Source organism: Rattus norvegicus, chromosome 4 (genome assembly GCF_036323735.1).
Source record: "Rattus norvegicus strain BN/NHsdMcwi chromosome 4, GRCr8, whole genome shotgun sequence".
In the NCBI taxonomy this organism is placed as follows: Eukaryota; Metazoa; Chordata; class Mammalia; order Rodentia; family Muridae; genus Rattus; species Rattus norvegicus.
The window spans coordinates 61,101,874-61,246,052 of record NC_086022.1 but is presented as its reverse complement, the minus strand read 5'-3'; the positions used below and the strand labels follow the sequence as shown (position 1 = coordinate 61,246,052).

General features: G+C 47.7%; 1 protein-coding gene, 2 long non-coding RNA genes and 1 pseudogene across 3 annotated transcripts; 3 read left to right on the top strand and 1 right to left on the bottom strand.

Moving 5' to 3' along the window:
- Positions 1 to 24,187: 24,187 nt before the first annotated feature.
- LOC134486747 (uncharacterized) lies at positions 24,188 to 42,618 on the bottom strand. The gene is made up of 2 exons (XR_010066121.1): positions 37,321 to 42,618; positions 24,188 to 25,520 (listed from the first exon to the last, which is right to left on the bottom strand). It is a non-coding gene; the product is annotated as an uncharacterized LOC134486747 (long non-coding RNA).
- A 54,303-nt stretch (positions 42,619 to 96,921) lies between these two features.
- Positions 96,922 to 143,619, top strand: Podxl (podocalyxin-like). The gene is given in 8 exon segments (NM_138848.1): positions 96,922 to 97,149; positions 133,097 to 133,606; positions 135,439 to 135,656; positions 135,956 to 136,027; positions 137,931 to 138,078; positions 138,297 to 138,358; positions 138,572 to 138,739; positions 139,746 to 143,619. Coding segments are annotated over 8 exon segments (1,458 nt in total). The 5' UTR covers positions 96,922 to 97,067; the 3' UTR covers positions 139,944 to 143,619.
- Positions 97,156 to 116,521, top strand: LOC134486572 (uncharacterized). The gene is made up of 2 exons (XR_010065780.1): positions 97,156 to 99,336; positions 99,405 to 116,521. It is a non-coding gene; the product is annotated as an uncharacterized LOC134486572 (long non-coding RNA).
- On the top strand, positions 128,518 to 133,088 carry Dppa4-ps8 (developmental pluripotency-associated 4, pseudogene 8; annotated as a pseudogene).
- Positions 143,620 to 144,179: the final 560 nt, after the last annotated feature.

Here is a 144,179-nt window from a genome sequence, read left to right as displayed (position 1 = left end):
GGGAAACGTTTGCCTCCTCTTTCTTGGGGAGAATGAGAATATGCAGGCCTAATTTTTCAGTCTAACGCTCTCGCTTTCGGAACTGAGCTATTTCAGCCCCATGCAGACCTAGTTCGGATCTGCAACCACTGTCCTTTCGGTCTCGTATGTGGGGCTTTCTCGCCCTCTGGTGGACAGACTTTAGCACTGCAACTATGTCCCGGCTTAACCCTAATGGAAACATCAACCTAGTTCCTTCAGCCTCTGTTCCTTTTCCTGCATGATCCCACCTTCACGGCTAGACAATTGTGGCAGCAAGTTATCTTCGTCCCTGCTTCCCTCACTTCCTGCAGACCAAGCCACCGCTTCTCTGACACTACCATTTAGGGTCTTAGTATCCAGCTATTACACTTGGCTAGTCCTCTACCTCAGATACTAAAGGACCCCCTCCTACCCCGTGACCCTTCCCAAGCCTCCCTGAGCCAATTTCATCTTCCTACTGGGGTGATCTCTTTGCCTCCTTGCTGGTTCTGGCTTATCCAGCTTTGATCTACGGAAAACCTCTCTTCTAACAGCTCTCTCGCTGGGTGCGGTAAGCATGATAGGCAGAGACATTGCTAGTCATTCCACGAAGGAAGACACTAGAGGAAGCCGTTTGCTGAACCCAGATCATTGAATGACCGTGGCCTAGGGGACCTAGCAAGAGGCTTCTTTGGTGAGTGATGCGACTTCTGGCTGTGTGAGCTGGCTCTCCCAGAAGAGGGGAGGGAGGGCTGTCTGTGGGTACTGTCTTTACCTACTTTCTCTCTCACCTTGGCCCAACCTTGAGGATAAACCACCATCCTAATTTGCCAGATGGCACTGTCTCAATGCAACAATGTAGCCAGGCTTGATCCACACAGCCACGAACAGCTGTGGACTCCTCTTCCCCACCCTACCCCCAGGACCTTCTACCTTACTATATTCTGTCTCTTTTTTCACAAAACATGGAGCGAGAGCATGGGAGGCAGAGACTGGCAGAAAGCTTCCTTTTTGTGTCTGCAGACGGAATGAGACACAGCCATGGAGGGGCATGGCCAGCCCTCTCAGAACTGTGCGCAGGCAGATGCGGAGGACAATATTGGGGTGGTTGGCCACACGACAGAGAGTAGCCCTTCTGACCTTCTTGGGTAATTAGAACCCTTGACTTTTTTCTTAGTTTATATCACCCTAATAAAAAACCTACATTGCCCAGTTGCTATGGCTTCAAATATTCAAGTATGGGGGACAGCGAAGGCTCAGTCAGAAAAGTGCTAGCCATGTACACATGAGGACCTGAATTGCATGCCCAGCACACCATGCAAAAAGCTGGGCATGACAGCCGTGGGTCTGTAATTTCAGCACTAGGAGGCAGAGCCAAGAGGGTCTCAGAGGCTCACTGGCCAGTCTAACTCCAAATTCAGCGAGGAGCACGGTCTCAAAAAAAATAAGCTGGAGAGGCTGAAGAGGTGACCCAGTAGTTAAGAGCCCTGGCTGCTCTTACAGAAGACTCAGGTTCGAGTCTCAGCACCCACATAGCAGCTCACAAGCATCTATAACTCCAGTTTCTGGGGATTTGCTGCCAGCTTCTGACCTCTGTGGACACCAGGCAAATATGTGGTATACGTACATATATGGGTAGGTAAAACATAAGCTATATGTATATTTTAGCTATACATAAGCTAAAAATAAATACAAAAAAGAGGTAGGTAATTGCTTCATCCAGACCATTTATGCCTGACTCCAGCCCTACTTTGCCCAAACTTCATCAATTAGGGATTAGATGCAGACAGTCTCTCTCTCTCTCTCTCTCTCTCTCTCTCTCTCTCTATCTATCTATCTATCTATCTATCTCTTTGTTTCTCTCTCTCTTCTTTTTTTTTCTTTTTTTCGGAGCTGGGGACCGAACCCAGGGCCTTGTGCTTGCTAGGCAAGCACTCTACCACTGAGCTAAATCCCCAACCCCTGTCTCTCTCTCTCTCTCTCTCTCTCTCTCTCTCTCTCTCTCTCTCTCTGTCTGTCTCTCTCTGTGTCTCTGTGTCTGTCTCTGTCTCTCTCTGTCTCTCTCTCTCTCTCACATACACACACACACACACACACACACACACACACACACACACACCCCACCCCAGTTCCTGGGAAAAGGGATAGGTCTCTGTCCTCTGCACAGTGCCTGGCCCATAGTGGGTACCCCGACAAATGTCACTATGCAGGACACCCCTTCATTCCTCTTTCTCAGGACACCCCATGGTCCCCCTGAATCACAGCTCTGGGGTGAAACAAAGCCAGCATATGGTGAGGAGCCTTCAGGAGTGACTGCGGCTTTCCGCAGGCGCTCTCCCATTCAGGGCTCCGATTATCAGGAGGTAACAGGTTTCTGCTATCTTACTTCCCATTTGGCCAGAAAAAACATGAAGCAAGCTTTCTCAAGGATGTTTAACTGGAAATGTTCTACACCTCGAAATTTAAGACTCCATTTCAGAAATGATTCCGCCTTAGATGAAAGAAGACAAATGCCCCTATTTTTATCCAGAGAAAGTTATGAAACACTACGCACGTCAAATCTCCATATACCTTTTCCTCCTAATGCAGCAAAATGATACCCTTATCATCGTTCAATCAGAGGCTCGCTAAGTCGGCGCGGGGAGATGGGACTGCGACAGCAATCATCGATGCTTCCGGCAGCCCCTCACGCCCGATCCGACGCCCAGCACCACCATTATCAACACATGAAAGGCTTCCTCAATTTCACTCTAGATCATCACCAGCCACAGCAGATATGTATTGACTGGCCGTTGTATGCAGGAAACTCGGCCAGGTGCTGAAGAACAAAAACTGGGAGAGAAAATTCCCCCCAAGGATTTCGGAAGGGGGAAGAGAGGTACCATCAAAGCAAACGATCTGCCTCCAAAGTGTTCTGGGCGTAGAGAAGGCAAGCGTGGTGGCGGCGTTGTAAAGGAGGCTGGTCTGGACGTGTGCTTTCAGGTCGCTCCTTGTGCAATGTTTGCCAAATGTAAAAAAGGACACCAGCCTAGTTCCTCAACTAAATGCTGAGTGGATGTGGGAGGAAACCCTACTCAGAATATATGTCTCTTCAATTATTTTCATTTGTTTTGTGCTTAATAAACAGAATCAGGCAGCCTAGGTTAGCAATGAACTTGTTGTAGAGCCAAGGATGAGTGAGGCTGGGTATTGGCCATGTGCTTGGGTGTGGAAGCCAGAAGTTAGTCTTTTTAAAAAATATATACATATAACTTATTTATTTTATGTATATGAGTAGTACACTGTCGCTGTCTTCAGACACACCAGAAGAAGGCATCAGACCCCATTACAGATGGTTGTGAGCCACACTGTGGTTGCTGGGAATTGAACTCAGGACTTCTGGAAGAGCACTCAGTGCTCTTAACTGCTGAGCCATCTCTCCAGCCCCAGAAGTTAGTCTTGAGTGGTATTCCTCAGGGGCCATTCACCTTGGTTTGCAAACGTTTTTTGTTGTTGTTGTTGGTGGTGGTGGTGGTTGGTTGGTTTGTTGTTTTTGTTTTTGTTTTTTGGGTTTTTTTGTTTGTTTTTTTGTTTTGTTTTGTTTTTGTGTTTGTTTTTTAAACAGGGTCTCTGTCTTAGGGCTTCCACTGCCGTGATGAAATGCATTGACCCAACATTAACTTGGAAAGGAAGGGATTTATTTAATCTTATACTTGCAGGTAACAGTCCATCACTGTAGGAAGTCAGGACAGGAATTCAAACAGGGTAGGAACATGGAGGCAGGAACTGAAACAGAGGCTATGGTATGCTGCTTCCTGATTTGCTCCTCCGGACTTGCTCACTTTGTTTTCTTATACATCCCAGGACCCCCATCCACAGTGGTCTGGCCCTCTCACATCAGGAAAATGCCCTTCAGACTTACCTACTGAAAACTCCTTTGGGGGTGCTTTCTCCATTAAGATTCCTTTTTCCCAGATGACCCTTCCTTATGTCAAATTGACTCAAAAATTAAGATGGGGCATGGTAGTGCATCCCTTTAATCCCAGCACTTGGGAAGCAAAGGCAGGTGGATCTCTGTGAGTTCAAAGCCTGGCTGATCTGTATAGTGAGTTTCAGGACAGCCAGAGCTCTGTAGCTCTAAAAACAAACAACACACACCCCAAAAATACCAAACAAACAAACAAACAAACAAACAAACTAGTCAGCAGTCTCTTGTGTGGTTGGGCCAGCGAGCCCTAGGTATCAGAAATGTACTTAATTCTTCCTCTTCTACACTAGGATTTCAAGGGCTGGTGTGATGGTGTTTTTACACCCTGATTTTTTATTTAGTTTTGGGGATGGAAAGCAGGTCTTGCTTGCAGGATTTGCAGTTTACCAACTGAGCTATCTCCAGCTTAGCCAAGGATGGTCTTGAACTCCTGGTCCTCCTACCTCCTCTTCTGAGTGCTGGGATTATGGATAGGTATGGCCATATGCATCTCACTGTCTCATGAGTCTTGCTTGCCCCCACTGTGCTGATTAAAGTCCACCCAAGGTGGTTCATACAGCTTGGTCATAAGATGCTATGGCTTTATTAGGAGGTGATGGGACCTGGGACCTTGTAGGAAGAAGTTAGGCTGTTGGATCCTGCCCTTGAAAGACATATTGGAACTTGAGCCCCTAGTGAGCCCCCATCTCTTTAGCCATGAAGCGAGCAACTTTACTGCATCATATGCTCCCCGACATGATGTTTCCACTCACCACAGATCAGAATGATGGAGCCAGCCAAGTGAGGGCTGCATAAACCTTTTCTGCTCAAAAGTGAATAGCCGCGGGTATTTTATCATAGCAACTGGAAGTCAGCTAGAAGTTGACCCACATACCTGTCGATATGAATGGGCAGAAAAAGTTCCACAGTCTTGGTATCCATTTGGTTCTGAATCATAGTGACTGAGCCTGTGAAGTTTTTGTTTGTTTGTTTGTTTTTGTTTTTGTCATTTCAGTTTGGTTTGTTTTCTCAGAAAGTGTTTTCATTGTGCAGCTCTGGCTAGCCTGGAACTCCATATGTAGACTGGGTTGACTTCAAACTCACACTGCTCTGCCTGCCTCTGTCTCTCACATGGTGGGATAAGAGGTGCGCCCTACCATGCCCATCTTGAATCTGTGCTTTAAAGTCAAGTTCTGAAAAGAACTCCTTAGGGCCGTGATCAGTCACCCAAAGAATGAAAACAAATACATTAGCGTCAGAAAGAAGAAAAAGAACTCTAGGCACAAAAGTCTCTGTGTGCCTTTTTAAGAAGATGTGAATTGTGTATACACATGAGTTTCTGTGTGTGCGTTTGTGCATGTGAAGCCCAGAAGAGGTATCATATCCTCGGGAGCTGGATTACAGATGGTCGTGAGCTACTTGTCATGGGTGCTGGGAACCAAACTCAGGTCCTCTGCAAGGGCAGCATTCTTAACCTCTGGGCCAGCTCTCCAGCCCTGGACAATGCCATATTTAATGTGTTTTTACAAAATGATAGAAACATTGTTGCCACTGAATCACAGCAGTGAGTGATACATAACTTTCAAAATCTCTTCCTACATTCAAATCATTTAACCATCAGCCCTAGCAAGATATTAACTCTTGCGGAATCTTACTCATTCGTGCAAGAAGGGTTTGCATTTGCTTTGTTCCGTTTTTCAAGACAGGGTTTCTCTGTACAGCCTTGGCTTGTCCTCAAACTCACTCTGTAGACCAGGCTGGCCTCAAATTCACAGAGATCCTACTGCCTCTGCCTCCTGTGTGCTGGGATTAAAGGCATGAGTCATCACCATTTCTAAACCCTGCTGGGGAATTAAAAGTTTGGGCCCAGGTGGGAATATCACCTGCCCTATAACCTGTGGCAGAGGGGCAGATTGCCTAAGCACAACCCATGTCCCTACCCTAATTATTTGGATATGAAGACATTCAGCCTCAGCTTCTCCCCTGCACCCCCAACGAACGAGAGTTTCCACCCATTAATCAGCCCAGCCTTCAGCAAAGAGGCTACACTGTCTGATCGGTCCTCAGTCTCCAGGGACAGCAGGGCTGTTGTCCTGAGAAACTCTCAGGAGCAGCTGCCACTAAAAGTCAGCCCACCCAGCACTGGGCAATGAGGTTTCCTTCACCATCATTAGATCACTCTTAAGCCTTGCCCTTAAGGAAGTAGATCCCATGTGGTAAGGCTTCCTGTGCGAACATGTGTCAATGTCCCACTTACCCAGCAGAGCACTCCAACGTAATGATCCTGAGAGCAGGCACCTGCATGGTTCCTTTCTGCTAACATGAACTTTTTGCTCTCCCTACCCCTGCCAAACAAGCTCTTCTGTTGACTTACACCATATGACACTGGGGAATGTGTACTGAGTCCTCTCACACCACCACGATAAGCACTCAGGAACCACTTGTATGAGGTGGCCACAACGGGACAATCTTGTACCATACAGAAATGTCAGGTAGTGAGAGCAAGGACGGAGACCCAGTCTCAAAGTGTACTACATCTCACCATGGAAAATGCTTCAGTGTGCAAGTAATTTGTGTCAACACGGAAGACAATCTCATATCCATTGCCCAGTGAAAGGAGGCGGTTAGCGCCTGAAGTTCCTTCCCAGGAAATACTCAACAGGGGTTGGTCACTAGACTTGAAATACTCTCCTGAAAACTTCACACTCAGGCGGCAGCTTCCAAGCATTCAGACCAACCTGACTTCTGATCACTCCTACAGCTTTCGTTAATTAGTGTAACGGCTGTTAGAAAATATTTCACTGCTGAAGCGGACACAGGAGAAACATCTCTGGGCGTCCCCATCCCCACTGTGGATGAGACATAAGAGACCTGTGCAGCCATTATTTCTGACCTCCAGGAGAGCAGCTCAGGTCTAAAGGGTCCAACCAGGACTTGTTGAAGATTGCCACCCGACCCCATCTGGAAGGCCAATGCTCCCTTCTGCTCAGGCCACACTTCGTCTGCCAAGTGTTGTAAAAAATAGTAAATAAACCCAGCAAGGGTTTCTTCCTGCCTTTATGTTCCCAAATGAAAGACATACATAGAGACTTTATATTTTAATATGCCTTAGGCAATACAAGAGCTGGGCAGCGGCCTACCCTCCATGCTGTTAGAATCTACCTCCCATAGATAATCGCATTGTTATTTACTATGTTTTATCATGGCTGCTCTTAACCCAATTGGGCAGCCCTCTGGGCCACATACTCTTGGCCCTTAGCCCATGGTGGCTTTCCTTCTCCTTCCTGCTCCTTCCCTTCCCATGGTTGCTCCTTCTGCCCCTCTTCTCCCCTTAAAATGACAACATATCTATAATACATAAAATGACAAGAGCCTAAGAAGAACCACCTGAAGAGAAGCCAACAGATAGGGAGCTAAGCACACAGAGCTTATATACGCGAGTTCCACAACTCTTTCTGCCGTCCTGTCTGCTAAGGCTTTGCATCTGACAGAAACACTGAGGCTTGCCTTCATCGGAATATACCATAACATATAAAGTTCAGTAGGCAACAAATAAGTGAAACAAGCCTATACCCCTCACCTATCCCCCAAATAATGCATATGATCACTGTTAGGCAAAGGGACCCTTAAAGAGCTAGAGACCTGACAGCTGGGGTAAGTTCACAGCACTATCTACCCACTACCCTTCACAATGCTGGTTTGCCAAAGCAGCAGAATTAGAATTCAAATCCCTTTATCGGACCAGAACACCGACTGCAGACACCAAGGTGGAATTCCACAGAGATAGCTGTGAAGTCCTATCATCGGGGTCGCCATTAGTCAATTATTGAAGGAAAAGAAGAGAGTCTGGGGTGGCAGCAGACTAGCATCAGAATCTATCTATGCGCGCTAGTGTCCCCGACGTATTCAGATGGCATCCACAGACCAGAGGAAAGTAATTTCACAGCATTCTGCCCTAGCCAAACCACATCTGGAGGATGGTGATAAATTCTGGGATGCATATGTTAAAAGTCACTGTGGCGATGATATTATATTAAGAAGAGAGCAACGGGGACACGGAGACCCCTTGGGAGCCCTCACCGGAGAAGAGACAACAAAGGGAAGATTATTTAAACATCAGGCAGCTAGAGGTGTTAGGGAGAAGATGCTTGACAAACGGAGCAGGTAAGAGATCTAAACGCAGCCGAGAGTTTAGAGTTGGAAGTGTCTCAATGTAGGATGTTACTGTTGGGGGGTGGTCCAGTCAGTAAGTGCCTGCCATACAATCCTAAGGACCTTAACAGGATCCCAGAACCCACATGAAGTCTGGGTGTGGAAATGCGCCTGCGACCCAAGCACAGGGGGCAGGGCAGAAGGTGACAGATCCCTGAAGCTCTGACTGATGAGCAACAGACCCAGTGAAAACAATAAAATGAGAAGGGCGGAAGGACAGAAGGACGGGAGGATGGCTCAGACCACCTGCCGTGCCATCCTGAGGGCCAGGGTTTGTATCTGTTCTAGCTACGTTTCTGATGCTACAATTAAACACCCTGACCAAAAGCAACTTGCAGGCAGAAAGGGGTTGTTTGGTTTACAAGGTACAGCTTATTTTTAAAGGGAAGTCAAGGCAGGAACCTGAGAAAGCTGCTCTCACCACATCCACAGTCAATAGTCGGGAGAAATTATTCTGTCCATTGGTGTGAATGCCTGCTTCCACCAATGCTCACAAAATGTCCTTCACTCTTACATGGCTCGGGGTTATCGAATGGTGCCACCTACAATGGACTAGGTTTTCCTGCACCAGTTAATAATCTAGAGAAACCCCACAGACATGCCCACCGGCCAACCTGATCTAGACTACCCCTTAACTGAGGTTCTCTTCTCAGGTGATTCTGAGTTGTGGTAAACTGACATTCAAAACTAACCATTGTGAGACCCCAGCACTGACATAACAAGCTGAGCGTCCTACAAATGCCTGTAACTACTTCAGCGTCCATGGATCTGACACCCCTTTCTGGCCTCCTTGTATACAAAGGCATGGGCACCCACACCACATACACACATGTGCATGGTGTGTGTGTGTGTGTGTGTGTGTGTGTGTGTGTGTGTGTACTCATGCAAATGCAATACACATATACACAGAGACCTAAGATCCTTTAAAAAAAAAGTCTAAATCTAAATAATGGTGAAGAGTGATCAAGGAAAGACACTCAACATTGATCTTTGGATTCTACACACACACAGGTGCACACATGCTCATAAACATAAACACACACATGTGTAGGGGCGTATGTATACACACATACCCAGCAATGGAAAGTAATATGTAGTTACTATAGTCACTGTTGTTATCACCATCGCTGTTGATCAAGAGTAATGTCATCATTATCATCACCGTCAAGACTATCATCATCACCATCTACATCCTCACACCATCATCGAGACTATCATCATCACCATCATCCACATCCTCACATCAAGACTATCATCATCATCACCATCATCCACATCCTCACATCAAGACTATCATCATCACCATCATCCACATCCTCACATCATCATCAAGACTATCATCACCATCATCCACATCCTCACATCAAGACTATCATCATCACCATCATCCACATCCTCACATCAAGACTATCATCATCACCATCATCCACATCCTCACATCAAGACTATCATCATCACCATCATCCACATCCTCACATCATCATCAAGACTATCATCACCATCATCCACATCCTCACATCAAGACTATCATCATCATCACCATCATCCACATCCTCACATCAAGACTATCATCATCACCATCATCCACATCCTCACATCAAGACTATCATCATCATCATCCACATCCTCACACCACCATCAGCACCAGCACTGTTATCATCACCATCACCAGGAACACTGCTATTATCAGCATCATCCTCATCATCTTCACTGTAGCTGACGTTAGGACTGAGACAAGTAGACCAGTTCATTCCATATCGTGTTATTTTCAATTATCTGAGGAGCTCTGTCCTACCGTTCCTTCTTCTGATAAAAAGGTGAGTCAAGGATCTACCTCGAGGCTTCCACTGCTGCTTCTCACTTGCACCTACTGGCAAATTAGGTTTATGATCCCTAGCCCTGATATTAGAGTAATCCTATAGAGTCCAGTCTACAGATCTACCAATCACCAGCCTTGTGATTAAGAAAAATTAGTCCCCCTTAGCTTCTCACCTATAAGTAAGGGTTTATAAGAATTAATTTCCCATGGAGTTGATCTGTGGATTCACCAAGGTAGGCACATGCAGCACCGTGCATAGCGGGCACACATAGACAATCACTATTCACCTTTAATTTGCTGGCAGAGTAAGAACACATGTCGCCCCACCCTACGGATCCAGCTGCAAAAGCCTCTTCTTCCAGGAAGCCTACCTCAAACCAATGACTTGGGGCTCAATAGCTGAGCAGAGGCTGGCAGGACCAGCATCCCAGAGGGATCAAATTTCCACTTCAGATATTCAACCTACAAGTGTACGCCTCTGAAAAGTCTGTCCTCCTAATGCCTCCAGCAGGGTGCTCTCCCTCAAGGTTCTCCTCTTTCCCTAGAAAATTAAAGCTTATCTTTGTGGGATAGCCCTGTGCTGCATTCTCACCAGATGTGGAAACCTCAGGCCATCTAACAACTAGCAACTGCTTTGTTTCTGTTTTGTTTGTCTGTCTGTCTGTCTGTTTGTTTGTTTGTTTGTTTGTTTTTCTTTGCATAATGCTGGGTATCAAACCTAGAGCCTTGAACAAGCTTGGCAATTGCTTTACTTTTGAACCACTGGTTTCCATGGTGAAAAAAGTCACAATTCCACTTCCTTTTTGCAAATCACATGACTGTTCGATTCTTTGCTTTTCCCAACATTGTAAGAGCACCTAATCGATTGCTGACTAAATGAAGTTGTTACTAAAAATAATATTAATAAGCAAATCAACAAGCTTCAATGCTAGATCATGATGTGTTTTGGAAGAAATATAAGGAATCAAACACAAGAGACTCCTTCCTCCTCCTACCCTGTCACATGTGTGAACAAAGCCACTCACTAACTCTGTAAAGACAAAAACATGAGCTCAGGGTAGGCACTGAATCTTGTCCAGTTCAAGCACTTGACCTAAATTCATCTACTGAAAAATTGCATGTCTACTTTTTAACTATTTATTAAAGTTTATGGTTGTTTTGATCAATCGTGTATCAGTAATAATTGCCCCAAATAATTCAATCTGGAAGAAATGCATTCAACGCTTGTGGATTTATGATCACAGGGAATAAAATTTAATTTCACAAACATGTTTGGATCTCTGTGAAGTGATCAATAAAACACTTTCAAAGGCAAAGCATTACATCAGGGTGAGGTTGCTCAGGGGGGACCGGGATAGGAACATTAGTTCAAAGAGAAAAATGATGTCACGCTTCAAGCTTTTAAAGAAGTCACATGGGGCTGGGGATTTAGCTCAGTGGTAGAGCACTTACCTAGGAAGCGCAAGGCCCTGGGTTCGGTCCCCAGCTCCGAAAAAAAAAAAAAAGAACCAAAAAAAAGGGGGGGGGGCTGGAGAGATGGCTCAGCGGTTAAGAGCACCCGACTGCTCTTCCAGAGGTCCTGAGTTCAATTCCCAGCAACCACATGGTGGCTCACAACCATCTGTAAAGAGATCCAATGCCCTCTTCTGGTGTGTCTGAAGACAGCTACAGTGTACTTATATATAATAAATGAATAAATAAAAAATCTTTAAAAAAAAAAGAAGTCACATGTATGCTTTTCAACGAATGAGGGCTGTTACAAAAATCACTAAGACCTTCTGATTATATGGAATCCTCTACATTTTTTTTAAATGAAAACATTTCAGATATTTTGGAAATTACCTTCTGCAATTACTTCCATTCATTTTGAAAATGTCCATATGATAAACTACAAGACATGTCATTTTTCCAAGTTCTTCCAAGTGGAAGGTGGGGACAACTGTGATAGGAGCTTGCCCCTCATCCAAAGAAATGGGAAGCTGAGAAGCACAGTGCCCATTGCTCCCTTCTGTGCAAGAAGTGTACATTCACAAAAAGAAGGGCCAGGGGTTGGGGATTTAGCTCAGTGGTAGAGCGCTTGCCTAGGAAGCGCAAGGCCCTGGGTTCGGTCCCCAGCTCCGAAAAAGAGAACCAAAAAAAAAAAAAAAAAAAAAAAAAAGAAGGGCCAGGTGACTGGAAGATCCGGAAAGATGAGGAGAGAAAGACATACAAATTCTGGGAACTTTTTAGATGATTCAAGGTACAGCTAGCTGAACTCATTACAAAAAGTAAGAAGGATTCCCAGGTGCTAGAAGGCAGGTGGGACAGGAAGCCATGAGAACAGGGTGAGACTGGAAGCTGCTGCCCCCGAGAGTCCGTGATGGAGAAACCTGTTGAGCCTGCCGCCAGCACCTGCCTCTACCCAAGTGTAGGAAGCCGGGCTCTGGAAGCCTAGGAGCTGGTACTGAGGTCCCTCCGTGCAAGCAGAACTCTCCACAATACACGTCATCAGTCATGGGTTAAGGCCTGGCATGGTGGCACATGCCTATAATCTTTTTATTAGCCTCTCATTGTCATAACAATGGTGTTTAATCAAGTTCCCAGGACTCGGTGACACAGAGACTGCTCACTGTTCTGGGAGTCAGCTGTGTGACTTTAAGATTCTGGGCTTGGCTTCAGGTGTTCTCCAATGACAGGAGAAGGGCAGAAAACATATCCCAGTTGCAACACATTACAAGCTTTTACGTCTGTGACACAAGCTAACATCCCATTGGCAAGACATCCCCAGTCAGGCCCAGTAACCCGTCGTCTGGTGAAGGAACCCACTCTGATATCACCATGGAGAGGGAAAGAGACACGTTCACAAAGTCAAATGCCCCCCTCCCACTACCCAGACCAGGCCTCACAGAGGAGCCCTCAATGTCAGTTAACTCCCTTGGTAGAGTTGTCCCTCCTCAGCCAACTCCTTCAAATCCCAGGGGAATTGGGGGAGGGGAGTATGTGGGCAGAGAATAAAGGAAAACACAGGATCTTACTTCATGGTCTCTGGGCCATGACGTACTCGAAAGTCTCTCTGAGAATACTCCCTTAGGTTGCCAGATCTCTGGGGATATTCGGGGTTCTAGTATCCAAATGACTGGCAATGTGTCCTTGGTCCTGAGCATCTGAAACAGGTAGCCCCAAGTGAATCACCTCTACTATTCTACCTTCAAAGGAGCTAGCCAGCGGCCATTATCACTCTTCAGACATTGTCTAACCCCAGCCTCAAGCTCATAGCTATCTGCAGAGAATATTTGTGGAAGCTTCAAGTGAGAGCTAACACACCACACACGCACATCACACACACACACACACACACACACACACACACACACACGAGGGAATGGTGCCTGGACCACATAATCTCTCATGGGAAGTGTGATGGGTAAGAACTAGGGTTTCTGCAGCCGATCCTCCTTGGCAAATCCTTCAACAAGGCCACACTCCTCAGTGGAAACTGCCCTTTGACCTACTTTAGGGAAGCACAAACCTAGGTCTTCCTATGAAAACATGAGGAAGAAAGAAATGCTGAGGTTTCCAGGAGGCTGCTGAGGCCCTGTGGAGTGAGGAAGGCTGGAAGGGCTAAGGAGGAAGGCACATAGTGACTCTAACAGAGCTTTATGTATGCTAAATACTTGCTCGACCTCTGAGCCTCACCTAGGCAGCCGAAGACCTAAGGACAGCAAAGACTGACCTGCCCAGGCCAGAGGGAGTTCTTCCCAGCAGGTGGCCCCTGGATTCTAATTGCTATTCTTCTTGGTCACCATCCTGCCAACCTAACCTAAGATTCAGAATTTACCAGCTTCTGCAAGTATATTAGACAATTATTTTAAATAGATGGGAAGGGAGAGGAGAAGAGGAAGAAATAGGTGGTAGATGATAGATAGATAGATAGATAGATAGATAGATAGATAGATAGATAGATAGATAGAGATTGATATTAGATATAGATAGATGATCGATAGAGAGATAAATGATAGATATAAATAGATATTAGATAGATATAGACAGATAGTAGATAGATGATAGAGAGATAGAGAGATAAATGAGAGAGAGAGATGATAAATAGTATCTCAATAGACAGACAGACAGACAGACAGACAGACAGACAATGAATGGAAGGCACACGCTTTTTCCTGTCTCTCTGGAGAACTCTAAACAAGGACTCCATTACAGAAAGTGGAGTGGAGCAAGGTGAGCTTCCCAAGCTCACAAGTCATTTTCTCTCCTTTTCTCTTTGTGTTAAACCCTCCTAAGAGTTCCTGTGTGCCGGCACAGATGCATTTTATTCTTGGGTCAGGTTATGTTGCTCTTGGCCAATGACTGCTTTGAGACAAATGCATTCCTGGAAATGACATTGTAAATCAATTGTCATAAAGCAGCTCGGGCTTTCCCATGGAAACAATGTCACACTGAATGATTGCAGGAGGGATCATACTCTGATTGCACAGCGCTTTGTACTCCAAAGAGGATCAGCACGCACACTGTGGCGCTTGTCCTGGACGGTGGGCGGTATGTTCTCTTCATTGCACAAAAGGAGAAATGGGGGCTCGCAGAAGCACTCTGCTCGGATCACATGGCTCCCAAGGGCCTCTCTTCCTTAACCACACGAGCTCTCAGCTTCGATTGAATTGTTTATACAACAGAAAGTGAGGCCAGATGCAAAAACTTCAGAACTCCAAGCCTCCACAAGGATTTCCAAACGATAAGGTTCTGCTCTTAAGTCACATAAAGCAGGCGAATGGGTGAACAGGTTCCTCTAGGCGTTCTTGAACTATAAAGTAGCCATATAATGCATACACATCCAGCTCCGCCCATTGTAGAGCGTCTTACCTGAACAGCTACACCGAGCCCCAATCCGTTCAAACACGTAATGAACAGTCGGTCACTTTACAGGACAGAGCTCTGCAGGACACAGGGACCCACCCACGCACTCCAGATCCACGCGCTCGGGGTTTAGCCCCCTTTACTGCCATTTGTTGTTCTGAAAACAGAGTTAAAACTCATAAACAAGGTTGTTTTTGTGTTTCTGGCTTGGGGGAGAAAGCAAACAGCACAGATATCCTTAAAGAAGGACTGGGTTTGGACTGGGGCTGGGGCCGGGGCCGGGGCTGGGGCTGGGGCTGGGGCTGGGGCTGGAGTTGTCTCAGTAGTGAAGAACACTTGTTGCTCTTGCACAGGGCCAGGCACAGGCACACAGAGGTAAAATACCCACATGCACAACAGGAAATAAATAAATAAACAAACAATAAATCTTTTTAAAACTAAAAAAAAAAATGCCTGGCTGCAGGTCCCGTGAAGCAGAGTCAGAAAAGAAGAAGAGGACGGGCCTGGGAGCCCAGTGAAGAGTCGGTTGGAGCTTTCCAATCCAGGCTGACTGGGATTTCCACCCACCCCACCCCCCAATAAAAAGGCGCTCTCAGATTTACAGAAAACACAAACTCCTCCATCTGCTCTGCTACTATCACCAAGGCAGCTTTGTAGACACTAGGACCTGTCCAGCTTCCTCTTGCCACCCCCCTCTCTGAATTCTGTCACCTCTACAGATTCAAAGAGAGCCAGGCTGAAGAGTGATCCTGTCCGGGTGGGCAGGGGATAAAGAACAGGGGCCTGGTATGAGGTCAGTCTGGGCCTCTGTGGCTCTCTCCTCTGTCTGGAGACTTTACAGTCTGCGGATGACTGTGAGTCAGATGACTGCCTGGGCATGGCCCTCACTGTCACACATCTGAGCTTGTGTGGCCTTTGATTAGCATTCAGCTCCCTGCATGGAGCACCAGCTGACTGAACCGGGCCTACTGCTCATCCCTCCCTGCTCCTGGGTTGGGGAAGGGGCTTGCCCAGACTCAGTGAATTCCAACTCTGCATAGCACCTGAAGCTAGACCATCCACTGTCTATGACCCACTGGCACCCCTCCAGGCACAGGGCTCAGCATGCTGCCAGTTCCCAATAACAACGAGTGACCCAGCAGCATCCAGAACTCAGGGAGTAAGTCCCTGCTGTCCCTACCACATCATGCTCTGGAGAGGCTTTAGACCCAGAACACCTAACTAAGCAGTAACTCAGGATAGCCATGAAGGAAAAGGATAAAACTGGGGCTGTGGCTCAATGGGTAGGGTGCTGGCGTAGCATGCACAAAGGTTCAATCCCCAGTGTTGTATAAACTAGGCATGATGGTACAGTTGGTACTGTACTATAGAAGCAGGAAGATCAAGGCCACTCTTACGGGCTACATAGTGAATTCAAGTTTGAGTTACCTGAAAGACTGCCTCAGAAAATGTAGAGGGAACTCCAGTGATTATAGCTACAGCGTCCTAAAGCATACCCACCCAGAACTGAAACCCCAGAACCACTTAGGCTCAAGGGCAAAAAGAACAGAGGTGTCTACTTCTTCAAGCGTCCTGGAGGCTGCTCTCCCAAGGACCACATGAATTTACTATCTACTAACCTAGCACCTAGTAGAATGGATCACCCATGTGTCTTCCCTCAGTCCCTGGACTGTGAGGGTTACTCCCAGCAGGTCTGGGATTGCTCCACCCTGGGCCTTGGAAATCAGAACATGCATGGATGAGCCGACCCCTAGCCAAAGCATAAAGCACACTGACAACTGACAGTCTTTGTATCAACAGTCCTGGGGAGTGCAGGGGTGCAGGATGCTCGGGTAACTGTAACATTGCTAATTTGCACTCGGTCTCAATATGGTCGAAGTTGCTAGATACAGGGGATGGAAGTCTGGATCCGTGTTTCTGCAAGTGCACCAAAAACTACTGTGCAGCTTAGTAGGAAGCCAAGCTCAGGCCTCCAGTGTGGACCATTGATTGAGGCTTCATCCATGCTAATGTCCTAGCTGACTTCAGTATATAAGAATCCCACTTCTGGGCTAGACAGATGGCTCAGTGGTTAAGAGCACTAACTGCTCTTCCAGACGTCTTGAGTTCAATTCCCAGCAACCACAAGGTGGCTCATTATCATCTCCTGAAAGGCTTTTAAAAGAAATGGGGAACTAGAAGAATGGCTCAGTGGTTAATCAATGCAGCTCTTGCAGAAGATAGAGTTTAGGTCCAGGCACCCATGTTGGGCAACTCCCAACTGCCTATAATTCCAGCTACAGAGGATCTGATACCCTCTTCTGGCCACACACACACACACACACACACACACACACACACAATACACACACACACACATACGCACACCACACACACACCATACACACACGCACACACCACACACACACACAACACACATACATACATACACACATACACACACCACACCATGCACACACATCACACACACACCACACACACACATGCACACACCACACACACACATGCACACACCACACACACACACAACACACACATACATATACACATATACACACCACACCACACACACACCACACACACACCACACACACATACCACACACACACCACACACATACATACACACATACACACACCACAACACACACACAACACACACACAGCACACACACACATACACACATAGACACACACCACACACACACCACACACACACACATACACACACACACCACACATACACCACACACACACACACACACATAACACACACACAAATGTATGTCCTTTAAAAAGAATCAAAATGGGTCCTTTAAGAAGGCTCAGTAGTCAGGAACACTTACTACTGTTACAGAGGACCTAGGTTCAGATCCTAGCACTCATACATGGCTCGCAGCTATTTTTTTTCCTAATTTTTTATTGTATTTATTTAATGTCTGCGTGTTCTGCTGCACATACACCTGCAGACCAGAAGAGGGCATCAGATTCCCTTTTAGGTCTTGAGCCACCATGTGGTTGCTGGGAATTGAACTCAGGACCTCTGAAAGAGCAGCCATTGCTCTTAACCGCTGAGCCATCTCTCCAGCCCCTCACAACTATTTTTACTCCAGCTCCAGGGGATCCATTGTCTTCTGTTCTCTATAGACACCAGGCACACACATGTTGTATATGCATACATGCAGACAAAAAACCCTCAAGTACATTAAAAAAATTAATTTAATTTTGAAAAATGTTGGAAGCTGACAAGGTAGCTTAGGGTAAAGGTGCTTGCCCCCAATCCTGATGACCTGAGTTTGGTCTCCAGGATCCACCCCTATAGTAGAAGAGAGAACCAACCTCCCTCAAATTATCCTCTCACCTCCACATACAAGGCGTGCCACCCACACGAGCATGTATAATGCACTAAATAATTTATAAATAAATTATTTTTTTATTACATTTATGTGAGGACGAGAGCAGGGCGTGCGTGGAGGTCAAAGGACAACTGACAAGAATCGCTTTCCACCGTTTGAGTCCCAGCCAGGGATGGAAGTCAGACCATTGCAAGTGCCTTTACCTACTGAACCATCCTGCTGGGCCCACTTTCCCAGGAACCACCTCAGTTCTGGGAAGAGCAGGCTGTCATCCAAGTACAGAATGACATCTACGTGTGGTTACAGATTAGGAGCACACAACTGTGCCGCTTAGAAACAAAGAGAAAGGACTTTGGGAAGCCGCCTTCCCTACCCCCAGCCAGGCACAGACCGGGAGAGGGTGGGGGCGGAGCTGCAGTGCAGCAGGGTGGAGGCTGTCCCTACAGCCCCAGTCTTCATTTCCTGATCAGCTCAGAAAGCATTTCCATGTTGGCCCAAAGTTTCTGTTTCCTGTTCCCTCCTACACTATTTTTAGGCCCAGCAGGCATTTCCTGTGTTGGCCTGTCCCACCCGCCTCAGGTCTGTCCTGGCCTCTCCTATCAGGGTGCCTGCAGGGTGGGCCTGACACATGTGATTACTCTCCATAGGGACCCTGGTGCCCCTGGAAACAGGTGTGTACCCAGCAGGTGGCCCACGGCTGCCAGCTCCCACTTGGTGCCACCCACTCAACGCAAGACTAGCTGCTTAAGAGTCAGCCCCTTCCCTTAGGCCTGAGACTCTCCTAACACCATGCGCTGGCTGCAGCCTCCAAGATATGCAGGTGCTGCTGGGACTTGTCAAGTATGGGCTGCAGCACTTAAGGCCTGAAGGTTTGCTTTTATCCTCTGATATTTACATCATTCGCTTTGCCATAGAGAAGGGACGACAGTGGTTCTCAACCTTTGGGTCGCGACCCTTTTCATACTCTCTGAAAATATTTACATTACGATTCATAGCAGTTATGGAGAAGCAATGGAAATAATTTAATGGTTGGGGGAATCACCACAACGTGAAGAGCCATATTAAAGGGTTGTAGCATTAGGAAAGTTGAGAATCACTCAACGTTCAGGGAGTCCCCGGTACTAGACCCATTCTTTTATCCTGAACTGCTCCCCCAACCAGCTTCTGAGTTTACCTCCATGAGTCAATGACTCCCTCCTGAGCCTAGAACTCGACACATTCATACAAGGCTCTGTTTACCCACACTGAGGTAGACAGGAGAGGACCCTAAAGCAGAAACAAGGAGCCTTGTGATCCATCGATCCATCTGTCCATCCCCAGCCTGTCTGACTGCACGAAAGGATCTACACCATAGCTCTCAGTTCTGTGTTCTTCATAACTGTCTACTGCCTACTGCATAGATATAAAAAGAACAAGCTATTCCATATCTTCAAGAACTAATCGCCGGGACTGGGGAGATGACTCAGTGATTAAGAGCTGCTTTTCCAGAGGACTTGAGTTCAATTCCCAGAACCCACATGGCAATTCATAACAATCTGTAACTCCAGTCCCAGGGAATATGATGCCCTTTTCAGACACGCATGTAGGTAAAACATTCATGCACATAAAAAAAAAGTGTTTTAAAGAACCATTTGCAGGAGGCAGGGGCAGAAGCAGGCAGATCTCTGTGAACCTGAGATCAGATTGGTCTAGATAGCAAGTTCCAGGCTATACAGGGTTACACAAAGAGACTCTTAAAAAAAAATCAAGCTGGATGTGGCATCATAAGTTGTGTTTATAAAAAGATAAGGAGAGGAGAAATATGTTTTGTGGATGTGTAGTCAGGTACAGGGTAAGGGGGTGCCTCCGTGGGCCCACGCTGAGGCATCCTCTCCCCCTGAGGGACCAGCCACCGGACTGGTTTAGCATAGAGTTTATTCAGGGCATGGGGAGGGGAGTTGAGAGGGTGGTAGAGGTGGAGAAGGACAGACAGAGAGAGAAGAGGAGTAGAGGCTGGCCATGAGCATGTGGTGGAGGGGGAGAGCAAGAGAGCATGGAGGGGGCAAGCAGCCTCTTTTATAGTGAGTCAGGTAACTGTGGGGCAGAGCCTAGACAAAATGCTAACATCATAGACATGTGATTCATGCAGTCCCAGCACTTGGAGGCTGAGGAGCAAGCTGGCTGCATAGAGAGACCCTCTACACAAATCTCTCCCTTTTGTGGGCCATTACTCTAGCTAAGTAAGAGCGGAGAGCATATTGGAAATGAGACTACAGTGCTCTCTTTGGTTCTTTTTGGAGACAAGGTCTCGCTGTGCAAGCCAGGCTGTCTCAAGTCTCCCAACTGCTGGATGACAGGCGTGAGCCACTGCAGGAAGCCCGGCTTGTTCTCTTTGCATTAGATTCAGATTCCTAAAGCAGTGTCTCCAGAACTCTTAAAGGGAGGTTGCCACCAGAGCCCTGCACCAACTCCTGCTGGATTTAGCACCACCATTCAGGGTCTGGAAAATCAGGCGCCCAAACACCTACAGAGCGAGTTCTCAGAGAAAGCCTGCCTAGTTCTCTTACACCAAGTCCTAACCAACTCAGATCGGCTATCTAATGAACATCTTCTCTATCCCTTCCCTGTTTTTCTTTTTCTCTTAATTACATTTCAAACCAATGGCTATGAGTCACTAGTCTCTGTCATCTTGAGCTAATAATGACTCCAGAACTTGAGTTCACTAATGTCACCCTGGATGGCCTTTCTCTTTCCGGGGGTGAGTCTTTCTGGACGTTACCCTCTGTCCATCTTCTTGATTAAGGGTTGAAATAGTCTGTGCAAGAACACCTAGAAGATATACAGCTCTCAGCTACTGTAGAGGTACACACAGTAGGACTTCAGGGGCAGGAGAGAACCACAATAAAATAAAATCTTTTAAAAACTCTTGCTATTTTGGGACTAGAAAGATGACTAGCAGTTAAGAGTGCTGGCTGATCTTGAGGAGGATCCAGGCTTAGTCCCCAGCACCCAAATGATGGCTCAGAGCCCTCTATTAGCTCCAGTTCCAGGAGATCCAACCCCTCTGGGCTCTGTGGACATTACATCCATGTGGTGCACACACATTCGTGCACATGAAATAAAAACAAATAAACGTTTTAAATAGAAATATCTTACTATTTGATAAAACGTACAGCCCACTTAGTGCCAGAGAAAGAAACTGCCCTGGCAAGGCCATGGACTGCGCAGACAGCTGCCACCCCATATTAGCCAGCAACGGTCAGTGCAAAGGGCCAGGACAGCTTAGACGCTCAACTCAGGCCAGTCAGCAGAGGTGCCCAGCTCTCTGAACATTGCTCTGTGCAATATATATACACTGTAGCTGTCTCTAGACACACCAGAAGAGGGCATTAGATCCCATTACAGATGGTTGTGAGCTACCATGTGGTTGCTGGTTTTTGAACTCAGGACCTCTGGAAGAGCAGTCAGTGCTCTTAACCTCTAAGCCATCTCTCCAGCCCTCTCCACATGGTTTTGAGGAACAACCATGCACATATACACAGTCACACAATATTTTTACACACACAAAAATTAACAAAGCAGAAATCTTACTCCTGAATCCAACCCAGACCTGTTTTATCAATATCACAGAGCATTTGATGTGAGTTCCCCAACCAAGAGTCAGGGAAAACTCCACTGGGGTCTTGAGCCATTCTAGGCTAACAGCTTGCCCCACTCCCAACATGCCACTGAGGGGCAGGACACTGGCAGCCTGAAGCCTTGTGGGAGCATTGATCTTGAAGCAGCTTAGCCACTGGGGAAGCTTGAGTTTTACCCACATGGTCCCCAGGGTCTAGCACAGCAGCAGACTTGGTCTGAGAATTCAGAAACTATTTGATGTCGGTAGCCTAACCCAATGCACAAATGAATGAGTGAGTCACCTGCAGTGGACAGAGTCATCAGTCTCTCCTGAGCTGGGGCCAGCTCTCTGCAGGACACCTGCACCCACCGTCATAGCATTAGTGATCTGATAAAGACACGCGGTGTGATTTTTTTGTTAATCTCAAATAATTCCCATGTTTCTTTATTAAATCCTTATGAGGAAAAATTAAGCTGTTGTATGTGTATGAAATATAAATTCCTAACCCCAGACCCCTACCCATCATCACCCTGTCACTCCCAAGTTCTGGCAGAGATGGAAACTGTGCTCGGATTCTGGAGGAGCCATTAGCCAAGGACCACCAGACTGTCGGGCTGCCACACTGATACTACGCTGCACAAGGGGCCCATCAGCTTCCAGGCCCCTCCTCATCTGTGTCAACTTTCAGCCTTCTAGAAAACGTGCAGCTTACAAGTTAATTGTCCCCACTTATTCCAGTTGAGGAATAAGTTGAGGAAGCCTAGAGAGAAACTCACCCTCTAGGTACAGAAGCAGAGGAGCAACACACACACACACACACACACACACACACACACACACACACACACACACTCCTATGATGGGGAAGAGTGGCCCCAGTGGCCCATTCACTATACCACCCTGGGCCACCAGATGGCGGGCACGAGCCACCTGACCTGACCATTGCACTCAGAAGCAGCTATTTAAAGGACAACTCCAGTCAGAGGCCACCCTGAAAGGGAAAGAGGGGCTGAGGAGCCCCCATAACTCACACAACAAACATACCACGACACACATATTCATACACACATCACAATAACACAAATAGACAATGAGTACTCAATATAAACATATCCAATATCATACACAATATAAACACTACGGTAAACAATACAAACCAACCCCAACCCCACGTGATGTACAACACATTCAATAGACAACGGGCACACATACCCAACACCACACACACTATATAGTACATACTCAATGCACACATACTCAATATCATGCACAGTACATACAATATACAACACACAGCCACATACCCACCTCACACACACAACCTAACATGGCACATATATTCATTACAACATGCAACAACATGCTACAACACAGAGTACAACATAGACAGCACACAGCACACAACAATGTATGCAACGTTTCACACACCACATACACTTCACACAGAATGCAACACAGTCAGCCCAAGACGCAAGAGGCCTGGTCACACCCCACAGCCCACTTCTGAGAGCCACTGGTTTCTATCTTTGGCTCTCTCCCTCCTGTTGCCAAGGGTACCTATCAGTTCCCAGGGTGACCTCCATCCCCCATCACCTCCTCCCTCTCTCCTCCCAGACTTTCTACTTCATTGGGTACTCTCCTTCTGGCTGCTTTCCTGTTCAACTGACCACATGTTATCACTGCTTTATAGGAGAAACAAAGTCCAGACTGACACCTTTGCCCCTCATGGTGGGCAGACAAAAGGCTAGGACTCCAGTGAGGCAGACCCCACATACGAAGCCCTGCCCTCACTCACTCTCCTCTCCTGACGCACCTGCTCCATCCCCCCCCCCCCATGCATGCGTGTTGCTGGAGTCTTGTTAGGGTAGGATGGCCAAGTGAGAGGACAAAAGCAGGTTCAGTGCTCAGAGCCAGCAGCCCCTCTCCCAGGGCTTGACTAAGAGACACAGAGGGACTATAGGCAACTTGGATACCATACTGTGCGTCTGAGGCTAGGCCTGTCCAGCCAGCTCTATCCTGGGGCACTCCATGGCTAAACCCTGGCGGGTTGAGCCCATTTTCAGGGTATCTGGTAAACTTCAGAGCTGGAATAGCTGTCCCCTGCCTGAGCTGGTTTCTCTTTTGGGCTGAGCCTCCAGCCCAGGACCAAGAATAGGGAGAGACTAACAATGTTCTCCAGGCTCCAATGAAACAAAGGGGAAAGGCCAGGCCATGCAATCTCTGAGCAAGGTGGCTTCACCTGGATGTAACCCCTTCTTAGGCAACCCAGGCCCCACCCCTTCCAATCTTCTTCTATCCACTGCCATCCTCCTCCCTCCCCAGGGTCCTATCCCTGACTTCCTCTCCCACAAAACGGAGTGAAAACTTGCAGTCAGTGGCAGAACTGAATGGGGTAATTTGGAGCCTCCCAACCCTTAAAAGATTTTTCATTTTTGTTTATTTTTAACTATAAAACCTGTGGTTCTTATCACATTTTCATTTTGAGAAGCTCATCAAAGGTAGGCTCACAGCTAAATCCTTTGTTCAGAAGTAGTAAACACGGCAGGAATACAGAGCGTTAGTTGCAACTCCAGATCATGGCAAGTCAGGGCGATGAGAGAGCCAAGTCCAGGGGTCTCTTAGACATGAAAACATCCTCACCTTTTAGCGGGATCAGACAAGCACTCAGCAGATCGTGCCCTCCATGGATGGCTGGAGGAAGGAGGACGTGCTGTTTCCACACAGTGGGCTCCTCACAAAATCAGGAGACTCTGACCCATGCACCGTATGGACAGCCCTTAGGAACATGGTGCCAAGTTTAAAAAAAAAAAAAAAAAAAAGCTGTCACTCAGGAGGAAATGCTGTCTGAGCAAGTTAAACAAGACACCCAAAGTGGGCAAGCCTGTGGTAACAGACAGCAGGATGGGAACTGACTGGATGCAGAAAGCATTAATGTGAGGACATCAACCAAGCACCTAGCACCTATCACAGCCTCTTCCATTTCCACTGTGGCATCCAGAAGGCCTTTGATTTCCGGCCTCCTCAGCCTCAGACTACCCCAAGCGTTGGGGAAATTGGAGCTGGTTCCTTATGTCCTAGCCTGGTCACACACTTCCCTCTACTCCTACTTCTGAGTTTTCTGGCATTTCTTTGTGTCTTTCCCTCCCTTGCCAGCCCTCGGATTGCCCTGTAACTCTGATCACAGACTGTCGTCTAGAACCGTACCTATCCCCCTCAACCTCTGCTCAGGAGAATGGTGTGAACCAACACACAGCCGCCACAAAGCAAACGGAGACTCTAAAGGCTAGGAGCCACTTCCAGGACAGTCAGGGATGATTCCAAGGTTGGGCTTGGAGAGGGGGAAGGCATTCCTGGGAATCCGGGTTATCTGGAGCTGATTGCACTTAAAAGTGCTTGCTTTACTTCAAAGGAGTCTTCAGGGTGCACTCTGGCCATCAGAGCTGTCCGACAGGCAGCAGTAAATCCATGAGGAGGAACAGAGGCCGGCTGCCCCTGCGCTGGTCCACACAGGATCAACCTGTCAGGGCAGATTCCAGAGCTATTTACAGCCCTGCCTGAGGGTCTTTCTTCTTCCCAAGTGGCCTGTCTCTCGGCAGAGAGACTGAGAGGGTGAGCAGATCTCCTGTCTTCGTTTGCAGTGAAGAGATGAACTGAGCAAACTGAGGGTTCGGGTGATCAGGCTCTGTCTCCTCACAGCCTCCCATGGTGATGCCCTCCTCTCTCCATGGCCCTCACACCATCAATCCTTAGAGAAATACAAATGCAACCATAAAGAGAAATTCTATCACCCCCATTAGTGATGTCAAGGAGGTAGCATGCTTGGAGATCCTAGTGCATTGTGGGTAGAGTTGCAACATGGCAGCTGCCGTGAAAACAGTATGGTAATTCCTTGAGAAACTGAAGATTGGAAAATAAGCACAGCTCCACATATTTACTAGCAGACTATACGGTGAGGTCTGTAAATAGAGTGAACTTTAAAATAAATGGAATAGAAGCTGAACATGGGGGCACACGTCTGCAACTGCAGCACTCAGGAGTCTCGCTTCGAGGCCAGGAGCTGGGAGGCAGCTCGATGGGTGAGGAAGCAGGAGGACTTGAGTTTGGATCTCTGCATTGAATAAAAACCAGATGTGCTGGTACACATCTGTAACTTAAGCACTGGAAGGGAGCACTGGGTGAATCTGAGGGCTGGCTGAGCAGTCAGTCTAACCAAAATAATGAACTCCAGATCCAGTGAGAGATCCTGTCTCAAAACCTAAGGGGGAGAGTGAAGAAGGAAAGGCCTCCTGCCATTGATGTGTAACTCCACATCAGAATACACCCACAAACACACACATACACACACACACACACACACACACACACATATGCACATACCACACACACACAAATAAATAGATAAATAGATGGATAGATACTAGATAGATAGATGATAGATAGATACTAGATAGATAGATAGATACTAGATAGGTGATAGATAAATAGATACTAGATAAATAGATACTCGATAGAGAGATAGATAGATACATACATACATGCATACATACATACATACGTAGGTAGATAGATACTAGATACGTAGATAGATAAATAGATACTAGATAGATAAATAGATACTAGATAGATACATAGGTAGATACTAGATAGATAGATACATACTAGATAGATAGATAAATAGATACATAGATACATAGATAAATACATAGATACATAGATACATAGATATATAGATACATAGACACATAGATACATAGATACATAGATACATAGACAGATACATAGATACTAGATAGAGTATGAGTCTAACCTAAGCTATGTGTCATGACTCAAAAAAATTTATGCTTTTATATGTATATACCCACTTTTGGTTTCTCATGTAACTGAGCTCAGAGTATTTTCCCCTTTGTGACAGCTTTTTTCACTTGGCATGTATATATATATATATATATATATATATATATATATATATATATATATATATATGTATATATATTATAAACACATATGCTTTTTTCAGCAGAGTTTTGAAAAATTGTGTAAATATCCATGTGTCACAGTAGCCCAGTTGTAACAAACAAAAGGAGGAGGTGACCTATGCATTTACATATAGATTAGTGAACAAGCAAGGCCTGGTGAGGACAGGGACTATTGGTCAGTGCATCATGTGTGAAGAGGGCCCAGCGCCAAAATTCAAAACAAACCAAATGGGGTATATGCATCTGCATGATTCCAGTATGAATGTATCCCAGCATGCATGTGTGTTTGAACACGGGTTTCCATCTGGGGGTGCTATTTGGAGAGTCTTGGGACCTTCAGGAGTTGGAGCCTCATTGGAAGAAATGGGCCACGAGGGGTTTTGTAACCTTTTCCCTCTTCCTGTCTTCTCTCTTTGGTTTCCAGCAAAATATGAAGTGATGTAGGACAGGCATACACTCCAGTCACTGTTCCGTCACCTCTGTGATGAACTGTATCATCTCAGACTGTAAGACAAAGCAAAGCCTTCCTCCCTTAAGTTTCTTTTGGTCACAACAAGTAACTAATACAGTGTCCCTCGGAAGGACACAGAAGCATGCTACAGTGTGGCTGAACCTTAAGGACACCACACTAAGTAAGATCAGCCAATCACAACCAGACAAGCTTGTCCGGGAGGATAGGCCTGGAATCCCGCCTGCTCCGGAGGCTGAGGCAGGATGATTGCTATGTTCAAGAGAACGAGTGCAAGGCTAATGTGGACAATGTAGTGAGACCCTATTAAATAACAAGAACCACACCTTCCACCGCACTAAACCAGCATAACCCTAACTACATTCTTATCCTCATACCCAGAACAGTGTAGTCCCCACCCGTCATCAAGATGGTGCAATAGACAAAGGCCGTTACAGAGAACCACATCTGATCAAAATGCAGAGTTATGGAGCTGGAGAGATGGATCAGTGGTGAAGAGCACTGACCGCTCTTCCAGAGGTCATGAGTTCAAATCCCAGCAACCACATGGTTGCTCACAACCATCTGTAATGAGATCTGATGCCCTCTTCTGGTGTGTCTGAAGACAGCGACAGTGTACTCACATACATGAAATAAATAAGTAGCTGAATAGCTTTTTTTTTTTTTTTTTTTTTTTTTTTTTAAGGAACTCGGTCCCAACTGATCCATCTACAATCCACTCCTGCACCTACGGCTCAGGGATCATTGTGGAAGGGAAGGAAGAAAGCCTGTAGGAGCCAGAAAAATCAGGAGTTTACTGTGAGATTCCATCTCCTAGAAGTGTCCAGAGCTACACCCATGAAATCTCACAGACATGGCTGCCTAAACATGAGCTAACAAGGAAGACACCAATAGACATGTTAACACAGACAGGGGAAAGCTCGAGAGGCCTCAACCCTGGACAGAGAACCACAAGCAACTAAGGAACTCTGAGAGCGGGAGAAATAGTCTCCCCCAGGGACGATCTCACACACTAGTTTCAGAGTTTTAGCTCTGAAAACATGTACACACAAGTAACATATGGACAGAGCAGGCTATATTTATATAGGAATATATACATATATACATACATATACACATACACACACACGCATGCACACACATATACATATATATACATATATATACAACTAATTTTAGGGAGAGCAAAAAGTTATACATGGGAGGGCTTGGAGGGATGAAATAGAAAGGAGAAATGATGTAATTATAATCTCAAAAGGAAAAAGGGCTGAGGATCTAGCTCTCATGGTAGAGCTTGCTTAGCATATTTGAGGGCCAGAATGCTCAGATCATAGAGGCACGAGGTAGAATGGTAGATGCCTGGGAGTGGCAGGATGGAGGAGACCTTGCTTCATGGTACAGTTTTGGTTCCACAGAGAGTTCTGGCGACAGTAGAGATGGTTTGACAGAATCATATGCACAAAATGGCCAATTTTTATGTCATATGTAACTGATCACTATGTACTTATTTGTTTATGATGGATTTTCTGTTTGTTTGTTTGTTTGTTTGTTTGTTTGTTTGTTTGTTGGGTTTTCAAGACAGGGTTCCTCTATGTAGAGCCCTGGCTGGCTAAGAACTTGCTTTGTAGATCAGGCTGGCCTCGAACTCACAGAGATCCACTTGCCTCTGCCTTCAGAGTGCTGGGATTAAAAGCATGCGCCACCCCCACCTGGCCCACAGTTTTAATTTTTTTAAGATGAACAAATTTAAGTCTCCAAGATTAAGAAAATCTCCCTAGGAGCAGGCCTAAGGATTGAAGTCAGGTTTATATGGGGCCAAAGCATGAGCAGGTTGCTACGCAGCCTTGCTCTAGTCAACAGTGCCTGCAGTCAGCCAGCCCCTTGTTTGTGCCGCTGGTGACACAGATGTGTCTCCCTGGGTGGTAATCCCAGGCCCACATTACAGCGGTGGTCAGGCCATACTGAACACCTGTGAGCCACCAGAACATAACAATAAATAAGCCACCAAGTGCCTGCCCTTCAAGACAGTGACATTCTATGGGGACTTGGTAAACAGATGCCCAAGAAAATGATAGTACTAAGATCAGTTGAGGGCATAACCCATTCATGAGAAGAAAACCAAGAGAGCGAGAGAGAGCTGGTGGCTTTAGCTGGACTTAGCAGGGAGGACTCTCTGAGGAAGGGCACCTCTATTGGGCTCTATACATTGTACCGGATGAGAGACTGCTCTAGAGGACACAGCTCTTCTATAGAGTTGGTGCCAGGAATGGCCTCCGTGGAGTGAGAGGGTAAAGGTGACCAGAGCAAGCTGGCTGGAGGGAAGTTGGAGCGAGGTAGACAGGCAGGATGGTCAGCAAGGGACCCCGAAAGATAGGCTGTAGAGTCTGGGTAATTGATACCAACTGGACAAGGGGTGACAGAATGAGATCTTTGCCTGAGATTGACTAGGGGTGGATCTTAACGTGTCCATCATCAAACCTGTGTTCTACGAGGTGAAGCACAGAGCACGACCCGGACCTCCCAGCCACTGCACCTGATTTTCTGCACTTCTGGTTCCCCGGAGCACATTGACCCTTCCACAGGAACATGCTTGAGAAAAAGGGACCTTGGAGATGGCAGCCTGTCCCCAAGGAGCTAAGAGATGCTCTGTGCTGACACTGAAGTCCCAGTTTATCCTGCTCAGCGTCCTTCACCTGTCAGGTGGGGACTGTGGGAAGGAGCAATTCTCCAGATGCCTTGTCTCTGAGAAAGAGTCAGATCAGAAGGGAAACCGAAACTGGTTTCTGCTGCGAGGTGTTCTCTCCTTAAATGGTAGGACTTGTTCAGCCTCCTATGTAGCTCTGGCCTGCCAGGAGCATCTTATACCCAGGCAGCTGAGTGCAGGATGGGACTAATCGGTGACAGCCATCGAGAACCCAAGTGTCAATTGCCCACTGTGACAGTCCAGGGTCCCCTGTGTCTGTTGTGCCCGTAAGCAACGGCTTCATGATAATTACTTCTGCCCTCACCAAGGCCCCTGAGACTTCTCAGCTCCATCACCTTGCCCTGACACAGACCCTTGTCCCTCTACCTCCCATATCACAACTGGAAGGGGACAGGTAAGGTTTTCATTAGCCACCCTCTCAGCTGACATCAGAATGAGTCTCTATCGGTTAGGTGATGTCGATAAATCCAGGGTGTTTAACTTCTACAGTCACCGTTTGTTTTCCTTCGAGGGCAATGACCCCAAGTCCTTCTGCCATCCCTCCTCTCTGATCCCATCCATCTCTTAAAGAGATGTAGTACTACAGCTCCTTTCTCCAGGCTCTCCAGGCTCATCACTCCCCATGCTCTCCTGGGTTGCTGCTTCCCATTAGCTGATGCTGCAGCCCTGAAATAGTGTTGTTGTTGTTGTCATTGTTGTTGTCATAGTTATCCCACCTTCCCCTCCCCCTCCCCTTCCCCTCTCCTCCTTCCTCTTCCTCCTTCTTTTCCTCTTCCTCTTCCCCCTCCTCTTCCTCCTCCTCCTCCTTCTCTTTCTTCATGCTCAAGTCAGAGTTTCTCTGTGCAGCAGCCCTGGCTGTCCTGGAACTTGCTTTCTAAGTCAGGCTGACCTTGAATTCACAGAGATCCGCCTGCCTCTGACTCCCAAGCGGTGGTGTTAAAGGCAATGTGTCACCGTGTCTAGCAAGCCCCCGGAGCTCAATCTACTTCCCATTGTCCGTGTTGAATACATTCACTGCTGAAGGACCTCTTTCAGTTAATGTTTTCTTACCCAAACCAATTTCCCTTCTAGGCTCATTTTTAAAAGCCACACCACCGGTGGAGAATGTAGTTCAGTTGGTAGAAGGCTTGGCTAGCATGTATAAAGTCCTAGGCTCTATCCTAGCACCGCATGAACCGGGTGTGAGGGTGTATAATCCCAGTACTCAGTGAGGCAGCAGAATCAGTTTAAAGTTCAGCTACAGAGCAAGTTTGAGGTCAGTGTGGACTATACAGAGACCCTGTCTTAAAAAAAACAGTTATTTACTAGCCAACCGCCACCTATCACTGCTACCTTCCCATAGTTCTAATCCTAGACCAAGTCATAGAGTGCTGACAGCCCAAGGTCAATACAGCTGCTGACTCACCCTCTCTCCACTGAGGTCCTCGCTCAGGCCTGTGTTATCTGTGGCAGGGACTGCTATCATCTCAAAAAATCCCTAACTTCTGAGTCCTCCCCACTGTGGCTGCAGAAGCACCTATGTCTGATAACATTTCCACCCAAACCCTTTCTAGCTCCCAGAGCCTGCAAGCCCCTTTCCTAATACCATGGAAGCCACCTCCCAAAGGCTCCTTGCCCTGCTTTCCTCTGCCAGCTCGTGATGACTTTCCAGAATCATGCCATACATTACAAGGATGTATTCCCTTGCCCCATCTACAAATTCCAGTGTGGGCTCTGACGCTAGGGCTGATGGGGGGCTTATGCACCTGGGCCAAGATCCAGTACCAGCCACACCTTCACAGTTGAGTTCATGGGCCCTGTGCCCTATGTTGCCTACACACCTGGGTTTCCCCTCAAGACTGCCCAACATTGACAGTAGAAGCCTGAGTCACCTGGCTCCGTTTTAGCAAAATAAATGGCTCTCTTCTAATCTTGTCTGCAGCTAGAGAGGGTAGCTGGGGCTGGGGGACTCAGCGCTGAAATTCCAAGGCTCTTACCAGCTCAATTTAACATCATGCCCAGGTTGTACCAGGAACAGGAGTCCTAAGCATGCCTGAAGTTTTGTCTAAACAACAGAGCCCTGGGTACGAGGCAGCTCCAGCCACAGCCCCCAGCCAGGAACTCAAGCGTTGAGTTTGGCCTCTGTCTCCTGTCAACCCTGCTAGAAACCAGGACTCCTCCACAGGGCCACAGCAGGTGGGATGAGGAGGAAGGATGACGGAGCTCTTTCTCTGCAGCTGTCAATTAAGGAGGAGTTTAAAAGGCTTATGAGAGGAATGTTGCCAGCAGCCGTGATTGCTACTGGCTCTCAGCTCTGATGTTGCTGAAGCCAGGACCACAGAGGGAAAATCAGCCAGCTCTGACCATTCCTCCCTGGCAGCCCATCCACCGGCCCCTCACCGCATCATGCCCTTTTCTCTTGATCTTCTTCACCTCTCAGGATGTGCCTGAACCCACCCAACCCCTGACAGGCAACAGGAGAGCCATGTGAGCCATGAGATTTGAATAGACAGGCACCCAAGCCCACACAGCTTTGCTCAGAATCCTAGGACTGAGCAGATGGATAAAACACCTAAAACTGGACTGTTTTTTTTTCCTTTGAGAAATCTGTGTGTGTGTGTGTGTGTGTGTGTGTGTGTGTGTGTGTGTGTGTGTGTGTGTAGGGGGAGGCTACAAACGCAGGTGTATAAATCTCACAGTTCACAGGCAGGAGCCACAGAAGGGCCGCAGGCATTGGTTCTAGACTTCCAGCGTGTTTGAGACAGTGTCTCCCATTCACTACTCTGTATGCAAAGCTAGCTGACCCTGGATTTCTTTCTGTTTCTTAGGGGGTAGGTGAGTTCGTGGTATGGTCTCACTATATAGACCAGCCTTACACTTGTGGATACGTTCCTCCTTGGCCTCCAAAATGCCAGGATTACACAGGTACAACACCGTAGCCAGCCAGTCAGCTTGAAGCCTGTGTCTTCAGAGCCCCTCGTGTACCTTCACCCATCTGCCCCCCAGATCACCACAGGTTTGCTACCCTGGAATATATGACCCTTACCACAGAGAGGCCCAAGAGGGCCAGGGTAGCTGATAGTTGTGTGCACAGCTCAGGAGTTGATGGGTCCTAAGCTGTGTGTACCGGACAGTATTACTTACCCTCTCTGGGCCTATTGTACTAAGAACACATGCTTCCCAGCTCTGACATGCTGGGCTCTGCATTCTCTGACCCTCCTAGGCAATGGTAAGGCCTGGCTCAGGCCCATCCTGTGGTAGTTAAATTCATGGTCCACTTTGATTTTGCCCTCATTCAACACCACACAGTTCTTGTTGCCTTTCTCTCCCCTTCTTTCTCCCCTGAGGACTGGGCAGGGTACCTCACACATTCTAGGTAAGTGCCCTACCATGGAGTGACATCTCCATAGACCTCGTTGTCCTTTTTTCTTTTCTTTTCTTTTCTTTTCTTTTCTTTTCTTTTCTTCCCTTCCCTTCCCTTTCCTTTCCTTTCCTTTCTTTTCTTTTCTTTCCTTTTCCTTCCTTCCTTTCCTTCTTTCCTTTCCTTTCCTTTCTTTTCTTTTCAGATAGGCTCTCAGTCAGTTGCTCAAACTGTCCTTGAATTCACCCTGTAACCCAGACTGGATTTGAACTTGAGGTCCTCCTGCTTCAACCTCTGAAGCAGGTGGGATTACCCTGCTATACCAGGCCCAGCCAGCTCTCTCAGGTCATTTGGCTGCTCCCTGGGTCATATGCTCCCAGGTCTCTAGATGCATACAGAAGTAAGGTTGTGTATAACCAGAGTCTGTGTGTTAGCCTAAGGTTCACATGGATGTACAAGGATCTTCTAATACTGGCCCTGCAGGACCGAAGAGCATCCAGCAGCAGCCTGAAGTTGAGCTTCCACACCCCTCAGCCACTTCTCATCCCACACTCCTGCCGCTGCCCAACACATAGATCTGAGCCGCACCTAAGGCCTTTCCAGTGGGATATTTTCTACATCCCGATGGACACTCAGAGGCCCTAGTACCCAGGGATGACAGAAATTCCTTCTTGCAAACAGCCTTGACCATCAGCCAAGTGCCTTCTGGGTCTGGTGGGCAAAGTGTGGAGGGAGTTGTCTTTTAATTTAGCTGCTTTTCTGTTTCTTTATTCTTCCTTGTGACTCATTATCTTGCGAGGTTTTTAATAACTGAACAGGCCTGGAACATTCCTTCTCTGTTTCTCCCACATGGGTTTCTACTCCCCTCCACACCACGGAGGAGGGCAGCTAGAGCCCCAAGCTGGCTCTGGTCTGGGTGTCTCCCACTATAGCTGGCTCACGGCCCAGGGCAGGAACTGGAAGAGAGGGTCCTGGAGCCTCTGGGAAATGAGATTTACATCAGAAAAGAAGGTCTGTCTGCCAGCACTTCCGCCCCACCCTGCACATTTGTGCACATATGCACACACATGAACATACACACGTCTACACCCACAAATTCTCAGCCAGCAATACCCAAGTCACCATATACCATGAGGGGACAGGTTCCTGAGGTCTCAGAGGACGAGGAATGCCTATGTCTACAGCACACTAAACCAGGCATTTTCCTGTAAATCATCATGATATCGAGGACACACCCACTCGGAGACAGGATATTACTTACATGGTTTGAAGAAGTAGGCCAATGCACCCCCAGTGGCTGCTATGGGACATCCCCTGCATCTCTAGACCACTTCTCAAACCATCCATCTGTTTTCATGCCACCCTTGGGCAGGGGATGGGAAATATTGGAGTTAGGACCACAGAAGCCCTTGTGGCACAGAGGGACCCATGTGGAAGTTAGTCCTCCACTGAGGGGCTCAAGCCAGGCACGATGCTGATTGGGTTCTGCTATGACGTGAAAATGAACTGGCCCTATCTCACCAGACATGGCATTGAGCCAAACATGAGACTCTGAGGTGTGGCTGAGTCGTCCTATACAGAAGGACCCAGGAGTGTGAGCCCAAGAGGTCAGGCCTGTGCCCAGCATAACCAGAACCAGGCCAGAGAAGTTAGTGGGTGACTTCGGCAAGTGGGGGAAGAAGCTACAGACGAAATCAGAGCCTGGTTCAAAGGTCCCAATCCTGGGACGAGAGCTTGTCCAGCCTCAGCTTTGGGAAGTGAACTTCTAGCAAGGCCTTGGAGCACAGTCGAAGCTACTAATGGCTACTAGCTACCTAGTCAAGGCTAAGGTAGGAAGTCAGTGAGTCAACCTGGTCTACAGCAAAACTGTATCTCAGAAAAGGAAAGAAAAGGAAAGGAAAGAAGGAAGGAAGGAAGGAGAGAAAGAGAGAGGGGAAGAAAGGAGGGAGAGAGACAGACAGACAGATCAGAGCATATGTATACAAGCCCATACCCAGAGTCAAGATTGGTCTAGGCTCAAAAGTCACTCATTAGCCATCTGGCCATGAAAGACACCTCTTCTCCCCACAACTTAGTTCTGTCATCTACGATGTAACAACTGATTTATTTATCTTTTTTTTGAGACAGGGTCTCATGTACCCCAAGCTGGCCTAGAATTTGCCATGTAGCAGAGAATGACCTTGAATTTCTGATCCTCCTGTCTCCACCTTTTAAGTGCCAGGATGACAGGCATGTGCCACCATGCCCAGTCTATGTGAGGCTAGGGATCACACCTAGGGCCTCTCACGCTAGGCAAGCAAACCGAGTCACATCTCCAGCTCTGGTTCCCATTGATTATGAGATTCTTGGTGTTGCCAGCTTTGATCTCTTCATCATTTTAATACATCCAACGCCATCTTAGAGTCACTAGTTGGAATGTGATGACAGAGTCGTCAGTGCTTACAGTTACTGTCAGCGGTTAAGAGCACTGGCTGCTCTTCCAGAGATCCTGAGTTCAAATTCCAGCAACCACATGGTGGCTCACAACCATCTGTAATGGGATCTGATGCCCTCTTCTGGTGTGTCTGAAGACAGCTACAGTGTACTTATATATAATAAATAAATCTTTTTTAAAAAATTTTTAAAAAAAGATTGTTACCCTTATTTAAAAAAATTACAGAATCAGGTCTGGTGAGATGGCTTGGAGACTGAGGGTGCTGGGTGTTCCAAATTTAATTCCCATCACATACTTGGCAGCTCATAACTGTCTAGAACTCCAATTCCAGGGGATCTGAGACCCTCTTCTGGCCTCTGCAGGCATCAGGCATGCGTGAGGTGCATGTATACACAGGCAGGCAAAACACTCAGACACATAAAATAAAATAAATCTTAACTCGACGTTACGTATTTGCAAGAAAACCCGCACTTTCAGAAAGCATGGCACTGTTCATAACGGCATGAAGAATACCACCTTAAACATGTGACATAAGTCTGTGTGACATGGTGGTGCACACCTTTAATCCCAGCACTCAGGAGGCAGAGGGAGGTGGATCTCCATGAGTTCAAGGCCAGCCTGGTCTACATAGGGAGTTCAGGACAGCCCGGGCTCTATACAAAGAAACCCTTTGTGAAAAACCTATAGATAGATAGATAGATAGATAGATAGATAGATAGATAGATAGATAGATAGACAGACAGACAATGTAGATATGGGATTCTGACATCCATGCCTAATTAAATGTAAAAGAAATGTTTCTTCATGTATAAAGTAAACTGACAATTGGGGTCACTAGCAAATACAGAAACACTTCGGATATTAAAGAGGATAGGTGAGCACCCCAGGAGCGACACAGCAGTACTTAATCTTTTTTTTTTTAATAATTTTTATTTTAGCTTTTTAAAGACAGCCTCCGTATTGGCCTGACTGACCTGAAACTATCTTCGTAGACAAGGCTAACCTTGAACTCATGGGATTCCTCTTTTCTTTGTCTTCCAACTGCTGGTATTAAAGGCACATGCCACCACATGTAGTTTAAAAACTTAGTATTGTGTGTGTATACACATGATTGTGAGGGAGAGACGTGATGCCAAGGCACTCGTGTGAAGAACAGAGGACAACTTCGTAAAGTCAGTTCTCTTCTACCCTTCTGTGAGCTCCAGGGGTCAAACTGAGCTCACAAGTCTGGCTTGTGTGCAAGCAACTACCTTTTCCTGCCAGGCCATCTCTGTCAATGTTATAAAGTAAGCCACATCTTACACTTGGTGACAATCTAGAGTCAATGTGATGTAATTAGGACTGTATGTGCCTCATAGGCTTCTAGGGGAAACCTAGCATGTTCAAGAGCCCCGGTTTAGTCCCCAGCACGGGTTTCCTGGTGGGGCATGTTGAATGGGATGCCCCCGAGACATCCAGGTGGAACTTTCTGATGAGAGGCTAGAAATAAGCCTAAAAACGCATCCAGGAGTCAGAGAAGTGAAGGAAGGGCAGGAAGGAGGCCAGGAGCCAGGCCAGTTCCTGCCAATGAGCCTGTGTCACCCCTATTTAGTATCTGAGGTCATTCTGCACTTGTTACTCACCCGGCTGAGCGGCAAGGCAGGACCACTCCGTGCATCCTCACCATTTCGTATTTGTGGCATGACGCGCTTCCGCTTGGGCACCACCTTCTTCATAGAGGCCGCACCTCCGGGCTCATTTTAACTCTTCACAGTGGCCCCGCCATTCCATCTGCCATATCGATGACGGAACAAAACTCAATAGAAAACCAAATGATTCAAGAGGAAAGACGCCGGCTCCGTGCGCACACCAGAGGAGGAAGATAGAGAAACAAAAGGGAGATAAGACAGGACGTCGAGCAGGCCAAGGGCAGGGAGAAGAAAGAGCTCCGAGTACGACTGTGACACCAGATGGCCACTCTCTCCTTTGATTTGTGTCCCCATCCACGAGTCCTTCCCTGCCCAGGAAACCCAACCTACTTAGCTTTCCTGGTTCCAGTTTTCATACCCGAGACAATGTCTGAAGGGATTAAGAGAGTCCTGAACTCCACTCAGTCTCTGGCTGAATGAATGATCTGGAGCCAAACCCTTCACCTTGCTGCTGTGGCTTGCTCTCTCCCTCATAACTGGAAGCTTCTAAATCCGTTTCCTTTGGGAGGGGGTGTTCCTCGGCTGTTCGGGAGAATTGACTGCATGACCAAATTCACATCTTGGATGTTTTGTGAGCACTCTTTTATCTGTAGATCTCTTCTCTAGCTCCATCTCTGTGTCCCCTTTCCTCTGCCCTTGCCCTTGCTCCAAGCCCCAGGAGCCAGGCCCCTGATCTGCATCACAGAGTGGGTCTCAATTGAGAGATGTGTATTTGCTAGCCGCCCAAGTCAGCGGCAAGGCTACTCAGTACTCGGTCCAGAACCCCACGCCCCCTAGATGTTTCATATTTGTTGAATGACTTGGGTACCACCCTCTTCAGGGGTAGAAGCCTCATCTCCTGACTCATTTGCTTTGCCCGGTGGCCATTCACTGATGACAGAGCAAACAGACCTGTAACCTTTTGTCCCTCACCCTATGACCCACAGGTCTGGCTGTCACTCCCAGGCATAGGGCCTGAGAAACATGGGTCTGTGCTGGGAAAATAGTGTCTGTTAGCTACTGTGAGAGTCCCCAGACATCAAAGAGATCATGTGGCAGAATTAGCACTGGGACGGACAGCAACATCAGGAAGTCCACAGACAGACTTAGGAAGTGAGATATTTTAACCTAACATTTTTCAGGGATCCAGAGGGGGAGTGTGGGAAGGAAGTGTGGGAACGAAGCTCCAGCCAAGGCCCTCAGTGCGTGCCAGAGGAAGCCCTTGAAGGGAATGGGGGGCATCTAGTGCTTAGTGACTCCCGATCTGTGCCCGAAATAAATAAATGCGCCCTGGCTCAGTAGTTAGGAGCGGTTCTTCCAGAGCGCCCAGATTTGATTCCCAACACCCACATGGCAGCTCCCAACCATCTGTCACTCTAGTTCTGACGCCGTCGTCTAGCCTCTTCAGGTACCAGGCACACACAAGGTGCACATACATACATGCAGACAAACCCTCATAAACATAAAATATAAATAAATAAGCATTAGGCAAGTGTTATTCAGAAGGGAAAGCTCTCAGGAAGACCCAGGAAAAAGAAAGGAAAAGCAGCACAGGCCTCAGAAATGTGTGCATCCGTGACTTTTCTCGTTGCTGGGCAAAACAGACTGACTCACAGTTCAGAGGAACACAGTTGGCCATGGTGGGGAAGCATGACGGCGGCTTGGATCCTGTCTCTAACCAGGAATCAGAGGAAGGGGAATGTCAGTGTTGGGCTGGCTTTTTTCTATCTTCCTTTTTCACTTAGCCCAGGAGATTCAAGACTGTCCACCGTAAGGGTGGGTCTTCCATCCTCAGATAAACCTCTCTTCAAAGACCCTCATGGACAGGTACACACAAAGCTATACTTGCTGTGCCCTTGGTGTTTCTTCATCCAAGTGAGTTGACAATCAAAACCGACCTTTGCCATCGAACTCCTGGATGAGTGGAGGACAAAGGAAGACAATGTACAGTTGGGTTCAGGGAGTTAAACCCTGGGGAAAGTTGGTTGTCATTGTTGTTTTGGTTTGTTTTATTTTTTTAGCTTAAAAAATTATTTTTAATACACATAAAATAATCCATAAGCAGGATATTTTGCCTATAATCTATATCTGTGTACTTCATGTATACCTGGTGCCACAGGAGCCAGAAGAGAGTTTTGGATGACCTGGAACGGAGTTACAGATGGTTGTAAGCCACACACCATGTAGGTGCTACAAATTTAACCTGGTCTTCTGGAAGATCAGGCCATACTCCTGACCACTAAACCATGTCTCCAACCTGAAAGTTGATGTGTTATGGCCCTTGGTAAGTATTTGACCAATGGTTTATCCATTGTCTTTTGTTTTATGGGGGTTCATTCTCTCCCTCTTCCCTCCCCCTGTGTGAGAGCACATGTGTGCAGTTGCACGTGTGTAAGCAAATGCATGTATGTGCTCACCTTTGTTCCTGTTCACACATGTGCATGTGTGTGTAGACCAGAGGACAACCCTAGGTGCTACGCCTCAGACACCATTCACCTCGCCTTTTGAGATGGAGTCTTTCATTGGCCTGAGGCTCACCAAGTAGGCTAGGGTAGCTGACCAGTGATTCCCCCAGGGACCTACCTATCTCTGCCTCCCCAGTCCTCGGATTGCAAATACACACCATTGAGACTGGGTTTTTGTCTTACATGAGTTCTGGGGAACTGAATTCAAGTCTTCATGCTAGCACAGCAAGCACTTTAGTGGCTGACTTCATTATCTCTGGTTTACCTAACTCTGAATTCTCAACCTCATCCAGCCTGTCTGGGTTTCTTGGGTCAAAGATGTGCCTGCTCCTGGGGCTGGGAGGCATCCTTCTATTTATCTTCCTTCTGTCCACACGATCCATGGAACTGGAGCATGGATCTGACTGGTCAGAATACCTGTCACCTGTCATACAAACCCTAACTATCATCTGGGTTTTGTTTCAATATTTGCACACACACCCCGCCCCCCAAGAATATTATTGCACTGAGAGGCTTGAGTGAGCATCAGTCTTTCTCTGAAAGGAAATCTTGGTCTGTTTTTAGGACAACTGGATTGACTTGGAGACGCAGATGGCTTTCTTTGAATCGTGGTCCTAAGCGGGGCTCTGAACTGGTACCGGGAGTCAGGAGCACTGCCGAGTGGAGCCGCTGGCCCCGGATGCCACTGATCCTGCTCACGAGCTTATGAGCAAGCTGGTTCCAAGGTCAGCAGCTGGACCCCGCTGTGTTTTCAGAACATAAGTTGACCCCTGGCATCAGCAAATAGCACCAGAGTTTTAATCAGAGAGCAGAAACTAAATAAATAAAAATAAGAAAGCAATGACAGCTGCCTGCTATCAGTCTAATTAAAAAAAAATACACAAGTCACCATAGTCAGCTTTCTGCTGCATCCTGGGTCCCCCTCCATGTATATGCAAGCCATGGGTCACCTGCTTAGGGATTCAGGTCACTGTCCTGGGAGCATGGCCTCAAGTCCAGAGACAATGTTCAGACCCTTCAGTGTAAGTTACTTAGAGGGGTGTGGCCACAGAGGAGGTTCATTTTGCTAATGCCCCCTTCTCCAATCGCCCTACTTTCCCTTTTAAGTAGGCTCTACATTAGTAACCCCCAACTGTTTGTCAGGGAAGTAATATGTCTGTGTGTGCAGGTGCACACGTGTATGGGACATACACAAGTGGGGATCAGAAGACAAAGAAGGTTAAACTGGTGGGCTAGGGAACCTCAAGGTCTCACCTATCTTTATCTCCCTAAAGCAGGGATTACTCACTCCCCTGGCTTTTAAAAAATATTTATTTCTCTTTATGTATATGAGTGATCTGTCTTCCCAAACACCCAGAAGAGGGAATCAGATCCCATCACAGATGGTTCTAAGCCACCATGTAGGTGCTAGGAATCGAACTCAGAACATTTGGAAGAGCAGCCAGTGTTCTTAACCGCAGAGTCATTTTAACATGAGTTCTAGAGGCTGAGTTCAGGGCCTCATGATTAAAGACAAGGGCTTCACTACCTGAGATATCTTCCCCAGCCCCACTGACCTAACTCTTTACAAAGGAACCCTTGAATGCGTGTCTTTCATTGCTCTTGTCTTTCCTCCATCCATAGAGTTCCATTAATACCTTCTTAGAAAAGCTTAATTTGCATGACCCAAAACAGCACACAGAGCATGGCTCTCCTCTGTGGTTTCACAGCATCCATCTCTGTTTTCCAGGGGAGTAGCTAGAACTCAGGGTATTACATGGGGTAGGCAAATGATCTGCTACAAGCTGCAGCCCCAGCCCTAAGTTCGATTATTATGTTTTTCTCTTGTTATCTGTTCCTGCCCCAAGCCTTACCCCCTTGTCCTGCACATACATCCATACTCTGAGGACAGACACTGTCTGGTTCACTGTCATCCCCTGTGCTGCTTGGACAATGTCTGGCACACAGCAAGTGTTCAGTCAATATTTACTGAATGAATGAAGTGTTATTTCTTGCAGGCGGAGAGGACCCATCTACCTTACAATTAGAACTACGTGAACCGCTCTTTCCAGTAAAGGGTGGGGTAGAGGGTGTTCCTAGTCACTCTTGTCACGAAGTCCCCAGCAGGCTAGCATCTTTGAGCCATGCCCTCTGTGAAGGTTTCTGAGAACTAGATCGTTTATCTTCGAAGTAACTATAAATAGTATTTTTATCCCTTCTTAGATGAGAAAAACAAAACAACAAAACTGGGGTTTCAAGAAGGAGCTTGAATTGATTCTAGTACTTGGGAAGTGGAGGCATGAGGATCAGGAGTTCAAGGCCAACCTTGGCTTTATCTCAAGCCTGGGTTACACGAGTCCCTGCTTTTAAAAATACAAACAATAGCACAGCAGCGGCACACTTACGAGTTCGCTGGCTCATAGCTGATGCATCTGTTTGATTTTAAAGCTTTCCTATGACTAAGAACCTTTTTCCTGGGACGAAACTCAAGCAATAGAATCAGCCCTACTTAAAAGTGCCCTGACCCCTAAAGACCTTGTGCCCTTTCCCTTCCCCAGAGCCCAGGCTACCTGAGAAAACCACCAGCTGTCCCTCCCAGCAGTGACAGTCATCCCCAACCCCAAGTTTCTTGAGCCTGGGAGATGGGAACGGAGAGCAGAGTCCAACACTCAGAAATAACTTACCTAAGCAATGTTTGCACATACCTCTGCTCGGCCAAGGGGCTGAGCCCTTTTCCCTGAACTGAACCATGATAGTCATCGCCTGAATCATCACAGTTACCTAAGGAAACGTCAGCCCGGCACAGCTGGACTCCTGAAGCCTAGGCAGCAAGCCTCAGGACAATGGGGCAGGGTTTCCGGCATGGGAGGGCAACGGGGGAGGGGGTGAGGCAGGGCTTATGCTGGCCATAGAAAGCCAGAACTCTGAGGCAGGGGCAGAGGGGGAGCCCCAGGGACATGGGAGGCGAACCCTAAGACCCTGGAGCTGATGATTCACTGTGTGTCTCAAGACAAGTTCCTTCTCTTCTGGGATAACTTTGTCTCCTCCTCAAAGGTGTGGGCCCATCCTACACCCAATCCCCCAGGGCCTGGAGGAGATGGGCAAGGAAAAAGAAGACAAAAGCCGTTCAAAATGGAAAGCTTTGGTAAAGCCATGTTTCCAGCCTTAGGAAGCACTCTCTGTCCTGTACTTGGAAATAATGCCTCATCTTAACCTGGACAGCATCCATAAGGAAGATGCGCTATTCTTCACCAAGGAGGACACAGAAGCTAATATGGATAAATGACTTATTCTATGCTTCGCTGCCTTACCACTCTCTGTCCAATCACCTCACCATCAGACAGAGGCCAAAGCCCTACAACAAACCTTTCTGTGGGGTGTGGCAATGGTACTGTTTACAAGAGCCTCTTTAGTCCCATCTAGACCTCATCCAACATGAGCACATCGGTGAATGTGAGAGATGGGGACTTGAGTGGTTCTTCCCACCCCTGCTTTATGTAATCTCTAGTTTCTTGTCCCACTCTCTGAGTGGGGGGAGAACAGGTGATTGAGAGATGTAAGTTTCAGGCTCAGGGTTGCTGTGCCCTGGCAAATACAACCACCATTTGTCAGAGAATATGAACAAAGGTGTCCATGACAGCAGCACCTCCTCAAGTTCTGATGGGGATGCTGAGACAGAACAACTTTCCACTGGAGACATTCTCCATCTGGCTCCACCTGGCTCCAGCTGGCTCCAGCTGGCTCCATCTGCCTCCACCTGGCTCCACCTGGCTCCATCTGCCTCCACCTGGCTCCACCTGGCTCCATCTGCCTCCACCTGGCTCCACCTGCCTCCACCTGGCTCCACCTGGCTCCACCTGGCTTCACCTAGCTCCACCTGGCTCCACCTGGCTCCAGCTGGCTCCACCTGGCTTCACCTGGCTCCATCTGCCTCCACCTAGCTCCACCTGGCTCCATCTGCCTCCACCTGGCTCCACCTGGCTCCATCTGGCTCCACCTGGCTCCAGCTGGCTCCATCTGCCTCCATCTGGCTCTATCCAGCACCAGGACCTTACTCAGGGTGAATACCCTTGAGATGGGACACCAGGATGCTAGGATCTTTTCCATACCTGTCCCTCTCTTTGTACCATCTACTTAACCACACCATTTATCTTAGAACCTTCTACTAAGCTTATCAGCCCAAGAGGCCCCAAAAGCCCATAGAAAGTCTAACTGTCAACCGCAGGAGAGTAGCACATCTCCACCTTGTAGAACATCCCCCTCCCCCAAAGAACCTCCACAAGGACCACTGCCAGACAAGTTTTCATTTGAACAGGACACTTAACAGCATCCAGTTCCAAGGTCCAACTGACTTTTCTAGATGTCACACTGGAACCCCAGCAGACCCTATGAGGTTCCTGTCAACGCTATTTTTGTCGGTGTGTCTGGGAAAACTGACTGAATTTCCTTTTATCTGGAAGCGAGCCCAACTCTGAAGTTGGGTGGATGTAGCCACGCTTCCGCACCCAAGTTTCCGCAGGTTTGAAAACAAGGCTTGGGTGTTGCAGAGAACAGCTGTGCTAACAAGCACGGCTCTTATCGGTCCATGCCTAGTCCTGCCGGGGTGTCCTGGAGAGCCAGGGCAGTGACTAAAGAGTGGACAGCCACACCCAACAACAGAGCCCAGGGGGTGGCAATGAGAGCAGCCAGAGCAGGAGGGGGACTGGTTCCGAAGAGAAGCCCCTGAGGAAACCTCAGAAATGACCAGAAGAGTCAGTTCCCCAGTGGAACAGTGCCACTGTCTGGAGTTTCTGGAGTTGCCCTTGAAAACACAGTGTAACAGTCCCCTCTCCATACATACACAACCAACATTTTGTAAAATCTATTTCCTCTTTTAAGAATGCAAAAGGGTGTTTGAGGCCAGCCTGGATAGCCAGGGCTATACAAAGAAGCCCTGCCTTGAAAAACTAAAAACCAAAAACAAAGAAGAGGAAGAAGAGGAAGAAGAGGAAGAAGAAGAAGAAGAAGAAGGAGGAGGAGGAGGAGGAGGAGGAGGAGGAGGAGGAGGAGGAGGAGAGGAGGAGGAGAAGAAGAAGGAGAAGAAGAAGAAGAGGAGGAGGAGGAGGAGGAGGAAGAGGAGGAGGAGGAAGAGGAGGAGGAGGAAGAGGAGGAGGAGGAAGAGGAGGAAGAGGAAGAGGAGGAGGAACAACAAAAGGGGGCTGAGTCATGACTCAGCAGATAAAGGCACTAGCCACCAAAGCCTAATCATGATGGAAGGAGAGACCCACTTCCACAAGTTGCCCTCACTCCTCCTTCCGGGAGGCCCAGTCATGTCTCTCCTGGTTAGCCTAATCTCTTCCCATATCTTTCTGTTACTCTTTATCCCCAAGAGAGTAGGAAGGAGAAGAACTTTAACCCTGTTTGACAAAGGACTTGACAATGGCAAATCATCAGCAAACATTCCCAGGGCTTAAGGAGTCCTTGAGGAAGAGATTTCTGACCCTGAAGTCACCGCTGTGTAGGTTAATAGTCAGACAGATCTCTCCCCAGCTGCAGAGAACAAATGAGTTAATAGCTAAAATGTGCTTAGACAGCTGGGGATGTCTCAACTGAGAGAGCTTACCTAGCACACCCAAAGCCCCAGGACCACATGGACAGGGCAGAGCGGCACGTGCCTATGACGTCAACACTGCAGAGCTGGAAGCAAAAAGATCTTCCTTAGCTAGATAGCCAGTTCAAGGCCAGCCTGGATACAAAAGACCCTATCTCTATTAAGGAGGAGATAGATTAGATAGATAGATAGATAGATAGATAGATAGATAGATAGATAGATAGATGATAGATTATAGCTAGGTAGATAGATGATAGATAGATAGATAGATAGATAGATAGATAGATAGATAGATAGACAGACAGATGATAGATGATAAAATTTGCTTAGAATCAATGGGGGGGGATTGTGGGAGGGAGTGACCAGAAAAGGGGCAGTAAGCAGTATGTAAAGTGAATAAATAAAATAAAAAACATTAAAATAAAAAAGCGTCATATCCAGAATTATAGCCATCACCTGTAAGTCCTTGCTTATAACATTACTTTCATTACCAAGACATTGGTATGTATGTATGTGTCAACAGATTAGTAACAATCAAAAGAGTCTTTGTTTTGAGGAAGAAAAATTGTTGGGGTTTGGATGATAGAGGATGGTTTCTGGATTTCAGAAATGATCTAAGACCTTGGCCCTGTGCTTGAGAAATGACCAGTAACCAAGCCCAGAGTAGACAGAGGCTTGGGCAGGTCCATTAACTGGCCCTGCACACCCTCTAGTCAACCTCTGTGGCCCCAATAGGACACAGGGACCTGGGTAAGTCTAAGGGACATGGACAGTCTCAGATAAGCCACCTCAAGCTTCCATGAGTCTCCTTGGCTAAGTTGGGCTGGAGTTCCCTCACTGAAAGTCACATGTACAAGTCAAGGGACTTTCCAAGGAGGCTGGTAGAGAGGATCTGGGAAAGGCCCCTCCAACAGGGAGAAAAGAGGGGTTTCTAAAGTCTGAGTGAGGAACCAGCAGGGACAGAGTGCCTGGCAGCCCCAGAGCAAGGATGACACCAAACAGAGGTCTCCTAGGTTAGGTCTAAGTGATTGCTGCTGAGTGATTGATGTGGCCTGACCCTCAATCCCACACCTCCAGGAATATCTAAACTTGTCCCAGGGCTTTGGGGTCAATCTGTTTTTAGAGGTTGTAACAAAGTATCCGTAGACCCCTAAGCAGGGCAGTGGCAGGCACAGACAGTCCCCACTAGAAGCAGGTCATGCTCAGATCCGAGAAAGCTGTCAATGACCTTCAGTTCAGGCCAAACTGGGCTGGTCAGGAGAAAGCAACAGAGGAGTCAGAAGTACAAGGAAACTTTCTGGAAGATCTGACAAAGTATGAGGAAAGCTGGACACTGGGATGTGCAGAGGTGTGCTGGCTGGCTTCCAGTGAGAGGAGTGTGCGAGAAGCCTGAAAAGAGCGAACCAAACTCCTTACACATAAATATCTGTCTTGCCACTATTGCCACCGGGTCTTAGAGCCTGGATTCAGGGGTGTGTGAGGGGTGAGCTCCCAGCAGCTTCCTTTGATCTCTCTCCTTATCTGCCCTGAAGGAGTGTGAGGCCCAGGACTCCCAGCTCAGCCCCTTCCCCAGCTGGGCCAAAACTATAAATAATACAATCTGCCCTCCCACTTCAGAAGGACTTTGGTGGTAAAAACACAGTCCTAACCTGTACCAGCCTCTGCCTCCCCCAGGCCCTGGGGATTAGGCTGTAAGGGGCTCCCACATTCCTTTGGACCACCTTCCCTCTGGACCCTGCCTGTAGTTTCTCCAGCTTCTATGGGCCAGAGCCAGAGGTTGCCAAGTCTCCCAGGGAAGGCAATGTAGCTTTTCAGCCAGAGAAATGAGGAAGTGAAATAGTTTCTCTCCAGGAACCACAGGCCTTCCTCTCAGACAAGCCCTTTCCCACACTACCTCTGAGTCAACCTCAGTGCCCCGAGCCAGGAAGAATGGTCCTCGTGGCCCAGCAGCTTGTACTCGCAGCTCCAAGATGGGAAGAGCCAACCAACAGTGGCCCAAGATCCTTTCCACCCACGGCTCTGTCCCTAATTTCAAAATGGAAGGGTTCATGTTCCTGGGCTGGGCCTTTTATCCTCATAGCCTGTACTTGGCCTAGTCTTTGTCAAGAAACGTCTTCAGAAAAAGGACTGTTCTGGAAGACTCCACTCTCCACAAGATGCTTCTCTTTTCTTCTCATTTATTAAAAGCAGTTCTTATCCTAGGACCAAAGCTGAGCCAGGAATCGGATTCCCTGAGTCTGACCCGTTCTGCTCCCCGAATCAGTAGCCACGTGGGTACACCTGCAAACATGGCACCCATAGCCCAGTAGGGACAGAAGGTAGGCTGAGCTCTGGCTGGGCTAGGCACTCTGCCACCCTGCCAAAGGCCCCTTTCCTCCGGGATCTCAGATAACTTGCAGAGACACTGGCCAGTTCTGCAGTCAAGGAGCTATCCCTCTTGAAAGGCTTCCAGCAAATGTTTCCTTCATGGAGGAGAAAAGCAACGGTCGCTGATAAGGAGGGGCCAGCCGCCTAGGTTCCAGGTAGCCCCAGAGCACCAGGGAAGAATTCTCTGAATTCAGTGCCATTTTGTTGGTGACACAGACTCGCCCCTTGATTTTGAGGTGGATTCAATTCCTAGAAACAGCCCCGCAAGAGTAATTAAAATATAAAAACAAGCAAGGGTCAGAGACACAGCTCAGTGGTAATAGCTGATACTGCTTTTTCGGGGAACCATGCTTGGTTTCCCAGCACTCACATTTCATCTCACAACTGTCTGTAACTCCAGTTCTCGGGGATCTGACACTCTCTGTAGTCGCTGATGCCCGTGGTACACATACACACACGCAGGCAGACACCCACATACACACACACAAAATTTAAAATTCTTTAAAATCTTAATAAAATACGTTCATGTATAATGGGTTTGTCATTATTCTTTTACATGAAAAAATGTAAATTTTTAATTTTAATGTTTCCCCCTTCAGCTCTCTGTTAGGCATGGTGATCGTGCTGAAGTCATGGGTATGAGTCCTGAGTGTACTTAACCACTGAGCCACCTCTCCAACCCCCAATAAACAAGCTTGAGTGTATTTTACTCAATATAACATATCTAAGAAGTAAATAACATATTTTAATTAAACAAAGTTATGTTCTAAAACAAAACAGAACTTTGAGAAGGGTGAGATTGTTTGCTCACCTGCAAGTCTGTGACAGAGGCCTCCTGCCTTCCACGAGCGGTTCTGTCCGAGTTAAGGAAATTCTCCTGCCTTCCCATGTGTGCCTCTGCATTCAGCCTCTTGTGACTCATGTTTTATTTGAAGAATACAAGGGAACCAGGTGTGGTCATTCATGTCTATAATCCCAACACTTGAGAGGCTGAGACAGGAGGATTGTCACAAATTCCAGGCCAGCCTGGGTTATCTAGTGAGCTCTAGGCCAGCCAGAACTGCACAGCAAACTTGTTTGAACGAACATGAGAGAAATCCCTCATTGTGCAAACTTGTACCTGAAAAGAAATACTTGAGAACACTTTCAGGCAATTCTAGGTACCCTTCTCTGATACCACGTCGAAACTCAACAAGAGAACATGTCTTATGTGTAGGAAGGGCGGAGGGTGTGGTCCTGGGGACTTTATGCTCTTGTGTGACTCCGTTCCTGTGGAGACACAAACATTCATCTCAGACAGGGAACAAACAGCAGGCCAAAGTCAGAATACCACCAAGGTTCAATTTGGTGAATCAGTGAATTTTACTGGGGTCACTTATAACACGTGGGTGAGAGGTTACTTACAGGGGAGAAATGGCTCAAAGACAGCTGCAGCTCACTCCAGCATGGCTGATCACGTACAGAAGCTAGAAACCTGTGCACAGCCCACAGGCAGCTTGCCTGGTGGGAGAGCCCCTTCCAAGCAACTCTCAGCTGATCTCTGACTCTTCTAGGTAGCTTGACTAATCCTGGTTAGTGTCCACTTAACACACTACTACTACTACTACTACCTCTATTACTACTATTACCTCTATTACTACTACTACTACTACTACTACCTCTATTACTACTATTACCTCTATTACTACTACTACTACCTCTATTACTACAATTACCTCTATTACTACTACTACTCCTCTTACTACTACTACTACTACTACTATTACCTCTATTACTACTACTACTATTACTACTACTACTATTACTACTACTACTAGTACTACTTAAGTGTGTGTGTGTGTGTGTGTGTGTGTGTGTGTGTGTGTATAAATGTTGCTTAATTGGGCTGGTGGTATAGCTTAGAGTACTTGCCTTGAATGCTTCACCTTGGGTTAAAAAAAGGTGGGGGGCAGAGAAATGCAAAAGAAATACTGTATATATATATTTATTTATTTATTACTAGATGTAATACTAGTGTCATTACATCTCTAGCCATCTCTCTAGCCATCTATCTGTCCTCTCTATCCTTGTGCATTTGGTCCATCTGCAATGGCAGGGGAAGGGGACTGTCTAAGGAAAGAGTGTATAAGCAACAAGCTATGGACCACTTATAAAGCTGGTGGCTGCACGTGAGAAAAGGGGCCACCAGCCACCGGGGGTGGGGGAGGCTGACTGGGGAGGCATGGTGAAGGCCTGCACCACAAAGACGAGAAGCTGACAGAAAGTCATGGTTTATGCAGGAAAACAATAGCGTATAAAGAAGGTTACAGTGTAGAGTGAAATAAAGAGACTATTCAGAACAGGTGGACAGGGTTACAGGAACCCACAAGACATGGCACAAAAGAGCACAGCAACAGTCACAGCCAGGAGCCATCTGCCCCAGCCTGAGGGGGGAGGAGAAACTGGAGGTGAAGATCTCTCAGAAGAGACCTGACTGGACCACAGGTGGCTCCGGGAGAAGAGCCAGTGGACCATGTGTTCTAATCTCACCTTCCTCTTGGGTCTTATAGCCCATTAACAGAGCCCAGCAAGAAGACAGAAGGAGGCTTCCTTCGCAAGCTCATCAAAGAAAGAGTTGTTATGAGAAGTCGCTTCTAGAAAGTCAGAATGCTCTCTGGGATGGGTATCCGAGATAAATCAAGGCTGGGGGGCTCTCAGAGACTGAACCACCAACCAAAGAGAGTATGTAGGCTGGACATAGGCTCCCTGCACATATGTAGCAGATGTGCAACTAGGTCTTGATGTGGGTACCCCAACAACTGGAGCATGGGTCATCTATCCCTAAAGCTGTTAGCTGTCTGTGGATCCTATTCTCCTAACTGGGCTGCCTTGTCTGCCTCAGTGGGAGAGGATGAGCCTAGCCCTGCAGAGACTGGATGTGCCAGGGTGGGGGGATACCCAGGGGGACCTCCACCCTCTCAGAGGAGAAGAGGAATGAGGGGGGAAGACTAGGAGGGACTGGGAAGAGGAGGGCAGCGATTGGAATGTAAAGTGAATGAATGAATGAGTGAATAAATAAATAAATAAACTAATAAATAAATGGAAAAATCAACCAAGGCAATGCATCTTGCTACAGAAGCTGTCAGTATATTCTTTACCTTTAGGCATTCATGAAGAAAGGATTTTCTCTTGAGATTTTTTAAATTTTTCTTTTAATTTTGAAATTAGAATTATATCACTTTTCTGAGATTCCCTTTCCTCCCTCCAAGCCCTCCCATATACCTCTCCCTGCTCCCTTTCATGCCCTCATATATATAAATATATATGTGTGTGTGTATTTTACATATATATATTCAGAAATATGTACTTCTCAGTTTATATATACTGCTACACACATACATATACATATATATTAACAGAGTTTCTGTATCTCAGGATGGCCTCTAATTCTCTTACTAGCCCCCTTTCCTTCTTTGAGACAGAGTCTCAAGTTGTTTGATAAGTTGCGATTCTCCTGCTTCAGGCTCCTGAGTGATGGGATTGTAGACATGCGCCCCCACACCAGGCAAGAATGTTTTTGAAGAAGCATTGAAAAGTATTCATTTTATTGAGCCTTCGCCATGGCTATTTTTCTTTCTTTTCTGTTTTTTGTTTTTATTTATTTATTTTTTTGAGACAGGTTTTCTCTGTAGCCCTGGGAACTCGGTCTGTAGGTGTGTACACCAGACTGGCCTTGAACTCACAGAAATCCCTCTCTCTGTGTCCTGAGTGCTAGAACTAAAGGTTTACACCACCGCTGCCCAACTTGCTCCTTGCATTTTTAGGCTGAAGCAAGAGCCATGCATGTATTTCTAGTTCATGCTAATGTATGGTTGTTGTCTCAACTTCAAACACTAGTTGTTAAGTTACAAGAGTCAGTCAATATTTTTGTTTCTTTGAAAGGAGGACTGATAAACCATGGCTGTCCAGACTTGAGGAATCTTGTGGTTACTTCCTTGAAAATGAACAGATAAGTCTGTCACTTCAAGGAAAACAAATGATAGTCTGTTGCCAATTACAAACTTTCAGTTGTAGCTAGTAGTGGATGCCTTTAATCCCATCACTGGGAAGGCAAAGGCAGGTGAATCTCTAAGAGTCTGAGGCTAGCCTAGTCTACAGAGCTAATTCCAGGACAGCCAACACTACACAAAGAAGCCTTGTGTTGAAAAACAAAACAAATAAAGAAAAAGCCAACCAAACAATGAATAAATAAAATTCTAGCTTTAAAGACATAATTAGAAATTTGCAAAACTTCTGCAGCTCTATGTCTGTCGATACTGAAAGAGTGCTCTGACGGGAACGGTTCAGGTGGGAATGAAAGCGACTTTTGACATTGTGTGAGGTGGACTCACACTTGGGACATTTTATAATTCATGGGTCAGTATTTTTCAAATGACTGATATAAGAGATTATGGAATCCTGAACAGATAAAAGATCCCTTCAACATACAAGAGACACTAATGTAGTTGATTGGGGCAGACTATGAAAGATTCACTGATAGGTATTCAGACATCACATGCCAGGATATCTCTTGGAAAGGACCGTTTGAATGTTGGATGTGGAGGCATATACTTGTTATTATAATCCTGAAGTGGCAGAAGAAGAAGGATTGAGAACTTGAAGCCAGCCTGGGCTACATAAGGAGAACTCATTTCAAAAGACAAGCTAAAACCCAAACCACAAGTAAACCAAAGCAAAAGACTGTCTGCAAGAGCCCAGACTGTCACTGAGGCTCGGTGCTAGAGAGCCCTCCTGAGACAAGCTCTATACAGATGCTTTAGAGTTAAACCTGTTCCTGTGAAGGAAGCTCCTCAAGACTTAGGAAGTGAACAACTCGATAGCTTTAGGAATTCCTTGAAACTGACCAGATTCCCTGGGTCCCTCCCTCCCCACATTTTTATAAACAGCTTGACAGATCCTCTCAAGTAAACCAGGCAGCCTGTACAAGACAGGGCTCGGTCTCCATGCAAAATATTGCAAAAAGTCAGAAACAAGAATACGCTTAAAAATAACAAATGAATAGCCATGTATGGGAAGACCCCTTGGGGCTCCTTCTCATCCTCTACCGGAAGGAAAATGGTTTTCAGAATTTGCTGATACTCCCCTGCTTTTCAGTATATTTTCAGTGTGAATGTACATATCTCTAAACAAGTTTCGGTTTTGTCTGTTTTGGAGACAGGGTCTCACTATGTAGCCTTGTTTGGCCTAGAATGTGCTATGTACAGCAGGCTGGCCTTGAACCCACAGAGATCCCCTGCCTCTGCTTCCAGAGTGCTACAATTAAAAGTGTGTATCACTACACCCAGTTAAACTTTTTTTTTCTTTTCACCAACGTTCTTGTCAGGATAGGTAGGTTTTGCTATAGTGACTAATCCATCAAAATGAGACAGGATTCTGTGACCATTGGGCAACTCTGTACAACACGTCTAGGCTACTTCTAGACTTCATCCAAAGCTATTATGTAACATACATACATATATGGTTTCTAAAGTCACCATCATTTCTAGGGAACCTCCTGAACACAGAGCCTGAGCACCGGAGCTTGGCAGGCGGGGCTACAGATCTGGTCTATTGCTCACTGATAATGGAGTGCAGACAACTGGCACGAGCTGGGGCAGTAAGAAGCTGGGAGCTAGTTCCTCTCCATCCATTCAAGTGGAAGAGGCATGCACAGAACAAGCAATCAAACGGCCAGTAGATCCCAGGTTGTCATATGAAACATGAAGCACAATGATACTAGAGCCAGGGTGTCTAAGGGACATATCTCTTCTACCATGTCCCCATTTGCTAGACTAAGATTCACGGGATGATAGCTAACAAGGAAAAAGGTGAGAGAAGAGGAAGAAGAGAGAGAGAAATAGTTTAAAGATCTGGGCAATGCAGAGGTCATGGGGTCATACCATCTTCTCAGGTGGCCTCTGCCAGCCCTGGTCAGCCAAGCCTTGTTAGGGACAGATCCTGCTACTCTCTAGGGTCTCAGCCTTCTCTGCTGCTCACTGGGGTCCTCCCCTCTGCCTCTGGTCTCCTCTCCATGGTTCGCACGACACTCGAGATCTAACAGAGCCTCATAGAGGCCTCTGAATGACTCAGGCTGATACTCGAGGATTGGAGGCCAATCATGAACAACAAAGCCTCCAAACGTCCTAGTTAGGAACATCAACAGGTCTCTGACAGGAAAGTGAAAAGCAGTAGGCAGCATGTCACCTGATATGCAGGGGCACTCAGGCAAAGCAAGTGTCACTTTGTAAGGGCCAGACAGATGTAGGCTCCAGGTAGTGTCCAGAGCCTCTGAGTACACCTCTCCATAATTTATAACTCCAAATTCCTGCAAATAGTTTCATAATCATATCTAATAGGCAATGGCATTCCCATGTAACAGTCCATACAGACACAAACCTACATGCGTGCACACACACACACACACACACACACACACACACACACACACACACACACACTCTAACACAGGGTGTCACATATCTCAGAATGGTCTCAAACTCAAACCTTGGAGTCCTTTGGCTCCACCTTCTGAATGATAAGATTAGAGATGTCTGCCACCATGATCAGTCTATGCAGTGCTGGGAATTGGAGCGAGGGTTTTGTGCCTGCTAGCCAAGCATTCTACCAACTGAGTTACAACCCCGGCCTGACAACCCTTCTGACTCAGCAGTAGGATGACCCCTCTGACCGGGGTGGAGACCTAAGATACTAGTTGGGCAGGTAAATGACCATTTGGTTAAGGGACCACCTCTGAGGATGATAGGTTCTTCTTAAACCAAGATAAACAAATTAGAGGCAGGGTTGGGGATTTAGCTCAGTGGTAGAGCGCTTGCCTAGCAAGCGCAAGGCCCTGGGTTCGGTCCCCAGCTCCGAAAAAGAGAAAAAAAAATAGAGGCAAAGACAGACAGCAACTAACTGTACTTCCTCAGAAAAGATTGCACTGACCTGGAGCTTGAAGAGTGTGGGGCACCTGTATGAGCATTATACACACGTTCATATATCACACACGTGCATGTATGTAACAACACTTGTGTATCCCATGTTCAGAAATAAAAATCTTTTGGTCCTGACTCTTACCTGGAAAAGAGCAAGTACAGGAAGAGTGAGTCTGGGGTCTGACTTACCTGTTGATCAGCCATGTTGGAGAGAGGAAAGATGAACAGAGATGGAAAAGTAAGACGTTTCCTTAGCAAGCAATATACCTACCATGTTCGCCAAAATCAAATAAGTGAATCAACCCACCATGTCTCACATCCATTGCCAGCCCCTGTACTGACTGCCCCATAGCAAATACTGTCTGTCTCGGGCTTATGACCTTAGAATAACCACCTCAACCAGCTGAGAGAGTGTCCTCCTGGGATCCTGTCCCTATTCAATAGACAGGCACCTCCCTTTTCTTCAGATACCAACCCCCTCTGAGTTGTGCTTAGATAAACTCTCCAAGCTGTTGTTTTAACCCATTCCTGCTCGACACCTACTTACCCAATGAGTACGGCAGCCCCTTCACACATGTGTTTTGTTCAGTTGCAAATGCCACTGGGTAAAAGAGGGTATCAGGGTGGCTTCAGTTAGGAGCAGTGTGACTCTTATTACATTCCCTCTGGGAAGAGACCTCCAAACCCCTTCTCTAGCTCAGGCCCAGGAGGAGTAGCAAATGTTCTACCAATGCCACACGTCCACCAGAATCCACGTCTGCTGGAGAGCCACACATCACGCTCAATGCCATCTCTGTTATGAGGTTCTTCCTGAAAAGCCCCTGTGTTATGGATCCCGGCTTCGGCTAGGGTTTCAATACAAGGTCCCCATTCATTCAAGGCTCACCATTCTTGGCCACACAGGCTGCTGGCTGCCTGAGGGAAGCTGCCTGGGTGCAGAGTGATCTTCCCACTTGGCATCTAAAGAGGCAAGAGCAAGCTGACTGAAATCTCTCTCTTCACCCCAGTGGCCTTCTGGGAAATCCTGGCAATCTATGCCAGTCAGCCGGTCTCTGAAGAGAGTCCATATATCTCTTCAAGGATCTCTGTCATCCTCCAAGCTCCTGAGTAACATAATGTCAATGGCTAGATCCACAAAGCACACAGAAGAAACTTTTTATCCTCTGATAAGTTAGAGGCTGGGGGGGGGAGGGAGAAAGTGTTGGTTCAAAGATACCTAGATCTGAGGATAGAAGGGAAAGTTGGTTCTGAGGAAAGGGGCAGCTGGAAAGTGCTTGCTCACTTGCTTGCTTGCTTGCTTGTCTGCTTGTGTGGTAGTAGGGATAGATCCCAGAGTCTTACACAAGTGTCCTACCAGTGAGCTACACTCTTAGTCCAGATAACTGATTTCTTTGAGCTCAAGTAGGCTACTTTGCCAGTCTATTTATGCTCCCCAAAGAATCCCACACTGGTACATCAGATCTCAGATCTCAAAGGTACGTTAGAACCATCTAGAAGGTTTATTAACACAGTTCTGAGCCCATACAAGGAATGGCTTTATGACTCTAATGCCTCTATATTGAGAAGAGGGGGAATGTAAGAACCACAGATAAATGACTCCTGGAAAACAGTGTCTTCCAGACACAACAGGATGCTCATGTGAACTCAGAAAGACAGTGATGAGCACACACAAGACCTACACAAATTCAAACCAGGTAAAGTCTAAACACTGAAAGAGGGAAGTGGGCAAGGAGTCCCTCCCCTAATCAGGAAATGATTTGCAATTGATAACTTCTGGGAAATGGAAAATCTCTTTTCTCTAATGTAGTGTCCAGGACAGGCCCCATAGGCTCAAAGTAGTTGGCAAAAAAAAAAAAAAAAAAAATAGACTCTGTTCTTTTAGGGTTTAGTTCTTTTTTGTTTTATCCTATTGGCTTTTGTTTGTGTTTTATTGTTTTGTTTTCAGGGAAAAAAGAAGAGGAATCTGGGTAAGCAGGAAGGAGAGAAGTGGTTGGGAGTGGTTGAGGGGGGTGAAAGAATATGATCAATTAGGGACTCATTAGTGCTGGGCTGGAGCGTGGCCATCTGCATCCCTGACAAATAGTCGAGGAATTTCACTTTTTTTTTCTTTTTTTCAGAGCTGGGGACCGAACCCAGGGCCTTGTGCTTGCTAGGCAAGCGCTCTACCACTGAGCTAAATCCCCAACTCCGGAATCTCACTTTTTGAACCACTGGAGTAGAGTCCCCTCCAGAACTCAAGGGTTGTACACTGTTTAAGACAACTAAGTCATATCTAGTATATCCCAAAGACAGTTTCAAAACAAAGATGAGGTAGACCAGATGGCACAGGGAGGCCTGCAAGAAACTAACAGCTGATAGAACATATCCTAGAGCTGTGGGACATTGAAACATCATATCTCCGTGAAGACCACCCAGAGTGGGCTGGGACCCACGTGGTGAACACAGACAACCCAGGATGCCCTTGGCTTCATGAAAGCAATGTCTCTGTGGTCATGGGATTTTACTAGGGACTTCCATAGGCTCCTGGCTCCATGTGATTGCCTTGGGAAGAACTCAGATGAGCTGCACATGAGAACATAGCAGAGAAAGTTGGCAGACTTTACTGTAGATGAGAGCAGAGAACATGCTCCAGGGAGAGACTGGGCAATGGCTAAAGGTGACTACTGTGACAATCTCAGCCCACGTGGCCTTTATCAATCTCTAAAGTCTCTGGAAGAGGCAGCCTTTCCTGGGTATTTTTTCCTGTCCAGGTGATTGAGAAGCACATTTGGACTGACTCTTCCAGAAGGGGAAAATGGGATGCCTTTGATCTTTATCCTAAAGCCTGCTTTTAGGAGGTAATCCTGTAGGTGTTAGTACTCTTGAAGCCAGCTTTGGATAGTTATTTATTAATGACCCTACAGGCAGTTGGAATGTCACATTTCCTGAAGGGCCAGCAATACAATTCAGCCCTCTGACTAGTAGGCAGAGCCCTGCTGTCCCTCCTCGAAGGTACAGGCTGTTGAGGGGAAGGTCCAATTGGTATCCTGCCTCAGTACTAACAGCAAGCATCATTAGCCTTGTAGAGCTGGCTGTGCCTGTCTTGCATCTGATACAAATTATGAGAACGAAAGGAAACTGATCAAGAGGTTTAGGGACCGAACCTAAAAAAAGTGAACTGCTTTACTCTTTAGCCTTGCCAACCAGTTCTGTTTTGAGCAGAGGCCAAAAATACCCTCAGTCCTATCAGTAGCTGGCCAGAGATCAGAAATACCAAAATCTGTAAAGGCACTGGCTTGTGTCCTGGTGTCTAGCATTTATCTTTCTTCTTTTACAATCCTTCCCTGGAACCCTTCGAAGATACAAGGGCGCTACTTACTTGCTTTCTCTAAAGCTCTCTCCTACCATAAAGCTCCTTTCCAAAATCCACCCTTCTGTTGCCCATGATATTAATTCAAGACTGCAAGACAAAGAACTTGTAAGCCACTGGTTTGGAGTGGCTTTGGTGGCCACTGATTGGTACCTTAGCTCTCCAAGTTCTGCTTACCGCAGGCCTCACACAAAAACAGCTCATATAAGGTGTTCTTGCAACCTCATATAAGGATAAAGTAAGGAGGGATCTTCCCACCCTTTATCCACCTTAGCATGAATAACTCCCACCCTTCATTTCATATTGACCTTAACCATAAATCATGCTATCAGAGCTCCCATGGCAGCGCCTCACTGAGGATGCCCCTGCATGTCCAGATGCGTGCTCTCCACCTTGGCTACATGGTTTCACTCCAGAATAAACTCTCTTCTCACTTCCTTTGTCATCTCTGATTCTAGCTCTGACTTCTCTGAAGTTCTGGTCTCTGTCTCCTAATGCCTTCCCAAGCTCCTCACCTATGACCTCACAGTGAGTACAACCCATTAGGACTAGAGGTGGAGGACAGGACAGAAGGAGAGAGACTTCCTTGAGTGTCTGTCATACTAAGGTGTTTATTCCACTTGGTCATTTTAAGATCTGTCATATGGGAGGATTGCTTTCCCCATATCACAGATTTGAAGAGAGAGGTCCAAAGGTTTGTCACTTGCAGAAAACACAAACAATTAACAGGATGACAAGCAACAGAGAGTTCCAAGGCTGAGTGGGCCTGACACCAGGGCAGCAAGAGAGACTCAAGCAGGATGACAGATGGATGATCAACAGAAAGGAGTCAGGAGTACAGAAAATGCGAGAATGGGATAAATGAACACAGCAAGGGTCGGCATGAGCTGCCCTAGACCTCTGGTCCAGAGTCGGTGGTCAGAGGGTGCCACTTTCCAAGGCAAGACTAAGCTTGTGTTTAAATATCGTCAGCAAGAGACAGCAAGAAACCCAGAGTAGGCCTTCCTCCCACGCAGGTCATGGCAAAGAGGGATGTGATTTCACAGGTGATAGTAGGATCATCACTGTCAACCTCTCCCCTAAAGATGACCCATGAGCTGCAGTCCATTCTGCTTTTTCTTACCTTCCCCAGGAAAAGATGACCACATCCCCACTCCGAAGACCCAGTTTTCTGCAGAGAAAGGAGGAGAAAGGGCAGAGGAACCCCCGAGAGTCCCAAATGTCACTTCGCCTCAAGATATCTTTTTGGTTTTGTGACAGAGTCTCAAGCTAGTCTTGAACCCTAAGCAGCCAACGATGGCATTGGACTCTGATCCTCCTGCCTCCGCTGTTGGAAAATCCCACCCCCAAGCCCACTTTCAATGCCTAATGACAGCAGGCCAAGTCATCATCGGTTGCTAAAATGTCAGACTTTTCCTCTGTCACCAGAGATTCTCCTTACATGTATGTGCTATATATCCCCTTATAAAATGACACTGCCTCCTCTTCCAGCTCCTTTCCCCCTTCTGGTCTCTCTCAGAGACTGTCTCTGCATACCCTATCCCCCCAATAAACCTCCTGTGTGTCCACTGCTTAAATCATAACATCTACCTCCTGGGATTAAAGGCGTGCACTACCACAGTTGGTATTGTGTAGTGTTTGGGGTTAAACTCCGGATCTCGTGTGGACTACTTTCTGAACCTGAGACTTTAACGGAGGAATCTGTGGGTCCTTGCCTGTCTTCATTCCTTATTTTCTCTTGTTCAGCATCCACTCTGCCTGCCATAGGTGACTTCTCATGGGGCGGGAGTGTCACTGTCCAGTGCAAATGTCCCTGAGTAAGAAAGACCAGGAGAATCACGAACAAGGCCCATCACCCTTCCAGTATACGGAAATATCATTTTACCTGGCAGCAAGAGCATGGGCTACACAGGGAGATTCCTAATTTTTTTTTTCAGCTCTGATGCAAGCTTTAATGGAGCGGGCAGCCAGCCAGAGCCAGCCTAGAGAAGAAAGCTGCTGTTCCCATCCACCAGAGCTGTGGGGTGGAGACAGAGTGGTGGGAGAGATGCTGTATGAAGGAGGCTCTTTGGAAATTCCTTACATTTTTTTGCCCTTTGTCTCTGGGCATTGAGATGGAGAGTCGCGGTTGACTCCGTTCCAGTTTCCCATCTCTCCTTTGCATTCAAAAGGCAGATCCTAACTGAGCGCCAAAGAATCCCCTGGCTCCCTTTTCATCTCAGTGGAGACCCAGTGGCGGGGCTGGCTGTGAGGCAGGCTTTCTTCTGGTCTTGTGTTCCTGAATTTCCCTTTCGAGGCTACTAGGGCCTGGTTCACAAGCCCAGTGATGCAAATGTGGTGCCTTCTCCGTCCGAAATGGTGAAATGGTTGGTCCGCTCTACACCCCGGTAGTGGGGAGCGCAGAGGGACCCGGATGAGAGGTGGGCACTAGGCACTGCGATATGAGGACTGGTCCATGTGCTTAGACACCATAGCTAAGTTTCACTAGGAGGTTGGCCAGATGCTGGGGATGAAATCCTGTGAGAGAGCATGTGTCCTTCCCGTGTGTGGTCGGTTCTGGGTTCAACACCTGACACCCAGGGAAAGGGTGGAGAAAGGAGTCAGAAGCCCCTTTCCCAGGAACATCTATAGGCAGTAAGGCTTTTTTATCAGAGTTGTGAACAAGGGCCACTCTATTACTGATATAAAACCCACGTCCTTTTCCTCCTGTGAACTGTTCACCAACCCTCCACCACAAGCCACTTTTCACCCCAGCCAGCCGATTCCTAAGCCAACCCAGGGGCATGCATAACTCATCCCAGCACCCCGGGCTGTCAGTTGAGAAGAATCCTAGAAGTTGTCTAGACAACTCTGCATCTCAGAGGAGGAGGCTGGAGCTCCGTGAGTATGTCACATACCCCCTCCCCCACACGGTCCACAAAGCCATGCTATGCTAGCAGCCTGTCTTTCCTCTTCCACCCCCTCCCCCACCCTGATCTGAAGAGCTGGGATTTTTCGTTATTTTACTACACTTGGGCCATCTTGTCCCTTTTGTCACCAAATTATGACATCCCCATCTTCCCAAAGTGGTAGACAGCATCACAGAAAATGGGGAGAAATTTACCTCCCAGAACTCCCACCGGAAAGGTAAAAGGTCACCGTCCTTTGAAGGGACATCTTTGAGTGAGTTTGCCAGGCCTGCAATCACTCACTACAGGATCTCGGGGGCGGGGTCCCATCACCCCCGAGCTCCAGCTTCCACCTCTGAACGGAGAGAGTTGACTTGAAGACCCTTATGCTTCTTCACAGCTGACATCCCGGGGTACAAGTATGGGCTACACATCCATAGCTCCCCCACCCCCTCCCTCCTTCAATGCTGGCCCTGCAGAGCGTTCCCTGTGACTAGCACCCAGCTCCTAGCTGTTTATGGTTCAACCCTGTTGGGCAGCTATAGAATGATAAGGTGACAGCTAGTCTTCAGGCAGGTGACAGCTAGTCTTCAGTACAGTATCTCTTAGCCACACTGGCCACAGCTTTTCTGGGGAATTTGGAATTCTCTTCCATGAATTCTTAAGTCTCACTCATAAATGGGCCCAGAAGCAGCTCAGGGGCCATTTTAAAATTGTCACAGAGAAAAACAATAGGGCAGACAGACTGTAAATCTCAGCAGATGCTGGGAGGAAAGAGATAGATAAGAATTAAAAAGAGAAATGCCTTTTGAATTAGACTATAAAACACCAGACAGCGGCAGGGGTGGTGGCACACACCTTTGATCCCAGAAATCAGAAGGCAGAGGCAGATGGATCTCTCTGAATTCCAGGCCAGTATGGTCTACTTAGTAAGTTCCAGGTCCACCAGGGCTACATAAGAGACCCTGTCTTAAAGTAAACGAACAAATAAACTGGGAGTGGTAGCATCTGCCAGTGATCCCAGAGTTCAGGAGGCAGAGGAAGGTGGATCTCTGCAAGTTCGAAGCCAGCCTGTCCTACACAATGAGTTTGAAGATATAGTGAGGGCTACATAGTGAGACCTTGCCTCAAAAAAAAAAATAAAAAAAAAAAAGGAGGGAGAGAGAGAGAGAGAATAACTGAAAGAAAAATGAATTTTAAAAAAGAAAGGAACCAGATTTAGTCATGAAGATCAGCAAGAAGTGTAAAAAAAAAAAGTGGGAGGGCTGGAGAGATGGCTCAGCCGTTAAAGGCTAGGCTCACAACCAAAAAAAAAGTGGGAGACGTCAGAGAAAAAAATGAAAAAGCTCAGGGTATCAGAACAAGTGTGTTTAGGATTTTGGCTGGTATACACAGAATGAATCTGCAGCCGGACACAGTGGTTCACACCTTAATCCCAGCACTCAGGGGGCAGAGGCAGTAGATCTCTGACTTTGAAATCAACCTGGTCTACAGAGTTCAAAGACAACACAGAGAAACCCTGTCCAAAAAGGAAGGAAGGAAGGGAGGGAGGGAGAGAGAGAGAGAGAGAGAGAGAGAGAGAGAGAGAGAGAGAGAGAGAGAGAGAGAAAGGGAAGGAAGGCAGAGAGAGGAGGAAGAGGAGGAGGAGGAGGAGGAGGAGGAAGATGACTTTTTGAAAAAAAATCAGACAGGCTTAGCAGTAAAGTTCTGCCTTCTTGGCCAGTAAGCTATTGATGCAGCTTCACCCCCAACTCTGGCAGATCCTGTTCTCATGTGCACTACATACAGGATAGGTTTGCCACTCATCAAGGTCTTTGGTTACCATTTGTGAAATTGAAACATTGGGGGGGGCATCAATTTATAGAGTACTGATTTAAGACTAGAACATTATCATTTGTCAATTCCTTCAGACCCTCCCAGGAGGATGCCTCTTCCCCTAACACTCACTCCAAAGACACTTCTCTCTCTCTCCTCAAGTAGTAAAGATCACCCACTAGTCTCCTGGGTCCTTTCCACCCAATGTGCTCCTCTCCAGCCCAGCCTTGCAGTGGAAGGGGAGTGAAGCTAGAGAAGAATCTGTGGAAATTCGAGGCTTTCATCTCTTAAACAAATAACAAATTCCTCTGGGTTGCCGCTGCTGCTGGAATTAAACAATGATGTGTTCAGGGAGGCGCCAAGGCGTTACCTTAGCAACGCCCAGGCTGTTTTCATGCAAGATCTAGTTAAAGAGGAAAGAGAACAAAAATAATCAAGGGACAGTCCTGGCTGGGGTCCAGGGACGAGGGTCTTTGGCTGAGTATTTGTGTTTTGTGTTCTGCTGGGTTTGTGGCCCTTCTTTTGCTAAGCTTCCTCTGGCTCCCCTGGTGTGTGCAAGCCTATGAGGCTGGCTCCCTGGAATACTAATACAGACTGAGAAAGGAGAGGGACAGACGTCACAGGTTGTATGGCCTACGCAGAGGTGACTTGTATGAAGCCTGCCAGGCTGGGTTCTTTAAAGTATAAAGGTCACAAGTCAATGACAAGCAAAGATCCCTCCAGTCTTCCCCAAAGAGACCGATGGGCCTTTGATGGAGGCCCAGATGGGAGCGACACATAGACTCCTGCTGCCCACAGCATGGGCCATGGCACAAAAGGACCAGTGGCTCTCAGGAGCCCCATAGAAATGCAGTATGCCCCAGCACCCTGGGTGGCATTTTTGCCTGTTAATTCAGAAGCTAGAGTGACGGATGGGCGTTGTAGTTCACAGCTGTAGTCCTTGGGAGACTGAGGCACCTGGCTCGTTACAAATCCAAGTCAACGAGGGCTAAACACTGGGCCAAGCAAACTTCTCTCTCCTTCCACCATGTGATTCCTGTGCAGAACTGAGCTCAGGTTGTAGGCTTGGTAGCCCAGTATCTTTAACCTTGACACATCTCTTTGGCATGACGTTTGTTTCTCTTTCTCTCTTTCTTTCTTCCTTCCTTTCTTTCTTTCTTTCTATTTTTTTGAGGTAATGGGTTTGGTTGTTGTTTTGTTTTGTTTTGTTTTTTGCTTGCTTGTTTTTGTTTGTTTTCTGAGACAGGGTTTCTCTTTGTAGCCCTGGCTGTCCTGGAACTCACTTTCTAGATCAGGCTGGCCTCAAACTCAGAGGAATCCACTTGCTTCCCTAGTACTGGGATTAAAGGAGCTACCATATAGTTTCTAGGAATTGAACCTGGGTCCTCTGTAAGAGCAATAAGCTCTCCTAAGCTTTGAGCTATCTCTCCAACCTCCTTTTAAATGCTTTAAAATGTTTTTAAGTTTTATTTTGTATATCTGAGTGTTTTGCCTACATGTATGTACCATGTGAATGTATGTCCACCACTTGTGTACAGTGCCCAAGGAGACCAGAAGAGGGTGTCTGTTGAGGTCTGCCCTTTTGCTGACTACTATAATGCTAAGTAACCCCCCAAGACCCGGTTGCCTCAGAGGTGAGAGAGTCTGCACATTCACCTTGGCCCCAAGTTATTTCTGATTGGTAAATAAAGATGCCAACAGCCAATAGTTGGGCAGAAGAGACATAGGTGGGGTTTAGGGAAAGGGACCGTGAGGGAGAAAAAGGTTCAGGGGGAAGAAGGAGAAGCTGCCATAGGTTAGGGGGTCAAGAGAACATGGCCCTGAGGGCTGGTCACTTGGAGTTAAGAGCAGCCCATATTAATCATAGTAAGCAATAACTTGGGGTTATCAATAGGAAAGCAGATTCTAATAGCATAGAGGGTAGGCAGCTGCCCAGTTCTTGTGCTGTTTAAGGCTTTATTATAAATATAAAGGTGGAGTGTGTTTTTTAGCTGGGAACTAAATGATCTAAGGCAGGGTAGGAACCCTGGATTGGGATTAAATAATTTCTACAACAGGTGTCAAATCCCCCTGGAACCTACAGACAGTCGTGAGCCGCCTGATGTGAGAGCTAAGTCCTCTGTGAGAACAGTGAGTACTTACTACTCTTAACCACTAGGCCATCTCTCCAGCCTTCAACATCAGTGTTTTACAATACCCGTGACAATGATGGTACTAATAACCAAGGTGGCATTAGATACTGTTGTAAGCTGGATTGTATCTTCCTAGAGAAGCATGCAGCCAAGTCCTAACACCTCCCACCTCAGATGCATTTGGAAATAGGATCACTGTACAAACAGAGACACACACACACACACACACACACACACGTGTATATATATATCAGATATATACATATATGTGTATATACACATATACATATACATACACACATACAAGACATACACACACATGCACGCACGCACATATGCATGCATGCACACACACATACACGTGTATATATATATATCAGATATATGCATATATGTGTATATACACATATACATATACATACACACATACAAGACACACACATACACACACATACACACACGTGTATATATCAGATATATGCATATATGTATATATACACATATACATTCACACATACAATACACACACACACATGCATGCATGCACATATGCATGCACGCACACATACAAAAGTTAAGATGAGGTCATTAGTATCAGTTCCAATCTAATGACTGCTGTCCTTAGAAGAGGGACATTTGGGGCTGGAGAGATGGCTCAGCCGTTAAAGGCTAGGCTCACAACCAAAAATATAAGAAGAGGGACATTTGGACAAAGATACACAGGGAGGGAACCACATAATGGCCAGACAGAGACTGGAGTAAAGGTGTTACAACCAAAGGATGTCAAAGAGTTGCTGCTGCTGCCAGAAACTAGGAGAAAGGCTTTGGAGCCTGACTGAGGCCCCAGGAAGGAAGAAGGTTTTGGACTTCTGGCCTGAGACTTGTGGTCAGCACTAAGAAACAACAGACTTCAGCGGTTTGGAGCCTCCCGATTTCTGGCACCTCTTATGGTGACTCCGTTAGGCTCCTGAGCAGCACGCTCCGGCCAGTGATCCATTCTGTAAGGGCAGAAGCACCCACTTGCTTTGTAGACAGGGAGGCACCATTAGCACTCTGTGAGGGCAGAGAGTCATGGCCCTCAGGCCACTGGTGGAGAGGTACTCAGAACTAGGTCCTCCTAGCACCAGCCAGGCCCGCTGGAGTCGAAAAAGAGTTCACAGAGAGTTGAGGCCTGTGACTTTTGTCCCTTAGCACCCTGCCAAAGACACATGGTAAGAGGGAAAGCTAGTGTCACCAGGCTGCTCCCACGTGAGTTGAAGGACAATCATGTCATGATTCCCTATGGATCAGAGGTGTCACCATCAGTGTGTGGTGACACAAGAGACACACCTTGCATAGACTCTACAAGTTCAGATTTGAGTTGTCAAGTGTTACCGCCACAATGGCCCTTTCTCCAGAGTCCCCAGTCCCTGCTTTATTTTCTTGATAATATTTCTTTCATGCCATTCACAGTGTCCCTGCTTCGGGTCCAGTCACATGTACATCTCCTGCCTCCCGTAATATAGTGTGAATTCTGCTTCCCAGAACATGGCTGTATCGGGGCTTCAGTAAAAAAAAAAAAGCAATGAGAAGGTTGAACACACAGCTCAGGGTAGAGCACTTTCTGAGAATGCCCCTGCCTGTTTGCCAGAGATTGACCACATAGGATATTCAAGGCCAGGCTGAAGGAGCCCAGGTATGTGCGGAGGTAGATGACTTGCCACAGCTGGGTGAGGAAGGTTGAGAAGAGAGAGAAGGACATTCTATCCCTCTCCAGCCGCGGCTCTGAGGATCCTCTTGGCCCTTCTTTCTTTCATATATTCTACCATTAGACTGTGCACAGCAGGCTGGGGGCAACATAAGGGAGCACTTCCCCCAAGGACTCTGGGGTGGTTTTCTGAAGGCCAGTAGGGGAAATGATGACAGGGAGGTGGAAGGAAAAGGTCACCAAGGGGGCTAGTCAAGAAAGTCACCAACACCAGTCCCCACGTCCCCACCCTGGTGACACTGGCTCTGAGCTTATCTTTCTTCTGTCTTTTGTGTCCATGACGCAGAGCGATGCACTACACACACACACACACACACACACACACACACACACACACTCACAGAGAGAGAGAGAGAGAGAGAGAGAGAGAGAGAGAGAGAGAGAGAGAGAGATCCAGGTGGGAAGAAGGACAACTCTGCCTTCTCCAATACAAAGGAGAAGGGATTCCTAGCCTCAGGAAACACAAGACACTGCCAGCTACACTATTGTGTCCCCCACCAGCTTCCTCCTCACTACCCCTCACTACCCCTGCAGAGGTAACTCAACAGTTAGTTCCCTGAGGCCTCCTTTGAGTTTCACTTGGACACTGGTCTTTGTACAAACCCTGGCTTCCTGCCTGGATCCTTTGTAAGGCTCTAGCTGTTTCCTCTGCTTACAGACTCCTCCTCACTCACACCCATGTCTCCCCATGGTAAGCAGGAGAGGCTGGAGGCTGATCCCTCTAACACAGAGCCCCTGGGGCATCTAAGTTCTGTTTAAGCTCTGCGGTATTTCCGACTTCACCATCTCCATGCTACAGCCGTTAAAGAATACACTGGCCAGGATGCCAACACCATGATACCCACAGTGAGCCCACTCAGGTTCCCAGAACCTAAAAGTGCTCCTTATAAAGTGAGCTTCTTCCTATCCTATGTTCTGTGCCTAGCGCCACACTGTGCGTGCTGTGAAGGGCACAAGAGGAAGGACCTAAATATGTCCTCCTGTCAGAAGCCAGATGTCAGTTAGAAGAAAGGAACCAGAAAGGTAGCACAGAAGTGTCCAGAAGAGAGTGTTGGTTAGGTCAGGATCAGTGACATCTAGCAGCATGGTGACCTTACCTCTGCCCAGAAGTCATGTGACAATACCTGTCCTGGGCCATATTTACAGCTATCTGAATTCTGTTCCAGGACTCTTTTGTCTGGATATCCAAATATGAGATGGGATGGCCATAACCAGGAGAATGCAGGAACTGGTAGAAAGATACCACCAGGACAATTTGGGACCCATTGTATGTATTCCCTGGCTGTTCCTAGCAGAGACCAGCCTGAAAGCCTGTCCTCTTGCCAGCATTCTCTCCAGTTCTACTCCTATGCATAGGGAGTCACTTCCCTAGGGAACCATATGGGTCCAGTTTCCGTCTCTGTCTTTCCCAACAAGAGCAGGCTACAGCACAGTGAATGGGGTTCTGGTTCATATGTCTTTGATCCTGGTGAGGGTTGGGAGCTAGGGCAAGAGGCTAATCTACGATCTAATCTAATAATCATCTTATCAGAGGATTGGGTGCAGGTCAGCTCAAGCAAATGGTTAGCACAAAGGCTGAAGCACACCGGCCAGATGCCTTGGTATTTCAGCTCATTACTTGTGAGGGCCTGGAGACATTGGTTAACCTGAGTGCCTATGTCTCCTTCATGCTGTGCTGTTTGAAAATATTACAAAAATAGTCACCACCTCCCCATGATGTGATAAGGGTTACATAAATTAATCCATGTAAAGTGTCTAAAACAGCCTCTGCCTCATTTAACTCCTGCCACTCTGGAAAATACTGGACACAGGCAAACACAGAAGGCTCACGCCGGAAAACAGATGAGAATAATTTTGTGATCTGGGGATTGGAAAAATGATTTAGAGTTTCCAAAGCACTTGCAGGAGTTAGAAAGGCTGAATAAAAAAACAAAGTTTTATAGGTAAAATTTGCATCCCGGTGATGATATGGGAGATATGAAGGCCAGAAGTACCCTAATGTGAGTACTCAAGGGACTTTCAGAAATCAAAGAGGAGAGGGTCAACTTCTAGAAATTCTGATGAAAACAGGTCAAGGATGGGAACAGCTACAGAGCCTGCATGGAAAGCTCTGTGGGGTGGGAGTGTGGGAGTGCTGAGAGGCACAAGGTGTGCCAGGTGACAAGCCTCTCTGAGCAGTTCCAGGTGCATGGTGACAGGAGGTGGTGGACATGACCCAGCTCTTTGGCTGCTGAGTATGCAAATAAAGAGTCTCCAGATTGTTATCTACCTTTATTTTTTGAGACAGTGTTTGCTGTTGGGAGCACAAAGGTCCTCCCTCTCACAGATAAGCCACAGGAGGAACTAGGAATGTTAAACACACAGAGTTGTCTCTTCAACAGGAGAGGTACACAACCTGTTTTTCCACCCAGAAGGCTGAGAATGGAGGTGCTCAATAGCCTGGTGTTATCTGCAGGGCCAGGGCATACCAAGCTCCCACAGCAGGACTGGAGGAAGCTAATAGTCTAGGCAACCTTTGCATTATCCATGTGACCAGAGGTTTCCCCAAATACCCACAACCAGGACCAGAGGTGACCAATAGTCCACATGACCATGCCAGATCCTCCCCTAGGCCATCAAGGTAATGCAGGCAGCCTCTCTCTAGAGCCTATCTCATAGAAGAAGCAATAGGCACTTTGAGAAATTTCAATGTAATTATGACTTCTTGTGCACAGGGGAATTGTGTTACACCAGGAAACTTTTTTCTAACTATACTGTTCTTCAATACGACTGTAATAAACTGCTCAGGGCCAGACTCTAGACGTTCAAATCAACACTGGCTCACTAAGTTATCATACTGGCTGGTTTTGTGTGTCAACTTGATGCAACTTAGAGTCAGCAGAGAAGAAGGAGCCTCAGTTGAGAAAGGCCTTCAGGAGATCCAGCTGTAAGGCATTTTCTCAATTAATGATCGATGGTCGAGGGGACCAGCCCATGGTGGGTGGTGCCATCCCTCGGCTGATGATCCTGGTTCTATTATAAAGCAGCAGAAGCAAGCCAGTAAACAGCACCCCTCCACGGCCTCTGTATCAGCTTCTGCCTCCGGGTTCTAGACATGCTTGAGTTCCTGTCCTGACTTCCTCCAATAACCACATACACCCTTTCCTCTTCAACTTGCTTTTTGGTCATGGTGGTTTGTAGCAGCAATAGAAACCCTAACTAAGACAATCATGTCGAATTGGATTTCCTTCTTACCTCACATGGAACATTGGTCTGTTGGCCCTGGTGGTTACAGAGAACTGCACAGTCTACACACACAAACACTCAAACATACGAACACACACACACTCACACACACACACATTCAAACACACATGTACGCACACATACACAATATGCAAACAATATGCACACACACATATATACATACTTCAATGCACATGCATACACACATGCACACACTCAAACACACAGACAGGTTTTGTTTTGTTTTTAAAAGAATACATTTTAAAATGAGAGAGAGAGGAAGGAAGGAAGGAAGGAAGGAAGGAAGGAAGGAAGGAAGGAAATAAAACCTCTCCCAGGTCTACAAGGGGCCTTGCAGGATGATAGCTAGTCTTACTTTATGTGGAGTCTGGACTTGGAGACTGTGAATTCATTTGAATAAGCAATTCTTACAGAGTCTAAGGAAATGAAATATTTTGCCATTAATCTAATAGGCAAGAATTAAAACCCCAATAGGTACGACTGTCAGCAGAGACAGTGACAGGAAGGAGAAGAGTACGCAGTAAGGGAGTAGACCTGGTGATGGAAAAGCCCAGGATTCATCACCAGAGGCTCAGTCTTGCAGCAGTGGGCTCATCTTCAATCACACAGATGCTTTCTAAGGTCAAAGGATGGGCAGGGCTCTCCCTAGGGAGGAAATGTCCTAAACAGAGGCCACAGGAAAACACATGGGCCGACCCACAAAGGGAGACAAGGAGGTCCCTAGGAGGGCAAGGAGAAGGGAGATATGGCCTGGGGCTGACTGGAGAAGGTTCCTGGGTTGGCCACTCTCTGAGGGAACGTAGTATGTGGGAAGACCCTACTCTGCTTCCAGAAAAGTGATGCCTACAGGAGCCGGGTCACACTGTGGTCCACTGTCTCTCCACTCCAACTGCCCCTCAGCGCATACATATGCATGCTGCACTGTACATACTTCATATCTAGTACCCCATCACACACACACACACACACACTATATATATATATGTATGTATGTATGTATGTATATATATATATATATATATATATATACATACATACATACATACATACCTGTGGTGGTTAGAATATGCTTGGCCCTGGGAGTGGCACTATTAGGAGGTGTGGCCTTGTTGGAGTAGATGTGTCATTGTGATCATGGGCTTAAGACTCTTGCCATAGCTGCCTGGAAGCCAGTTTTTTCATGTCTGCTTTTGGGTGAGGATATAGAATTCTCAGGTCCTCCAGGCCCACATCTGCCTGGACACTGCCATGCTCCTTCCTTGATAATAATGGACTGAACCTCTGAACCTGTAAGCCAGCCCCAATTAAATGTTGTCGTTTATAAGAGTTGCCTTGGTCATAGGGTTTCACAGCAGTAAAACCCTAACCGAAACACAACCCAAGCACTAACTCTACATGTGTACATCTTCACATCAATCCCACATAAACATCTACACAAATATGCTACCACCACAGACACACACCCATAATACATGTCCGCACATACACAATGCAGTGCTACACATTCTTACATACAAGTACACATGTCCATAGTACCACTACTGATGAAACCATAGACCATACTCACAGGTACACAGGCTCAAAACATCCAAAATACTCCCTCATGGAGCAGGCTGGAACACATCTCATTCACACCCACTGGACTGCCTCATTGCCTCCTCTCTCTCTCTCTCTCTCTCTCTCTCTCTCTCTCTCTCTCTCACACACACACACACACACACACACACACACACACACACACACATACACACCATCTCACTAGAATGACACCTTCAATAATCATAGGCTTCTGATACATGGGCAAAGAGCATATTATTGGCCTTGAGTGTTAGTGCTGAACACTAAGATCCCAAATGAGAGTCTCCTGACCTCAGTGTGACCTCAGGGGACTCCTGATTCCACTGCCAATCACAAACCCAAGAACCTGTCAGTCTACCCTTTCTGGGCTGGGGACATGCTGTCTGCTCCTCAGCTGGAGCTGTCTCCCAGGTCTGCTTTAGTACCCCCTCCTCTCCTTCTGGCACCTCCCTGTCCCCAAAGAGCCCTCTCTCCCCTCTCCTTGGGGATAAGGGCAGGTTATCTGTCCATCTGCTGGCCCCAGCCTGTTTATCTTCTTAGGGCTTTCTTCCTGGAATAGCGCAGGGTTATCTAAGCTGGGAGCCTGGGCAGGGCCTGCCTGTCTGCCTACAGACACCCTGCCCCCCAGAGGCAGTGTTTGCTCATCCTAGGTGGTCCTTTCTCTCTTCTCCAAACCAAATTCCACAGGAAGAGGCCCAGATACTAGCCAAGATGGAGGCCTTCCTGGGAGCACCCCTATGAAGGCACCCTGGGTTACCCCTTCTCTCCCTCCTTGAAGTTGTGGTCACTTGTGAGGACGCTGGGCCTGTCATTCTCCTCATATCAGCCCCACGCAGCTGAGATCCCTACTCACAAATGGCCCCTAAAAGCCACACTTACCTTTCACCTAGTCCCAAACTTTCCACCTCCCATGTCATGCCTTCTGTGCAAACAGCTCAGAACCCTCCAAAACTCCCAGATCAGAATTTCACCCCACCTTCTTGGGCCCCTGGCATTCTATCTGTGCCTTTTCCCAGCACCATCCCCCATATCCAGGCCCCCGACCCCCTTCCTGGTTGAGTCCTCTGACAACCCACTCCACCCAGCCTTCCCACCCCCAGCCATCAGAGAATGGATGTCAACAGTCATTTCTAGGTACTTTTGCTCAAGAATATTCCACAACTCCTTGCTCCTGGCTGCATCAAGTTTAAACATGTTCTTCAAGGTACAACTCCACTTATTTACTGCCCGTTGGGCCAGAATAACAGGCCGGACATCCTTTGCTAAAATTCCATCCCAAGGGGAGATGTGTACCCTTTCTCCTAAGGTCCCAAGGGCAACTGAGGCCAGACCTCCACCAAAGTTCACTCCGGGGAATCCTTGAGTTTATTGGTCTTCCTTGCAAAGCATAAGTGAGGGGTTATTTACAGGGGTGTAGGGCTCTCCCCTCAAAAGACTGCACCTGGAAAGGCTTTATCCAGCAAGGGGTGAGGTCATTCCAGTAGCTGCATACTCTTTCTGAGCCTACATACTCTAGTCAGTTCCAAAGGTCACTTGCAATTAAGGCAGAGTTGCGTACAACGGATGGTGGTGAGTAGCTGGATCCTAAGGTGAGGGTCTTGTGACTGTTCCCCAAACCTCCAGGAAGGGATGGAAATGTCAACAAGCCCAGCTGGGATAACCCTTTTGCACCTTCAGAATGATGGTTACTCGGTACAGAGGAAAGTCATCCAAACTCTCCCTAACCAAAAGCACCCTCATCATTTCCTCCAGCTCCCCAAGACTTCCTCTCCCTCCAAGTCTGTTTTGTTGTGTCTTCTGTGGTCATTCTTCATCTGGTCAGCCTGTGCTAGGGAAGCTTGCTCTGGAACAGATGGCTACTAGCCACCAGCCTCCTGTGGTAGTATAAATCCCACTGACTGTTCCACAGACTCCCCCAATTGGGCCCTAAGCTTCCTGAAGGCAACAGCCTATTCTCCAACTTGTTTCCATCTGTTTGTCTGGCTTTTTGGGGTGAGAGGGGAAGCTAGCATAAGACTGCCCACTTTCTGCCTTATCACACGAATAAATCTTCCAGTTGTCATGTTGCCACGAGTAAAAGCACCTTTTAGCAGTGAGGAAGGAAGAAAAACACAGCCCCAAAATAAAGGACAACCCTTGAAATTGATGAATCCGGGCACCAAGATCGACTGGACCAGGTTTCTCTGTCTTCAGTCCTGAGCATCGTCTCAGAGCAAAAGGACCATCGACTGAATGGAGCAGACTTAGCGAGATGGGAGAGTCATCAGTGTCTCCTTCCCTTCCATTCACAGAGGACGAGTGATGATGGCTGCGTCTTGACCAGGGCTGAGCAGCAACGTCAGCAGATCCCTTGGAGGATGCCTTGTCCTGTTGTCAGCTGGAGAAGGTACCCTGACTGTCCTGTCACAGAGGACAGATCGCTGGAACCCCACCATGGCCATGGCTGCTCCTGATGTTGGTGGCCCCAACTGTCAAGTGTATTCAACCTTTTGAGATCACAAAAGAAAGCTATAATTTATCAAGTTCAAGATCCAGAACTGAGTGATGAAGTTACACACACACACACACACACACACACACACACACACACACACACACACACTGAATTCATATCTATTCTTGGCCAAATGCGGTTGCGCGTGACTCATGGGCCACAACTTGGACCCACCTGCTCAATGCTACCTCGAATGTTCACCCTGATTTTATGCCACTATCAGTCAGTTCCGACTCTGTCCTGCTTCCTGGCTGTGTTGCCTGTGCATCTGCAGAGAGATGGGTCAGACCAAGGCATCTGGAATGCGGGACAAGAACAGGAGGCAATGAATCTCAGCCATAGACACTCTACTGTGGTTTCATTGCCCTTGGGAGTGAGCCCAGCGCCTGGTGTCCCTGAGATATGATCCCTTTCTCTTTCCTCTCCCTTCAAGGCTCACAAGCACAATCTAAACTTTCCATCACTCAGCCTGCAGCCTCCAGCTGCTTCCACACCAAGCTCCAGAGCCTGGACTGGGGAGAGGGGAGAATTTTTCCAAAGGATGTCTATGTGCATTGTTGGGAGCTGAAGGCATCTTGGTGAACTCCAGGTCATGGCACAGCCTGACAAATGGCAGGAAGTCAGGGACTGACATTTTTTGCACAAAGGCCCCAGAGCCCAGCCAGGTGAGCTAGCCTTTAGGAGGGGACACACACGGCCACCGCCCAGTTACTTCCTGCCCTTTGTTGGCCGGTGGGACAGCCTTTCTTTCGTGCCTGGCTCCTGTTCCTTATTTAAGGCTAGGAGCAGCTCAATATAGAAACGGGTGGGCCCAGGAGTCAGCAGAGGATGTAGGAATGTGGACTGGCAGGATGCCTGCTGGGACAGGGCTGCCAAATGGAAATACTGTCACCATATATACCAATCATGAGCCCATCTGTCTTTTCTATACCTATGGAGATGTCCCATGAACTCCCATGGCTTGTGTCAGAGGATCACAGTCTATCTACAGCACCCTTCGCTGGCTGCCCCATCCTTGTGCCCCTGTGCCCTGCTGATCTTCATGGGTGCCCTGAAGGAAGAGCCGTTTCTTTCTGCCACAGGAAACCTTGTTCACTGCTACTGTATACATGGTTGAACACTGATACCGTGGAACCACTGATATCCCTGTCTGCATTCCCATCTTTACCCAGAGCCTATGTGGAAGACAGAATGTGAGCTTTTCGTGGAATCTCTGGGCCTGGGCTCAGAGTCCCACATAAAGTAGAGAGAGAAAGCCTGCAATCAGGGAGACTCAAGAGATCTGGTCCTCTCTCCCATTGACTGGCGATGCAACCTGGAGCAAGTTCCTTCATCGTTTCTGTTGCAGACATTGGCCCAGTCACATCGTGTTCTCCTCATTCCTCACACTCTGTGCTTTAAGATATGCCTGTTAGCATGTGATATCTGTCACAGCACTGATGCCAGTAAAACGGTCACGGAGGTCCACAAGGTCACTTATCTTACACACTCGTGAGTGAGCATTGACTACCCAGACTGCCGGGTTTGGTGTATTCTCTTTTCACCTACATGGATAGGTTTCCTTTCTTTTTCCCCCCCTCTGGAGCTGAGGACCAAACCCAGGGCCTTGCGCTTGCTAAGCAAGCGCTGTACCACAAGCTAAATCCCCAATCTGTTTCCTTTCTTTTTTAAAAAATATTTATTTTATTCTTAAGTGTGTGAGTGTTTTGTCTGCTTGTATATCTATGCACCATTTGTGTGTCTGGTACACATGGGGACCAGAAGAAGGTGTTGGATCCTCTGGAATTGGAGTTACAGATGGTTGTGGGTTGCCATGTGGTTGCTGGAAATTGAATCCAGGTCCTCTGAAGAGCAGCCAGTGCTCTTAATCACTGAGCCATCTCTCCAGGCTCCTCTTTTCTTTCTTTTCTCTCTCTCTCTCTCTCTCTCTCTCTCTCTCTCTCTCTCTCTCTCTTTCTCTCTCTCTCTCTTTCTTTCTTTTTCTAAATTAAATTTCATTTTTATTTGTGTGTGTCTGTCTGTATGTGTGTCTGTCTGTCTATGTATGTGTCTGTGTCTGTGGGTCTGTCTGAGCCCATGAACATCAGGAGATTGGATCCCCTGCAGCTGTGGTTACGGGAGTTTTAGCCATGCACTAAGGTCCTCTGGAAGAGCAGAACACATCTATAACTGCTGACTCATCCTCAGTGCTAATTTCTGTTCCTTCTTTTCAGTGCTGGAGGTTGAACCCAGAGACAAATGCATGCTAGGCGCTCACTCTACTGTCTGTTACCTTGTGTTGAAGCTAATTTTGGCTCAGTAGTTGTGAGGCTCGGTGGGTGTGGTGGTGAATGCCTTTCAGCCCAGCACACAGAAGGCAGAGGAAGGAAGATCCCTCTGAGTTCAGATTTAAAGATCCATCTACAATAGCAACACTCAGTTTCTTGACTTCTTAAATCATTCTTTTTTTAAAAAAAAATACTTTGTTTGTTTGTTTGTTTAGGTGCTGGAATGTGGTAATCAAAGGACAACTTGCAGGAACTGGTTCTCGCTTTTACAAATGTGGGCTCTGGGAATTAAGCTCAGGTCTTCAGGCTTGGCAGCAAATACCTTTACCTACCGAGCCATCTCAACAGCCCAAGTTTGTGACTTCTCAATCTGTTAGAGCTATGTGCAAAACACCAGTAAGTAAGTTCAGAGTCAGTGTACCAACACATGAGTTTTCCTGTGTAATTGTGGCATAAGTCCAGCATGTGCCTGTGTCTGCACTTGCTGAGCATGCAAGGGCCCTGAGTTTGGTCTCCAGCACTGCAAAATCTAAATAAAAAGAAGAGAACGTGATTGTGTTTGTAGGATTTTTCATCGCTAAGACAAATAAAATAAATTTAAAGGGGATTTATGCCACTTGGTTCCCCAGCTAATGGGATGATGCTACTACCATTGAGAGGCATCCTCCCTTCCCCAGTTAACCCTCACAGACACACCTGGAGGTCCACCTTGATCCACTCAAGTTGGCAATGAACCCTGATCATCAGTGAACGTAAGGAACATTGCTAGTACAGACTTGGACATACACAAGACTCTGAAGAGCACATCATGACATATCCGTCAACAGAAAATGGAGGATTGCGTGGTGCCCATTGAAAACTTCCTGTTGCCTTGTGAAGACACTGCAGCAGGAGTCAGGGCTGCCTGAACACACCTACTACACTGCTGGGCACATAAAAGTGAAGCACAGAGAGCCACATGCAGTCCAGAGAGTGGAGCCTGGCAGAAAATGGCTGTGTTACTGGTCTGCGTGTCTATTATACTGTACTTTTTATTGTTAGTCTAGAGCTCACTTCTACTCTAAAGCAGTGTGCTGGGAAGCAGTCAGCTGTGTTAAACCAACAGTATCTTGTACATCTCACCATTTATTTGGCTCCTGGTTGTATCCAGAGGGGTTGGGGCTGCAGTTCAGAGGATGAGCACGTTAATGGCATAGGTGAGACTCTAGGTTGGACCACCTAGCACCAGAAACACACACACAACACAAACACACACACACAATATACACACATCACACACACCACATACAAATACATACACACATACCACATTACCCACACACACACAATATACACATATCACACACACTACATACAAATACATACACACAACATACACACATACCACATTTACACAGACACACAATATACACACATCACATACAAATACATACACACAACATACACACATACCACATTTACACACACACATTATATACACATCACACACACCACATACAAATACATACACGCAACATACACACATATCACTTTTACATACACACATCACATTTACACACACACACACACACGCGCGCGCGCGCGCGCGCGAGTGCTCACACGCCATGAAGAAAAGCTGATGAGCACCATCTAGGCTTCTATTATGATGTCTGCAGGACAACAAAATCACCTTTAAATTGCATTTCTGAACCCAGAAACAGTGGTGCATATCTTTAGTCCCAGCAGGAGGAGGCAGAGACAGGCAGATCTCTGTGAGTTCAGGGCCAGTTTGCTCTGTAACAAGGTCTAATTCATTCAAAGCTATGTAGTAAGAACCTGTCTCTTAAGAAAAAAAAAAGGAAAAAAAAAAGGAAGAAAAGAAGGAAGAAAGGGAGAGAGGGAGGGAGGGAGGAAGGAAAGAAGGAAGGAAGGAAGGAAGGAAGGAAGGAAGGAAGGAAGGAAGGAAAAAACATTTTTAAAAGGAGCATTTCTGGGTTAGAGAGAAGGCTTAGCGGTTGTGGAACTCGCCAGTCTTCCTGAGCACTCAAACGTGTTCTCTAGCACCTACGTCATCAGGCAGTTCACAGTTGCCTGAAACCCCGGGTCCCCTTGTAGTTTCCATGGACACCTGATCCCATGTGATGTACACTCACACAGACATAGCCACAAATAAAAACAAACATTGCATTTCTGAGAATGGGTCCCTACTCAGGCCTGGAATAGGGTCCAGGGCTAAGTGGGCAGAGTGTTTGCCTACCATGCACAAAGCCCTGGAATGGATCCCCGTCCCTCGTAAAAAGGATAGGATACTTGGCGCCACAGTCTGACATCTCAGCATTGGGAGGTAGAGATAGGAGAATCTCAAGAATAGGGGATGTGGTGTAGATTCAATGTACTCTCACAGCCTGTCCTCACGAGATCTGGGGTTTGGGGTCAGAAAGTCTCAGCTGGATCCTGAGTGCTGGAACCCCAGTTGCCTTTTATTTTTGTTTCCATTTTTCAGTGCAAGGTTTCCAACACCAACCTGAGTAAGCCTTAACTAACCCCAAGGAAGCTGAAACCTTCTAAGCTCCCAATTTCCATCTCTGCAAAACAAGGATGCTAGCTAGCTCAGTGACCGCTAATGTTTTGCAGTGTTTTCTCTCATTCTTCTCAGAGAGGGCAAAGTAGGGCTTGAGCCACTCCGTGTGTGTGTGTGTGTGTGTGTGTGTGTGTGTGTGTGTGTGTGTGTGTGTCTGCATGTGGTGTGTGTGTGGTGTGTGATGTGTGTGTGATGTGTAATGTGGTGTGTGTGTGTGGTGTGTGTGGTGTGTGTGTGTGTGTGTGTGTGTGTGTGTGTGTGTGTGTATGGTGTGGTCTTATGACATAATTCACAGTCATCTAATGCATAGTCACGGTTCTCACTCATCCCAGACCTTTACTGAGTGCCCCCTTTGCCCTGGACATTGAGTTAGACCTGCACACTTGGTGATGAAGAACACAAGGCATTCGAGAGGCTCACCCTCATGTGACCAGTCCCCTTTGAGAATGGGTCCCTACTCAGGCCTGGAATAGGGTCCAGGGCTAAGTGGGCAGAGTGTTTGCCTACCATGCACAAAGCCCTGGAATGGATCCCCGTCCCTCGTAAAAAGGATAGGATACTTGACGCCCTCCAGGCCCTCTCATCAGTCCAGCTAGGCTGTGCAGCAGACGGGCTACTTCTGTGGGCATCATTATTCCCATCATCCCCAAGCTGTGGGAATTAAGTGACTTGATTTATGCAACCCATCAACACATGTCTCAGTGCCCGTCACTGAAGAACCACTCAATAATGGTTAGCTCTTTGAAAGTGCCCCTGAGGTCACTGCTCTCTAAGAGACTTGGTCACTGTCTAAGATACCTCCCCAGCTTGATCCTGGCTAATAGCTAAGCCATTTGCACACATGGCTTCCTTTGTCATGGGCCTTTTGGGACCATCGCCTTTGTTCCACTCCAGCTGTGAGTGTGCACTAAGTCTCCCTTCTTCACACAGTGTGCCACCCAGGAAAGTACGCCTGGCTCACCTGCAAGACTCACCTCCCATGTGGGTGCCATGAAGAGAGACAAGCTGTCTGCTCTTACCCAATCTTCAGAAACTCCCTCATGGCATCTGTTGAGAGGAGATGGCAAGAGATCATTCTTGGCTATGGAGAGTTCAAGTCCAGACTGGGATCCAACCATCTGGGCAGCTTCAACAACAAAAATGACTGGGGACACAGGAGCTCAGGCCTTTAATCCCAGCGCCTGAGAGGCAGAGACAGGAGAATCTCTGTAAGTTCCAGGCTTGCCTGGTCTACTTAGTGAGTTCCAGGACAGTCGGGACTAAATAGATAGACCCTGTCTCAGGAAACAAACAAACAGATCCACAGTAACAACAAATGAGTAGATTTACGGTTCTGGAGGCTGAAGTTCAAAGTTGGGGGATGGGCAACAGAGACTCTTTCTTGGGACCTCATATCTCCTTCCTATCAGAGACAGCCAACAGCCCTTAGCATTCCTTGGTGTGAATTGGTTGCCAGTTAGACTACATTTGGAATCAACTAAAACTCAAGCAGCTGGATTCCCTATGACTTTTTTGTTTTTTTGTTTTTGTTTTTGACTGGCTCTTTTGAGGCAGAAAGACCCATTTTGAATCCAGGCCACACCATCTGATTTGCAGTCCACATGAAAGAACTTGGAAAAATGAAGTTTCTCATTTTTTTGCCTGTTTGCCTCACTCTTGCTGGGAAGTTCATCTACCTTGCTGGGGAATTTCTTGGACAACATTAAAACCTACTTCCTCAGCAGTCCAAGGTGGGATGAAGACCAGCAGCTCTAGGAATCCTTGGGTACCCCGCCATCAGATTGGGAGGGCTGAGACATCCCAATTGGATTCTTGGCATTTCCTCTGAGAGACAACCATTGCTGGATGACCAGGACTACTGCCTTTAAGATACTCTAATAAACCAACCCCCTTTATATCTGTGGATGTTTGAAGGAGAACAACTCTCATAAGGTCATATATTTGAATAGTTGGCCCCTACATAGTGAACTGTTTGGGGAATGAATGGTCAGGAGTGTGACCTTGGAGGAAGCAAGTCACTGGGGGTGGCTTTTGAGGTTTCAAAACCCCGTACCCTTCCCAAGCTCTCAGTCTACCTCATGCTTATGGCTCAGATATAAGCGCTGAGCTACTGCTCCAGCATAAAGCTAGAGTACCACACTCCCTATTGTGATCCACAGTCATGAACTCACCCTCTGAGACTGTAAGCAAGCCTCCAGTTAAATGCTTCCATTTATAGGTTGACTTGGTCACGGTGTCTCTTTACATCTTTACTACAACAGAATGGTAACTAAGAATATGTCTATGTGTGTATATGAATATATACATATGAATATTTATTTTTCTATCAGTTCTGCTCCTTCAGAGAACCCTGACTAATACCTGGCTTATGACATGTCACCACATTCTCATCACCATCTTCACATTCTTTTTCTTTATCTTTGTGTCTTCATATGACATTAATGACATTCACCCTTCCTCTTTTCCTTCCTTCCTTCCTTCTTTTTTTCCTTCCTTCTCCTTCCTACAGATGAAATCCAAGGTCACATGCATGTCAATGTATATTCTACCACTGAACCACACCCCAGCCATCGTCTCCTTTCCTTATTTCTTATAAACATGTCAGTCAAACAAGAATAAGTATTACCTGGCCCTAACCTGTTTTTTTAGTTCAGCCTCTCCAGGTACACCTTCACTTACAATGGGGTTACATCCTGATAAACCCATCAGAAGAAGAGAACATTCCAAGTGGAAGGTGTGTTCAATACTCCTACAAACTATTACACACACTAACTTTGAAACAGATTTTCCTCTCATAATCACTGAGTGACTGCTACTGTCCCTGCGGTCTCCAGAGAGTATTAATCTAGGAAGAGATGAAAATGAAAAACTCAAAGGGCAGTTTCTACTGAGTGCATATGTCTTTCTCTCATCATAAAATTGGACCATCATAATCTAGAAGCTGTATGTGATTACTTTTAAAAAATATTTTTATGGGGCTGGGGATTTAGCTCAGTGGTAGAAGCGCTTACCTAGGAAGCGCAAGGCCCTGGGTTCGGTCCCCAGCTCCGAAAAAAAAGAACCAAAAAAAAATATTTTTATTTAGTTTTATGTGTGCTGGTATTTACCCAGTATGTATGTATGTTTGTGTGTGTGTGTGTGTGTGTGTGTGTGTGTATATGTATATATATATATATACATATATATGTGAGAGGAGAGAGGATGTCAGATACCCCGGAAGTGGAGTTACAGACAGTTGTGACTGCCATGTAGGCACCTAGGTTCTCTGGAAAAGTACCCAATGTTCTTTTTTTTTTTTTTTTGTTCTTTTTTTTTTTTTGTTCTTTTTTTTTTTTTCCGGAGCTGGGGATCGAACCCAGGGCCTTGCGCTTCCTAGGTAAGCGCTTCTACCACTGAGCTAAATCCCCAGCCCCGTACCCAATGTTCTTAACTACTGAGCCATCTGTCCAACCTGACTGTATGTGTTTCCAAATATGTTTGTGTTCTGATGTACCGGGATTTAAGACTTGGATAGGCTTTCTGGTAACACAGTTCAATCACTTGAGTAAATTTAAACTTTTCTTCCTCTCTAAGACATGTACTATGGAGAGTGTTTCCCTCCTCACGGGTCTATGAAAGGAGTCCACAGGTATCCAATGTGTTGTGGTTTGATTAAGGAATGTTCCTCACAGGCTCATGTTTTGAATGCTTGGTGCCCAGCTTATGGGGTTGTCTTAAAGGCTATAGAGTCTTTAAGGATGTAGACCCTGGCTGGTCACTGGAGTCAAAACTTTAAGCAGCCCTGGCTGTCCTGGAACTAGCTCTGTAGACCACCTGCTTCTGCCTCCTGAGTGCTCTGATTAAAGACATACACCACCACCGCCCTGTTTGTCATGCCCTCTTGATCATAATGAATGGAAGCCCTCTGAAGCTGTGAGCTCAAACGAGTCCCTTCTGTATGTGTTAGTCGCTTATCTTGTTGCTGGAACAAAATTTCCTCCCTGACAAAGGCAACTCAAGGAAAAGAGGGTTTGATAGGCTCATAGCTCCAAGGTACCACTCATTATGGTGGGAAAGCTATGGACACGGGGCGGGAGGCTGTTCATAATGCTTCCACCATGAAGAAGCAGGGGGAAATGAACACTAGTGCTCATGCTGCTTTCTCCTTTTTATGCAATATGGGACCCCGAGGCCTGGATTGGTGCTGCCCACACTCATGGTAGACCTTTCCCATTGTAATGTAGTTAAGGTAATCCCTTGTCTCTCAGGTGATTCTAGATCCTGTTCAGTTGACAAGAGTCATTAACCATCACACCCCCTGAGGTTGTTTCTGTTCAGCAGTCTGGTTCACAGGGATCTAAAACTGACCAACGTATGACGCTTAGTAAACGTTTTCAAAAGTATCTTCTGTCGTTACCAACTTCATAGCTTGGCCATCTGTTGTCAGTTCTTCCCCACAGGAACCCTAGCTCTGTGATATCCATGGAGCCCTGAGGGTCATCTCCAGTACCACCAACAACATCATCAAAAATAAAATTAAGGAAAGAGTTAGGGCATTCTTCTACTTTCTTTGATAAGATAGATTTTTGTTGTTGTTGTTTGTTCTTATTCTCCTTTTGTTTGTGGCGCTGGAGACAAACTCCAGAGTCTCCCATATGCCAAGCATGAGTCCCCTCACTGAGCACACCTTCTAATTTATTCGTCCATTGATAAATATTTTTAAAATATATTTCATTTATGCCCCCCCCACCTGCCACTGTGTGTGTGCACTGTAGTAGAGCGGAGGTTTTCTCCTTCCATCATGTGGGGTGAGGATTGGATTCAGGTCATCAGGCTGGGTGGAAGGCACCTTTACCCACTGAGAATCACCAGCCCCTGGAGCAGTGTGTGTGTGTGTGTGTGTGTGTGTGTGTGTGTGTTTGTGTGTGTCTCTGTGTGTGTATATGTGTGTGTGTATATGTGTGTGTATCTGTGTGTGTGTTTGTGTGTTTGTGTGTGTCTGTGTGTATGTGTGTGTGTGTCTGTGTGTGTGTGTCTGTGTGTGTGTCTGTGTGTATGTTTGTGTGTGTATGTGTGTGTATGTTTGTGTGTGTTTGTGTGTGTGTTTGTTTGTGTGTGTTTGTGTGTGTGTGTTTGTGTGTGTGTGTGTGTGTGTGTGTGTGTGTGTGTGTGTGTGTGTGTGGTTTTATGAGTTCTGGATTCCTAAAAAATGCCCACCATTTTTTAAGCTAAAAAAAAAATACCTCCAGGAACCAGGCATCATGGTTCACACCTTTAACCCCAGGACTCAGGAGGCAGAGGCAGGCAATTTTTGAGTTTGATGCCAGCCTGGTTTACAGAGTGAGTTCCAGGACAGCCAAGGCTACACAGAGAAACCTGTCTTGAAACACAAACAAACAAACAAAAAACCCAGAAGAACAAAAACAAAGAAGTTGTGTAGTTTGGGGTAGATTATGGTAGGAAAGTACCCTCCCATGAGTCACCCATTAAAGTGCCTCCAAAACTATTACCCCCAAATATCACGGACTTTAAAACTTCTGCTAAATTCTACAAAGGCAGAGAGCATTAGTAATTAATCTTTTAATTAATGCTCATCATAAATGATACATCGGTCTTCAGGAAAACTTATAAGATGGTATAATTTTTTATGTGCGGCATGTTCACTTTACGGCCTTCTGTGTGATCAGCGTGCGCGCTGCGTTCCTAGGCATTTAAAAAGGCATCAGAGCACACGATTATTATTTTAAATGATGACAAAAGTTTATAGTTCTTCACTCCTGTGCCATCCCCAGTCACGCCTGGGCTTCTCAGGCCAAGTTCTTCCTCTAGAAGGCAGCCTCCACGGCAGCGTTATTTTTATGGAGAAGACATGAGCTGCTTCACAACGATTTGCTTTCTGGTGGGTTTCCAGAGATACTGAACAGAGAAGAGCCATTCATTCTCCTTTAAAACTTAAGGCTGTGAGCAGTTGAGCGAGCTTGCTATTTCTTGCTTCTTCTCCTCCTTCTTCTTCCTCTTCCCCTTCCCCTTTCCCTTCCCCTTCCCCTTCCCTTTCTCCCCTTCCCCTTCTCCTTCCCTCCTTCCTTCCCCCTTCCTTCTCCCCTTTCCCCTTCCCCCTTTCCCTTTCTTCCCCTTCCATCCCCTTCCCCCTTCCCCCTTTCCCTTCCTTCCACTTCCTTCCCTTTCCCCTTCCCCTTTCCCTTCCCCTTCCCCTTCCCTTTCTCCCCTTCCCCTTCTCCTTCCCTCCTTCCTTCCCCCTTCCTTCTCCCCTTCCCCCTTCCCCCTTTCCCTTCCTTCCCCTTCCTTCCCCTTCCCCCTTCCCCCTTTCCCTTCCTTCCCCTTCCTTCCCTTTCCCTTTCCCCTTCCCCTTTCCCCCTTCCCCTTTCCCCCTTCCCTTTTCCCCCTTCCTTTTCCCCTTTCTCTTCCTTCTCCTCCTTTTCTTTTTGCCCTGATTTCATTATGTAGTTCTACCTGGCCTGGGAACTTGCTATGCAGACTAGGCTGGCCTTGAACTCACAGAGATCCACCTGCATCTGTCCCCCAAGTGCTGTAATTAACGGTGTGTGTTTCAATCAATAAATAGAATATAAAATATAACGGGGGTCAGGGATGTCTAAGAGCTTCCCCAAACACTATGAGGTATTGTTGTTGCCTTTCATTAACCCCCTGAGATGGAAGCTGAGTCTCCATTGCTGAAGACAATGTGACCTCCGGACACAGGACCCGTAGGATCTGAGCTGCATTTGACCTGAACGCCTCCTCCTTGAGGACTAGTTTTCATGGTTCCAGAAGCTGCCGTGCAAACTTCTAAAGGAAGGAAGCAACTAATGCTCCCTCCCAGCTATGGGGCCTCCAAACCACTCTGCCCCTTTGATCCCCAGCCCATCCTCTGACCCTGGCCACTGTTGCAGCACCTGCCCATACACACAAGCGATAAAAATAAATACACATTCAAACAGCCAAACCAAAAACATTACAACAAATAGGCCCAATGAGGTGGCACATCAATGTAATCCCCTCACTTGGAAGGTAGAAGAGGAAATAAGGAGTTCAAGGACTTCCTTGGCTTCACAATGAGTTCAAGACCAAGCTGGGCTGCCTGAGACTCTGGAAACCCACGTTCCCTTCCACTGACACCCGTGCTAAAACACTGGAAAGGGGGTGCTGAGGAGTCACCGTGGGGAAATAAAGCTGCAGAACCTGTGGGTATCAAACTGCAGAGACCCTGGCAGGAGGAGGGAGGGAGTCTTCCTTCCTGGATCTCATTCCTGGGCGCAAATCAGTAGGCTGAAGCTGCAGATCGGCTTGTGGCAAAGACAGTGTAGTCTCTCCATCCTGCAGGAGGCAGTCAATTTTAGAAAAGTGAAGACCCTTTCTTTGGTTGCCATGATGAAGGGTGACATCTTTTCCTGGAGATGAGGACTGAACCCAGGGCCTTGTGCTTGGTAGGCAAGCACTCTACCACTGAGCTAAATCCCCAACCCGAAGGGTGACATCTTAATCCATGTCCCCGGTTTTCTTCTGAGCACTCTGAACTCTTTTACCCAATGACTAGACAGAAGGACTAGTTGGGTCAGAGGGATTAAGATCCTTCTGAAGAGGTGAAGGGACTATGAGATCCACCTGCCTGATATATCCCGGGCCTTGCTAGTCACCATGGCTTGAGACCACTGAACTAGCCATTTTATCCTTTAAATTATCTGTGAAGATTTGCTCATTTCTCTAACTGCTGTTAACTGAGCTCCTCCCAAGTCTATGCTGGAAGGTATAGTGTAGGTCTGAACCCAGGAACATGACTGTGACCTCAGAGAGCTTGAGGTAGAGAGGGGAGCACAGGACTGCACACACAGAGAAAGGTTTATAAATGTAGGCACAGACTATGGTATGGGGTGGGGGAGAAACTGCCAGGAGACCCCCCTTAAACGTTAACACTCTAGCTTGTGTCTTTATTTTAGTGTATCCATTTATTCTTCAGTGGAATCAAACCCAGGCCCTCACAAATGCACAATTCAACTACAGCGCCAGCCCAGCTCCGTCCTTTCATTCAAAAGCCTACTTGCCAGGATGCAACTTGAAAATTCCGAAATTTCCTTTGTACCTCTGCAAAATGCCTCTGTGAAGACAGTGCATGTGGTTTGTATGTGTTGGTTTGTGTGTCTGTGTATGTGTGTGTATATGTATATGTGTTGTATATGTGTGTGCATGTGTGTGTGTGTATGTGTGAGGTATATGTGTGGGGTATGTATATATTGGTGTACATGTATGTGTAGAGTGTATTAGTGTAGTTTGTGTTGGTGTGTGTCCATGTATATGTAGTGTGTGTATATGTGTGTGTTGGTGTAGTGTGTATGTACAGTGTGTGTTGGTGTGTGTATGCATGTGTGGTGTATGTGTGTGCATGTCCATGTATATAGTATGTGTGTGGTATATGTTGGTGTTTATGTATTGTGAGTGTGTGTTGTGTGTTGGTGTGTATATGTATATGTGAGTGTGTATGTGATGTGTGTATTGTGTATACACATGTGTGGTATGTGTGTGTGGTTTATATGTGCGTGTGTGGTGTGTGTTATAGTGTGTGTGCATGTGTTTGTGTTGTGTGTGTTGGTATGTGTGTTGATGTGTGTGTATATATGAGTCTATGTGTGGTTTGTGTGTATATGTGTGTGTAGTATGCTTGTGGGTATACATGTAGTGTGTATGTATGTGTGGTGTGTGTGTGTGGTGTGTGTGTATGTGTGGTGTGTGTGTGTGGTGTGTGTATGGTGTGTATGTGTGTGTTGTATGTGTGTGTTGTGTGTGTATGTGTGTGGTGTGTGTGTGTTTGTGTGTGTGTGTGGTGTGTGTGTGTGTTTGTGTGTGTGTGTGTGTGGTGTGTGTGTGTGGTGTGTGTGTGTGTACTGGGGAGATGAAAAGGGCATTTCCTTGTCTTCTTTGGCTGTGATTCTCAGCCACTGTTCAAATCCTTCCTGCTCAAAGGCAGCTCCTACAGCCGGTTGTGTGCCTGAATGTGCAAATGTTATCAAAATGTCCAGGTGGCATGGGGAAGAGAAATTCCCCAAAGGTTAATGAAGTCATGGGAAGCTCCAGGGCTCAGTCCCAGCCCAGCCATTGCTGCCATCCGTCCATAACTGGCCAGTGTGATTGCCTCCTTGGTTGCAGTCCTGTCCTTAGGGAGCAAGGCAAAAGGTGACTCCAGTTGTCCCCATTCTGTAGTCAGGGATAAGGACACCTGAGCTAGAGACATGAAATAGGATATGTACCCCAAGACACATGTCATATCGGAGCTACAAAACCCTGGATGCTGCCAATCAAGTAACCGGGAAGATGGGAAGAAGAAAACCCTTAATAATACCAACCAAGGGAGACTGGGAGATCTAGGACAGGGTTTAGAGCACTGGGGTGCTGTGGTCATCCTGGTATTTGCAGGTAGAGGAAGATGTAAAAGACTTTATGATTCATTAATCTTTTGTTACATTTGTTTATTTATGGGGAGCACGTACGTGTGGAAGTAAGAGTACAATTTACATAGCCAGACATGGTGGTGCACACCTTTAATCCCAGCACCCCAGAGGCAGAGGCCAGCCTGGTCTATAGAGCTAGTTCCAGGACAGCCAGGGCTATACAGAAAAAGCCCTAGTTTGAAAAACAAAAACTAGACAAAGTACAACTTGCAGGAGTCCCTTCACTGCTACCGTGAGGGTCCCGGGGATTGAACTTGGCTCATCAGTCTCGACAGCAGGTGCCTTTATCCACTGAGCCATCTGCCTGCCCGGAATTCTGTGATGTGATGCTAAATTTGTGTGTGTGTGTGTGTGTGTGTGTGTGTGTGTGTGTGTGTGTGTGTGTGTGTATTTAGCTTAAACACACCTCACATGGTCTCTCTCATGCATGCTATGGAGTGACGATGGTTCAGTAGTCGGAAACCCCATGTGCTTTCTATCGGAGTCAAATGGGTTTGGGGATACAGCACAGTGTGGCTGTGACAGCATGCAGTGTGGCTGTGTGGGCGAAACAATTGCTTCCTTGAATGGAGAACGGCATCCGCTTCATCTGCACAGTATACTTTGGATTGCTCCTAAGGGCAAATATTTCATCTTTTAACTGTGTTTATGAGACTCAGCAGGCAAAATTATAGCACAATAAATCTCACTCTGTAGTTACACCCTATGCTCTTAATCTCTGAACAGTGAGAGGTTTAGAAGTGAGGCTCACAGGGTTAATTCTTGCCCTGCTATTCACAGCTGCCAGATTTTAGGCAAGTCATTTAACTTCTCCAAGAGCCTCAAGATCCTTACCCAGAAATCGGGATTAACAGCAGTGCCGGCTTCATGGAATGGTTGTGAAGATGCGGCGTGGCTGTCTAGTTTTTCATCTGGATCAGCACTGGAACATACAGCAAGGACTGATGAACTCCAACTGTAAAGAGTCTGCAGCATCTCATAGGCTTACGGTTGAACTACTGGTCCCCAGGTGCAATTGGGGAAGTGGTGGAGACTTAAGAAAGATGCCTCGCTAGAGGAATTACGACATTGGCGGCAAGTCAGAGGATCCTACGTGGGCATTATTTCCTGACTCTATTAGTGTTTCCTGTCCACCATGGGAAGCCACACACTCACACTGCCATGATGTCTGCCCAAGCAACCAAGGGACAGAGCTCTCTGAACCTGTGAGCCAAAATAAATCTTTGCTCCTATAGGCTGTTGAGGTAGGGTATTTGGTCACAGATGTTACATTGTTTTTGTTCTGTTTGTTTATCATTGACTGTCAAGTGGGATCATTTGTAGGAGTCTCTAAATTTCCTGTGCTAGAAACTTGGTCCCCAATGCAGCAGTACCAAGAGGTGGTACTTTTAGGAGGTGACTGGATCATGAGGACTGTGTCATCATGAATGGATTCATAATTAAATGAGATATATGGAAAGTAGTTTTACTATTTTTTTTAAAGCAAGCTTTAATTAGCTTGCCTGCTATGTCTCAGCACATGATATCCTTTTTTTTTCTCTAAGTTTATTTATTTATATGAGTACAGTGTAGCTGTGTTCAGACACACCAGAAGAGGGCATCAGATCTCATTACAGATGGTTGTGAGCCGCCATGTGGTTGCTGGGAATTGAACTCAGGACCTCTGGAAGAGCAGACGGGGCTCTTAACCACTGAGCCATCTCTCCAGCCCAGAACATGATACTCTTAACTCCCTTATGATACAATGAAAAGGCCCATGTGTTTGGACTTCCTAGCCTCCATACCTGGGAGCTAAAACAAACAAAAATTTATCTTCTTTATAAACTGCTCAGCCTCAGGAATTCCATTACAGCAACACAAATTGGACTAACACACGCTCGTTCAACTATTGGGTACTTACAGTGCTGTGCAAAATACACACCAAGAGGGTAAACAAGTTAATAAAGGGAGGCTCTTGCTCTCACAGAAAGAACTGAGGTATGTCACAAAAACCATTCATTCAGACAGTGAATTAGGCAAGAAGAGGAGAAAATGATTAATTCTCATCTGAGGGGCAGAGACCAGATCACAACATGGTGTCTGAACCTCCAAATGCACAAACCATGACAAGTAAGCTAACTCTGGGGACAAGAATCACCACCTGCAAAGACCTGCCAATAAGAGGGTGTGTGGTATCCAGTGTAAGAGACCTTCTCCCCAACAGGGAGAGAGAAGGAGGGAAAGTTAGTAGGGACCAGAATTTGGAAGGTCTTGAAAGCTGACTTAGGGAATTTGGGCAACATGAAGCAGAGGCATCTGAACAGACAGGGAACATGGTCACAGTTAATTCTGGGGTCCCATACTCTGGTGTCAGGTGGAGGGAAAGCAGAGAGAGATGAGGGACAAATGTCAGACCCAAGGTGGGAAAAGGAGCCAGACACAACAGTTCCAGCCTTATGGTGCCCGGAGCTCACTGGAGAAATAAGACATGTGTGTCAACATCCAAGAGGGTGATCATAGAACAAAGCCACAACTACCTTCACGTCAGTACCAGGGAAATGAGTTTTCATTTCCTCAACTGGAAGATGAGACAATGGCCATCCATTTACCCTTCTGAGTCTATAAGGATGTAATCATGCCAGGACAATGATATGTGGAAAACCATTTGCAGAATACAAACCAAGTTCCATTCAGTAGTACCCAGGTGCAGGTTTCTGGAGAGCTCGACTCCGGGGTGGAGGAAATTAACACATGCTGGTTTCATTGCAGGAGAGCAGAGAAGGAAGTGAGCCTAGGAAGCAGGTGGGGGCCTGGATTAAAGCTGACGCTTGGGTGTCTTTTCTCTGAACTCCTCTACTTCTGTCTCCATGACATAGAGCTTCTGTTCCTGCCAGGGGACCTGAGACTTCCTCAATTGTGAGATGCAGACATATGAGAATAACATTGACAGGGGGTTTGGAGCAGCCTGTTAAAACAGTAGCTGGAGGGATAGACTGTTTCTGGAACCTTCTTTGCAAGCTACATGAGTGAGGATGTTGTCTGAGCTCTCTGGGCCTCAGCTTTCTTCCCACAGGAGAAGAAGACTTCAGGTCCAGTGACCCCTAATATGGGCCGAGCCTTAGGCTTTGTCCAAACGTCAGGGGTGGGAATTCTGGGGAGTGCACGCATAGTTCTTTTCCATTTGAGAAGAGGGCAGGTACATGCAGACTTTGTAACCTGTAATTCTGACTTGAGAGGGGCGGAAAGCCTCTCACTTGTTACTCTGGGGCACAGCATTTTGGGTTCTTATGACCCTAGACTCAGGCTTGTAAGAAGAAACGAATACTTCTGGAGCAAAGCAGAGACTGAGGTGTCTCTTCTGTGGATGCAAAAAATATCCAAAACCCAAGCCCCCCTAACTCCCACAGGATTCTGTGGGTTGAGGTTTATTTTATAGAGGAAGAGACTGGGTTATAGGAGTTAAGGATAAGACTGGAATCTATGGCCACCAAGTGAAACGATAAAATTCTGGGCTGACTCAATCCAAGGTATAACTCCCTGTCTGCAATTATAGACAGTGTCTCAAAACAGTACTCTCCCCAAATCTTTGTGTGGTGTTTGTGTGTGTGTGTGTGTGTGTGTGTGTGTGTGTGTGTGTGTGTGTGTGTGCAAGCACTCACACATGCATGTCACAGAGTGTATATGGAGGCTAAAGGACAATCTTGGAAGTCAAACCTCACCTACCATCTTGAGACAGGAGTTTCACTGTTGAGTGATCCCCACAAGCCCACTGATCCCCAAATTTCTGGGGATTTTCTTGTCTTGGCCTCTCATCTCGATCTAGAAGCACTTCGATTACAGATTGATACTTCTACACCCAGCTTTCTATGTCTTTTGTTTTGTTTTTGTGGCGTGTGGTGGAAGGGGGAATGCAGAGATTTGAACTCAGGTCCTTTCCAGCTGAGCCATCTCCCTAGCCCTCAACTCCAAACCTTTAGCAATGACACTCTTTGGCTTAGGATGACGCTCACTGCCTCTGCTGCTTCTTGCTTCTCCTTTTAGGCTAGCTCCTTCTGCCTAGCTCATAATCATGGAGGTTTCCCTGATCTTAGGATCAGACAGCTCATAAGCCTTCCTTTGGCTCCACATTCTGTCCCCCACCCCCACCCCACCCCAGATCTACATAGTCCTTACCTCCCGTCCTCCGTTCAGCCCCTCCCTGCCAATTCATTCTACTTAATGGAAACCACAGTGGCTCTTGCACTGCCAGCTTCTATCAGTGCCTCTCAGCCCTCACAGCGGGTGACTTAGATGACTCCTCCTCCCTCCAGCTCTTCAGCTTAGGAACTCAGGGGTGCATTCTCCTCAGCCCTTCCCCCCTCTGCAGCCCAGCCTTGAAAGTGGATCAGTCTTTTCACACCTCCACTGAAACTATCCGGAGTACACCCCATCAGTCCTGCCTGAACTCCACCTGTACCCTGACAACTTTCCTATGGCTCCTATGGTCCTGACCTCTGCCTGAGCTCCAGTGTCACAAATGGGACCTCCAGATATGAATCCGAGTATGTCACCGGTCTTTAGCATCAGCCCATCTCGGAACAAGGCATTTCTTCTCCCAAATCTGCTTCTTTTCCTCCCCTCATCTCTATTGCAGGAATGCTACCATTCCCCCCACCCCCACAGCCTCTGCACTCAGATAGTCCACCTAGTAACCAGCTGAGACCTGGAACCCTTTATGCCACAATGCTCCACAGACACAGCCACCACACCATGCCCACATCCTTTTGTTCCCCAAATGCCTCCCGCTTAGGACCTTCCCCTCATTCCTGTCTCTAGTGTTTGAGTTCAAGACCTTCCTGACCATTGAACTGGCTTCACATTATGCTGTGGCCCCCCTCAAGGTTACATCTGCTCAGCCATTATAAGCATGCAGGCGCTAGAATGATTGTTTTCACATGGAAAGCTGGCCATTGTCTTAAAGATATTAGCTGTTGTCACCTCTCCATTGTCAAGCCCTAACACTCTATAAAATGGCCTTCTCCTTGGGAGGGGGAGGGAGTGTCCCTGCAGAGCTCAGCTTCAAGCCTCCTGTTGACCTCTCTCTGTTTTCTGAAATGTTCTACCTTTCCTTCTCTTGAAGACCTAGCCAGAGTCCCACATTCCTCCTCCTGGAGTCTTCTCTTACCTCTGAGCTGTGTGCCTTGTTCTCTGCTGCCCACATAGTTCTTACCACCTACTAACCATGTTTGTGTACAGGTATTACTTCTCCCTGAAGAGAGGGGAGAACATGCCGCCTATGTTTGGATTCTCGGCACGGTGCATAATGTCTGGCACAAGGCCTGTTACAGTAGACGCAGTTAAAGCATAACACGCAGGGCATGACTTTGGAGTGAGGTGCGTAATTTAAGCCCCAGTGGAAGTTCATAGCATTACAAAACCTGGCAGTCAGAAATAAAGTACAGCTTTTATGATAAAATCCAAGCCAAGCGCCTCTCCATCTGTCTACCTGTGCGCATTTTCTTTGGATAAGGCACTGTCTTCTAGGTCCTGGAATTGAAGATAAATGGAGCACCGCTCTGGCTCAGGGGTAGAAAGCCCATGTAAGCTTTTCCATGGTCCTTACACAGGCAGCCCTGGTCCTTTAGGCAGATACAGAGGCATCCGGGTGGTGAGTGAGTGCATTGCATTTTAGAAGGCCTGATGGACTGGTCTATCCTACCTCAATAGACACTGGGATGAGGATCAAAGTGTTTCAGGATTAGGACCAAGAGGACTTACCAGGTCTGCACTTAGGGATGTGGTCAACCGCATTGTCAAATTGCTCCTAACAACGAGGACTGACAGGGACAACAAGAAGACAATTTTAAACCTCATGCCATAGTTTCCTGAGATATAGTTCCAAGCTGGGGGTTGGGGATTTAGCTCAGTGGTAGAGCGCTTGCCTAGGAAGCGCAAGGCCCTGGGTTCGGTCCCCAGCTCCGGAAAAAAAAAAAAAGAAAAAGAAAAGAAAAGAAAAGATAGAGATCCAAGCTGGTATGCATGTCTGCATCTGTAGATTAGCAAACACACACACTATACACACACACACACTATACATACACATACACATACATATATATAATTTGTGCTGCTGTGCTCTCCTGGCTGCTCTGAAGAAGTGAAAAGTAGACACGGAAGATCCCATGTTTAGATGTTTAAATCTACTAGCGGGATGGGTTGGAGTGTCACTCAATGATAGATTGCTTGCTTAGCATGCACAAGGCTTGGGTTTGGGAGAGAGAGAGAGAGAGAGAGAGAGAGAGAGAGAGAGAGAGAGAGAGAGAGAGAGAGAGAGAACACATGGATACTAGTGGCCAAAGTGCATTGAGTTCCAGAAGTATGGGGACTAGTGTCTGTAAAGAGCATTGCAGAGAGTTACAGTCTTGGGTTCCAGACCAGCAAGTTCACTGTGCAGACAGGGCCGGGCTTCAACGCTGCCAAGAGCACTTTCTGTTGGCCTCATTCTGGAAGTTCTATTCTAAGTAAATTGGGGGTCATGTCAGATACTGAAGACTGGAAACTGTAATTCTGACATTGCAGTTTTTAGATACAAACAGTACCCCACTTCCTAAGTCTACATATCTGCTGTCATTTTTAACCATGTGTGATCTGATAGTGGGGTCAATCCGAAATCAGGGGAATTTAAAAATACCCCAAACTCTATTCACAAATACTGATTGTTTTGGAGTTTGTATAAAAGTTGATTCGCTGAATGCAAAGGCATGGATTAATCAGAGAGCATACAAAATAAACATTTCAACCTCAATTTTGAAAAAGCCATTTGTTGGTGCTAATGTCGAGGAGAACAGCGCTAAAGAAAAACCATCACACACACACACACACACACACACGCACACGCACACGCACACGCACACGCACACACCCGTGTATTCATAGGGAACACCCTCTGCCTTTCCCATATGTGGTGTGGAAAACCATGCCAGAACGATTATGCAGAAACTTCCTAGTAAAAACAGCCAGTAAGCTCTTCCCAAACTTGAGGCCGGCTACAGCGACACCCCAACCCCGCTCCGCGCTTCCTAAGCAGCTTCATGATGAGCCTGCGCGCGGCCCACTTGAGGGATTCACAAGGTATACCGTCCTTGGGATCCGAGAATCTCTCCACTTAGGCTCATCTGGCAGAAAGACTCCATATTAGCAGCCCAGGAATAATGTGCGACAAATTTTCGCGATCTCCCTTCGGTGTTAGCCTCCCCTGCCCCTCCAGGTCTGTATCCCAGCGCCTTGAGGGGCCACCTTTGCAGCGGACTCCAGGGTCTGCAGCCCGCAAAGGTCCCCAAACTGGGGTGAATAGGATGCGAGCTTCTTTGACCTTTCACAGAGTAAGCTCAGCTTTATGCGATTCTCCAATTCCGATCTCCCAACCCCAAGTCTACGCTATCTCACTAGCGAAGGCTGCTTCTTTCATAAAGGCTGTCTGAGATTCTGGCCCTACGCTAAGTGTTTCTCCCAAGCAAGTGGATCAGCAGCTGTTGGAAGTTTCACTAGCCCTGCTTTTTGTTATGAAAAGAATCGAAGCACACAGAGTGACTTAGCACAACTAGGTTTTGAGACCAAGTTTGATTTGACGCCGAGGCCCTTAAATCTCCATTGCTGCTTTTTACTTGGCAATATTAATTCTTATGGAGCAATTACGGTATTATGGGCACTGTGCAAAGTAGTTTTCCAGGTTAGTCTCAGAGGCAAGGCTGCTATTTACCACCTAAGGAATCTTAAACAACTTTTTTAACCTTTTTTTAAAACTCTATTTTCCTGTCTGCAAAACGAGGCTTAAAAAATGTGACTGCTGTGAAGATCAAGAGAATTAATACGTGCAAAGCACTTAGACCACAGACCCGCACGAAGTAAGCGCTGAAAATTTTGCCTTCAGGGAGTCACATCCATTTGTACATCGGTGGGAGAGGTTAAGTAAAAACCCGCTCCAGATGGTACGGGGCTCATCCTGGAGCCCAGACTTGTTTGGGAATTGCATGGATCCAGGCACCTGCTGGGTAGGGGACCTGATTCCCCGGCTCTGCCGCAGAAGGTGCTGAGGTCTGGGGGGCCTGGAAGGATCCGATTCTTAGCCGAACTTCCAGGCTGAGAATCTATGCCTGCGTAAAGGGCCCCGGCATTATGGAGGATCCCCGTGGATCCCGGGCAAAAGCAATGCGTAGGACATCTGTGCCAGAGATTGATTGTCTGACAGGGTCCCTGGCGCGCGCGTGCGCGCGTACACACACACACACACACACACACACACACACACGCATTACCCCACACACACACGCATTGCACGCACACGCGCGAACACATACGCATTGCACAAACACACACACACACACACACACACACACACACACACACACACACACACACACACACACACACACACACATTGCCCGGGACCGCCAGCCCCTGTTCCCCCGCCCGCCGCGCTCCAGGGCGGAGTTTCCTCCTCTGCTTATTGTTCGCAGCCCAGCGCCCGCCAGCCCAGCCGCCGCCCCGCCCGACCCCGCCGCCGCTTTGGGAGGGCTCCTGGGGGAGGGGGCGGAGGCCAGCGCGGACGGGACGGGGCGGGAGTCATCGCAGCAGCGTGCGCGGGGCCGCAGCCGCCCAGTCACCGCCCGGGCCGCAGCCACCTTCCCTCCTCGCTTCTGGCTCCGCGTCCCAGCCCAGCTCTGCGGCAGGCAGGAGGAGCAGCCGGATAGTGACTCCAGAGTTCCCGGCTGTCGCCAGGCCTCCGGGAGCGGCGCCGACTCTCCCGCGGTCCGGACGCCGGACCCTGCGCCAGAGCCGCAGCCACCTGCTCCGAGTCCCCGGGCAAGCACAACCATGCGCCCCACTCTGGCGCTCTCCGCGCTGCTGTTGCTGCAGCTGCTGTTACTGTCGACTCCATCTCTCTCCCAGGATAATGGTGAGTGGATAGCCTCGCGGCTCTGCCCCGACCCTTGGTTATTCCCCTCCGCCCCAAGCCTGGAGAGGCTCCTGGGAGGCCGGCTGCACCGCGTGGTCCGACCGCTTGCAGCCTCTCCCGCGTGGCCGCAGGCAGAGTCCTGACCTTGGCACCATCCACGCCCCCTCCAAATTGGAGAACGCCGTAGGTGCGGGCCAGATCGTGGATGTACCTCTAGTCTTCACTGGTATAGAGTGAGCTGGAGTTGTGAGGTTGTAAAGGGGGTACCTGGTGGGTTCGCTGGAGAAAGGGGGGAAACTCTGGGTTGTTGGAAGGTCCCAGATTCCCGCGGGACCACCAAAGTGCGATTTCTCTTTCTCGTGTTTGGAGCGACCAGGGACTGCATTGCGAGGTCGTTGAAACTAAGCAAAACGACAAGCTAGTTACACAAGCCTGAAACAGATCGCAAACCTTTAGGTGCCCACGCGTGCACCGTGCTTCTTGTCCAAGCGCTTTTTCTTAAGCCTGCTCCGGGACGGGTGGAGTAAGTGCTCCTTTCACGGTCCCAGAGTCTGATTCAGCCGGGACCTTGCCTTCACGATGCCTCAGGACCGGATCCTTTCTCAGAGCATGGCCAGGATGGTGGGCCCCTCCCACCCCTTTGTGTAAACAAGAAACTTCTTTCACAAATGAGGTTTGAGCTGTGTCTTAGTAATACCTCAGGCACCCTTCTCCCATCAGACCCAGCTTGGAGACAGTCCCACTATCTTCTTTCCGAAGGTGGAATGCTACTTTCTGTTTGAGAGGTCAGGCAGTGTTTGCAAACGTAACCAGAGCAGGTGTCCCAAAGTCCCTGCCAAACAGCTGAGAGACTCAGCCCAGGAGAGAGAGGCACGTTTCATAGCCTATCCTTCCTGACCAGGTAGTTGTAGGGAGAAAGTGGCGAGGGGAGGCTTTCCAGGATCAGAAGTACTGGAGTCACCGCCCAGACGGGGAAGGGACTCTGTTGATGTGGGAGTTAGTGTTGGGGGGACTGGATTCTACGGGAGAACAATGAGAAATGGCTGCGTGGTGAGGGCTGTTCCTCAGGGAATGGAGGTTAAAGCCTCTGGGGGTGGCCTGGGACTCCAGCATGGCCTGAAAGGTTAGAGTATTCCACTGGAAGGGCCTGTGTCTCTTGAGGAGGGGTGCAATTCGAGGAAGATGGGAGCAGCTTAGAGGACCCCAGTCTACAGTTGACACAATCAGAAGGGATGACAAGTTTGTGGCCTGCCTTGGCAATTTCATGGTGCATCTTCACACGCAGTCTTTTGGAGGGGGAGCCTCCTAGTACCCTTCAAAAGCCAGATGGACTTTCAACCTGATCCCTGGACATCAAGGCTGCGGTTCTTGTCCGGCACCCGAGAACTGCCTAGGAACCCCATCTGCTGAGAAGCCCTCTCCAGACTCTACCTCAGGCAGGAACAGTTCATCGTCAGAGCTTAACATGTGCCCAGAAACTTGTCCTTGCAAGCAACAACTCTCTTAAGCATCACCGAGCCCCGGATACCCAAACCCCGAAATGTCATTTTTACAGTATGTGGCAATATAGAGAAGTTCTTTGACAGTGTTTGGTGACCAGGAGGAACGGTTACAGCAAACCTGGGATTGGGGTGTAGTGGTTTTACACCTTTCTCTAGGTCAGCTCCCTTAGCGGCTGTCATCAGCCATATCTCCCCCCACCCCCAGCCCCAACCTCAGTCGGTGAGATTCTGTGATGAGATGCAAAACTGGAGGCTTATGGTGAAAGTCTCTGTAACAAAGGAATTATCCGGACCGGTCCCCTCCAGCTTTCCTCCTAAGCTGGTGGCTGGAGCACACCCTAGAGGTAAACAACCTTTATCCTGGGATTCTTTTGGTGCTTTTCCTTTGCCACAGGGCTAGTCAGACCTTTGCACTCCACTTTCCTATCTGTGAAGTAGAATGGAGGGACAGAAGGGGACCGTTCTTTCCACTGCTGTAGATGTCTTGGCTTTCATGGTCCTTGGCTGATGAAAAGGAAGACTGATTTAGTCCTCTTTGGTTGATAGCCGGATGGTGCATAAATCCGGGTCAGGAGAAAGATGGGTTGACCCCATCTCAGACTGGGCCCCACACTTGTGTGCCTGCGGACGAGGTAGTGTACTTTCCAAGCCACAGCTTCCTACTGAAGTGATCGCAGGTTCGCAGGTGCCTGCGGACGAGGTAGTGTACTTTCCAAGCCACAGCTTCCTACTGAAGTGATCGCAGGTTCGCAGGTCGTCTTCATCTGAGCAACGGGAAGGGGAACAGGTTTAACATTGTTGCCAACCCACTAGTATCAGCGGCCCCTGGGTACTGCTGTGAATTGAATGGGTGTATTGGGTGCTTCATGGGCTTGAGCCTCAGGATTCTGCTGCTGTTAGCAATTGGCAGTCGGAATGTGGCTGCTTCCCAGAGACAGGGGGAGGCTGGCTGTCTTAATGAGCCCAGGGTGAGTTGTGAAGAGCTTCCTGGAGTGTTTTCGTATGGAGATTTTTAAATAAAAAAAGGATCTGCAGGGGGTGGGAGAGCTCTCCCTAGGGTCACTAAGCTAGGATGAATTGTAAGGTGTAGGGGAAATGCAGGCTGGGGTGTGGGGGATTGGAGCCACTCTAGGGAGTTTGAGGTAGGCTCTGTGAGGAATTCTATAGGGGAGGGAACCAGCCTCTGGGTTGAAGGGAAGGTTCCAGAAGTGGGGAGGAGACAGGGGTTTTCTGACAGGATTCTTTCTGAGGTATTCATCAACAGAGGTAGCCAGACTGAGAGACAGACTGAGAGTCACTAAAGGCACAGAGACTTCAGGTGGGGTGTGGCCTCCGTCCTCTGGAGGTCACGCTACCTCTGTGGAATGTTAGACTCAGGTGAAGAGAGCCAGAGAGTCTGCCTCTCTTCCTTGGCCCCTCCCTTCACAGAGAGGACACTACCTTTGGAAGCTGAGGGGGAGGGACCATGGGGTTAGGGTCGCCTGGGGAGGAGGCTGTGGAATGGGTTATCTCTTGAGCCTGTGGAACCCTACTGGGCTCCATAGCCTGCTGTGCCTTAGAGAGCCAGAACCTTGTGGTGAGCATGTGCTCCTTGGCTGTTGACCTGAAAGAGAATCGCAGCAGCTTGACTCCTGGGCAAAGATGTCTACATAGTGGACTCCCTGTCCAGTTGTGTAGTAGGAGCCAGTCTCTGCTCCAGCCAATGCTGCCCTCCACAGCCAGAGACATGATGAAGCTGCTCTCTGCTTACCCACCTGAGCTGACCAGGAAACCCAGCAGACCTAGAGCCAGGAGGATTTTCAGCTCTGGGCTCTGTGTCTGAGGCAGGGCAAGGAGCTCAGTTGATACAGTTTACTGTCACAGCCTGTTCCCAGAAACACTATGGGACAAGTCTTTCTGTTGTGTGTCTCATCCACTTGGGAGGCTGTGAAAGATCCAAGGAAGTGTCAGATCTGGGATCATGACTCCCAGGGCCACAGAAGCCTAAGTGTGTTCTTTAAGTGAAGACTTCAAAGCCGGATGTGGTGGAGCATGTCCTTAGTACTGGCATTCAGAAACGAGGGGATTTCTGAGTCCCAGGCCAGCTACATAGTGGCACCATGTCTAAGAAAAAAAAAAAAGAGCAAGCTTTCAAGAAAATAATCTATTCAAAAGATATTTTATGGGATGGGACATGCTTGAACTCTCAGTGTAGCTTTTGGCACTGAATAAACCCAGCATGGTGGCACACATCTATAGATCAAGCACTTGGGAGGCTGACTCGGGGTCACCAGAAGTTGAAAGTCATTGGTTTCATAGGAAACTGGAGGTCAGCCTAGGATACATGAGACCCTGTCCCTAAAAGGAAAACACTGTAAGGAGCTTCTCATTTGCAGTAATACTTGAGATAAGGTTCCTTTAAGTAGCAGCCCACTGCTTATTCAAAGTGGAATCCAGGAACTCAGGGGGAAGCTCACAGGGTAGAATGCTTGCCTAGAATACACAAAGTCCCCAGTACCAGAGAAAGTGAGCGCAGTCTGTAATCCTAGTACTTGGAGGGCATGGGAGGGAGGAAAATAGGAAGGTCTAGGTCAGCCTAGGCTACAGGAGACCCCCGTCTCAAAGTAAAACACGTAAACGACGGAAACCGGTTGCCCAAGGATAGTTTCTATACCATCTCTGCAAAACTGTTCTAAGACAGACTCCAAGGGCCAAGAGCCACCTGCAACTCACCTGCTAGAACACACTTATTTTTCAGACGAGAGAGGTGTAGTCCAAGCAGGAGGGACATTGCCTGCTTCTGTGTGTTCCCAAGGGCCTGGCAAGAGACAAGTGTGTACAAGTGTGTACAACTGACCTCAGCCTTTTTGGTGTCATTTCTCTTCTGGCGTCTGGAGGAATTTAGTGAAGGTCAGTTAATATAGCCTTTAACCAAATCTGTCCCTTCCTGTCTACCATCAAGGCAATTGAAGCTTGCTGTTATCTGGCCAGTCAACGCCAGTCACGGAGCTGGCGGCCTGAGTTGTGATTGTGTATGTCAGTGTCCCCAATGGGCCTGAGAGCTCCTGTGGCATCCACAGCAGCCAGCCAGTACCTGCAATAAACAGGTGGTCAAAGAGGTGCTCACAGGAAAAGCAGCCTCATTGCTAGCTTTCTAAGCCTCAGCTTCCCGAATCTGAGACACAGGCCCACCAATATAGTCACTGTGTTGGCCACTGGGCTGACAGTTCTTTTCCTACTCTCTCAGGCCACACCACCACCCCCTCTCTCTTCCTTTGTACCCTCATCCCCCTCAGGTCAGCCACCTCATACTTCCCTAGGGCCAGGGTGCAGGGTGACACCCCGTCCGCCAATTGTCATAGCCAAAATGCTACATGCTTCAACTCCAAGGGTAGAGAATTGTGAGGAGTGACCGATCTAGGCTTGCATTCTATTCTTTTGAATAGATTAACCATGTTGGGGTGCAGGGAGCCTCCCTCAAGATCCCACATGTCAGTTCAAACCTTGAAACTATCTGATTGGTCAAGTAGACAGGGCAATACTGTGACAAGGCCCAGGCATTCTGTGATCCCTAAGCACACAGCCAATGTCTGAGGAGCTCAAATCCACAGAACTTAACCTGAGCTGCAAGGCTCGCTTTTGAGACTCCCGTCTAACTTGATGCCCCTGCTGCTCTCTGAGAGCATCCCCACTAGTGTCACAGAGTGCTAAAGCTGGGAGAGCACAAGCTTGCCACTGGGTAGCCTCTATTTCTGTCCATTCCAGAGAAGGGAAGTTGAGGCACAAGACTTACAGTCTGTTCGCCACCTAACATTCTTTCCTCAAACATTCTCAGGCTCCTAGCGTCTCACTTCAAGACTTCTTTTATCTTTTAGACAGTTTCACAGAACTCCAGCTGGCCTGGAACTGCCCTGTGTAGCCAAGGAGGGCTTGACTGTCTTATTCTCCTGCCTCCACCTCTATGTATGTATCACCGTGACCAACTGTTTGACACAGTGCTGGAGATTAAATGAAAGGCTTCATGCATGCTAGACAAGCATTCTACCAGCTGACCTATCACACCCTGCCTAAGTGTCACCTTCTCGAGAGAGCTTTCCAGGACATAGAACCTACCCCCTCCCCATTTCCTTGCCCTCCATGCTCTTTCCCATTGCATGCCCCCCCCCCTCCACCGCTAGACCAGCAGTTTTCAACCTGTGGGTCATGACCCTTTAACAGAGGTTGCATATCAAATATCCTGCATATCAGATATTTATATTACCACTCATAACAGTAGCAAAATTACACTTAGGAAGTAGCAACAAAAATAATTTTATGGTGGGGGAGGTCACCACAACAGGAGGAACTGTATTTTAAAGGGTTGAAGCTTTTGGAAGGTTGAGAAACACTGTGCTACACTGTATCATGAGGGCTGAAACATTTGTTAGTACTGTAGCCACAGCCTCTAGAAAAGTCCCTGGCCCATAGTAGATGATCAATAAATGCTTGCCAAGTGAGTGAGTAACGGGCAGAGCTGGTTTGAAGCCTAAAGGTTCATGTACCAACTCTGTACCCTCCACTCCTGACCTGAGTCCAGAATGTGGAGATGGCTGCCAGGAGCTGGCCGTGGATCTTGGAGAAATAGACAAGTGAGCATGAACGGGGAGACTCTGAGGAGGAGAGCCACAGGAGTTCAGTAGCCTCGGGTCTCCTGTGTGGCTGTGTGCTCCTCACCCTAAAAGTCCTTCAGCGGAGACAACATCTAAGACAAGTTACGTTGTTCGCATATTGGAAGTTCAGGGTACTACAATGTTGGTTCTGCCCTCATTAGCTCACAGCCCTACGACCCACAATAGGATCACACCTGTCAGGTAAAAGGGAAGGAATAAGAACACCACTCACTGTAGCTCCTCCTTTGAGGTATCTACCCCAGACTACACATGCACTTTTCCAAGAGCATTTTGCTGAACTGAACTTAATCATATGCTGATATCTAACTGCAAGAGAATCAGGAAAGAGTGCTTTCCTTCGGAAAGAGTAACTTTCATTTGACCAAATATAGCTACTGTTATAAAGAAGCAGAGATGGATACTGAGGTAGGTGCCTGGCAAGTTCCACTGGAGGCCTTGTTTGTGGCTGCCTCAGGCTGCTTGTGGTTCTAGTCAGCCCTCCTTTCCCTGATGCATCAGTTCCCGCTGTGCGGAAGGGAAGGAGAGTTAATTGGTTTCTCCTCGGCCTTAGGCATTGATGCCTCTGACCTCCTGCAGTTTGGAGAGTCTAGGTGTGGGGTAAAAGGGAAAAGAGCCTTTTAAGGAAGAGAAACCAGTTCCCTATCCAGGCTCCCCTGTCCTCAGCTAGGCCACCGAGCCAATTGTCCTGAAATTTCCCGTGAGCTGCAGGGCATCCAGGGGAAGCGTGGAGGAGGACTTGGGTTCCCCCACTGGCCTGGGGATAGGATCGGAATATCTCTGCATGCATGTGCATGAGTAGAGTACACACTCAGACACCCACACCACACCATACCACACCACACCACACTACATCACACCCACCACCTTCATGTTTCCATGGATACATGTATGGGCAGAGGGCAAACATTTTCTCTAGTTCTTTTTTTTTTTTGGTCTTTTTTTTTTGGAGCTGGGGACCGAACCCAGGGCCTTGCGCTTCCTAGGCAAGCGCTCTACCACTGAGCTAAATCCCCAGCCCCGGGCAAACATTTTCTAAGAGTCCCGCACCAAACTGCACCTAGGTGGGCACATCTGTGGCATCAGGAAAACCCGGATTGACAAAATGCCAAAAGACGAGGGGAGCGCCCCCTAGGGTCTTTGTTGGGAGGTGAGAAACAGCTGGAGCCAATGATTGACAAGCCTGGTAGAGGTGCTCTGTGGAGCTACCTAGGGGCTACCAAGAGCAGGGGTGGGTGGGTGGACATATTTGAAAGAAAACTAAGAGTTTACTTATCATTTTCATCTGGGGGCAAGTTTGTGTCTATCCATTGAGCATAACTGCATTTGTGTGTTCTGCCTGGGAGTTCCTTGGAGAAAATGTTTCACTGTCAGGACGAGGTAAATGGAGATATCGTGATACAATGTCCCAGACTTTGGAGTCACAGGCTTGGGATTTAGCCTCCACTTTGCCTCTTACTTGCTGGCCCGTGACCTTGGACTTGCTCCTGGGCCTTGGTTTCCAATCAGCGTAATGAACCCATTCCTTAACTGGTTAAATAGAGTCACGGGAAGTGGTGTGCCAGTCACATGGCAAAGCATAAGTAATATTTTGACTTTATTTATTCCTTTTCTCAAGGACAAACCTAGCCAGTTATGGGGTGTAATTAAATAGATTCTGCTTCTGGCATCTTCCACCCATGGTACCTTCTTTAGGTCAAGCTTTCTCCTTCAAGGCCAAGGTGACTGACTATCTCCTGGCCAGGTTATGTAGGACCACCGTTTGAGGCTTAGTTTCAACCAGATGAGAATGTTCAGAGGAACTTAGCTTAGTAGGTGTTCTGGACTCTAGCCCCACATTCCTGGTTCCCACCCAATGTTTCTCACCTCAGCCCTGGGCAGTGGGTGCTCTCCTCACCTTTAGGTTCTCAGGCTTTCCTGAAGCCACAGGTGTGCTGATCCTGGGAGCCCCCAAGACTGTGGTCTGGGCTCTCATGGCCCCTCTTCTCTACCGGGATCAATGCCTATGTGATTGGCTGATGGTTTCCCTGGGCAGTCCTGCTGCATATCTATCTGCCAGCTCCCTTTTCAGTCCCACCAAGCAACTTCCTTCCTGGTGTCAACCCACCCTACTCAGACTCTGGCATCCTTTTCTAGTGATGCCATCTGCCATCCAAACATGGTGTGGTGTGGGCTTTGGGGCTTCCAGCTCCACATTTTCCTACTCTGGCGATGGGGTGGGGCAGGTAGAGGTGGAAAGAGAGATTTACAAAGCTGCAGGCCTCCTGCTGAGAGCCTGCAGGGGAGGGAAGGGGAGGAGAGGGGAGGAGAAGGGAGGAGAGGGGAGGGAAGGGGAGGGGAGAAAAGGAGATGTTTTCCTACAAAGCAGAGAACCGGGAGAAAGGAAGAAAGTTTAAAGTTCTCACAGATCTGTGTGCCTCAGCACTCCAGTTGGGACACCATTGCATGCCTCAGTTTACCCAAAAGGTAAATCAGGGCTAGCATCATAGGGGGACTGTGTTTGTACTTTCACAGTGCATACAGCAAGCTGCTTACCAAACTGTCTGAGAAGAACACTAGTGGCCCCTCAAGATTTAATAGGCTGGCTCTCAGCAGTGCTTGGTCAGTGAGTTAAATACGTGTCCTATGATTAAAAGGGAAACTATGATGCAAATTTGGAGAAATGCCACCTACTCTTTCCCTTCATTAAGGCTCAGTGCCAGTCAGTCAATCAATCAATCAATCAATCAATCAATCTCCATCCCTTTTTTCATTACCCTCCCCCTTGGTTTTTTGAAACAGGGTTTCTCTTTGTAGCCTTGGGCTGTCCTGGAACTTTCTGTGTAGACCAGGCTGGCCTCAAACTCAGAGATCCCCCTGCCTTTGCCTCTGAGTGCTGGGTCTAAGGTGTGCACCACTGTTGCTGGTTCTAAATACAGTCTCGTGTTTCCATTCCTACTGACCTGACTGTAGCCCAGCACCCCTGATATACTGTAGCATCGAATAGAAAATATCTATTTCTCTTTTAAGAGAACATATATATTACTGGGCATGGTGGCATATGCTTTTCTTTAATTCCAGCATTTGGGAGGAAGAGGCAAGCAGATCTCTTATGAATTTGAGGCCAATCTGGTCTCCATAGTGAGTTCTAGGTTAGCCAAGGTTATATATACAGTGAGACCCTGTCTCAACACACACACACACACACACACACAGAGAGAGAGAGAGAGAGAGAGAGAGAGAGAGAGAGAGAGAGAGAGAGAGAGAGAGCGGGAGGAAGGTGAGACCATATATTTCGTAAAGTACTCAGGCTCCCTCTGTCAGGACGTTTGGGGATAGGCAGTGTCTCCACTTGCCTAGACAGACAGGCTGTCTCCATTATAAGTTCCAGACAATCTGTAAAGACCTGGACCACACTGCAAAATCATCAGTGAAAACACTTTGATCTAGGGATAGCTGGGAAAAGAGAAAATGAACTCCCCAGAGAGCTCTTCCAGAGGATTTCTAGGGAAACCAGGGTTACCAGAGGCCATGCTTATGAAGGTGCTTGAACCAGGTGCATGGGAACAAGTTGAAAAGTCCTGGAGCACTCTCTGGGTGTTAGCCAGGCTTGCTCCTCAGTGGGAAGGATTAGGGGTGGGAGCTGAGGATGCAGTTCAGTTGGTAGAGTGCTTGCCTAGCCCAGAGCCCTAGCTTTGACCTTCGATACCATTTAAGCCCAGCATTGCATCAACTAGGCTGTGAGAGGACCTATACTTGTAATCCCAGCACTGGGGAGGTGGAGACAGGAGGAGCAGACGTTCAAAGTTAACCTTTAACTTCATAGAGTTTGAAGATAGCCGAATCTGCATGAGACCTTGTTTCAAACAAACAAACAAAAACCAAAAACCAAACAAACAGAAACTGGGTTTGTGGACCCTTGTTTCGGGGTTTTTGATCTGTTGAGTTCATTGCTGACTAACAGTTTTCTGGTTGCTCTTGGCTCCACTTTCCCTCCCCTGCCTCCTGCCCGATTCCTGTAACACCTCCCAGGTATCTCAGGTCACAGGTGTCAGAGAGAGGAGGCATTCTGGAGCATGTAGAGCTGCTGTAGAGCTGGTTAAGCAGGGCTGAGGTAAGCCAAACGGTAGCCTGGGGAGCCACTGGCCAGCTTAGCTTCTCTAGCAGCTGCTGCCCCTCATCCCACTAATCCCCCAACAGTGACAAGGAACACCCCTTGCTGAAGCAGGATCAGCCCCCACCCCAGCCTGAGTGCAGTGTGTTCCCTGTCTCTTCTTCCTTGCATTGCTGGGTCACAATCCAACTAGGAGCGCCCCACACTTGCTTTTTGTTGTAAGGCCACCCTGGTTCTGGCTTTGTGGCTTCAGAGGGCTTGCAGGGCTGTAGCTCAGGAGAGGCAGGATATGGGATCCTATTGTCCATTCTCCTTCCCCTGGGCTCCCTGGGGTGGGATGGGGTAGGCGCTTAGGCAGGACAGTTTCTGGGTTTATGCCCTCAAGCTCGGGGAGAACCTGAGAGTTCTGTCCTGTATGCTCACAGAACATTCGTAGTGACAGATTCCAGGACACCTTAGGACAATCACAGGAACGTGCCAGCTACAGCTCTCCCTGGGCCTTCTGTAACTATAGCTATGGCTGCCCATGTGTGCCGCTCGGATATATGTGGCAGAGAGGCATGTTGGCAGGGGGAGTAAGGAGAGGTGGATCATGGGAACTCATGATTGCACTGTGGGGCAGGGAGAAAGAGAAGGCTGGCTTGTAGAAGAGGCCGTTCCTCCTGGACAGCATGAAGTCTCCTGCTGGCCTCGGTTTTCTCATCTGCAAATAAGGAACCAATGGAACAGCTCCTGGGGTGTCTTCAGTTGGCTTCCACTCATCTGACCATTTGACTTCATGTGTGGATACACCCAAGGAGGGGGATCTAGGAACATGTTGTGTTGATACTCTGACCTACTGTGGATGTCTTCAGGGGAGGTGTCTTAAAGGCAGTGGCCTGCTTAGGACAGTCTGGGATGCTGCCAACCCCTGGATCACAGTAGAGGACACAAGTACCTGCCCATAGTGCCATGGAAGCCTCCCTCCTTCTCACTGCAGGTCAGATGAGCCCCTTCCCCTGTCTGTCTAAAAGCTAAACGAGGCAGAAGCTGAGGTTGGCAGCCCAGGGCTATTCATGTTTCAGGGCAAGGATAAATGGCTGTACTAGACCACAGGGTTTCTAGATGGCACAGAAGAGTGACTCTGGCCATCTGTCACAGTCAGAGTCAATTTCTCACTTGTTGGGATGGGATCAAGTGGTACCCAGGGTCCCCTAGCTCTGACATGACCGTGAGAGGCAGAGAAAAAAATGCCAAGGGTAGGTCCCAGAGGTTTGCATTCCTGATACTTCAGCTTCCCTGGGGCCTCTGCGACTCCAGCTATGGCTGCACATGTGTGCTGTGGGGCTGTAGGCAGGGGGAGCAAGGTGAGGTCAATCATCTCTCCACAGGATTGAGCTGTGGTTCAATCCTGGGTGATGGATGAACGTCAAGTGTTGCCAATGAGCTGTGTTCAGAGCTTCATTCCCTGGATTTTATCGAGAATAAAAGGACCTAGCCACTGACTGTGGAGCATTGTAGACTTAGCCACAGCCTGCCCTGAGTGCTCAGTGGCTCCCTGCCTGGCCTCAGCTTACCCAGCCTGAAGGATGGGTATCCATTCCTTTGCCTGGGTAACTCCGGGCATATCAGCCTGTCCCAGTAGGGACCAGACTCAAAGGGATGCTGAGACAAGCTGAGGACCTGCTTGTGCTGTTGGTCAGTCTGGAATGGAGGGATCCTGGTTGGTGTGGAGCTGTCTCTACTTTCCAGGTTCTGGAAAGGGGCAGAACCTTCCCTACCCACCTCAAGGCAAACTTCAAAAGCAAGCTCCAGTGATCTAAGACAGCCAGACCCTTTCCATGACTTGGGAAACTTCAGAAGGAACATTGAATGCAGCTCCGGATTCCTAAGAAAGGTAGAGCTTTAAAATAGCCCCCATCCTGCATATGCATTTGTGTGCATTTATTGTGGTCATGTCCTCCGTGTGATGTCATTAAACCTCGACAGCCTTAGGGGAATGAGCATGTGCCGTCTGGACATCTGCTTCTCAGTGGCTGCCTGGATTCTTGGCTCACATCTTAGGCTGAACCTATAGAAAGTAACCTGTAGTAGACTCCCCAATGAGTTAAGACTTGGTTTTAAAAGGAGCCAGCCCTCGTGGCTTAGCTTAGCCATTGACTTGGTTTGCTCACTCCTCACCCACTCCCACAGAAGACCAGACTTGTGCCCTCTGGTGGGTGGTCGTGCTTCCCCCTCCTGGGTCCGGCTGGGGAGTTGGGTAATGGAATGCTCGCTTTCTTATTTTTTGCTTCAGGATGCATCAGTTGGAGTACGGAAGAAGCCAAGCTTTGGCAAAATGGTTTCCCCAACACCACTCTGCCCCAAGCACAGGGGTGGGGAAGGTGTAACAGTGAGAATTATTCTTCAGCCAGAAGCTCACAGGTGTCTTTCCTGGAAGAGGGACTTGTGCAGCACAGAACACACAAAGCTGGAAAATCTGGGAAGCTACACTTGAGGTCACTTGTGGTCATGACCCCTGGCTTCCACCTGACGAAAGGCAGTCATTCCCAGGGAAGTTCACAGGTTCCATTTCAGAGACGGAACCTGCAATCTAGTTCCCAGAGACACCGTTCCACAGCTGGGAATGCAGGACTTCCCTCTGGCTTCATGCCTTTGTTTGTGTCAGGCCAAGAGTGGAGGCTGGTCCCTGGCAGAGGATTCCAGGGTCCACTTCGAAACTGTACACATCTGGCTATGTTCACGGGACAGGGAGGTGGCGTGGGAATGACACTGCGCCACCCCCTCAGAAAAATATTTCCCGAGGTTGTTTTTGACTGCACTGTGAGGGGAAGAGTGCCAAATGCACACGCGCTGTGACTCTGGAAGTGTGAGTTTGCCCAGGATCGAGTCCTAGGCGCTCTGCTGGGAGGAGCCAACACCACAAGGGGCCAATACCAAAGTGAACGAGTGTTGCTGAAGGAGAAGTGTAGCCCTCTCGTCCCCCTAGGTTGCCCTGGGTTCCAGTCCAGCTTCCTCACATGGCTGGGAGACTAGTCCCACCTAGCCACCCAAGCCAGTAGTCTGCTTCTCCTCACGTATAAGGGAAACAAAGTAGTTAAAGCAATGGCCTGGTTGGTGTAGATAGGCTGTGTCTGGCCAATATGTGAGCGCTTTAGTAAATAAACCTTGATGGTTAAGTTTAAGAGGTAGGCTTTGTTTTGTTTTGTTTTGTTTTGTTTTTGAGATAAGATTATTTCTTCTGCATAAAAAAAGTCCTAGCTGTCCTAGAACTTGTTCCGTAGACCAAGTTGGCCTCAAACTCAGAGATCTGCCTATCTCTGCCTCCTGAGTGAGTGCTGGGACTAAAGGTGTGCCAGCATTGCCTGGCAAGAGGTAGAGAGGCGTTATAATAGGGGGATGAATGGAAAATTGCACTGAGAGAAAGACAGAGAGAGAGACAGAGAGCAGACTCACAGAGACAAAGAGACAGAGACACAGAGACAAAGACAGAGAGACAAACAGCATATCCACACCTCTGACTTGGTGTCTCTGTGGTCACAGGTATATCAAGACATACATTGTCTAGACTGGGCCAAGCACTGGTATCCCCAGTCCACCATAGGGTGTTGGATCCTGTCTGGCTCCCCTTGCCTGCAGTCTCTGAGCATTTGAGACTCTTTTGTTGCTTTCTTCAAGGTATATGCTTGTTTCTCTCTCTCTCTCTCTCTCTCTCTCTCTCTCTCTCTCTCTCTCTCTCTCTCTCTCTCTCGTATGCTCATTTTGACCCATGGTTGTCAGACAGGAAATCCAGGTCCTGGGAGACCCTGCTCACATAAATCTCAGGCCTTCCCTTGTTCTCTCTGTGGTGCCCGTTGAAACTGCTATGACAGGGTGAAGGGCTCCTTTGGGAAACACTTTTCCAGGAGCCGTCTTCTATTGTGGCTTCGTCCAGCAACCTGTGTTGGCAGGTGGGAGGGAGGGCAAGGCAGCTGGGCCTCACCTCTGTCCCTGCCCACCACTGGCAGTGGGCAGGCTGCCCCTGGGCACCTTGCCCAGACCGACTGACTGGGATTCACATGGCCAGCCACAGGCCAGGAGATTAGGAGGCCCTGTGAGGGTGCTGTTGAAGGACACTAATGGCTGGCTCATTCCTCCTCAGGAAGATCCAGCCCCTTCCCTTCTCTGGGCAGGCTGGCATCCTTAGACGAGGCTTCCAGTAGAGATAGAGCAACCGTGACTGGCAGGGAAGCAGAGGCAGGGGGAAGAACCAGAGGGAGCAGCCGTGGGCAGCTCTCAGCAGCAGGGCAGAGCTGAGCACAGGATGGCATTCCAGGCTCTCTTCTTACCCTCCTCTCTGAGTCACAGAATGTTCCTAAGATTCCTGCTGAGGGCTCAAGGGTAGAGCTGGAGTAAGATTGGGGCCTTGACCTCCCTGGAGAAGCACCAAGTGGGTGGGATATTGCTCACACTGGGCCTCTCCAAGTTTTATCAGAGAAGATGGGAGAGATCACTCAGCTGTGACCTTAGCTGGCTGGGCCCCTTCCCCTTCAGCCTCATGTGGAAACTGAGGGTTGCTCAGCTTCCGAATGAGCCTTAGAGCAGGATGCTGGCTCTAGAGAACTCTGTCTCTGTCCCACCACTGATAGCCAGAGGCTGTTGGGGCAGAGCTGAGTGGGGTGGCCACGTAGAGAAGACCCGACTCGGGCTGGGGTACATGGGAATGGGAGCCCCTGGTACGATTCTTCTATCCCTGCTCTGCAGGACCTCAGCAACGGGCTCTTCCAGTCCTGTCACTGGGCTGCCTGAAGTGCACACAGAAGTTCATGGGAATGGCCTGCAATGTATGTTGTACTGCCGTTCATAATGGCCTAAAGTAAGCTGGGATGGCGGAGTCCACCAGCAGCAGTAGGGCTGTTCCAAGCAGGTCCACGCACCAATTAAAAGTGGAAAGCAGAGAAAGACTTTACTGTGGCCACACTGTAAAAGTCCAGCAAATGCCCAAGTCCATCTTTGGGGTCCTGAAGTGAAGGGCCAAAGATGGACACATCTAAGAAGTGCTGGTCAGGGTGTAGTCCTGCCCACCACTGACTGAAACTAGGCTTCGGCATCCAGCAAGATGCTCTCTAACAAGTTACTGAACTATGAGACATCTCCCTGGGAAACTAGTTCTCCCTCTGGCTGCTGACTTGTCTTTCTCCCAGCATGAACTCCCTGGGGAAATGTCCACTTCTTCGGGGTCCATTGTTTGAAACATCTGATGGATTAAGAGACAAGTATGTCTTTAAATTATCTTAATTTCTGTCAGACCCAGTACAGGATACAAACAAATAAGGAATGGGTGTACTTGCCCTGTGAAACAATATGAGGAGAGTTAACAATCACAAACCATGAAGTGCCAAGTGGTAGGGGTGGTGGTGGCGGTGGTGGTGGTGGTGATGATGGTGGTGGTGGTGATGGTGGTGGTGGTGGTGATGATGGTGGTGGTGGTGATGATGGTGGTGGTGGTAGTGGGATGATGGTGGTGATGGTGATGATTGTGATGGTGGTGGTGGTAGTGATGGTGGTGGTGGTGGTAGTGATGGTGATGGTGGTGGTGATGGAAAATTCAAAAAGGCACAATGGGGCTGCAGATACAGTTTGGTCACAAAGTGCTTCACTAACATGTGTGACACCCTGGGTTCAATTATTAGCACCTCCTGCTTTGGGAGACAGATAGAGAAGACAGTGCAGACTTAAATAAAGGTCCAATTTTTTTTTTTAAATTTAGAGAATACTTTATTAGTTTTTGTAATCAAACCCACGTAGATAAGACCTTACATATTTAATACAGTGTGTTACCCCTGTACAAATGGAAAAAACTTAAGTTCAACATTTCTAGACCAATATGGCTGTTAATTTCTGTACAGTGCCAACTCAACACAGTAAACGGGGATACTTTTTTCCAAAGTTGACAGCACAGCTAAAGTTTCAAAAAATTCAAATTATATATCTGTATATATATTATATTTATATAAAAAGACCAATAATAGTAGTGTGTTATGCATCAACAGCAGCAACAGCTTTTCCAGGTTCTGCAGTCATCTGAACAAAACTGTAGAGACATCCAGCACACTCCATTAAAAAAAAAAAAAAAAGTAAAAAAACAAAACCCGAGAAAACAGCACAGTTCTGTTACTCTTGTGGTACCTGGCACCATTTTTTTTTTAAATTAGCTTCTCAATCATCATCTGGAAAGAAAACATTCTGAGCAACATCATTAAAAACAGCTCTGCTAAAGCACGGTCACTACTACGTATCATAAAGCAGGTACAAGCTATTTTACATCCACAGAGGTATGATACAGTACTGTCCTACATCTATAATACTAGAGGATACAATTTAAAAGGCATTATTTGAGACTTGATTCTACTTTTCCAGCAGAGGGCCCAAAGGATGGTGTGACACAGCTTTGTAAAGAAACATACTCTAGACAGGATTTCCTTTCACTAGTGGCACAGTTCTAAGGATTCATTCTCTCCATGAATGTCAGCTAAAACCGTTATTAAAAAAATGAAATATCCCTAGAACAAAACCTTATAACCACCGGATTCACATGAAGATGACCTAGTGGAGACAAGCTGGACCTCACCTTACCAACAAGCTATCAAATCTGTTATGTTTAAACAGTGAGACCTCCAAGGAAGGAGATGCCAAGTAGTGCTTCAAAGCTTCGGACCACAATCAAACACAGCATCCTTTTCAACAGAAGCAGAAGCTCAAGGGTGCTGACATCAACATTTAATCATCTCCTCACTCATCCAGGAAGAAGGGGAGATCAGTTACTACTGTACTTTATTGTGTTCAACCAAATCACCATGTTACAAAAATAGCAAGCTGCCATAATAAAAAATAAGGCTCCTCTATCCAGCACCAGATAGCATCATTTTACTTTCCAGCCTAGAAATTGCACACTTGTATATAAACCAACCGAAGATGAGGATTGAGAGTTCATCTTAGTGGATTTTTCCTTTGATGAATATGAAGTGTCCTTCCTTATCTTTTTTGATGACTTTTAATTGAAAATTGATTTTATTTGATATTAGAATGGCTACTCCAGCTTGCTTCTTCTGACCATTTGCTTGGAAAGTTGTTTTCCAGCCTTTCACTCTGAGGTAGTGTCTGTCTTTGTCTCTGAGGTGTGTTTCCTGTAGGCAGCAGAATGCAGGGTCCTCATTGCGTATCCAGTTTGTTAATCTATGTCTTTTTATTGGGGAGTTGAGGCCATTGATGTTGAGAGATATTAAGGAATAGTGATTATTGCTTCCTGTTATATTCATATTTGGATGTGAGGTTATGTTTGTGTGCTTTTAGGTCCAATTTTTATAGTCTTTTTGAGATGTATCTGTCCTTTTTAATCCCCCCTCTCTTCGTGTGTGTGTGTGTGTGTGTGTGTGTGTGTGTGTGTGTGTATGTACGCGTACGCATGTTCATGTGACTGAGTGTCGATATGCCAAGGTATGAACCCCATCTATCCCAAGTCTATCATGTTGTTGTTGGGCAGTGAGGCACATCCTGCTGCACACTCAGCTGCACACCCTTCTATGCTGTGTTCCTAGTAGTCCTAGGAACAGAGTCTCTTAGAGGCAGCTCCCCTAGCCACCAAGCGAGGAAGTGTCACAGGCCCATTATAGGACAGCCAGGTCAAGTGGATCACTTCTTGGTCAGTCAAGCCTCTCTTCCCCAAATTGTCTACTGGAGTCAAATCTCCATCTTGGTCACCTGGATGTGTCTTGGTTGGGGTTCTCATGAACATGGGAGAAATAAGAATTTGGCCTGGCAAGAAATTCCGGCACATAGGCGGACTCTGCCTGTGGTGGGAGATTAATGTGTGGAGGGAGCCTTCTGACTGGTGGGTTCGAGAGCACACTAGGGTTGGGAGGGCTGCCGCAGATGTGAGGATGACCTCCCAGAACCAGCCAGGTCTACATGACTGAAGTTCGGCTGACAGTTAGTTCCTAGTAATTAACATGAAATAGAAAACTAGAAAGCCAAGCACCTCAATGGGACAGGTTTTTTTTAAATGTATTCTTCTTTCATACAACACATCTTGAGCATAAATTCCCCTCGCTCTACTCCTCCAAGTCCCTTCCCCCATCGTGCCTCTTCCCCAGATCCACTGCTCCTCCATTTCCCTTCAGAAAGGAACAGACCTCACAGACATTAGGTAGAGCTTAGTGAACTCCTCCAAATAGAGAGAGAGGAAAGGGTTGTAGGAGCCAAAGGGGTCGAGGTCACCAGGAGAACACAGCCCACAGAATCAACTAAGCAGGACTCACAGCGGCTCACAGAGACAGATTTGGCAATCACGGTGACTGCATGGGTCTGCACTAAGTGCTCTGTACATGCCGTAGTTGTTTGGCTTACGGGACTCCGAACGTTGGCAGTGGGGGTGTCTCTGACTCTTCTGCCTGCTCTGAGGACTCTTCCTCCTACTGGGTTGCCTTGTCCAGCCTTGATATGCGTGGGGCAGTTTTTAAATTGAGGAGGAAGAGGCTATTGTGAGGCTTCCCTGGGACCCACACCACCAGGCTCCAGGCACCTATTCTGGTGGGAAGGGAAGCGGAAGGCAAGTTGGGTGGAGCGGTGGCTGACCGTACCCAGCTGGCACTGATAGTCCCTCGAGAGCCAGGATGTATGGCCCCTGTTGGCAAGACCCTGGAATACGTTAGGTGTCTACTAGGGCAGAGTACCATGTGGGTGGCAGGGCTGCAAGGTGGATGGGCATGGTCCCTCCCCTATAAGCAGTAGGGAGTGTTGTTGTTGGTAACAGCCATTCAGAGGGCAAGAATCCTACAAGGTCCCATCACAACACCAATCATCTGGGTCTGTTGCTGAGCTGTATAGAACTTTAGGTCTGTAAATTAATTTCTACATTTCCCTTTTTTGGGGGGAGGGTTAGGTAACAGGTTGGTTGTTTTCTCAGGGGTTGAGTGTATTTTCTCTGTTTGTATGTGAGGCCTTGGCTCTGCTTCTAATAGCAGGCTTACAAGTGACACTGAGAGGCTCTAGGGAAACCATAGAGCTGGATTTGTAGCTGGATGAAAGCAGAAGCTTCAATCCCCACCCCCACATCAAAGGTCTGCCAATAGGCATTTGTCTGTATGCGGTTGTAAATAAAGTTTTATTGGAATACATCCATGCTTAATTAATTTACAATATCATCCCTGATTGCCTTTGGGCTCACTCTGGGCAGAGTTCAGTGTTTGTGAGAAAGACTTTGGGACTCACCGGAACCTTTGTTCTCCTCCTTTGCATATTACTGTGTCACAGTGGCTTAGTCCCTCATCTGGGACCCTGCTTGACAGCCAACGCTGTCCCCCTACCGTTGTTCACTTGTCTGCTTCCAGAAGCACTGGAGGGGAAGCACTGTGGGTCTACACAAGCCTGAGCCTCCCTCCACTTGCTAAGGGCCGTGCAGAGGTGAGGGGTGAAGGCAGAGGTGGTCACAGCTCTGTAGCGGGAAATAGGGACCAAACTGAGGACTTGGAGATGCTCGCCTGCAGGCATGGGGGCACAGCTCATGGTAGTTGAGCCTTGTGACCCCACTGTTCTGTGTACTTAAAGCTAAGAGGTATCATTCTGCCCTTCCTGCCCACTGCTCACTTAAATACAATGGGAAAAAATGGAACGTGGACAATTGCCTGGCCACACAGCTACTGTGGAGACTTAAGTCAGACGGTTGGGCTCCTTCCTACCCTCTTCCTCTGCTTTAGTCTCAGTGGGACCAAGTATAGATGTGTGGCCTATAGGAGCCGGGGTATCCTGCAAAGGAAAAACTGAGCAGGCCCATGTGGGAAGCTAAATAGAGCAGTGGAGAAACCACGCCAGGACATGGGCCACGTTTTCCGTGGTAGACAGAGTGTCCCCTCAAAAGACAAAAGAGCGTAATTACTGCTTGATTTGGACATTACTGGCGTGATAGTTAAGGTTTTTGAGATGAGATGGATCGGGTGTGGGTGGGCTCTACATCCAGCCGCAGTTGTCTCACCGAGAACCAGAGAAGGTGGCCCTCAAAGCCAAGCGGAGGATGGCGTTGCTGGGAGCTGCAGTGAAAGGGTGATGCCAGAGAACCTCCAGGATTCATGCAGACACTGATTTAAGACTTTACTCTTCCAGACTGAATATGCTCCAATATCACTCCCATATGTTTCTGCCTCTCAGAACCAGGCTGTAAATCAGGGACTCAGGGAAAAACGGGCCCTAGAGAGGGGGAGGGGAGAACTCAGACAGACCCCAGTTGCCTCCCCCTAGGTCCTTCTGGGAAGCTAGGGTCTCTTGGAGTGGATGTCCCTTTGAGCGTCAGAGCAGGCAGCCCTTGAAGCCTTGCCTCCAGGGAGGCCCAGAGCAAGCCTTCTGTGGTGGCTATGTGCGTGACTCTGAAGCCCCGGGAAAAGCTGACTTTACCTGTGTATTGCACTGTGCGTTTGCAGCATTACACAGCTCCATACCAGGAAATTACTCATATTCTGTGGGACCTTGGAAACTGTCTGTGTTTCACAGTGCCTGGGTCTCAGGGTCAGAGGCTAGGGGCAGGGTCTATGTCTCCATCTGTAGCGTGTGCTCTTAGATCCCATTAAGCCAAGGAGGGCTGCCTCAGGTCCAGCTTGGTTTCTGTTCTCTGTCCTTTCTCATTTCTCTGGAGGTGACAGCTTGGAGTGTGAGCTGTGGCTGAAGGAAGGAGAGGCCAGGCGAGTGTCCGGGTGGAGTCCAGTCTTGCTGCCTTCCTGCCTGCCTTCCACACGCCCTCTTCCTGGGGCATTCTTTCCAGTTTCCTTTTCTGCTATTAATAGTGGAGTCAGTCCCAGGTCTGGGAGCAGCCAGGAACAGGAGGAAGTCAGCCCTTATAGAAGGTTTAAGCAGCACCCACCTCTCCCTGGGGAGGAGGCTGAAAGGGCCTTCTCTTGTCCATCCTCTACCCTGCTGGGGCAACTACTCCAGGCTGAGGTAACCTTCCCGCCCAGCAGGTATCTGCCAATCTCTGCCCTGTTCTCCATCCCTTCCATATCTGGGCATCCTCTCAGATAAGCAGGGAAACAGTCTCTGGCCCATTTGCCAACCCTTTTCCATCTGCGTTTCATTCAGCCATTTCCCTTCCACACCTCGAATCTCAGCACCAGCCCTGAGTAGAATGCTGCCCCTCTGTCCCAACTCATTTGCAGAGCCATCCTTTGGTACCTGCAGGAGGTTGGTGCTAGGACGGACCCTTTCCTTCCCCCACTTGGTGCAGTTGCTTAGTACACGGCATAGCCTTTGCATACAGCCTGCATAGACCCTTCTATGCTTTTCAAGTCTCCTAGACCCAGGGATCTTTATGGTGCACCATTCACTGGGGTTGCAAGTTCGCCTGTTTTCTTTTTCTTTAGATTTATTTTATGTGTCTGCTTGTATGAGCATCATGTGCATTTCTGGTGCCCGCGGAGGTCAGACCTGGAGTTATATAGATGGTTGCGAGACTCCTTATATGAGTGCTGGGAACTGAACCCAGGTCCATTGCAAGGGCAACTAGAGTTCTTAACCACTGGGCTGTCTCCAAGCCCACTGTGTCTCTAGGGAGGGCTGACCATGCACCCACATCACTCACAGAGATTGAGCTCTACAAACCATCTTCTTCTTTGGCCACCCTGGGTTCACAGGTCCTCCATCACAGCCCCCTGCTCTCCCCTTTCCAGGTTGTCCTTGCCTTCTGCTTTCTCTCCCAGCTTCTAAGCAACTGACCCCTGCCGGAGCAGAGGCACACAGCTGACTCGGTTCATTTTAACATTCACGAATTGTGCTTTACTTTGCCCCCGAATGCTACCCAACGATCACATCTTATTTGTCTAGTGTAACGTTTCTGAAAGTGGTCCTCTGACGAGCTGCATCCGACAGTGGGAATCCGAGAAACGGGCAGGTTGTCATACTACAGTCTATTTCTCCCAGAGCTGTGTAAGCACTGGAGCTTTGCAAACCCTCGTGGAGTTTTGATGCTGGTTGGGGCTTGAGAACCACTCTGGTAACAGGTTCTTGTTTGTTATTTCCAATGGGAATTTCTTATTTATTTGTTTATGCACTTATTTACTTATTTACTTAGAGACAGGGTTTCTCTGTGTACCTGTCCTGGAACTCACCTTGCAGATCAGCCTGGCCTCGAACTCAGATCTGCCTGCCAATGCCTCCTGAGTGCTGAGATTAAAGGTGTACACCACCATAACCCAGGGCACTCCTTAACCCCTTCCCTCACCTCCCATAACCTCCCCACCTCCTTCACTTCCTCAGCACCACCCCAGTAGCTGCTGCTGTCATTAGAGAACCACACGGAGAGCCCCGAATGTAAACGTTTGAAATGACATGTGTAAAATCTCCCCATCCCCAAATTACAGACATAGGTCTGTATCTGTCATCCTCTTCCTCGCCGTTTCAAAGATAGAGATGTCCCATGTTCAGGGACCAATGTAGCTCTCTTTATCTCTCAAAGGCCCAGTGAAACAGTAGGAGACCAGTCACAGTGCAAAAGAGGATTCCTGCCTGAGCAGGCTCTTCTCACCTCCACCTAGAACTCCCAGCTGTGCTCTGGCTCCCTCAGCGGGAGGCTTCCAACTGCCCTGTGCCTCTCTCTGCACACCGCACATTGAGCTTTCCAGGACCCCTCATGCCCAGATGTTGCTAGGCTCATGGCTCAGCAGCTATTCTTGCCAGAAAAGTAGATGGCAGAAACCCTTGGTGTCTCTGTTTCCCACTATTGGTAACGATTAACCCAGAACGCAGTTTTGGGATCTCTGTAAAGTTAAACAAGTATTTTCTCGTTTCTATCCCTAAGGATACATTTTGGCAATTTGAGGATCCTATAATGAAGTATGTGTTGTCTTTGCTTGCCTTTGGAGCATGGGCTCTCTATGTAGGCTAAGTGGACTACTGTTGCAGCCTGCTGATGCTGGCTGGAAGGTGAAGTGCTTGCTCCTTCAAATAAGAAGGCTTCTGGGCTTTTTATTTTTCAATGAATTAATGCTTGTAAATGTAAGCATAACTCACTCATGTTCCTGTTCTATAGCACTCAGGGATGTGAATACAATCACATCTTACTGCAGCCTCTCTTGATAAACATTTATTCTTGTCTATATGGGGCTAATAGAAAAGCAACCGTAGAGGTGTTTCTGGAACTCCTTAGGGTAAGCAGCGAGTGGTACAATCAAAAGTTGTAGGATGAGAGACTTGTGCATGCCTTACTTGATAATAGTGAAATGCTGCAGATTTCCACTTAGCCATTTGCTTTTAAGAAGAGATCAGTCTCTGAGCTAACCCATCGGCACCTCCATCATCCCTTGGAGCTGACTTTGTGCCACATTCCTTTGTACGTGCACCAAAGGACGTGGACAGCGGTTCCGGGTAGCAATGGGGTTTACCTTTGCGCTTGTATTCTGACCTTTACTCCATATTCTTGCTACCTACCCCTTGTCTGGATTTACACGTTTTACTGGTTAGGAGGATATAAAATGTCAAACCCTCCTCTTATCTTTCATTTCCTTAGCTAATGACATTTCATCATGCTCACGGCTTATACGTGCTGTTTCTCTCTTTTTTTTTTCTGTGAAATGCCTCGTGTTAGTGGCTTTCTGTTGTAACAGCATAAGAAAACCAAAGGAAGACATGTTTATTTTGGCGCATGGTTTCAGAGGGTTTCATGGTCACTTGGCTCTGTGAGTCTGAGCTGGTGGTGAGGCAGAGCTTCAGGGAGGGGAGGAGAGACAGGGGGCCCGACAGGGCAAAGATACACCTCTCCAAGGCACACCTTTGGTCATCTGCTGACCTACGTCATGTGGGGACCAACTATCCGGCAAAAAGCCTTTGGGGAAGATTGTCTCAAGCGGAGTGTCCACGGTGTGTCTGTCTTCTCTTGGGTTTGCTTTTGCAGACTTCTTGGAGGAGGATAACTGGACCCTCTGGGATCCTGTGAGGTTTGATCTTTGCTTACTTATGGCCTCCCACACCCCAGGTACTCAACCTGGTGCAGTATTGTTGTTTTCAAATGGCCCACATCTGGCTCGTCCAGTGGAGCCCTCATTTGGCTGGTTTCTGTCTTTTGGACTTGCTCTTTGTTTCTTGTTTTCCCCCTTATTTAACCTGGCATCGCACCACGTTCTGGGCTCAGCTTGCACCCCCCTCCATCAGCAGTAGAAGCAAGCGCAGACCAATTCCCCAGGAGCTCTGGGTGGTGCGTGTTTCTGGAGGATGACATTAGGCTGCGTCTGGACCCGGCTTGTGTGCTGCTACTCTGTCGGACCTTCTAGGTGCTGCCACAGGGCAGAGCGAGAAAACGCACAGTCATTGATGTTCATCCATCTCACTGCACCTAACAGTAAGCGAGCTCGTGAGTTGGCAAGATGGCTCAGAGGGTCAAGGGCCTTGCTGCCATGACTGACAAGCTGCTTGATCCAGAAACCACACAGTGGAAGGAGAGATGATTCCTGCAAGTTGTCTACTGACCTCTAAACTCATGCCCAGGCACTCCCGACCACCCAATGAATGAGTGAGTGAATGAATACAATGAATGAGTGAATGAATACAATGAATGAATGAATGAATGAATACAGTAAATGAATGAATGAATGAGGTGTAAAAACTTGAGTTCATACTGACATCTCTGGACTTAAGGACTTGTTTAGCTTCTTCATTCAACTCTCTCTTGCTTGTTTGCAACTTGTCTGAACAGCGAGTGGCCTTTTGACTAAAATCTGCAGAGAACTGTGGACTTTGCGTTTTTTAAGTGGTAAAAGTGTGTTTTGCCCAAAGGCATGGGCTATGAATTTCAAACTGACTTTATCTGTAAAGTTGGACTGAACAGTTGATTGAACACAACGTGGGAATCTCAGTCAAGTTCTCCTTCCTGCAGAGGGAAGTTGTTCCCTCCACCATGCAGCGAGGCCGTGTGATTGGTTTGTCTAGAATGTGGCTAACTTTATTTTCCGTAGACTTCGCTGGTCCTGGGGTTTCCTCAGCATCCCGCTTGACTCAGTCTCACATTTGCACCAAGGAAGCCACGCCTTGGAGGTGCTTGGCTCTGCTTATCCTCATCCACCACCACAGTGCTCCAGTTGCCCCCCGAATAACCTCGAATAGCCGTTCCCCTTCTTCAGCCTCTCTAGCCGCCCTTCTGTTCTCCGCCCCCACAGCGTTGCCTTTTGCATTATATCACATAGGTGGACCAAACACTGTTAAGCCTCTTGGCTTCTTTCATTTTGGAAAAACATGGCGTGTGCGCGCGCACGCACACACGCACGCACGCATGCACGCACACATACGTATATATTTTAAGTTGCTGGGTTGCTGCATGCCTGCAATCCCAGCACTCTGAATGGGAAGAAAGGGGATTCCAAGGTTACAGAAAGCCTGGAGTATGTAGTGAGACACTGTCTCCAAAAAGGAAAAAAATAGTCAAAGGCTGGGTCAGCGAGGTGGCTCGGTGGGAGAAGGTGATTGTCGTCAAGCCTGAGAAGCCGAGTTCAATCTCTGGAACCAACAGGAAGGAGAGCTCAGATTCTGAGAGCTGTCCTCTGACTTCCACGTGTGCTATGTGGTGCACACATGCCCTTGCACACTCGTATGCCCACGAGTAAGTGATTAAAAAATGTTAAAAAGCCAAAGATCTCTAGAGAGAGCTCAGTGATGGAGAGCTTGCCTAGCATAACCCACCGGTCCCTGGTTCAATTGTCAGTCCTGCAAAAAATACTAAAATAAATGGCTAACCTGTTTTCCAAAGTGCTGACCTAATTTGCATTTCTACTGCGTATGGAGTTCACTCTCCTAACCTTTGCTTTCAGCAGTCCCAGTAGATATGTAATGGTGCGTTGTAATTTTAATTTGGATTTGCCTAACGACTAAGGTTGAGCATCTTGTCTGTTTATTTTCTGCTCATGTATCTTTGTCAATTTTTTTCTTTTTGTTTTGGAGGGATGGGGGGTCTCACTCTGTAGCCCACATTGGCCTCAAAGTCCCAGCAGTCTCCTGCCTCAGCTTACTGAGTGTTTTGGTCATAGGCATGCCCCTGCTGCCATGCTTTTATTGCTTTGGGCACCTCCCCCTTTGTGGGGTTGGCTGGACTTGCATTCAGTAAGCGTGGTAAGAAAGACCCGCTCTGTTTTCCCCCAAAGCACCCAGCCTGTCTCTCCCAGTGTCTGCACGCCATAAGCTTATTTGGAGACCTCATTCGTTCATGTATTAGGTAAGGAACATTTTCTTCTATTCCTAGTTCATTTGCATACTGTCATGCCACCCTCCCTCCTGCTCCTTCTGTCTTAAGGGGTCTGTCGAGATGATGACTCGGTGGTTAAGAGCACTTTCTGCAGAGGACCTAAGTGCAGTTCCCACCCCACGTCAGACAGCTCACAAAGCCGGCTCCAGGGGATCCGATGTCCTCTTCTGGACTCGAGGCACCTGCATTTATTATGTGTATATGCTCGCAAGCATGTACACAGAATTAAAAACAAAACAATCTTCAAAAGTAAATGGGGAATAAGATGATTATAGTTTTTTTATTTTATTTTGTTAGTATGGTGATTTATATTTTATTCTGTTTTTAAATTCTGAGCTATGCATGAGAATTCCACTTGGTCATTGAGTGCTGTCCTTTTGAGGTATCGTGGGTTTGGCTGATCAACAGGCGCGGAGATACCACTCCATACTCATGACAAAGGCAGATGAACTCAATGAGACTATATAGAAAGGCAAGTTCCACAAAACAACAACAACAGCAAAAACAAACCCTCCGGCTTATGTAATATTGGGTAGCCACTTTGGAAAATAGCTTATGAAGTTGCTAAACAGAGTTTCCATACAACTTGGCATTTCTACTCTTAGAGAAATAGAAACATACATCCCACATAAAATACACACACACACAAATGCCCCTAGAAACATTGTTCACAGTAGAATTGTCCGGTGAAACAGTGTAGCAAAGCGAAAGGAAAAGAACAGGATGACCTGCAGAGGGGATGCAATGTGAAGGCAACCGGATAGGGAACGAGCGGCTTGAAAACAAGACTGAGGGGAGTCACGTCACAGAACGTGTCCTACCATGCACAGTAGATGAGAGGCTGCCATGGGCAGTCAGAGCCTTTTCTCTATCGACTATGTCTTAAGCGTGAAAGGTGCATTGGTCCAGCAGGGTTGAGTTTAAGTTCTGTTGTTGCTATGGATACCCTTAGTTCAGTAGAGGCTGGGGTGTACTCCAGAAATGCCTGTTTGTCTGTCTCCCTGCGTGACTGTAGTTCTTTAGAAACAACAACGTTATTTTAGATTTAGACTTATATACCACGAGCATGCCTGGTGCCCAAAGAGGCCAGAATCGGATTCCCTGGAATTGGTGTTACAGAGAGATGTGAGCCACCATGTGGGTCCTGGGAATTGAACCCAGGTCTTCTGCAAGAGCAGCCACTGCTCTAATCTGCTGAGCCATCTCTCTAGCGCCTATAGTATTTTGTTTTGTTTTGTTTTTTCTTCTGCTCTTAAAGAGTCTTTTTCAATTTAACCAACTCATTCCATTGTTAAGGTCCTTGCTGGCATTGTGGGGCAGGGGCGGGGACCTTCTCTGATGTTCTGATTAAGCCCCACTCAGGAAACTGTGGATCGGGGGTGTGACTTTCCCCTGTCCCTTCCTCTCCCTAGAGGTTAGCTAAGGCTCAGTCCCGGTGAACCCTTGTAACACTGTCACTACTTTGTAGTTATCTTTTACTCGTTACAAGTGGGCACTGCATTGTCCACTTGTAGTCTCAGTTACTCAGGAGAAGGTGGGAATATGGTAGGTTTGAGGCTAGCCTGAGCTACTAGTGACACCCCCCCAACACACACCCAATCAAAACAAAACTGTTTGGTGTGCTTGGTGCTGCTGTTGAATTTTAGTTTCAGTTTCATTGATTTTTTATCATTACCAGTTCACCCCATTGTTCAGTTTTCACGATCAAATCGCAGACCCTGGATTCCACCCACGGCACCACAGAATTCAAACAAGAGTTGACTCAGTCCTAAAGAAAGACCAGGATAGTGGCAGTGTGGGCCTGTCCTCAGCATGCCTAGGCCCACCTACTACGTGGTGAGCTCCCCTAAGCCCAAGCCTGATGCTTCCTAGGAAGCGTGGTTCTTCATCTTCCCCTAGTTGGATGCTCATGTCTAGCCTGATTCTTCTACGTAATGTCAGTCCGATACCACCCAGGGGCAGAATGCTACAGGCCCTTAGCCTATTAGGGGAGATCCTATAGGAGAGCTGGAAGAGAACATTCTTCCAGTGGCCAAAGCTTTCCCTAGAGTCTTTCATGCTCTTACCCTCTAGGCCCCGTGAAGAGCTTCACCTGCAGTATCTGAAGGGTTAAAGCCAGTGGTTTAGAAGGAGCAGGAAAAGAGATAGAACCCAGCATGTATGGGCACTGAGGGACGAGGCTATGGCTGCACTAGTGGGAGGATGTGGCTGGGGTGGGGCTGCCTGTCTGACTTCCATTGGTCTCCAGGGCTCATGTGTATCGATTCTTTGTCTGTCACCTCATGGCTGCTCCAAGGGCTCATGACTGTGTGGCCACAGTGCAGGTAGGTGGCTAAAGCACATATGTTCTAGGTGTGTGTGTGTGTGTGTGTGTGTGTGTGTGTGTGTGTTCCCCGAAGCCATGTTTCCAGTAGCAGCAACCTTCAGATGCCTTCCTCAGAGCTGTGAGATGCACGGAACATGCTGGCTGTAAGCAAAGTATGGAGCGCAGAGCTGCTGGTGTGCACTCATTGCCACCGAATCTACATGCTACTAAATAATAAATCAGGAGGAGGATGGATGAGACCCAAGGGATTCCCAGGCAGGCCCAGTCCTAAAAGTAAATGTAGAGTGTCCCCAGAGACCACAATTCTCAGAAATGAATCTGCTTTCTAGCACTCACAGATTTGGGCTGTAAAATGGTCATGGTGGACCAATGGCTTTCCCAGGTTACCTCAGAGGAGGATTTGACACTGTTTCTAACCTACCTAAAGCACACAGTGTTGACCTCACTTCCTCTTTGCTGTTGCTAACTGACTTTCTCCCGTGTTACATCGCTTGGGACCCCCTGTCTAGGGAATGGTGCTGCCCACAATAGGCTGAATCTTCCTACATCAAGACAATATTGTTCAGATATTCCTACAGGCTAGTCTCTCCGTTGAAGCTTTCTTAGAGGTTTCTAAGGTTGTGGCAAGTTGATATTTCAAACAAGCTGTCACAGGTTTGATGGAATATGGGGTGGGTGGGGGACTAGATTAGGAGGTAGTTATCCCAGAATGATACATTCAAGTCTTTACCACGAACATTGTGAATGTGACCTGAGGCATACACAGTCATTTAAGGTGTAATCGGGTTACTGTAAGATCACACTGGTGTTATTGTATTTTTTATTTGCCTGATATAATTGTCACCTTTAAGGTTTACTGCCTCAGTCTGCTAACCTACACCTAGTCCTGGAAGCTTCTAGCTTCTGTATAATCTGATCTAGGCCTACAATGTTTTCAGCCTCTGAGATTTACTGCTGAGTAAGTTTACCCTTCTTTCTCTGCAACCTCTCTATACAACTGTCCCGAAAAACCTCCCGCTCCCTCTCCCTCTCCCTCTCCCTCTCCCTCTCCCTCTCCCTCTCCCTCCCCTTCCCCTCTCCACTGCTCTCTTAAGTAGCTTCCCTTTCTCTTCTCATGAGGGTCGGGTATATCCTATTCCGTCAAATCCTTCTCTGATTCATCACTTTGCCTCTCAATTAGACATCACTTTCAAAAGTCTCTGCTTCCTTCTATAAACTAACTTTACCACACACCTTGTTTGGGATTAAAGTGTGTCCTAAGGGCTGAGCCACACCACAACTGGAAACATTTTTTTTTTCAGTAAATACTACAGTCACAGGTTTCAGAGTGTGATCAAACATCCTGCAACACACTGGAGTAGGGCAGACCCTGAGTAAAGTCTTTGCTCGGTATCCATGAGGACTTGGGTTGGGACTCCTTGTTCCCCTCCCTTGGCAAAACTAGAGGGGCACACAAAGGAAAAGGCCATGTGTCGATAAGTCAGAGAGCTCAGTGACACAGCTAGTAGCCAAGGAGTGCCAGGAACTGAGGAGGAAATGAGGGAAGAAGAAATGTGGGACTCCCTGCTGGCTTCCGACCTCTGGAGCTGGGGACAGTACAGCTCCTATGAAGCCACCTATACAGGAGGAATCTGCACTCCATTGGAGGTACTTGTCTGTGGGCGCATAGACTCCTGGCAACTAGGAGTCATTCGATATAGCTCTCACAATTGGTCTTTAAGAATACATGATGCTGGGGCTCAGCGGTTAAGAGCACTGACTGCTCTTCCAGAGGTCCTGAGTTCAATTCCCAGCAACCACATGGTGGCTTACAACCATCTGTAAATGAGATCCGATGCCCTCTTCTGGTGTGCCTGAAGACAGCAACAGTGTACACACACACACACACACACACACACACACACACACACACACAATAATAAATAAATCTTAAAAAATACACGATGCTTAGCCACTATTCTAAATCCCCTTTGCCAGATTGTGCTGATTGCCAAATTGGTCTTCCTGCCTAAAATATAGAATCGCATATCTTTTTTCCCCTGGAAGTTCTACTTCATCTCCACACGCAGGCAAGTTTGTGTCCAAACTAGCTATAACCAGTGTGGGATTAATATATCTGCTAAGAAGGGAGTAGCACAGTAAAACTCTACACTGTGCTAACAGCACCCTCAGTTCTATAAAATCCAAGCCACCATCAGTTATAAAATTGTTTCTACTCACCACCCAGCTGGCTGGTCATGGTAACTCTTATAAGAAGAAAGCATTTAACAGGGTGCTTTCTTATGATTTCAGAGATTAGTCTACTGTCATCATGGCAGACAGACACACAGACATACATGCAGACATACAGATGTAGTGCTAGAGTGGTAGCTGAGAACAATATCCTAATCCAAAATCAGATCTCTCTCTCTCTCTCTCTCTCTCTCTCTATATATATATATATATATATATATATATATATATATATATATCCTTTAACGTATATATTACATATCTATATAAATAGAGAGGGGGGAAGCAGAGGCAGGGGCAGGGGCAGGGGCAGGGGCAGGGGCAGGGGCAGAGGCAGAGGCAGAGGCAGAGGCAGAGGCAGAGGCAGAGGCAGAGGCAGGCAAGCTTTTAAACCCTAAAGCCCACCCTCAGTGACACATTTCCTCCAACAAGACCACACTACTCCAATGAGGTCACACCTCCTAATTCTTCTCAAATAGTGTCACTCCCTGATGACTAAGTATTCAAATGTATGAGCCTATGGGGGACATTCTTATTCAAATCACCACAGAGTTACCGTCTGACTCTGTATCTCTTAAATCCCACTGACATTGTCACCTCCTTAGCAATGTCAGGGTGACAAGAAATTATGATGCTATCCATTGGGAAATCCTCAGTCAAAGTGTGGCACCTAGATGGTTGGGAAGATGTGTTTCAGTGGATAAAACCCTGGCCATGCAAACATGAGGAACTGATGTCCAATCCCCCACAGCCTTGCTTATAATTCAGGGCTGGGACAGGGGGAACAACCTGCCCCTTCACCATTCCTCTCAGGCGCACTGGCCAGCCTAGTCTAACTAGTGAGTTCCAGGCCAGTGAGAGACCTGTCCCAAAAAAGAAGGTGGATGGCTCCTGAGGAACGATGCCCAAGGCTGTCAGTTTCCACATGTACCCACATGTACTGCACACAACCAACATACATATATGATCACATGCATGTGCCTATTCACTCCCCCCCCCCACCCCTACTCCACTCCTGCAACATGGCTCTAGATTTGTTTGTGTGTGCCAGGAATTGAAACAGGGTCTCAGTGGTCCAAACTCCCTGAACTCACTGTAGCGAGACAAGAGATATGCACCACTACATCTGGGTAGACTGATTTTTTTTTAATTCTATTTTGTGTGCCCTTCAGTCAAATATAGCAGTCAGTCCCACAAATGCCACTTCGTGAACCAGAATGCTGTCCCCTTAGTAGATTTTTGACTGCCTTTGGCTCCCATAAGACTTGATGTTGCCACACCATGTGTGAGAGAGACTGGGTCTTGCCTATTTATGGAGAAACACACCCCCCTCTTCAGACTGTGGTTCAAGATGCCCAGCAGAGCACTGGATGCTCACCGATGTCACCTTTCAGCACTGCCTGCCCTTGAACACAGTCTCCTACTGCCGCCTTCCCTTCCTGGCTAGTTGCCTGTCCTGTGTATCTGACACCTGCTTGTGGATCCAGGAAATACTGGGCAAACTGATGTGTGGTATCTTCAGTCTCGGTCTGGCCAGTCTCTCGGGGTGAGGAGTTGTCCAGACAGAAACGTAGCTGGCCACTGCACCCCTTCCCCGCACAGCCTCGCTTCTGCTGAAGGAGAAAATCAGAAGTCACCAACACCCTCTCACAGTCTCTGATTTTCCTCCTTCCCCACACTGGCTTGATCAAAATGCAGTCCTGAATCCAACCTCTGCTTGTCTCTAGTGTCTAGCTCCCACCTCCAGCCACCAGCCCTTCCCTTGGGTGACTGAAAGACACTGGTCCTAGGCTGTCTCCCTTTAGATCGCACTCTACAAAAGTGAAAGCACGGGTTTCTCACCCGTGTGATAACTTTCATCCTTACATGTAATTAAGATTAAAGGCCTTATTTTGGCCTCTGAACTTAGGTATCATTTGATCTAGGATATATATATATATATATATATATATATATATATATATATATATACACACACACACACACATATATGTGTGTATATATGTATATCTATATGTATATGTCTTCTTCATAAATAGTCAAGATCCCAGTCATATATATAACCTTTAATTTATAAATTATATATATTTATATACAGTATTTTATATATGTATTACATACACATGCATATATATCCTTTAACGTATATATTATATATTTATATATAAATATTTATATATGTGTGTATTATGTCATTTTCATGGTTTTTGAGATGGGGTCTCTATGTAGCTCTGACTCTTCTAGACTATGAAGACCAGCCTGGCCTGGAATTCACAGAGATTCATCTGCTTTTGCCTCCCAAGTACTGGGATTAAAGAACTCCCTCAGCACACATGGGCTGGGCTATACTTTTATGAGAACCTTGTTCTATTCTCAGAGCTGTTCAGTTTGGGTCGCTCGCTCTCTAAGGGCGACAGTCTCAGCTGCCCCTCCCCTACTCTCTAAGCTCCATGCTGATGTTCCTGCCTGCCCTCAGTCCCTTTCCCTGGATGGAGACCTTCACATTTGTTCCTGTTGTTCTCTGCTGGAGATAATTCTTGTTCACACAGCATTCCCCTTGGCTTAATGGTCCTTAGGGGGCTGCTGTCAATGGCTTAAAGCGATGGATTTGTGTGTCAGGTTGACGAGGGCTGAGTTACGTTGGTTACTTTCAACTGCCAACCTGATACAACCTGGAGCGGTTGGGGAAGAGAGTGTTAACAGAGTAATTAGTTACCTAGATCAAGTTGGCCTGGTGGGCATGTCTGTGGAAGATTATCCTGACTGTTAATTGATGTAGGAAGACCCAGCCACTATGGCATCCTCCTCCTGGCCAGGGACCAGGGATGTAGACAGTCTAAGGGAGCAGAGTGGCGGCTGAGCGACCGTGCGGGGACCACATGGTAATTCCCCGTGCTTGTGACTGGGTATGGTGCTCTTATGTTCTTATTTTAACTTCCCGATATAATGGAGCAGGACCCCTACTATAGCCATAATAAACCCCATTTTATCCAGAGTTGCTTTGGGTCGAGGTGTCTTCACCCCCACCACACCTCGTTTTCTTTCCTTATTCATTCTTCCTGAAGTTACCCGAGTCTGTTATTCGCTTGTTCTGTCTTCTTGTCATCTCCCTGGGGTTTTAGGTTCTGGGTCTTGTTCCACACAAGTCACCACAAGCCCTGTCCTGTAACAACGCCCTCAACACCCATTTTTTTAAACCAACAAACAAAAAGCCTCTCTTCCTTGACCCGTACCCCACTTAGGTTAAGCCGCCAAGCTAAACCCAGCCCAGCACACTGCTTTTCCCTAGAGCAGTCCACAGAGGGTCCTTGTGAGCATTTGTGTAGCTGCCGTCTGTCATCCATTTGTCTGTGTAGGCTCTGTCATCCCTGGAAAGACTATGAGGCTCTTGCCAGTACTTGCTGTAATGTTTTGGAAAGCAGGGCCATCTGGGAGCTGTGGGGATGGGGTTGGGGGTGGGGCAGCAAAGCCCCATGACAGATGTGAGGGGCTGTGTAACCGTAGACTTGGGAAGGATGCAGGCGATTTGGAAGCTGGGTGAACTTTCTTTCGGAGCTTTCATCTAAGCTCAAGATGGAGACTGCTGGAAGCAAGAAGCAGAGCGCAGAAGGGCCGAGGGGAGAAGTGGAAGGCCAGATGTGTAGCACGTCTTCTGCAAAGACTAAAGCAACGGGGGGGGGGGGGGGGAGGGGGAGGGCAAAAAAGGTCAGAGATAGATGGAGATTGTAAACCAAAAGAGAAGAATGCACAAGATCCTGAGACTCCAGGACACACTTGTAGGAAGTCCGAGTTGAAGAATGTTCCTGACTAAGCCAAAGAGGCCAGGTTGAAGACATCTCGCAATATAATGAAGACCAAACCTGGGAAAGACTGTCAGGTGACAGTTCGGGGCAGATACCTGCTCTCATTGATCCTCTTATGCTCTATGAGGAAGTTAGCACCAACCTGGTAAATACATCTGCCTCCGGGGCAGTGATGGCATCTGGGGCCAGAATTGTAGCCAATGCTAAGATGTTCAAGGCAGTGCCTTCCAATGCGACATCAGAGACCTATGGGGAAACGTGGTGTGTGGTGCATGGGACAAGCCTCCCTGCCACCTCAAGTGGTTGGGTTCGGCTGCAGTTCCATGCTGGACAAGCCTGGGTACCCGATAAGAAAGGGAAAGCGATTGCCCTCCTCCTGCACATTTCCACCCCCACACCTGGAGGACACCATGCTGTGCCCCAAGTGTGTTCGTAGGAACAGGGTCTTAACTAAGAGCCTCGGAAGATGAAGGTTGGGCTGGCTGCGGCATCACTCACTCTTGTGGCGTTATCAGCAGAGCTGCGGCTAACACTGAGACTGACGAAGATCCACACCTTTGGAGGTGGCTGTCTCACCCAGGAATGATGGGATATTGTAAGTTAGTAGACGCTTGAGTACAAGCAGTTTAGAAAAAGCCGGTGAGGCCACCAAAAGGTCCTCCTCTGCTCATTGCGATGACTGAACACTGGGAGTGGCCTCTTACTCTTGTGTGAAGGAGATAAAGTGTCCTATTGTGTTTGCTGCAGGTAGGTCCCAGGGTAATATGACATCTCCAGATACAACAGTTGCTAGCCCTGTCACCAGCACAATGGGGTCGTAGCCAGTCCCATCGGTCAACCGTAAAGACTTAGCTTGTGCCTGTAGCCTCTGCGTGTCCTCTTCCCTGGTTTGTAGTGTGATGTTAGTGTTTAGTATTTGGGTGTGTTTTCTGCTGTTGTAAAATATTACACCAAATCTGGTTTGTGACTTAAAAAAAAAAAAAAGAAAAGGAAGGGTGCAGGCTTCAGTAAGACAAATGCCAGAGACAGATGGGAGCCTTACACCTTGGGGATGACCTAGAGAAGTCTACAAACATTCTGGCTAACACCTGGCTTGATGCTGTGTTGTCTTTATCAACAGGAAATAAGACTGACACATCTGATATAACTAGCATTGACCAGAACCAAGACAAACCAGCGACAAACCAGCCAAGCAATGCTACACCTAAAAGCTCAGTCCAACCTCCAACACCGACATCTATTTCAACCTCCTCCCCAGACCCCAAGGCCACTCAAAGCAGTAACAGTTCAGTTACAACTACCAGTGACTCCACCACTGACAGGACAAGCTCTTCCACTAGCACTGTCCCCACTACTAGCAACAGTGGGCAGACAGTCTCCTCTGGAGGCAAGAGCAGTGACAAAATTACCACAGCCCTACCAACCACTTTGGGACCAGTCAACGCCTCTTCTCAACCTACTGACCTGAATACCTCGACAAAGCTTCCTTCTACCCCCACAACAAATAGCACAGCAAGCCCTCACCAGCCTGTGAGCCACTCTGAGGGACAGCACACCACTGTTCAGAGCAGCTCTGCTTCTGTGTCCAGCTCTGACAACACTACGCTGTTGTGGATACTTACTACATCCAGTAAGTCATTCCTTGGCAATTTTTGTTTGTTTTTGCTTTTCTTCCTTCCTTCTTTCCTTTCTTTCTTTTTTCATCTTTTTTTCTCTCTTTTGGTTTTTCAAGAGAAGGTTTCACTGTGTAGCCTTGGCTGGCCTGGAACTCACTCTGTACACCAAGGTTGGCCTCGAACTCAAGAGCTCTAACTGCTTCTGCCTCCTGAGTGCTGGGATTAAAGGTGTGCACCACCATGTCAGGTTGCTTTTGTTTTTCTTAAGAATTGAGAAGGGCTGGAGAAAAGGCTCTTTTGTTTAAGAGCACTGGCTGCACCTACAGAGGACCCAGGTCCAATTCCCAACACATGCAGGGCAATTGAGTACCATTTGTAATCATCTGACACCCTCTGCTGGCCTACATGGGTACTGCATACATGTGGTCCATAGAGAAAAAGGCAGGTAAAAACACGTGTGTGTGTGTGTGTGTGTGTGTGTGTGTGTGTGTGTGTGTGTGTGTGTGTGTGTGTGTGTGAGAGAGAGAGAGAGAGAGAGAGAGAGAGAGAGAGAGACAGAGACAGAGACAGAGACAGAGACAGAAACAAAGACAGAGACAGAGACAGAGACAGACAGACTGACTTGGCAGTGCATTTTCTCATACTCTCACTCAGTTGGAAGATAACGCTTCACAGAGTTTTAGCCATTCTATGCTGTCTTGTGCCTTCATCAGACCTAGCCTTGGATACCCCTTTGAGCAGTGATGGAGGTGAGTAGTGCATAATTCAACCAAGACAGAATATTCCCAGGCATGATGATGTGGTTGTGACAGCAGGGTGTTAGAAAATTCTCAAGCAATGCTTCTCAGACTTGTTTGGTAGCAACCCACCGTAGGAAGCACACTTTTAAATAAGTAAAAATAAGTCAATAAAGGTCAGTGTGTGAAGGCACTTGCTGCCAGGCCTGATGACCTGAGTTGGATCCCTGGTCACATCTAATGGAACAGGAGAGTGGCCGACTCCTACAAGCTTTCATTCATTCTTTCAGGACTTGTGGCATGTTATGCGTACTGCTGTTTCCTGCCTCTCTTCCTCTCTTTCCTTTCCTTCCTCCTTCCCTCCCTCGCTTCCTCTGTTCTTCCCTCCTTTCCTTTTCTGAGACTGGCTGGCCCGGAAGGAACTCGCTCTGTAGACCAGTCTGGCTTCAAACTCACAAGAGATCTGTCTGCCTCAGCCTCCCAGATGCTGGGATTAATGCTGCACCATCACATCCAATCTTATTTCTGTCTCTACTTACTTAGTTTTAAAAGTGCCAGCCTTAACTGGGTGCTTAAATCTATGGCCAGCTCGAGAGCCTTAAAATCCCGAGTCGGAGTTTCTGAGCATGAGCCTATGCCCTGGGAGACAGGGCCACACCCTGTGGCAGGGCTCAGAGTGCACAGGCTCAGAGTGGTCTGTTCAAATCGTCCAGTCTTGCAGTTGTACCATGTGACCTTGGACAAGTCACCAAGGTTCAGTTTCCCTGCTCATAAGCAGGGACTGCCTGAAAGGAGCACATGCCTTTTAAACACCAAGCACAGCCCCTCCTACAAGGCTTGCACAGTTTGTTAGCTGTGGCTCGCCTGTCCACGGGCCCCATCTGTGCCTCAGAGAGGTAACTGCAGCGTAATTTCTGTGACTCCTGCTTAGTTCTTACTTTATCCAAGTCTAACTCATTATGCACCACGGCCCAGGACAGTACTTTGTCATTCCTGCCTTTTCCCTTTTCATTGCTACTGGTGTCAGCTTGTGAGAATCATAAAGCCAGAAAAGACCCCTCCTTGGCTGGTACAGCTGGCTTCCCCCGCCTTTGCTTTGTCTGTTATAGAACCGACAGGCACCTCTGAAGGCACTCAGCCCATCGCTATCTCGACGCCAGGCATCACCACACCGGTCTCCACACCACTACAGCCTACGGGGTCTCCAGGGGGAACTGAGTCGGTGCCTACGACCGAAGAATTCACACACTCCACTTCTAGTTGGACTCCAGTGGTCTCTCAAGGCCCGAGCACACCCTCTTCCACCTGGACGTCTGGGAGTTACAAGGTAATTCTAGCAGAGCATGGGGTGAGAAAGCCCAGACTCAAGGGAAGTCTTTTCCTTTGGCCTTCTCAGAGCCCCTGGTTGGGCGGGCGCTTTAAGGAAAAGTTGTCTGTCTCCCATTTCCTCCGTTCTTACCCAGTTTTCCGAAGAGGCTGGGTAACCAGGTACTCCTGGTTTTGGAACTGACTAGCCAGGCCGGAGCATGCTATCTGCACTTCCCCTGTGCCACCCACGCTCACCAAGAGGAGAATCCAAGATCAGGTGACTCTGTGCCTAAACCTTCATCTTTTGACCTCTTCCAGCTAAAATGTGATCCTGCCATAAAGCCCCACGAGGAACTCCTCATTCTGAACCTCACAAGAGACAGCTTTTGTGTGAGTACACATGCCTGAGTTCACCATACATCCCACCCAGTACGTGAGCTCCTGAAAGGGAGAATAGTCTTTTCCCATCCAAGTTTAGACTTCTCTAAGTCAGGCAGTGCACACAGGCCTGCTTCAGGCCCAGAGAATGTGCAGAGCATGCGCAGAGCACGCGCCACCACTTTTACTGCTCTAGTTGCACGCGTTCTCTCTCTCTCTCTCTCTCTCTCTTTCTCTCTCCCCTCCCCTCCCCTCCCCTCTCCTCCCCTCCCCCTGCCTTTCCCCTCTCTCTCCCCCTCCCCCTCTCTCTCATCTCCCCTTCTCCACCCCCACCCCCACCCCTCTCTAGTTCCAGCTAGTTAGGACATTGAGGCAGGAGAACTGAAGTCAAAGTGGTGCCTTGGCCACCAAGTGTATTTGAGGCTAATCCTGGCAACTTAATGAGACTTTTCTTATTAAAAGTAACAGGAGGGGTTGGGGATTTAGCTCAGTGGTAGAGCGCTTGCCTAGGAAGCGCAAGGCCCTGGGTTCGGTCTCCAGCTCCGTCCCCAGCTCCGGAAAAAAAAAGAACCAAAAAAAAAAAAAAAAAGTAACAGGAGTGCTAGAGGAAGCACTCTCCAAGGCCTCAGAAGAGAGTTACATTCTGAGCAGTCGCCCTCTGTCCTGATAGTGCAGCCATAGTTCCTGGTCCCCTGCATAGATCCATATAAGAGGGTATAGAAATGTGTACAGCTCCCTTCACACTACCAGTGTTCTGGGACCAAGGGTTTGGTGGACCTGCACAGCACATGGCCATTGACCTCCTTGGTACTGGAGGCAGCTGATTCGTTGCTGCCCTCTACTGGCCATTGCCATTTTTGCAGCCACTTCTAGGATCAAGAATAGAAGAGGGCTTGCTTGGGTTCTCTCTAGGTTGGAGACCTTGGGCTCTGCTATTTTCTTCCAGGGGTTTTGTTTTGCTGTAACTTACTGAGTGAACTACAGAGGCATAAACTTGGCCATCAGAGGTTTAGAGGGAGAAACGTTGTTCTGGGATTGAGCTTTGGTGAGAAGGCAGGAATAGCATTGAAATTGCCCCCAAGATGAATGTCTAGGTTGAAGTCCACCGGATATGTATTGTTACTGGGACACATTCTTCCCTGTTCTAGAAAAAGATGATGGAAAGTGCTGGATCCACTCCTGGTGGTGGAGTAAAGCGCTTCTAGGCCAAAGGAACTGGCATATGGGAAGTGTAGGGGGGGTAGCATGTGGGAGACTTAAAGGTCAAGAGCTCATGCTTTCAATCTTAGCATTTAATTCAGAATCAGAGAAGGAAAACATCAGTGAGCGATGCCTGAACTGGCAGTGCCAAATAAAAGCCCATAGCTTACACCTCAGCATCAGCCCGAAAACCCTGTTTCTGTCTTCTTTGGGCTTAGGTCCATGTACGTAACACTGTGGATATCCCCAGAACCTGTGTGCTTCTCTTTCCCTCTCAGCCTGAGGTGGCGACAAGAGGCTAGAGACTGGCAGGTTTCAATCCCTGCATTGCCTCTCTCCCCTGGCGGTGGAGGAGTGCCACAGCTCCTATACCCTGTTTTATCCCACTCCTAGCTGAGGCATAATACAGTCACTGGTTCCAGAGCCTCCGGGACCTTGCAGGGAGGACAGAGGAAGCCTCGGGGGTGACATGCAGACAAGATGTCCAGGCTGAGGGGAATGGGAAAAGAATTTGGAATGAGATTGAGAGGATAAGGACTAACCTGAGAGAAAAATACAAAACTTAATTCCCGGCGATCACTGGTGCTACTTCCTAGAGTAGCAGCAGTGAAGCATGGAGAAGGGACTCTTGCAGGCTGAGTGGGCAGGGGGCAGCCTCAGAAGCCCAAGCAGTCATGGCACAGCCTGGGAATCACCTGTGTTCTCTGTACACTAGAAGGGGAGCCCTCCAAATGAAAGATTCTTGGAACTGCTGTGTCACTCAGCCAAAGCCTCCTTCAAGCCAGCTGAGGATTCGTGTGCTCTGGAGCTGGCCCCCATTCTAGACAACCAGGCGGTGGCAGTGAAGAGAATCGTTATTGAGAGTGAGTCGAGAGTGAGGGGACCTGGGCCTGTGCGGGCGGGGGTGCCCCAGAAGAATGGTTGGGGAGTGGAGGCATCTAAAAATATACAAGCCAGCAACCATCCCAGGAGACCAGAGGGACTGGGATACAGGACATCCTCTTCTTGGGGCACCCGCTCTGCCCCTGCCATTTCACTCTGGGCTGGACTCTGGAGGCATTGGTCTCTGTCTCTCCCACAGCGAAGCTTTCTCCTAAGGCTGTGTTTGAACTGCTGAAGGACAAATGGGACGACCTGACAGAGGTAAGAAGTTTTGCCCTGTACTGTCCTAAGCCCAGCGTCCTCTGGTGTAAGAGGCCCTTTGATGGTATAAGTATACAGGAGAGGCACATCCCAGTGGACAGGGTGGGCAGTAGGATGGGGCAGCAGACACAGAAGAAGGGCTCCCATTTGACTAGAGTGGGGACAGGAGGTCCGGACTCTGTTTCCTGCCACTTAAGTTCTGTGTCTCGGCAGGCTGGAGTCATCGACATTCATCTGGGGAAGGAAGGACCTCCAGAAGTCAACGAGGACCGCTTCAGCCTTCCTCTCATCATCACCATCGTCTGCATGGCATCCTTCCTGCTCCTCGTTGCTGCCCTCTACGGCTGCTGTCACCAGCGGATCTCCCAGAGGAAGGACCAAGTGGGTATTTTCTTACTCTAGGTAGCCCCGTTACCCAGTGCACCTTTCACTGGGTCCCTCCACATGAGTGGGCCTGGACCCTTTGAACAAGGTCCCCACTATCAAGCCAGCTTGTCTCTAACAGTGGAGACTTGATGTGGAAGCAAGAGCAGAGACAGGGGCTTTAAGCCCTGGTTCTGTCCGTGTCTGAAAGTCAGTGCTAAGTCTGCAGCCTTGTCATCAGCATAGTGGGAACGGTACATTGCAGAGCTGTTCTAGAGATTTAGGGTTATGATCCCTCAATATATCATCTATCCTATCACCTTAGGCAAGCGCTCCTCTACCCGATCTACTAGAACTACATCTTCTCTGGTGTGGTGGCATACATCTGTAACCACAGCACTTGGGAAGCTGAGGCAGGGGGATCACAAGTTTGAAGTCAGCCTGGGCTACACAGCATGACCCTGTCTCATCTTTCGGGTGCCGTTCTGCTGTGGGTATGCACCCTAGCTGCAAACTACTGAGAGCGTCAGGACAGTTCCCACACCTACTGACCTCAAACACTGAATGAGGCATGAGTGATGGCAATGCGTTTCCACAGCCAAATCTCAGTGCACAAACTACTGCCTGGAGGTCCATAAGGACCACCCCGTGCAGATGGTCTGAAGGAGCTTCTTCTTCCCCCCCCCCTCTGTTATTATATGGAATGAGGTAGAAAAGCAGAGGTCTTAGGGGGAGGGATAGAGAAGAGAGAAAAGAATTTAAGGACAAAAAAATGTCTTCAGAAATCTTTCTCCATGACGTCACAGACTGCCACTGGGATGAGGATAGAGAGCAGATGGTAATTTTAGGATATGGGGGAGCACTCATGAGATGGTCAAGGCCAGGGTGGTCTCTGCCCCCACAAGTGAACCACCGGAATTTAATCTAGCCCACTTGTCCCTGGGGTGAATGGGGAAATGTTTCATATGAAAGCTCACAGCACTCCAAAATCACCTTCTTTCCTGTGTTATGGTCCCCACTTTAGCAACGACTCACAGAGGAGCTGCAGACAGTAGAGAATGGTTACCATGACAACCCAACCTTGGAAGTGATGGAGACTCCTTCTGAGATGCAGGAGAAGAAGGTGGTCAACCTCAACGGGGAGCTGGGAGACAGTTGGATCGTCCCTCTGGACAACTTGACCAAGGAGGACCTAGATGAGGAGGAAGATACACACCTCTGATCAGTCCGCCAGCCACTCCGACCGCACCGCAGAGCTCTCGACCACCCAAAGTGCCATTTGGACGGGGGCGGGGAGGGGAGGGGACTTCCCACCTGAAGACAGAAAGATTGGGGAGGGAGAATGGACACCGAGGGTTGTCTCCCTCCTCCCCATCCCCACAAGGCCTTAATTTTCCCTTTCAAGTTCAACGAAGTCACATTCTGTCCAGTTTCCTCATGTAAAAAAACCTACTTGTGCCTGAGCCCAGAGCCGCTGGAAGGCAGGAAGGTGGAGAACACCATGCGAGAGGCTCTGGCGCTCCTCCAGGAATGGCACCCACCCATCTCATAAGTAAGATGACCAAGGCCTTAAGAGGTCAGGTAACCTGCACAGGGCCACACGGCCATTTGGTGACAAGGGTGGTTTCCCTCGGTCTGGTGCTTCGTTGCATCAAGACACACTACTGTGTTCATTTGTGTCCATCCCCCAAGGCACAAGACACACGAAAGCGGGCAGGCTAGAAAGAAAACCAATCCTCTATGGTCTCAAGGACAGGCCCCAAATTTCCATCTCCTCTAACATGGCCTCTGCCAGCTTGTTGAATCCCGCTTCCTATGAGTCAGTCTTTAGTCCCACTCTTTCCCAGGGCAGGGCTTTGAACCTCTTGGGAAGATTTCCTTGCCTTTGCTTAGCAGGATTGGGACCTAACACACAGGCCTCACTATCTAATGGAGTCTGCCTAAAGGGTGGGTGGGCAGGCAGAGGAAAAGGAAGCTCAGGCTGGGACGCCTTCCTCATGGCAGCTGATTCTGTACTGACACTGGCCTATCATTCAAGGCACTCCCTAGAAGACACTCCCCCAAATGTCCTCTGGCCTTCTGCTCCCTCTAGGAACAAATCTGCAGTAGCTACTGAAAGCAAGATGTTCCTCTTTTCCTTGTTCACTGCTCAGCTGAGGGGGTGACTCCTCAAATCCGAGTGTCACAGAGCAGCTGTCTAGGGACAAACATGTCCTGGGGTTCTGACCGGTCCTTAATTGGTTCCTGATTGGCAAATGTGTCTCAGTAGACAATCGATCTAACCTACCTGGCATTATTCCACAGGAAGCTCAGGGGCTTTTCAAGTTACCGAGAACTTGGGTGGTTGTGTTATGGTGTGTGTTGTGTGTGTGTGCGTGTGTTGTGTGCATGTGTGTTTGTTTAATTCAGCTCCTAACTGCCAAAGGCCAAAGCTCAGATCCTGGAGACTGTTAGCTCATTTCATTGGTTTGCACCCTCCTTTGCCATGGAGAAAGGCCCAGAACATGCAGTTTTAAGATTCTTTTACCCATTCTCCTAGCACGGAGCCAGGTTTTTGTTTCCGGTGTTCTTTGTAGCACCCCAGTTGTACCATTTCTGGTGGCCTCTCAGGGAAACAAAACCATGCCTAGGACCCAGCACAGGAGTTTTACAGGCTCAGCAGAGTCAAGCAGCCATGTACAAGACTGTCGAGGGCCCGGCATAGCGATGTTTCATCTGGTTTTCTGAGAAAGGGGTGGGGGACCCTGTGTGGAGCTTTGAATTAGGCCTATGGTCTGGATTGTTCTTGGGCATAAATCCCCATGACTGACTGTCTGGTTTGAAGCAGCTTATTTAGAAGGGGAGCTAGGGGACAGACAGGTGTTCTCTGCCTAATCCCATTGTTATAGCTGTCACACTGAGATAGGCTAAGGAGAAAGGCTGCCAGAAGTCAAGAAAGGCTCTCAGTGAGTTTCACAGGAGTTGAAAAAAAAAACGCTAACAAGAACTCACAAACCCCTTGGCCTGCATCTCTCAGATTTGCAGGGGAGGGTGGGGAGCAGTGCCAATTTGGGGGGAAATTAGGTTTATTTGCTCCCGGCATTAGGTTCTGTCCTGAGAGGCAGCCAGCATTCCTTCTCCTTTGCTACAATCAATGGGTAAGGCCATGACAGACAGCACATGCGCTCTCTGCAAACTGGTCAGATTATAACCCTACAGCCTGTCAGATATGGCTGTAACATTAGACAACAGATACTGTGTCTAAGCTGTTGGAATAGCCTTGGCTCTGCCCAGGGTAAGCCCATAGAAACTCTGCCCAGGCTGGCCCAGTGTCCCTTCCTGTGCACTCAAATTGTGTAGCATTTCAGTACAGCTTGAGAATCTGGCCTTCACTTGCTCTTAACCACTGGGACATCTGTTACACAAGACATGCTGCTAGTGTCTATAAAAGTTATCTTCCTGTGTTTATTACTGGGTTTTTAGAGCTGTCTGTGAGTTCAGAATCTCAGGCCCAGTCTGAGAGAAGGAAGCGGAGGGGACCTTTAGAACCAGCTGTACCAAAGAGAAATCAGAACTTCACATTTCAGGGGCAAAATGGCTTCCCCCAGCTGCAAAACCCAAGGGCCTGATGGTTGGCTGAACAAAGCCAGCCGCTCTTGTGCTGCCTGCCGTGTGAATGGCGAGGGAAGCAGCTGAGCACAGGGCACAGAGCAGTCTGCCTGGCCGAGCAGGATCCAGACTCATTTAGGACACTCACGCTCTCTATCTTCCTGATAGAGAGAACCAGCAGGTGTTTTACTGTTTTATTGGTTTTTGTTGTTTTGGTTTTTTGGGGGTTTTTTTTTTTTTGTGTTTTTTTGCCTACTTTTTGGACAACACACTGGTGAAACTTTGAAGAATAAGTTGAAGTTGACAAGACCTATGCACGTTTTTGACAATGTAAATACAAGAGCCACATGTTTATTTTACCCTGTACTGCTTCCAGAGGGTAAACTTTGGGAAAGACTTGATAGCTAAGCTTCCCACCCCCCATTTTCTGAATAAGAATGTAAATGTCTATTTAGTAGAAATGACTTTTTTAAAGAACTGAAGAATATAACAAGACAGGCTGGTAACACGAGAATTTGCCTTGTAGATAGGGGATTTAAAATTTTAAAATACTGTCCTTGCTCCTCCCCAGCCAAGTCTCCATCCTGCTGCAGTTCGGGCTGGAGTTTAGCATGGTCTGTGATGGTCACGGGGGAAGTTTAGGAGATACAGTCTTTCTACAGGAAAACACATCTGAAGCCACAAAGAATCTCCCGAGGGCCAGAGACAAGATGAAAACATGCATCCCAGACTGCCTGCTCTGTGCTGCATGTTTCTCAAGAACAGGGAATTAAGGACTACAGCTCCCAGGTACAAGGTTAATACAGGATACCATCAGTCCTTCCTCATAATAACCCTGGAAGGGCTAGGAGGACACAAGGGACACAAACAGCCATGTGCTGGGCTCTGGAATCACATGGTCCAGATATCAATAAATATTTTGGGGGCTTGGTTTTTTTTTTCCTGTCAGGAAATAATTTTGAAAAGTTCCTGAGGAATGTCCAGTAGAATGAGGATCAAAGGGACTAGCATAGATGAAGGTAGAGAGGGAGAAGCTCTGTAGTGCAGCCTGTGTCACTGTCAGTCATGATCCTTCCCTCTCAGGTCTGCGGAAAATCCACCACTGAGCTGGGATCACTGTTTCATGGGGCTTTTCTGCTTCTTTGTGAATGCCAACCAGCTTGCCCAGGAGATTGGGGGAGTGTATGTGGTAGTGGACAGGGGTCTAAAGTACACTGGAATTTATCGAGAGACTATAGTTAACTATTGCATTTTCTTATAAAGTATATTTTGGAAAATCGTACACCGTCAATTAAAATGCTTTTGTGTAAGCTGGTTCAGACCCTAATGTTTTGCTCTGGCTTAAAAGTCTTCATCCATGACCTGAGGCTATCAGCTACTTTGAGGTCTAATTCAGGCGGTATCTGCTGCTCTTACCAGTATCTGCTGCATTCCACCAGTAGAGCGGGAAGAGGGGATGCTGGAAGGGGTGGAGGACTCCAGGGCCTGAGCCCGAGAGGACTGCTTTCCTCACTGTGCACTGTTTACAAATTTGTCACTAACTCCCCTTTACTTCTGTCTGGAGTGTAACGATAAGTGACCACCATCAAAGAAAGATGCCACGCCAGTTGGGTATAAAAACATCAAGAGATCAAAACGAGCTCCCTACAAACCAGCTCAGTTCCGCACAGATGGTTGCTACAAGTTGCCTGTTTCTCTTCTCACAGTGAAGGATGGAGTTGATGGCTGTGAACATGGGCCATCTCTTGGCTACATTACAGACAGCTACATCTTCTCAGGGCAAAGGAACCCTGAATCACACAGCTTGAAGCAGGGAAAGGTCTGTCCTGCAGATCTGGCCCATCTCTGCCTCCACCTCGGCAGTCATGAC